The sequence below is a fragment of the Zootoca vivipara genome, chromosome 17 (assembly GCF_963506605.1).
Source record: "Zootoca vivipara chromosome 17, rZooViv1.1, whole genome shotgun sequence".
Classification (NCBI taxonomy): Eukaryota; Metazoa; Chordata; class Lepidosauria; order Squamata; family Lacertidae; genus Zootoca; species Zootoca vivipara.
Genome location: NC_083292.1, coordinates 37,058,304 through 37,163,569, shown reverse-complemented (window position 1 = coordinate 37,163,569; position 105,266 = coordinate 37,058,304). Strand labels below are relative to the sequence as shown.

The 105,266-nt window shown below is 44.2% G+C and overlaps 2 protein-coding genes and 2 long non-coding RNA genes across 12 annotated transcripts; 1 reads left to right on the top strand and 3 right to left on the bottom strand.

The window, feature by feature from the left end:
- Positions 1-5,759: 5,759 nt before the first annotated feature.
- LOC132591353 (SLAM family member 5-like) lies at positions 5,760-40,254 on the bottom strand. 6 transcript variants are annotated; one of them, XM_060269723.1, is made up of 6 exons: positions 40,013-40,254; positions 37,522-37,872; positions 36,630-36,929; positions 33,549-33,680; positions 31,715-31,806; positions 5,760-13,193 (listed from the first exon to the last, which is right to left on the bottom strand). In XM_060269723.1, the coding sequence occupies exons 1-6, from the start codon at positions 40,140-40,142 to the stop codon at positions 13,191-13,193; spliced, it is 1,008 nt and encodes a 335-aa protein (XP_060125706.1). In that variant the 5' UTR covers positions 40,143-40,254; the 3' UTR covers positions 5,760-13,190. The 6 variants fall into 6 exon arrangements, with proteins under 6 accessions (XP_060125706.1, XP_060125705.1, XP_060125707.1 ...); XM_060269722.1 differs by lacking the exon at positions 5,760-13,193 and adding an exon at positions 30,002-30,123; XM_060269724.1 differs by lacking the exon at positions 5,760-13,193 and adding an exon at positions 38,958-38,995 and having other exon boundaries at positions 30,370-31,806; positions 40,013-40,151.
- A 4,765-nt stretch (positions 40,255-45,019) lies between these two features.
- Positions 45,020-60,207, bottom strand: LOC132591321 (SLAM family member 9-like). Of its 4 annotated transcripts, none has more exons than XR_009556907.1 (5): positions 60,003-60,207; positions 57,268-57,618; positions 56,688-56,972; positions 49,320-50,276; positions 45,020-47,864 (listed from the first exon to the last, which is right to left on the bottom strand). XR_009556907.1 is itself a non-coding variant. In XM_060269462.1 (5 exons), the coding sequence occupies exons 2-5, from the start codon at positions 57,389-57,391 to the stop codon at positions 47,851-47,853; spliced, it is 555 nt and encodes a 184-aa protein (XP_060125445.1). In that variant the 5' UTR covers positions 57,392-57,618; positions 60,003-60,207; the 3' UTR covers positions 45,020-47,850. The 4 variants fall into 4 exon arrangements, 3 of the variants coding, with proteins under 3 accessions (XP_060125445.1, XP_060125443.1, XP_060125444.1); XM_060269462.1 differs by having other exon boundaries at positions 50,145-50,276; XM_060269460.1 differs by lacking the exon at positions 45,020-47,864 and having other exon boundaries at positions 47,879-50,276.
- Positions 52,232-76,603, top strand: LOC118079019 (uncharacterized). The gene is made up of 3 exons (XR_009556908.1): positions 52,232-52,343; positions 73,993-74,126; positions 75,841-76,603. It is a non-coding gene; the product is annotated as an uncharacterized LOC118079019 (long non-coding RNA).
- A 16,651-nt stretch (positions 76,604-93,254) lies between these two features.
- On the bottom strand, positions 93,255-94,340 carry LOC118076453 (uncharacterized). The gene is made up of 2 exons (XR_004691496.2): positions 94,207-94,340; positions 93,255-94,042 (listed from the first exon to the last, which is right to left on the bottom strand). It is a non-coding gene; the product is annotated as an uncharacterized LOC118076453 (long non-coding RNA).
- Positions 94,341-105,266: the final 10,926 nt, after the last annotated feature.

Here is a 105,266-nt window from a genome sequence, read left to right as displayed (position 1 = left end):
TGTTTGATTCTCCTTACGCAAATTGATACACGCCAAACCCATCTCTGAATTTTAAGGAGCTTAATTTGGCTGAATTCCTGCTGGCTCCCACCTTGACGGGAACCTTTTCGATCTCCTGTGTTACTGCTGGAGGGATTCTCTTCTTCTAAGAAATGCATAGTTGCTGCTTACACACGGTGTGTTTTATGGGGGAACGGCCACGCTTTGCTGGGACACATTTTCATGTTGTTATGAGAATTATAAGGTCTAAGATATAAAATAAATGTTCATAAATTTACCAAACACATACTGTACATAAATATATAAACATAGCTGTCAAGTTCTCCCCTTTTTTAAAGGGAAATTCCCTTATGCTGAATAGGCTTCCTCACGAGAAAAGGGAAAACTTGACAGCTATGTATATAAACCACATGTCTGAAACAGTACCGGAAAACATTCCTGAAACCATCATGACTCTCCCAAATTGACCTCAAATGTTTCTCTGCAAGGAGGAAGGAAATGGGAAAACCTCCCCATTGTCTCTTTGCTCACAAATCCTGTCTTAAGGGTGTATCTGTGTATGAACAGGGTATCCCATCTTCATAATATTCTCCCTTATTGCGTAGCATGCCGTAAAATTTTATGTCTTGACTCCATAATTTTCCCCATCTTTCCAAATAAATTGCTTTTCCCAAATCCTGTGACCACTTTATCGTTGTTTCCTTTATCACCTCTTCCTTCAATTCCCACTCCAATAATAATTTGTAAAGTCTTGATATTGTCTTTTTATTTGGTTGTAACAATTCATTCTGCCACTTAGAGGTTCCTTGTTCAAAACTAACCTCCTTATCTTCCTTAAAGAGATTTGTTATTTGGTAATACTGTAGCCAGCTGCTACACTGTTCTTTTATCTCCTCATATGGTTTTAATTTTATTTCACCTTGATCTTTTATTAATATCTGCTGATATGTTAGCCGATCCTTTGCCATATTTAATTTTTTTTTACTCCTATTACTTCCGAAGGTGAAGCCCACCAGGGTGTTTTCGTTTCCAGTAGCCACTTACCGGTATAATTTGCCCAAACTTTATATAATGCTCCTCTAATTATATGGTTTAGGTTTAGGAAATCCCTGTTTACTGCCACTTTGTCATATGCCAAATAAGAATGCCAATTAAATCGATTATTCCACGCCTCCAAGTCAAAAATCTCTGTGTTCTTTAGCAGTGCCCAATCTTTAATCCTTCCTAAACATGCCGCGAAATAATATAATTTAAAATCAGGCAATATGAAGCCCCCCCCCTCTCCTTTGCATCTATCAACAATTTATACCGTACCCTTGGTCTTTTCCCCTGCCAAATAAACCGCGAAGTATCCTTCCTCCAATTTTCAAAAAAAATGTATTTGCTAATTATAGGGAGCATTTGAAACAAAAATAATAATTTTGGTACCGTGTTTCTCATATTTTAAGGCATCCCTAAAAAATAAGGCATGGCAGTATTTTCATGACCTTGCGAAATATAAGGCATACCCCGAAAATAAGACGTACCAGTACCAGGTTGTGGTGGGAGCAGGTCTGTGCAAAATACCGGTATGGTACCGTAAGAAAAGGAAGATGCCTCCTCGGAACCGGATGCCGCTGCCACGTGGAGCTCCGTCCGAGTGGGAGCCAGCAAGAGCTGCAGCACGCACAGCAAGAGCTGCAGCAGGAGCCTCAGTGCGAAGCCCGGCTAAGGTAGAGCCTCAGCGAAGGCTCAGCAGGAGCCGCGGCGGGCAAAGAAGAAAGGATCGGGACCCTGCTAAGCAGCCGGCAGGAGCCTAAGTGCGCAGCGCGCGAAGCCCGGGAGCTGGCTGGAGCCGCAGCTCAAAGCCCGCGATCTGATAAGCCCCGGCAGTTTTTGCAATTTGATCTGCTCTACAATTCTCTTTAATTACTAACTCTAACACGGTTGTGTGTGGGGGTTTTTTTCCTTTCTAAACTGCCTTATGGATATTTCTGCTTAAGACATGCTAGACATACAATGAACTCTCTCTCTCACACACACATTACACATTCTAGATCATTAGCAGCTACCGGTATAAATCAGAACACAATCACACCACACTCTCAGCCTAGCATACCAGGTGGGTTTTTTTTTTTTGGGGGGGGGGGACAATGTAAGCACCATTTCTCCTTAAGATCAAAACTGTTGGTTTGTGATTCTGGTTTAAGAATGAACTTTCATGAAGACGTTTGCCAAATTAAATTGCTGTGGTGTTTTTAAAGATGCAAGAAACAGAGAACATAACCCAGCAATATTGCAGCTACGCTGCCTTTGGAACAGATTCTTCCCTTCTTGTTTTAGCTCAGCTGCAAATCATAAATTGTTCTGCAACATCAGCAGTACAAGGGATTATCTCATAATCCATCCTGATGCTATTCTGCTTCTTTCTTTTTTTAAAAGCAACCTCTTAAAAAAAACACCACACACATTCTCAAAAGCAAAGCTTCATTTTCAGTTTGGGTTTGGAGAGCTATGAAGATGTTCCAGAAGAAGACAACTTAATTATAACTGAATAAATGTAGTTTGCTTTACCATACTTAATTAAAAAATAAGACATCCCTTGAAAATAAGACATGGTGTGTTTTTTTGAGAAAAAAATTAATATAAGACATGTCTTATAATATGAGAAACACGGTAATACCATCATCTTTATCGTTGATATCCTTCCCCATAATGACAGCTTTAATCTCTGCCAAACTTCCAATTGATGCTTAATTCCTTTCCAAGTTTTATTATAATTATTTTCAAATAAATCCAATACTCTTCATTGAAATTTGGATTTGACCATTTGTTGCTATGGGAACAAGTTAAAAAGGCTTGCCTGGCTAATAGGGAACCTGGGGCAGTTATTAATTTACAATAAAAACAAATAATTCTAATGTGGGCTCTCGCAACAATGGGGGGGAGGCCCAGTTCTGTTCTTAACTGTGCAGCAACCGAGCCCTTGGGGAGACCCAGTATCTTTCGTGCAAATGAGTTTTGTAGAATCTCCAGCCGTTGTAGTATTTTTAAATTCCACCCCCAAATTTCAACAGTAACATCGGGAGGACTTTGCTGATAAATGCTTTTCTAATTGGTGAAACCAACTGACCACCTTTTGCATAGAAGAATTTCTCCAAGGCTTTGATGGTTCTACGGGCGGCCAGGATGGTCATATTTAGGTGAGCTGACCAGCTAAGCCCATGCTGAAAAGTGATACCCAAATATTTGAATGCTGAACAATATTCAATGGGGTGGCCCTCAAAATTCCAGAATGACTTTTGAGTTTTCGTGCCAAAAGTAAGAATTTTCATTTTGGTGAAATTGATTTTGAGGGAGTTGGTGTCACAGTATGTCATGAGCCCTCTGAGCATGTTGTTTAGGCCCTGCTTGGTTAATGAAAGTATCACCATGTCGTCCGCATAGAGTAATATGGGGATCTTGAGCTGTTGTAAGGAGGGGGCAGATTGATTTAGGGCCTTCATAGTTGTAACAATGTCATTGATATAGAAATTGAATAAGAAAGGGGCCAAAAGGCAGCCCTGTTTGACCCCTTTATTCAAAGAGAAAGAATCGGAAAGAGCTCCCAGAGGGCCGAATTTTACTCTGGCCGATATGTCATTATGAATTTCCATTAGAAGGAGGAGGAGTCTTTTATCTATGTTGGTGTAGCTAAGCTTCTGCCATAGTCTATCTCTGGGAATGGAGTCAAAAGCAGAGGTCAGGTCCACGAAAGCCGCGTGTAACTTGCAGTTGAACCTGTTTAGCTATTTATCAATCAGAGTAAATAGAACAAGACATTGGCCAGATGTGCTGTGACCTTTACGGAAGCCAGCCTGTTCCGGGTGGAATAGCTTTGTTTCTTCTGCTCACTCGATTAATTTCTCTAGCAAGAATCTAGAGTAAACCTTGTATGTTATGTCCAGCAGGCTAATAGGTCGATAGTTGCGTGGATCTTGTGGGTCCCCCTTTTTAAGTATTGGGATAACTATGCTCTGTTTCCAGTTAGGTGGAATCTTAAGAGTAGCATTAATAGTGGTAAAGAGAGATGCTAAAATAGGGGCCCACCACGTCCGGTTCGATAAGAATACCTCAGGTGGTATCATAGCCTCCCCTGGGGATTTACCCTCTGATAGCATGCTAATTAGTTGTATACATCTCTCCGGGGAGACTGGCTCCTAGATGGGCAAGGCAGATGCTGGAATAGTGGAGACTACGTTTACGTCGGAATCTGGGGCAGAATACAGCTGAGCAAAGTGAGAGTGCCAACTGGCTGTTATTAACGATGAATGAGGGGGGTCTTAAACCTGCATTAATTAAATTCCAGAATTTATTGTCGTCACGGGTTTTAATGGCCACTGACAGTGCCGTCCAGCGTTCTTTCGCAAAGAGCAATTTCTTATGTTGGAGCAGCTTCTTGTAATATGAGCGGAATTGGGCTAACTCCCTGATTTTGCTCTGGGTGCTGTCTGATTTCATATCAGACTGGAGAAATCTAAGCCTACTTCTCCACTGTTTGCATTCTTGGTCGAACCAAGTTTGATTCTTCCAGGTTAAAATCGCGCGGGGAGGTTTCATAAGTGTAGGGAGCAAGTAGGCTAAAATTTGTTGGAAACTTGAGAAAGGAATCACATTCATTGTTAACAGGTGAGCTTTCAGGGCTAGAATCTCAGGGGAATTTAGGAGGACTTTTATGTCTTGCTCCAGATAGATATCCCACTTCTTACGTCCGAGGGCTAAGATCAATGAATCCTGGAGGTGGAGGGAACTGGGAGGCCCCAGCTGTGTGTGGTGGAAGGAGATGGCGATTGGAAGGTGGTCACTTTCGGTTCTGTTGAACACATTGAAACAGTATGCCTTATCAATCAATACCGAGGAAGACCAGATGTAATCTATAACGCTAGCCCCTCTAGTTCCTAGGAAAGTATAGTATCCCCCGGACCAGTCTTTGGGTGTGCCATGCAAGCTGAGCAACCCGCAGTTAAAGGTCAACTCCAGCAGTATGATGCCAGCCCTAGTAATGGTCTTGTCGTGTGAGTTCCACATAGGAAACCACTCCTCTTCTATGAATAATTGTGACTTATCGGTAAATGAACTTATATCTGCTCCAATTCTGGCATTAAAGTCCCCCATTATGAGAATCTCTGACTTTGGAAATTCAGCCACAGATTTATCGAGGATAAATCTTAAATCCTCCCAAAACTGATTTGGATGAGAAGAGGAATAAGTAGATGGATTGTACAGGTTTACACATATGAAGTCCCCAACCGAGCTGTTAGTGATGTGCAGAGTTTGAATGCAATTACTCTCTAACCAAGAGAGAGGAGAGATATTAAGTTGAAGCTCCTGCAAAACAAATGTTACCAGGCCTCCGCTAGGGCGCCCATGCAAATGTGTTTTCGTTGCGGGAATCACAAAGGCGTCATAGCCCTGTAGGGACAGGGGGGATGAAGATTCTAAGCACCAGGTCTCTTGTATACCCATAATATGGAATTTCGCTAAAAACTCTTTCATATCCCTTATGTACCATGAGCAAAACCTCTTCCTCTTTTCCCCGTTCAGCTTCCTCACCCAAATTTAGAAAAGCTGACCTTTTTTAAAAGCAACAGATTAGGCAGCAAAGGGGATTTCAGCATTTATAGAGCATGTACCGGTATCTGTTCAGCCGGGGCTTCGTTGGGGATTAGTTTCAGTCTGAATAGATGAGCAAAACCTTTCACTCTCTCCCTCCCACCCCACCCCATCCAGCTTCTTCCTTTTTTTTCAGAATTCAGAAAACCTAAGTTTCTTTTTAGCAAAGCAAAACAGCTGCGCAACCTCCCCTTGTGTTTATGACACATTGAGCAGCTGCTCAGTAGTTTATTTGGCTTGTTTTAGCCCAGATAGATTCACTCTATCTGTCTCTGTGTACTTCCTCTCTAGGAGTCAAATTATATGACTTTAAGCCTTCTCTTTCCAAACAGCATCGCCTTGACATCGGTTCCCCCAGCCCCCCCAAATTGCAGTTGCAGAGATACAATCAGAAGGTCAGCCAGGGGGGTGTTTAAATCTTTCTCTCCAGCTCCATAACCCAGGTGGGCGGTCTGTTTGGAATTTTCTCCACTTCCAGATAGGGACAGGAGAGGGAGGAGATTTCCAGCCTGTCTACAGAGAACACCCTGTGGATCTGGATTGTCCAGCAACATCATTCTTTTAACAAACCTAAGTCGAGATATATAATTATCGTAAAATTTATACAATGCTTACCAGTAATTGTAAGTTGGTGGGGAGCCCTCAAAGCAGTTTTGCAAAAGGGATACAACAAAAAAAATATCAATGAAAAGTTAATGATGGAAGACCTTCAAAAAGTTAAAATGACAGTAGAATAAAAACAGATGAAAACTCACATCAGCTTTCTAAACATTTAAAATATGTTTAGCGAGCATCGAAAAGAGTACAGTGAAGATGCCTGTCATATATCAATAGGCGGGGAGATACAAAGTGTATATAATATAATCATTTTTATTTTATTTTTATTTTATTTTTATTCTTTTCAAGTTTATACATTTCGTTAGTTTTACAATCAATTTAACATTTCAAAATTTGACTTCCTCCCTTCCCCCCTTTCTGTGATTCCTTAAAATGTTTTTTTAATATCCTCTGCATACCCAAATTCATTTCATTACGGCATTTGAAGACCGAAATGTTCGTCAACGGAGACGTTCGAAAACCGAGGTACCACTGTAGTTGGAAGAGACATGAAAGCCGCTTCTTTTCAATGCAGCTGCAATTCCTAGCCAGCCTTTGTCTTTTCTGCTTTAATACATAGGTCTGATATTTGCAAATATGCATCAGTGTGTGTGAATTATTAGCATGAGTCCAGGGCAGTTGGGGTGCAGAACTTCTGGTGTTAAATATTCACATTTTAAGACATATAGAGGAAAAGCCAAGGAACAGATCTGATTTCACACGTCGATGGTTTTCCTGCTCTGCGGGGAGACTTGCTATTGCGGGGGGGGGGGGAGGTGTTTGCTGTGTTATTTGTTTGTTTTTGCCAACTGCGAGATGCTAAGCAACCCACAAACTGAGAAGAAAGACCTTGTGGTTTTGACATCCTGGCCTCTCTCCTTCCGTGCATGCACAGATAAAGACTGGAGCTCAAAACACACAACTCAGATGTTGCCTGATGCCACAGGGAACAGGCACATCACATGGGAATCCTATCTGGACTACTGTAAAGCACTGCACATAGGGCTGGCCTTGAAGATGGTCTGGAGGCTGGAACTAGTGCAGAGCTTGGCAGCTAGGCTGGTAGGTGGGAGAGCCCAGTGGGACAGTTCAACGCCAGCCCTGAAAGTGCCGCACTGGTTGCCATTCAAGGTGTAAATACAAGCATACAAAGCCCCAAACGGCTTGGGACCCAAATCCCTTTAAAAAGCACTTTCCCCTATATCAACCACCTCAGACCCTGGAAGAGAGAAAGGTTTTTAACTGTTGTTGTTGCTGCTGAAATGTTTGAAATGCCTTCTCAGTGACGTTTTTTTGCAATCACTTCCCTGGTAAAGTGTGTGTGTCTCCCTCATTACTGATAGGGATTTAATAAGCCTTCCTGTGCGACCCAGGCATTTAATAATAATAATAATAATAATAATAATAATAATAATAATTTATTATTTATACCCCGCCCATCTGGCTGGGTTTCCCCAGCCACTCTGGGCGGCTTTCAACAGAAAAATAAAACACAGTAATCTATTAAACAATAAAAGCCTCCCTAAACAGGGCTGCCTTCAGGTGTCTTCTAAAAGTCTGGTATTTGTTTTTCTCTTTGACATCTGATGGGAGGGCGTTCCACAGGCCGAGGGAGCTGGCATTTGTTCGCAGACAGCTTTCCGGGTCATGTGGCCAGCCTGACTAAACCGCTTCTGGCGCAACAGAACACTGTTGCAGAAACCAGAGCAGCGCACGGAAATGCTGTTTACCTTCCTGCCACAGTGGTAGCTATTTATCTACTTGCACTGGCCTGCTTTCGAACAGCTAGGTTGGCAGGAGCTGGGACCGAGCAACAGGTGCTCACCCAACAGGTGCATGGATTCGAACCACCGACCTTCTGATCGGCAAGCCCAAGAGGCTCAGTGGTTTAGACCACAGCACCACCCACATCCCTAACAACAAATCAATACCGTAAGTAATTAAGTAATGGCCGTTGCAGGGATAATCAGATGATGTGCATAAAGAGCTCTGCATACTTTAAACATACTGTTGTGGGTTTGGAGGGTCTGTATTGATGATGCTCTTCCAGTTGCCAGGGTCCTGTACCCAATGAGGGTTAGAATCTAATAGATGGGGAGGTTGCTGAACTGGTCAGAAACCAGGTAAGACAAAGCTGGCTAATTGAGTGTCCTCATCCGCATCCCCAAAGAATGAGCTCAATTGCAAGAGCTACAACTAAGAGGTGGTGCCCTGCAGGCTAATGGATGGGCCTTTCCTCTGCCCCCTCTCCTAGCTCCTGGGTAGGAGAACAAAAGCTATCTGCGTGTTTCCATCGGGAGGAGCATAGAAAGAGGATGATGTCCTTCAGTTTGTTAAACCTCCTTAGGGAACATGGGTAGGCTTAACAAAAAAAGACTAATAAATCAAATAGCAAGAAAACCAGCAAGAATCATAGAATCATAGAGTTGGAAGAGACCACAAGGGCCATCCAGTCCAACCCCCTGCCAAGCAGGAAACACAATCAAAGCATTCTTGACATATGCCTGTCAAGCCTCTGCTTAAAGACCTCCAAAGAAAGAGACTCCACGACAATCCTTGGTAGCAAATTCCACTGCCGAACAGCTCTTACTGTCAGGAAGTTCTTCCTAATGTTTAGGTGGAATCTTCTTTCTTGTAGCTTGAATCCATTGCTCCGTGTCCGCTTCTCTGGGGCAGCAGAAAACAACCTTTCTCCCTCCTCTATATGACATCCTTTTATATATTTGAACATGGTATCATGAACATGGCTATCAAGAAAATTCTTGGTAGAGCAACAAAGAATACTTCAGGATCCAAATAGCCAGACTTTTTTTTAAAAGTCTTAAACCATTTATTAATAATTTCTTCAGGGTGTGAGCTCAAATATCATTTGGGAGGGGGCCGCAAAGCTGAGGCGCCACCCTTTGTGGGAAAGGACTCATCTACTAAGACTTTGGGACTTTCCAAAAGCACATGCACCGGGGGGGGGGGGGGGAACCCTCTGGGCAGAGCAGTTCTAAGGAACCAGGAATCACCCAGTGAGATCATTCCAGGCTTCTAATTCACCAGAACTGGCCTCTCCCCCTCTTTGCAAGAGAGCCAGTGTTATGCAAATTTCTCCTCTCTCTCCAAATGAGGATAAGATAGCTGGTTCTGCTTCAACAGCAGGGGGAATTGAGCTAGACCAGTGGTTCCCAACAGGTGGTCCGCGGACCCCCAGGGGTCCGCAAGATATGCCAGAGGGGTCCGCAAGATGCTATTAGAATAAAAAAAAATTAAATATATTTTGTATGATAACAGATTTTTTGTTTTGGCCGCTTCCTGCATGAGCAGAGTCTAGCACAAAACTAGAATTAGATAGAGGCAGTAGTTCTGCTGTATGCCGTTAGGTGGCGCTTTACAAACACTACTGTTTTGCAAAGAGGCAGCGCACGCATTCTACTAACGCTCACCTCCCCAAGATGCTTTGCGCGCGCCGGCTTCATTTGTGCGCTACTGCGCAGGTACCCTGTCTTCTCCATTCCCCTCCCTCCTCCCTGGCGTGCACTGTCTCTTTGCAAAACAGTAGTGTTTGTAAACAAAGCGTTGTTTTTCGCAGAAGCTACAGTTCGCGTAGTTAAAAATGGATCGTTGGTTTAAAAGTGGTTCGTTAAAACGACAAAGGTCTACACATGAAGAGGAAGATAATGCATTTGATGTTCAAGCAAGTAAGTCAGTGACTCTCGAACCGATCTTGTCAGTGTCCATTGAACCTAAATCGTCGGCGTCCCTTGAACCTAACCCTTCCAAGATCAGTGTTAAGCTTACTGGAAAAATTAGATTAGGAATTAGGAATTAGATTTAGGATTAGGAATTAATGGGGGTCTTTGTCACAATAGCGGCTCGATGAGGGGTCCTCGAGAAAATTTTGTTGGGAACCCCTGAGCTAGACAAGTAAACAGTTGTCTGTGTGAAGGGGATGGGGAGCAGATCGTTGCTAAGAAAATGGGGAAGCTGCAAATTGTGGGGAATTTTGCCTTTCTGCAAATATAATTTGTTGCTTCTGCTGACCCCCACAGCTTTTGCTTATCTTACCACAAGGCTGTTAATGTGCCAGGAATGGAGCGAACAAGAGTCAGATTGCCAGTGCAGCTGCCCAGGGCAATTTGGACTGCAATAAAATATATGGCAAAATAATAATTAAGGGTGGAGATTATTGGGAGAGCAAAAGCAGGTGTCCAGGTATCAGTTGGAGGGTGTGTCTGAATAGCAGCTGCTGGAAACCACAGGGAGGGTACAGTTGCTCTTGGGCTTGAATCCTGCTTGTAAGCCTCCTCAAAGAGACATCTGAGGTTGGCCAGCTGTGAGAAAAGGATGGGTCATTGGCCATGATCCTGCAGGCTCATCTTATGGCATTCATTCCAAAGGCTGCCAATGGCCTTTGGAAACCTGCAGTATGAACCATTTGCTTTGGGAAGCTGTAGGTGAGGGGTCAGCAAACTTTTTCAGCAGGCAGCCGGTCCACTGTCCCTCAGACCTTGTGGGGGGCCGGACTATGTTTTTTTTTGGGGGGGGATGAACAAATTCCTGTGCCCCACAAATAACCCAGAGATGCATTTTAAATAAAAGGACACATTCTACTCATGTAAAAACACCAGGCAGGCCCCACAAATAACCCAGAGATGCATTTTAAATAAAAAGACACATTCTACTCATGTAAAAACATGCTGATTCCTGGACCATCTGAGGGACGGATTTAGGAGTGATTGGGCCGCATTCGGCCCCCAGGCCTTAGTTTGGGAACCCTGCTGTCGGCCTCATCTCCCTGTGGTTTCCAGCAGCTACTCTTCAGACACATTACTGGCTCTGACCCTGGAGGGCCCCCACGGAGGCTTCATAGGTGCCAGGAGAAGATATTGAGGTCACACTGCACCCTTGGGTGCCACACCGGTGGCCCACACCTTAAGGAACCTTGTTACATGCCACCCCAACCTCCGAGAGGTGAGGGACTCCAGCGGTTCCAAGCAGCTTCTTAGATCCAGTTTCCTTGGAATGAAGGCTACCTGAGGCTGGAACAGAGGCCAGCAGGGACTGTGGTGTCTTTAGGATATATATTTTTATTTACACACCTGTGCAACCTGAGCATAACATGGAGAGCCTCACAGCACTAACACCCCCCAAAGATCTCCATGAGCCACAGCTTAGGATCCAGCACAGAGCAAACATGTCCTTGTGTCTCCAGCTTCCAGCCTCCTTGCCGCCCAGCTTTCTTTCACTCTCTCTGGCTTTTGTTTGCCTACCTAGCAACTGTCAGGCTTTGGGGAATCAGCCCCCCCCCCCCAGCAGCAGATAAGAATATCAAACAAAAGGAGCGGCTTACCAGTTAGAATCTTTAATCATCACAGCGAGAGAACAAAGAACACATCTCCTAGAAATGGGGGTGCTCCCAATTAAGGGTCACCCCCCACCCTGTTCTGTCCCTATTAATCTACGTCACTCCTACATCTTTTAATCTGAGCTTGTAACCTCTGCGCTTTCTGTTCTGACACTTTCTGAGCTCTTTGTGACTTTGGAGGCGGGGAGGAGGGGTTGAAAGCTGTCCAGAGACTGTGAATCTGTTCACTCTCTCTCTTCTAGTGTTTCTTCTGCTAGCTGTTCCCCATCCAGTATTCCCCAGCTTCTGCCTTCTGAACTATGCCCCTCTGCAAACCACAGCTCCAAATCTATACAGTGGTACCTCTGGTTACGAACGGGATCCATTCCAGAGGCCTGGCCATATTCCAAAAATTTCATAACCGAAGGAGTGTTTCTGCGCACGCGCGAGCGGCAAACCCACTTCTGGGTTTGTCACAATCGCAACCCAAAGATTACATTACCTGAAGGTAACGTAACCCAAGGGTCCACTGTACTGTCCTCCTGCTCCTGGGAAGAATCAGGATTAGGATCAAGAGGAGAGGGTGGCTCCCACTATTCTTCCTCAGTGCAGCCCTCCTCAGCATGGTCCCTGACATCAACTAGGTGAGGGGGCAGAAGAAAGGGATGCTGATGAGGATACTTAAGTGTCCTCCTTGTCTTATAAGTTCAGCAACCTCCTCCTCTGCTGGATTCTAACCCTCACCGGGTACAAGACTCCAAGAAGGGTCTCAGACATCATCTAGACTGACCCAACTCAACCCCCTAAAAAACCTGCAACATCATGTTCTGCTGAGGTGCTTCTGCTTGCAATGCTGCTGTCTTAAACAAACCAGACACTTTTCTGCTCAGAGGATGACGACTTCTGAAATCTAACTTGGAACTGAAGGGAGGGAGAATGGCGGAAGTCCAGCTGGGCTGAACTGGGGTATTTTGGGTAGGGCTGCACAGATGGAATCTCCCAAGTTTGAAAAACAGGAAGGCCATCTTTGGGTTAGGATTGAAAGGAAGCACGGAGCGAGGGAGGAAAATTTACAGAATACCTTGATTCACAGCTGTGAATGAGGATAAAATGAAACTCGCATAAGAGCTTGGTTTTAAAAGTGTTGATACAGTATTGGCATGGGCAGCCATGAGCAGGGGTGTCCAAACGTTTTTCAAAGAGGGCCAGATTTGATGAAGTGAACATGCGTGAGGGCCGACCAAAGTTGTTGAATCCAACACAAAAGATGGAAGTTGTTGGACTTTTTTAAGGATTGCAGTTGTTGAGCTTTTTGGGGGGATTTTAGTCCAGGAAATAAATCAACACAGGGGATGGATAAAACCGACCAGAGGGCCAGATTAGGCCCCCAGGCCGGACTTTGGACATGCCTGGCTTAGGGTCAGTGGACTTCAAAAACCACCTGCTCACAAATGGATTACCCACCTTTTCTTCCCTGATCAGCTTCAGGGGTACCACCCTCTCTCTCTCTCTCTTGGTATCAGCCAGGCATTTTAAAAAGGCAGGGTCTCCTCAGTGGCAGCACCAGGATTGGAGAATTCTTCTAGATTCCCTCTCCTCTCTGACAGATTTAGGATGGGCATTCATTGGATCACTGAAAAAGAGGGACCATTCGCATTAAAGTTGCATTTTTCCGATTCATACCGATGGAGGCAAACTTAGAAGCTGATATCAAAATTTAACTAGAAACACAAAACACCTCACCTTAGCAGAGAAGACTGCAACCTGCATGCCCAGGTGCTGGCAACTCACCTTGCCCCTTTCTAGAATGTATTTATTAGTGTGCATTCTTCTTTTAGTACCAAAGAATAAAATCTACCAAATAATAAAATATAATAAAACTGGAATTAAGGGGTTTTCTCAGGACGGTGGGGGTTGTGTGTGCTGTGTCCTATTGACGTAGCAGTGGTGGCACTCGCCATTCTGATAGAAAATGCTCTGTGGTGGTGTCAAAAAATGGGGGTGTCAAGGAGGGTCATTCCATTGGAGGAATGTGCAGTGAAGGCACATTCCGGTGAATGTGCAGTGCTAGCTAGAGCTTTGTTTTGAATGCAGTTCTTCTCAAGAGAATACCAAGGTCTTTGTGGTGAACCAAAAAGTTCCCCAAGTGCAGACGGCTATGGTGTAGCTGCAAAGATCCTAACTATCGCTTCTGCAAAGCCAACCGCGGGGCTGCTGAGCAAGGCTGAGACCCTGAGGCCTCTTCTGGTTTCTCACCCCTCCCTCTCGCGCCTGAAGGCCACCACCTCTCGGCAGCCACAAGTAGGCTACTCTCTGACCACAACGCCCAAATGACAGGCTTGGCCGTCGCTTGGAGCAGCCGAACAGTGCAGATTTCTCCATCTTCTGCTCTCGGGTTGACAAGACAGCAGGCGGTGGGAAGGTTTGCGGAGAGGAGAGAGGCAGTGCGTTTTGACCCAAGTTCTTGCAACCGATTGCTGAACACCGAAGGCTAGCAGGGTGCTTTTTGTGATGTGCTTTCAGCTTTTATGAGAATAGAGAGAGAGCAGTCCCACCCACCCCCTTTGCTTTGAGAAGAGATGGCTGCCTTGCTTTCATTTCAGATTCAAAGCTTCCTGCTAAGAAAACCTTCCGTACTGAGCCCATGACCCTTTCCTACAAACAAAAGCAAGGTTTTTGTCTTCATGGTCCTGAATAAAACCTTGTTATAAATAGGGAAATGTATCATGCTGAATCAGTCCATTGTTCTGGAGATGCCAAGAATCAAACCTGGAATCTGCTCTGTATAGTACAGGTGCCTGACCACTAAGAACATAAGATCATCTTGCTGGATCAGGCCAATGGCCCATCTAGTCCAGCATCCTGTTCTCACAATGGCAGACCCTCCGAGTGTCCCTATTTTCCAGGGTTTACTGGACCAGTAACGTCTTAAGGGTATCCAGCACCGCGGGGCAAGAATCCTCCAGCGCCCCCCTACGGCGGCAGTAGCGCACGGCTGAGGGGCGGAGATGGAGGATGGCGGAGCCTGGACGGCGCGCACCACTTTGCAGGGGGCTGGCCTGGGCGCAGAGCCCACCTCCCGCAGAGGGGGCTGCTCAGCCTCCCGCCCTGGACCGGCCCCTCCTTGGCTGCTCCAGGATGCCGCAGTAGCGCACGGCCATTGAGCTTCCTCCATGAAGCAGAATCAGTGAGACTCCTGCCTAAAGTGGCAGCAGGCGTGTGGTGCCACTCTAGGCAGGAGTCGCGCTGATTCTGCTTCATGGAGGAAGCTCAAAGGCCGCACACTACTGCCGGCGTGGGGGTAGGGGGGCGCCGGCAGCAGCTGCTCCCAGACACCAGCCATTCAGTGCCCCTTCCGCACCCCTGGTGGCCAGGCACCCTGGTGTCTTGCGCCACCCAGCCCAGGCCTAGAGACAGCCCTGTCCAGGACGGTTTCTAATTTGATCCCGGAATGTCCCGCTTTTCCTTAGAACGTCCCTATTTTCATCAGAGAAATGTTGGAGGTTTTTCAATGGCCAGGCAGGATCCGAGCAGAAGAGCAACTCTCCCCTCCTTTGGCTTCCAGCAACTGATATTCAGAAGCATTGCTACCTCCAGCTATGGAAGCAGAGCAGAACCATCATGGCTAATTGACCTTCTCAGATTTGTCTAATCCTCTTTTATAGCTACCCTAGTTGATGGAAAACTCAGCAGTGGCCAGAGGATCGGAGAAGATCAGCCTACATCCCAATCCCTAAGGGCAGCGCCAAAGAATGCTCCAACTACCACACAGTTGCACTCATTTCACACGCTAGCAAGGTTACGCTTAAAATTCTACAAGGAAGGCTTAAGCAGTATGTGCACCAAGAACTCCCAGAAGTGCAAACTGGATTTCGAAGGGGCAGAGGAACCAGAGACCAAAGGTCCGTATAGTTAAAGCAATGGTTTTCCCAGTAGTGATGTATGGAAGTGAGAGCTGGACAATAAAGAAGGCTGATCGCCGAAGAATTGATGCTTTTGAATTATGGTGCTGGAGGAGACTCTTGAGAGTCCCATGGACTGCAAGAAGATCAAACCTATCCATTCTGAAGGAAATCAGCCCTGAGTGCTCACTGGAAGGACAGATCCTGAAGCTGAGGCTCCAATACTTTGGCTACCTCATGAGAAGAGAAGACTCCCTGGAAAAGACCCTGATGTTGGGAAAGATGGAGGGCACAAGGAGAAGGGGACGACAGAGGATGAGATGGTTGGACAGTGTTCTCGAAGCTATGAACATGAGTTTGACCAAACTGCGGGAGGCAGTGGAAGATAGGAGTGCCTGGTGTGCTCTGGTCCATGGGGTCACAAAGAGTCAGACATGACTAAATAAGTTGATGGTCATCACTGGAGTGCCACAGTTTAACTGTGAGCTGCATAAAGAAGTATTTTATTTTGTCTGCCCTGAATTGTTCAATGTTCAGATTCACTGCAGGTCCATGAGTCCCAGCTCAAAAAATGTTGCTTCTATCAACAGTTCCTTATTTAGGGTAAAAGCTGCTGGCCCTGTTTCTTTGTTTTTTTGGAAAACTCAGCTGTTTATGTTATGGTCATGAGTTTATGCTCATGACTTCTTGGTCAGGAACTGTGTTTACTGAGTCAAAGGGGACCTGCCTTCTTATTCGAAAGCTGCTAAGATTACTCAAAAGTCTTTAGTAAGGGCAGTGCTTTTTTTCTGGGGGGGACGCAGGGGTATGTATACCCCTAAACATTTTGTGAATCTGGCCCCATTGAGGGGCAGTATTTCAATATGAGTAGGAAAATGAGAGTACTCCAAAAACATTATTTTTAGAGGGGGGGAAGCACTGAGTAAGGGACTCTATAAAAAGCCTTTTTCTTTTCTTTCCTTTTTGGTTTTTAATTCTGAAAATGCAAAGGAGGTGGGGTTTTTAATATTATGGTTGTATGCAAAATGATTTTAAATTTATTTATTTTTCTAAGCCACACAGAAAACCTCATGCTATGCAGCACCATGCAAATGCCAACAAAACCGAAAGAAAGAGGAATAAATTTCACACTGTGCCATAATGCGCACATGTAACCTGTTCCCCCTTACATGATTTCGGTTATTTTTGCTACGGATCTGCAAATGCCAAAAGATAAGGCTCGCAACAACAGCACTGTGAAAATCTCTGGGACTTCACACAGATCAGACACTTTACACAGCTGGACTGAATGTTGTGTTTTTAGTGGCTTCAATGCTTCTCCAATTAAGTTTTTTTATTGAGGTTTTTGGGAAACAGCTACAAAAAATACAAACAGAATAAACCGAGTCCTCTGAAAGGTAGCTCTCTTGACCCTTACCCACCCATAGAAGGTATGCCACTTTGAGTTACTTGGGGGGGGGGTTCATGAAAATTGGTCAGCATTTTGGTTCCCCTTATCCTACAATGCCCATATTTCAGTGCAATGTTCCCTGATATTTAAAGGATTGCAAGTGCTTTCCCTTGGGCACCACAGTTCAAGAAGGATACTGACAAGCTGGAACGTGTCCAGAGGAGGGCAACCAAAATGGTCAAAGGCCTGGAAACGATGCTTTATGAGGAACGGCTTAGGGAGCTGAGTATGTTTAGCCTGGAGAAGAGAAGGTTAAGGGGTGATATGATAGCCATGTTCAAATATATAAAAGGATGTCATATGAAGGAGGGAGAAAGGTTGTTTTCTGCTGCTCCAGAGAAGCAGACACAGAGCAATGGATTCAAACTACAAGAAAGAAGATTCCACCTAAACATTAGGAAGAACTTCGGCAGTGGAATTTGCTGCCAAGGAGTGTGGTAGAGTCTCCTTCTTTGGAGGTCTTTAAGCAGAGGCTTGACAGGCATATGTCAAGAATCCTTTGATGGTGTTTCCTGCTTGGCAGGGGGTTGGACTGGATGGCCCTTGTGGTCTCTTCCAACTCTATGATTCTATGATTGACTTCATGCATTTTCATATGCCATTATTTTGCACAGATATTTTGGGCTGGGGAACTGCAATTGCAAAATTTGGAGAGGAGCAAATAATAATAATACAGTGGTACCTCGGGTTACAGACGCTTCAGGTTACAGAGGCTTCAAGTTACAGACTCCACTAACCCAGAAAAAGTACCTCGGGTTAAGAACTTTGCTGCAGGATGAGAACAGAAATTGCACGGTGGCGGCAGCGGGAGGCCCCATTAGCTAAAGTGGTACCTCAGGTTAAGAACGGACCTCCAGAACGAATTAAGTTCTCAACCCGAGGTACGACTGTAATTCAAAATGCAAAGGCCAGTTTTGTTTCGGTTTTTGACTCATTCTGGGATGTGTGAGTTGGGTAGATAAGGGAGCTTCATGCTAAAATAGAAACCAGACTGAGATTCTCCCTTCTGTAAACTCTAGGCAGGGAATCCCCCTACAACATGCAGTGCTTTTTTCTTGGGGGGTGGGGTCCACAGGGATACGCATACCCCTAAACATTCTGTGAATCTAATTCTGGCCTCATTGAGGGGCAGTATTTCAATATGAGTAGGAAAATGAGAGTACCCCTAAACATTTTTTAAGAAAAGAAAAAAAAGCACTGCCTACATGTAACGGATGTTCCTCGCAAACAAATGTAATAGGTGAGCGGTTCTTGACATTTATTTTTCAATCTTTGCTGATCCTGTGACTCACAGTCCTTTCCTTGGTGGTTAATAAGTAAAAAAATGAAATAATAATAATGAGGTTATACGTTGTGTATATCTGCTGGAAAATGTAAAGGCACTTCCTCCCTTTCCTGACCACAACTTTCAATCTGACTAAGTTACCTGAACCTGAAGCAGTTGCTAACTCTCTTAAGCAAGGCTTATCGGAATGCAAGAAGGTGGTTGTCTATAGTGAGGGGGCGACCTCAGTCCTGGGAGCCAGGTGTGGCCCCCTAGGCCCCTATATCTGGCCCCTGAGACTTTCCCCACACCATCTCTCTCACTTTCCCTGCTTGGCACCCTCCTGGGGGTCTTTTTTCCCCCCCAAAATTTTATTATTGCAAAAAACAGTACATGCATATATATACAATATATAGCTTCAATTTTATACTGTTTACATAAAGTTAAAATCCCAAAAAGAGCTAATAAGCCAAGAAGAAGAAAAAAGGAAAAGAAAAAGAAAAAGTAAAAAATTGGAAAGGAAGAAGGAAATAGAAAAAAAGGAAGAAAGAAAGGAAAAATTAAGAAAAAAAGGAAAGAAAGGAAAAAGAAAAAAAGAAAAAAGAAAAAGGAAAGAAAGGAAAGGAAAGGAAAAAGGAAAGACTGAATCAACAGCCTTCTCTTACCTACATTCTTTACATCTTACAATACTTCCACTGCACTGAACACATAAATGAGCCTTTCAATACTTTTATACAGTTGTCCTCTCAATAACAATCACTTTTACATGTATACAGAGAAAAGAAATGCTTTGATCCTCTTTCTATACAATTACCCTGCACAGTTATTCTAGGCACAGCCATGTTTCCTTCCCCCTCCTAAATTCTTTAAATAATCATTTAGGCATTCCCACTGAATCCTGACTCTGTTTCTAGGTTTGTTGCGTATCCAATCCGTTAATTTACCTAGCTCCAGATATTCACAGAGCTTGTAAATCCATTCTCCTTTCGTTGGTATGATGGGTTCTTTCCAAACTTTCGCAATTGTCATCCTAGCTGCTGTTGTTACATATAAGAAGATGTTTATCTTATCGGGTGGGATATCACCGTTAAGAATTCCTAATAAGTATGCTTCTGCTCTTTTCCTAAACGATATCTTAATTAATTTTTGAATCTCTTGATGGATCATCTCCCAAAACTTTTTAATTCTTGGGCACAACCACCACATGTGGTACGTTGTCCCAATAGCCTGTTGACACTTCCAACATTTATTGCTGCTGCTTTTATTTATTTTTGCTATTCTCACCGGGGTCAAGTACCACCTATAATGTACTTTCATATTGTTCTCTTTCAATGTATATGAAGCTGTAAAATTAATTCGTCTCTCCCAGAATTCTTTCCATTTAGTGTGTTCTATCGTGTAACCTAGATCTTGTTCCCATTTTTTAATATATTTATTTTTTATTTCCTGCTCTTGTTCAGATTCCCTTAATAATCTATACATTTTGGAGAGGATTTTATCTTTACTGTTGAGAATTTCTTTCTCAAACGTCGTATTCACCTCATCAAACCCCCTCGTTTGAATGTCTTTATCAAAGGTTGCTTTCAATTGAAAGTATTCGAGCCACGACATTCCTTTAGCCTTTAGTTCAGGCATCCCCAAACTTCGGCCCTCCAGATGTTTTGAACTACAATTCCCATCTTCCCCGACCATTGGTCATGTTAGCTAGGGATCATGGGAGTTGTAGGCCAAAACATCTGGAGGGCCGCAGTTTGGGGATGCCTGCTTTAGTTCTTCATACTCTTTAAGTTTAATAATTCCCTTGACGTTTTCAGTTAGATCCCTATATGTTGGCCACACCTGTCTTATGTAACATTTTAAGGTGGCACTTGCCTCGACTGGTGATGCCCACCATGGAGTTTTCTCTATTATTTTTCCTTTAGTTCTCTCCCACACCTCCCATAGGGCCCTTCTTATAGTATGGTTTTGGAATTCTTCATTTTTCTTTCCCTTTCCGTATAGTAAATAACCATGCCACCCATGGATTTTGTTTCCTCCCTCTACCTCCAAAATGTCAGGTTTCCCTAAGGTCAACCAATCTTTTATCCAGACCCAGCAGGCTGCCTCATAATATTTTTCCAAGTCCGGTAAAGCAAATCCGCCGGATTCCCTCGGGTTTGTTAATACTTCCATTTTCATTCTTGCCTTTTTGCCCTGCCAGATGAAATCTGCCAAATCTTTTTGCCATTCTTTTAGGTATTTAGTTCCAATAATGATGGGGATATTTTGGAACAGGAAGAGGATTTTTGGCAGGATTGACATCTTGATCATGGAGACTCTGCCCCAAATAGATAAATTCATGTATTTCCATTTTGCCAAATTTTTCTTTATTTCTTTCCATTTCTCCAAATAATTATCTTTTAATAAATTTGTATTTTTATTCGTAATCTGAATCCCTAAATAATTAACTTTATTCTCAATTTTTATCCCAGTGGTCCTCTCCAATTCTTCTTTCCTTTTCTCTCTCATATTTTTTGTTAATATTTTCGATTTATCCTTGTTCAATTTGAAGCCCAACACTTCACCAAATTTCCCCATCTCAGTCAATCCTGCCAAAATTCCTTCTTCAGGATTTCCAGTCACAATAATTAAATCATCGGCATATGCTTTGGCTTTAAGGCAGTGAGTTCCCACATTTATTCCTTTTATCTCAGCATTTTTCCTTATTGCTATTAGTAGAACTTCCATGGTTGTGATGAATAATAAAGGGGACAGGGGGCAGCCCTGTCTTGTTCCTCTATCTATATTAAATTGTTCCGTAATTTCTTATTTATAATTAATCTCGCCCTCTGCTCTTTATAGATTGCTTTGATTCCATTGATAAATCTTTGCCCCAACTTCAAGTTTTCACAGGTTTTCATCATAAAATTCCATGAAACACGGTCGAAGGCTTTTTCAGCATCTACTAATAACATTGCTGTTTCGGTACTCAGTTTTAAATCTAGATACTCCATCAAATCAATAATTACCCTGATGTTGTCTTTTATTTGCCTCCCGGGCAGAAAGTACATTAGTACAGAAAGTACATCCGGGCAGAGACTGTACATTAGCCCAGGAGGAGAAAGTGTCTATCATTTTGAGCTCTCTCCCTGAAAGCTGGGACAATTTAGTAATGACTTTTGAGGCAATGAAGGAAGATGATTTAACTGTTAGTTATGTTACTGGGCGTTTGCTGGAAGAATGGCAGAAACGGGAGGACAGGTTGTTGGCTGCAGAGGCATCGACAAGCGGTCGGCTTGGAAACAATGTGAATGCCGTTCCAGAAGGGAAGCAGCAACCACCACGTTCCTGTGAAGAGTCAGCGTATGCTGTGCGGCGGTGTTTTCGGTGTGGATCGACAAAACATCTAAAACGCGGGTGCCCAGAGGTGACGAAGTATCAGCGACAAGATCAGCAGCAGCAACAGCAGCAGCAACAGCGGCAGAAGAAATTTTTCAAGCGTAAACAGTCGGCTCATCTTGTGACAGCCGTGGTCAAGGTTGCTAATGAGAAACAAACTGTCTGGGTGGTTGACTCAGGTGCCACTCGTCACATCGTAAATTCTGACGAGTTGTTTGTTTCAAAGAGCGTGGCACAACGTAGCCAAATTGCTCTCGCTGACGGGAGAACTTCTGAGGTACATTCGGGGGGGTTCAGTGTTTGTTCCTTGTCTGCGTGAGTGCCTGGAGAATGTGTTATGTGTGCCCTCACTAAGAAGCAACTTAATGTCAGTAGATTGTTTGCTAAAAGCTGGTTTCAAAGTATATTTTGAAGAAAACAGCTGTGTTATCAAAAAGAATGGTGAGATTCTGGGAACTGCTAAGTCAGAGGGAGGTTTGTTTATGCTTAAAGCAGGTTCTCCAATTTCAGCAGTAGTCAGTGAATCTCAGCCTGTGTTGGGTAACAAAGCTGTGCATGACAACTGTGTGCATTTATTACATAGAAAAATGGGACATGCTGGCTGGAAAAGTATTTTAAAAATGCCTATGCTAGCTGATGGGTGCAAACTGAAGAATTGTAATAAATTTTTGGATTGCAATGTTTGCAAAAAAGTTAAAACCCAGAGAGTATCATTTCCCAGAAGTGATAGAGTGAGCGATACACCGCTACAGCTTGTTCATATGGATGTAATTGGTCCATTTGCTGTTAGCAGAGGTGGAGCACGTTTTTCTTTGACTATTGTGGATGACGCAACGCGTTATTCCTGGGTTTATCCCATGAAAAGCAAGGGAGACGTGTTTACCAAGTTCAAAGGCTGGGTGGCGTCTGTGGAGAGGTTTTTTTCTCTCAAACTGAAAAGGATTCAGACGGATAAAGGTGGAGAATTTTTGTCAAATGCTTTCCGTGATTGGTTGCATAAACGGGGCATAGGGCATAGAAAAACAAACGCTTTTTCTCCTGAAGAAAATGGAGTTGCGGAGAGAAAAAATAGATCTTTACAAACTATGATGTTTTCTATGATTGAAGATGCTGGGTTACCAATGTCCTTTTGGGCGGAAAGCATGGTTACATCTTGCTATCTTCAGAACAGACTATTCCATCAAACCATTGGTACAACTCCTTATTTCAAATTGTTTGGAAAGAAACCTAAAGTAGACCATTTGCATGTGTTTGGGTCAAAAGCATGGGTACTTATTCCCAAACAGGTACGCAAGAAAGGAGAGCCTAAAACCAAGCAGCTAATTTTTGTGGGTTATCAGGAGCTTGGAAAAGGATATAGGTTCACAGAAGGAGCAAATGGGATTGTAATTTCCAGAAATGCCACTTTTTGTGAGCATAGTGGTTGGGAGAAATTACATGCTAACACAGAAATTTGGTTTCAATCTTCCCAAGGACACAGTGTTAGTAAAAAAGAGCCTGAGAGTGGAGAGTCTGAGAATGAGGGGGAGAAAAGTACAGATAAGATATCCTCACAGCAAGAAACTAGTCAGACTTCACCCGTTGCTAAGGAACCGAAAGGGGGGCGAAGTTCTGAGGGGGAAAGTGAGACTGTAGAAACTTTTTCTCCCAGGCGATCTCAGAGGAAAAACAAAGGTGTACCACCAGAACGTTATTCTCCTGATATGGCTAACGTGTTTAATGTTTTAGTGGAGCCACAAAGCTATCAGGAAGTGCTGAGTTTGCCAGAAGAGCAGGCTAACATGTGGTTACAGGCTATGCAGGAAGAGATGTCTTCTCTAAATGAGCATAAAGTTTTTACACCAGTAGCAAAGCCTGAGGGGGCTAAAATTGTGGGCTGCAGATGGGTGTATAAGCTTAAGCCTCTAGTAACAGGAGGGTACAAACACAAGGCTCGTTTAGTAGCACAGGGGTATACTCAAAGACCTGGACTGGACTTTGACGAGACTTTTGCCCCGACTGTCAGGCCTGAAAGTGTAAGGTTACTTCTGACAATAGGAGCTAAAAGAAAGCTGAAACTCAATCATTTTGATATACAAGCTGCATACTTACATGCATCTTTAACTGAAGAACTTTACCTTACTGAGCCACCTGGCTTTGAGACAGGGTGCAATAGAGTGTTAAAGTTAAATAAAGCTCTCTATGGGCTTAAGCAGGCTGCTAGATCCTGGAATAAATGTCTTCACGAAGCATTGGTATCTTTAAATTTCAAACAGAGTGTAGCAGACAATTGTGTCTATGTTCGTGGAACTGGAAATGAACAAGAGTTGTGTCTAATATATGTTGATGATGTCTTATATGGTTGCAGGTCAGACAAACAGACAAAAAGCAAATTCAAAGTAAAGGACCTAGGTCCAGTTCGATCATATTTAGGCTTGGAAGTGTGCTGGGCCAAGGATGGTAGTTGTTTGATAAATCAGCAGAGTAAAATCAAGCAGCTTTTAATTAACTATAGGATGCAAGACTGCAAAGGAACTGCAGTACCTATGGAGCCTGGATTTATAAAATCACTTCACACAGATGAGAGCTCATTGTTTGAACACCCTGAACTATATCATTCAGTTATTGGGAGTTTGTTATATCTGGCACAGTGGTCCAGACCAGATATTAGTTACGCAGTTGGCATATTAAGCAGACTGGTTTCAAAACCTACGCTTAATGCCTGGAAAGCAGTGAAACAAGTACTAAGGTACCTTAAGCAAACAATTGGCTATGTTTTACAATTAAATTCAGAAGGAGATGAAGTACTGTATTGTTACTGTGATAGTGACTGGGGAAATCTGCCAGATCGAAAATCTGTTACTGGTTTAGTCATTATGTTTGGTGGGGCGTTAATTAGTTGGCGGTCCAGGAAGCAGAACGTAGTAAGTGGATCGTCCACTGAGTCGGAATTTGCTGCAATTAATGAATTATGCAACGAAGTGATTTATTTCAAGCAGTTGTTAACAGATATAAATGTAAATTGTGAACAACCTGTACAAGTTTATGTGGATAACCAAGCATGCATAACTTTGAGTAATACAGAAGGTTTGAAATCACGTTCGAAACACATTGCAGTGAAATACCAAAACGTACGTTGCTGTGTACAGAATGATGTGATTAAATGTACTTATGTATCTAGTGAGGAAAATATTGCTGATGTGTTAACTAAACCGTTGTCAAAGATCAAGAATAAACAAATGTGTAAAGGTTTAGGTTTGCTAGAAAAAGCAAGTGAAGAGTTAATTGGTTCAGAAGAATCTGAGAGGGGGTGTTCGGGTTTTTGCTGAGTCAGTAGCATAAAACACCATCAGATTGCTTCTTCACTCAAACTAATCTAGGTCAATCGAATCTAGGTCAAACTAATAACATTTGGCAGAAAGCCAAGGTCTGCTTCTACCTTAGCAACAGCGTTTCTATTGGTTGAGGTTCAACACTGAGACTAGTTATCTGTGAAAGCCAGTTCAGTATGTGTCGTGGTGAGTGTAGGAGAGAAATTGCTGTATAGGTTGAGAGAGAGACAGAAAGGAGAGGATTTATTTTGCTTTGCTTTGTATATAGAAACTCTGTTTTCTTTTATTTTAATAAATCCTGTAAATAGTTTATTCTGCGTCCAGACGTCTAGTCATTTCAGTTACCGCCAGAAGCTTCCGGAAAAACCTGCGCAAACTCTGCTGTGTTCAGGCTGCAGTCACACCTGACACTTAAAAACTCTAAGAGATGGGAATTATAGTCCCCAAACAGCTAGAGGGCCGAGTTTGGCCATCACTGCTCTAAATCAAGAAAGGACAGGCAGAGAATTCTAGGCAAGGTGGAGCTTAAAAAGAAAAGAGGTCTACAAAAGCAAGGATGAACAGAGGGTGTGCGATGATGGACAGGAAGAAAACTGGCTTGCTGATAGCAGCTTCCAGAGAGGGAGGAAGGGGTTTATATTGAGGAACCGAACAGGGGAAAGTGTTGAATTGGGTTTGGGCAACCTGTGGTCCTCTAGAAGTTGTTGAACGAGACCTCTCATCCTTCCTGACCACTAGCCGTACTGTCTTGGGTGACAGGAGCTGCAGTCCAGCAACACCAGGGGGACCAGAGGTTTTAGTGACCTTCCAGATGTTGTTGGATAGCTCCCAGCAGCATCTGGATATGGTCCACAGATGTTCCCCATTCATGCTTCGCTGCCTAGACCTGTGATGGCCAAACTTGGCCCTCCAGCTGTTTTGGGACTACAATTCCCATCATCCCTGACCAATGGTCCTGTTAGCTAGGGATGATGGGAGTTGTAGTCCCAAAACAGCTGGAGGGCCAGGTTTGGCCATCACTGGCCTAGACAATTGCCTCCGGGCTCTCTGCTCTCCTTTCATTGCTCGCCGTGTTCTGGGAGAAGGGCCCCCCGGAATGCTCTCTAGTGATAATATTGTCAGCCAGCTGTTCCTGTTCTGCTTCTCCCGTTTCTTCTCAGCTTTTATCCTCTTCTGTCTCTGAGCTGTTACCCTCTGCAAACCACCATTGTAAATCTATACTGTCCTCCTCTTCTCAGGAAGGTTCAGGAGGAGGGGGAGGCGCTCTCCACCATTCCTCCTCAGTTCAGTCCCTGATATCAGGATAATGAGGAGCCATGGAAACTAGCAACTTCTGCAGGGTTATAGACATTCCCCATCCCTGCATCAAGCGGTCCTTCCCTAGGACCAGTGCTCAGTGTAAACTGTGGGGCGTAGTGGCTGCTTCTTATGAAACACAAAGCCACTCTTGGTCTTGTCCACTCAGTCTGCCAGAACCTGTTTTCACATGCAGAGGAAGTCCCTGACTCACCGAGGGTTTGAGATCCATCGGCTCCTCTCGCTTGGTTTAGCTGGCCAGTCAAAGCCATTTCCCAGGATTGTGGCCGCTGTCGCATTCTGACAGCTTCTGGGAGCCACAGGCGAGAGCTGAGTGCAGGACAAAGTACCCCGGAAAGAGCATGACATGTCCCCCACCAGAAGTACTACCTCTCCCATGCTACCCTCAAGGTTGCATATATTTGAAAATAAAATCATATATCCCAAAGACTCCACAGTCTCCATTCACCTTCATTCGCAAGGAAACTGAACCCCTGAAATCCCCCCACCCGTTTGGAGACTGGGGTGTATGCAACACCAAGCCTTCAAGACTCACCCTGCCAGCAACCTACCCCCTAAGCTATTATTACATGTTTTCCCATCCTAGTGTTTATATAGTACATAAAAAAATGGGTCGTATCCAATGTTGGTTCTACTCAAAGTAGATCCACTGAAACTAAAAGGTGTGATGCAACCCAGTGAGTGCTGCTCTGTGTATGCCTAACAATGGATTTATATCCAGCAGCTGCTAAGGGGTCATTTCCGGATATATTCAGGTGCTCTTAAGGCATTGTGTAAATATCATTTTCCTACGCAAACATAATTGCCTGGAGGAAGTTGAATGTTTTCCATCTGTCCATCGGTTTGCAGCATAAATAAGCAAAGTGTGTTTCTAAGCCATGCTCAATAAGGTGATTACCGACTTAGAAAGAACCAGCTGTTATCTTGTTACTTCCTCGTTACTTTATTTTCACAACAACGAATATATTTCCCCTGTTTCTTTTCAGAAGCGCCAAACATCTGCTACAACCTCAAAGGCCCCTAAATGGGAAGCCTTGCGGGATTTGCAACTTTCACTTTTGTACAAATAGATGTGCAGTTTAGCATTAGCTGAAAAAATAGCTTATAAATTATGTGTTGCCTAAGGCTTGGAGGAACCTGAAAAGTTTTAGGCCGCTTAGCAGGATTTAATATTACAGTGGTGCCTCGACTTACGAATTTAATCCGTTCCGAAGGCACCTTCGTAGGTCGAAAAATTCGTAAGTCGAAAAGCGCCACTGGAAACGCGATTTCCCATAGGAATGCATCGGAAATGGAAAAATTCGCAAGTCGAAAAAACCCTATCTAAAACCGCTGCGGTTTCCGTTCAGATGTCGAGAAATTTGTAAGCGTGCGGCCATTTGCCCCATTCATAAGTCGAAAAATTCGGTTGTCGAGTCGTTCGTAAGTCAAAGTACCACTGTATATACAACAAATACATACCCAGAAAAGCATTTATTAGGAGAAATGCGTACTAAGATTGTGGTGAATTTTCATGGGGACTTAAAAAACAAAACAAAATCACAAGTGGATGCAGAAATTTGTTGAAATAACATTGAGATTGGCAAAATCAGAAATCGGAAGAAAGAGAATTTGATCTATCCATTGCTAATTCTAGTGCCAAGCTTGCAAGATACACCCCAACTGTAGCTTTATAAGGGGTCAAAGTTAAGGTTAGATATATGCTCCTGCTTAATATTTTGATGCTTGCCTTTAGCACAGACTCACTTAAAAGCATAGGGAAGAAGATATTAACAGTAGGCCCCAAGTTTGACTCCATCTATATTTTAATAGAAGAGAAGAGAAGACTCCCTGGAAAAGACCCTGATGCTGGGAAAGATGGAGGGCACAAGGAGAAGGGGACGACAGAGGACGAGATGGTTGGACAGTGTTCTCGAAGCTACGAACGTGAGTTTGACCAAACTGCGGGAGGCAGTGCGGGACAGGAGTGCCTGGCGTGCTCTGGTCTATGGGGTCACGAAGAGTCAGACACAACTAAACGACTAAACAACAACAACAAATATTTTAAGAAAAGTTAACCTAAGCTGATAGGACGCTCTTAGCAGCTGTGAGTGAGGGTTTGCAGGTACTTGGGTGAACGCGTTTGTTCACGAAGGAAGCAGTCTTCTATTCCAAGAGACTGGGCTTCCTGTGAGTTTCCTCCGAGCCAGAAAGTAGCTCTGAACAATGTTTGGGTAAGTGCTGTGGTTATTTATTTTAAATTCGTGGAAGCTTCTTCTGAATCGCATTGTTTTCAAGGCAGCCCTCACTTCCAAAACAGAAACAAACACGCAAATTACAAACGAAGGAAGAGAGAAAGGACAACAACTATAAACAGAAACGTTTATTCTAAGCAACTGTAGAACAATAACAGACTGAAAGAGCCAGTCGATTCCTGTCCTGTGATTCAACAAGTTGGGGGTGGGTGGGAAACCTTGTTTTCGTTTGGCAACCTGCATTCATGAGGACAGACTGCAGGTGCAGAGAGGCAGGGAAGGACGAGGGTTTCAGTACTGGGACATCTTCATCTTCAACTACCACCTGCAACCTCAGCATCTCTCCTGATGACCAGTGTACAGAGCAGGTTGGAATGGGGTGGGGAGGCAGGGGTGTAAGGCAAAAGGCTCTGGTTCAGATCTCTGGACCTCTTGAACGAGGAGCAGCCGCCAGAACGAACACCCACACAGCAGAAATTACATTTCCCATCTCTTCCTGCTTTGCATTTGCTGCTGCTATCTTTGCAAGGGAGGGGAGCTGATGGCCTGCTTGTGGGGGGAGGGCTCAGCTGGCAGGAGGGAGAGTGCAGAATCGCTTGCTGAACATGAGCAAAGTTGGCAATGAGATTTAAACGTACATAATTTTGCCACATCAATTGTGACTTCACTAGTGGAGTCTGGCGAAATGAGGGAGAGGTGTAAAAGTTACCAGGGACTCCTGAGAGTTTCCAGACTCAATAGAGGACAGGACTTCTGTGCCTTGAATTGCCCTGCTCTCTTTTGAGTCTGGAAACTCTCAGGAGTCTGGAAACCTTAAAGAGAAACCAGCAGACCCTTTGTTTAATTTCCAAGCAAAGGGTCTGCTGGTTTCTCTTTAAGGTTTCCAGGCTCAGAGCAGGGCAATTAAAGGCACAGAAGTCCTGTCCTCTATTGAGTCTGGCAATCCTACCAGGGACTAGGAAATTCCCAGGTGTCAAAAAGATTATTTATGTATGCCACTACCGTGGCCCATGTTTCCTTAGCCCAAAAATGGGAAACGAACGAGGTCCCAACTAAAGAAGAATGACAACTTAAACTGATGGAATATGCACAGCTTGCAGACCTAATTTATAGAATAAGAGAACAAGAAGAACATATATTTAAAGAAGTTTGGAAAATGTTTGTTGAATATAGGGGGGGGGGAATTGTGTACATTTGAAAACGTGGGCAGCATGAAGATAAATTCAACAATGTAAATAAGTTTTGATGGATGTACGAATGGAATACTGAATGGTTTAGCTTATGTAAAAATATGCAGGGATTTATGATATGCAAAATGAACCATGGAAAGAGAAGAAGGGAAGTCATTGATACTTTAAGGTTGTTTAAATGAATATTCTAAAGTGTGAAACAAAAAAATGAATTAAAATTAAAAATAGTTAGGTAGACATCTACCGTGTTTCCCCCTTTTTAAGACATAGCCATAATATAAGACATAGCAGGATTTCTAAGCAGTTGCGCGATATAAGCCATAACCCGAAAATAAGACATAGTGATAGACCCTTCCCCCCTCCCGCCAGCCAACTCCCCCCCATAAAAATATCTCCCCATTTTACTGTCGCTCCAAAGACACGTATTTCTTTTAAAAGCTTGTAAAAATGCACCGTAGAGCCGTTCCTGCAGCCTCGTGATTCCCCCTCCCGTTTCTGTAAGCATTTTTTAAAATACCTGTAAAAGGATTCCAAAATATTTTTTTTAGCTAGGCTGTGTGAGCTCTGCTTGGTTGGTGAAGAGGAGAAAAGTGGCATTTGCGGTGGGGAGAAGATGAAAGCACGAGGGAAAAAAGAGGGGCGATTGAAGACGCTGCCTTCCCCTTTAGGGAGAGACTCTGTGTGCGCGTCTCTCTCTCCCCCCCCCCCCTCTCTCTCTCTCTCACACACACACAGCCCACCTCTCGCTTCCCCCCACCTTTCCCCCTTTTAATAGCCTTTTAAAAAGTGAGGATTCTTTTTTTCTTTCTATTGCTTGTCTGTAGAGCTTCCCCTTTAAGGATTTGTACCGGTACCGGGATCGCTGCCGGTAGCGCAGTCCTTGCCTTGGGGATTAAGGACTTTCCCCTTCTCGCTGTTTAGGAGCTGCTAAACACTGCCCTACACCCTACACAAAAGTTAACATTTTGTGGGTAAGAGAAACACGGACGGGTTGTTAGGACCAGCAGATTATCTCACCCGGCTTTCTGCTGGCTCAATTGCTACTTAATTGCTACCATTTACCATCTTAATTGCTGCTCAGCTGGCTTCTTTGTTTTCTACAGTATCTCAGCCGGTAGCCTCTTTGCTATCAGTGCTACAAAGTGCTACATTGTTGGAACTTTCGCTCTTAAGTCTTGGGCAGTTGGCTGGCTGGTAGAGATCCTTATTTGCTTTAGTATAGGCTACTGCTACGACTGCATCACACAGATAGATTCCATTATACTGTACTGGTTTAAATTTAAGAAGCTCCAGTGTAGCAGATTGCTATTAAGTGAGTCCCCACCTGGGAGGGGAGAGAGAGAGAGCAGCCCTTCGGAGGAGCTCCTTCCCTCCCTCACGAACATCCCAGGGCCGGGGAGAGAGGGCTGGGCCAGCGATGCACACACCTCCCTTCCCTCAGACTCCCTCTCATGGAGCTTGGTGGTGGCTGTTGCCCGTCATTTTCTTTCAGTCAAGAGTCCTGCCCCGCAGGGAGACAGGGAGCAAGAGGGGCACTGCTCCTGATGTAGTAAAAATACCGGTAAGACATTCCCTGAAAAAAAGCCACCCAGTGTTTTTTTGAGGAAAAAAAGTTATAAGACGGTGTCTTAAAATGTGGGAAAGACGGTATATCTATATCTCTATATCTTGATATTGATATAGATATATAACTATGTATATGTATAGTCACCAGGGACTCAGCTACATTGGTTAAAAAAGGGGTTTAAAATGCATTATAACACTGTGACACCAGATGGCGCTGTAGAGCTCCATCTTTAGACAACGTGATTTCTCCTTATGAGGTTTACAACGCATTTTCCTGAAACGTTTTTTTAATGTTTCTAGATCCAGCTCAGATCTGCCCCAAACATTAATTAAAATGGGTGCCATATATAAGGAGTGCACGCCCTATAATAGGAGCAGTACAGTAATACATGCTCAAGTGTTTTAATGCAGAGCAGACACATAGAAGTGGAGTGTAAATATTTCGCTTCCAATAGTGAAGATGGTAGGGGGTTAAAGGGGGGTCTTACGAACAAGGTCTTATCACCCCCCCCCCACCATTCTATTCTGCAAGAAGTTCTCACCTGGTCATCATTGCCTTCTGGGGGGCTCCTCTTTACAACCTCTGAGTACTGAGGCTCAGTAAGTGCCTCCTCCGTTGGCATCATGGAGGTAGCTGCAGTGGAGAACATAAGACATTTACTCCATGGGGTCACTCACACCTGCCTCAAAGGTTCAGGTAGTAGCCGTGTTGGTCTGACGGAGTCGAAATAAATAAATAAAAATAAAAATAAAAAAATTGTCCATTAGCACCTTAGAGACCAACCAAGTTTGTTCTTGGTATAAGCTTTCGTGTGCATGCATACTTCTTCAGGTACACTGAAATAGAAGTCACCAGACCCTGATATATAGTGGAAGGGTGGGGTGTAGGGTTGCCAGACTCAATAGAGGACAGGACTTCTGTGCCTTTAATTGCCTTGTTCTCTTTTGAGTCTGGAAACCTTAAAGAGAAACCAGCAGACCCTTTACTTGGAAATTAAACAAAGGGTCTGCTGGTTTCTCTTTAAGGTTTCCAGACTCAAAAGAGAGCAGAAGTCCTGTCCTCTATTGAGTCTGGCAACCCTAGTGGGGTGGAGTATTTCTCAGAAGGGTAGTAGGAGATGGGTGGATGACTCAATGGGTATGGTAAACCTGTTGACGACTGTTAACGACTGCAATTAGTCGTAGGGAAAAAGCAAGGGATAGGATGCAGATGACCAAAAATAGCTTTAGCATATGTAATGAGATATTTAGCATTTTTAGCATTTTTAGTGTACAGTGGACCCTCTGGATATGAACTTAATTCATTCCGGGGGTCCTTACGTACCCCAAAAAAGTCCACAACATGAGGTGCCGCTTCTGCGCATGCGCGCGACACTTCTGGGTTTGCAACCCCAAAATTATGATACCCGAAGGTGTGCATGCACACGCAAGCTTATACCCAGAACAAACTTGGTTGGTCTCTAAGGTGGTACTGGACAATTTTTTTATTTTTTTTATTTATTACGACTGCCTCTAAGGGTACAGAACCATGTATTGGAACCCTAAACCCCCACTGAAAGGTACTCAAGTTTCAGAGATAAACTGTGGGGGGCAGGATGGCCATCCCAATGGATCATAGAATCATAGAATTGGAAGAGACCACAAGGGCCATCCAGTCCAACCCCCTGCCAAGCAGGAAACACCATCAAAGCCTTCCTGACAGATGCCTGTCAAGCCTCTGCTTAAAGACCTCCAAAGAAGGAAACTCCACCACACTCCTTGGCAGCAAATTCCACTGCCGAACAACTCTTACTGTCAGGAAGTTCTTCCTAATGTTTAGGTGGTATCTTCTTTCTTGTAGTTTGAATCCATTGTGCTGTGTCCGCTTCTCTGGAGCAGCAGAAAACAACCTTTCTCCCTCCTCTATATGACATCCTTTTATATCATAGCTGCCAAGTTTTCCCTTTTCTCACGAGGAAGCCTATTCAGCATAAGGGAATTTCCCTTAAAAAAGGGATAACTTGGCAGCTATGTTTTATATATTTGAACATGGCTATCATATGACCCCTTAACCCCTTCTCTTCTCCAGGCCAAAATATGCCCATCTCCGTAAGCCGTTCCTCATAAGGCATCATTTCCAGGCCTTTGACCATTTTGGTTGCCCTCCTCTGGACACGTTCCAGCTTGTCAGTATCCTTCTTGAACTGTGGTGCCCAGAACTGGACACAGTACTCCAGGTGAGGTCTGACCAGAGCAGAATACAGAATACAGAATACCTCCCTTGATCTAGATGCTATACTCCTATTGATGCTGCCCAGAATTGCATTGGCTTTTTTAGCTGATGCTTTGGTTGGTTCCCTCAAGACTTTCCTTCTGCTCTTACAAAAAGATTCCTACCTCTGTTGGGCGGCATCTTTCTTCTTTTCTTCCAGGTCTTTATCCCAAATCCAGCCAAGAGGAGCAAAATTATAAAGAAAATGATCAGAAAACTCCAGCTCCCACTCCAATGCAGTCCGAATGGTTTGCCACCTGTAAAGATTGGATAAATAATAGGTTTTTGTTGTCGTTGTTATTGTTTTAAATAAGGTGCAAGATATTGGAAGACCACCAAAATGTTGGGCAATACGTGTTCTGAAGGGAGAACCCATGGCTTATTGGTGGGTTGCAGGGACAAGGGTCTCAGCCAGAGCTATGCTCAAACAGCTTCTTGAAAGCCTCCACTTATCTGATGGGATCAGAGCTATCTCAGCACTATAGAAACTTATTTCTGTAGACAACTACAGCCACAAGAAAGCCACATATATTTTTCCTTTTTATGTTTGTATTTGTGTATTTTGTGCTGCATTGTGTTGTATTTTGTTTATGGTTTTATTATGTGTTATTATCAAATGCAATAATTTTTTTTAAAGAAAGGAAGAAAGATCTTTGCCTAAAATGGAAAGAAGAAGTAGTTCCAACGGGAAAAGAATGGTTACAGAAAATAATGGAATGTGCAGAAATGGCGAAACTTATCAGAAGAAGTAGAAATCAAGACAACAAACTTTTTATTATTATTAAGGAACAAAAATGCTTTATTGAATGTTCACAAACAAATTGCAAACAGGTCATTAAGACATTAGCAGGACTACTGTGAAAACTTTCAGTTTTTAAAACAGATATAGAGGAATAAATAGTATATTGCGGGGTAAAATAGTTTCACCCAGTGGTCGTCTATTCCTGATCACTTCACCTGGTTCCTATTTCTGTCCTTGCTGCTTTCTCATTATTATATGTACTTGGAGATTATTATTATTACTACTACTACTATTATGTGGTTTATAAGATGTGCTGAGAGTGCTCGAACGGCTGTGAAATCCTTTCATTGTTAGAGAACTCAATTCATTGCCAAAGCTGCTGTTTTCCATGGAAAGAAAACCCATATGTCGTAATCCCCAAATGTTTTCTCATGCCAGATGTTGGCTTGATGGCTGCCAATGAACGACCTTCTTTCTGCTCTGAGAAAGCAAGCTCAAATAATGGTTAGTCCCAATGCATTTTAGACTTGGAGACAAAAACACAGCTGAGTCTGTGAAGTGGAAAAGAAGTTGAATGTTTTGGACTTTGTAGGGAAATCTGTCCCACAGCTAGCTTGTTGGGCTACACTATCTCTGGATTTAATAGAACAACAATAAAATTTATTGTGAAGACCAAGCCTTTACACAAATATCTACACAACAATATTAAAATTCATTGCATGCAGCCCCAGCAGTGACCTCATCCCACAAAACAAAAAGAAGGTACAACAAAAATGAATTATGGAGACGTTAAAGGGATCTTTTCCTTGGCAGCCAAAAATGTTTCCCTAGCTTTCATGGCCTTAATCACATAGACCACTACCACGTGGGAAATCTGTGGGTTGGCATCAACTAATAAAAATTTTATGCGATCTTCGGGGTTATTTATTGAATTGGGTATGATTTGCAGAATCCCACCTCTAAAGCTCGAGTAAAGAGGACAGCTAAGAAGGTAATGTATAAGGTCCTCTTTAGTTCTCATGGGGCAAGGGCACAGGTGGTCCTCTACTAGAATTATGGCAAATCTGCCAGCCAAGTATGCGGTAGGTATTGTTTGAAGCCGAGCCATAGTAAAAGCTCTCTGAAGACTGGGATCAGAAAGTAGTTGGCACAAACTTTAACTGCTTTTTAGCCGGGGAAACCAAACTCTGGGTTTAATATATACGTATCCAGGGAGACTTTCAGATAACCACTGTTATAAATGTGCTTTTAACTATAATGCCGTTATCTGGATGAGAAGAGCCACATAAATTACGGTGCAGACAAAGAGCCCTGTGTTTAAAGTGTCTGTTATAGCTTTTGAAGCTTGTGAAAGCTGCAATTTTCGGATGATAAAATGCAGCTGGAGAGGGGATTCTTTTCCCACAAGTTTCTCTGTTAAAAAATGTCCACAAGGCTTAAACGGAGAGATACTGGACCACCTGTCCATATTTTTGGGTGGGGGGGAATATGGGAAAATGTTGTAAGGTAAAAAGGAAGGAAGGAAGGAAGGAAGGAAGGCAGGGCGGAAGGTAGGTAGGTAGGTCCTGGTGTTCTTGTTAAAGTTGCCAGATAATTTTAAATCACCAGAGAATGCACTTTCTAACATGCAATTTTAGTAACAATGATTGTTTTAAAATTACAGTCGTACCTTGGAAGTTGAACAGAATCCGTTCCGGAAGTCCATTTGACATCCAAAACTTTCGGAAACCAAAGTGCGGCTTCTGAAGCTCCTGTAGCCAATCAGAAGCCACAGAAGTCGCGTTGGATGTTCAGGTTCCAAAAATCGTTCAAAAACAGGAACATTCACTTCCTGGTTTCGATCGTTCGGGAGCCAAGGCATTTGAGATTCAAGGCACTACTGTACTGGTTTTAGTTTTATCTGAAAATTTTATGTAACTTGCTTTTGAGGGCTGCTTTTAAAAGTATGTTTTAATGAATATTCTAGATTCCTTTGTAAACCACTAGCATAAAGAGAGAGAGAGAAGAAACGGATAAGACAACACCCTGAACTCCACCTCTTGGCTTTCGGCAGGAATCGTGCCATCGTCCCCAACTGACCTCGGCTTCCACCTCCTTCTCAGTTCTTTGTGGCCTTCTTGAATCCAATTGTAGGTTTATTGATTTGTTTGTTAGAACTCTGTTAGAATTTTGAAAGCTAGTTATGAGGACTGATTCCTAAGTTTGCACCGGTTCATGAATCTCTCCAGATTTCCATTTGAAAAATTTAAAATCTTTCCATTTCGTTAAGGCTAATTTTGAAATTAACACGGAAGGAAAGTGTTACACCCCAGTCTACTACCCAGCTGATGCATAATGAGGAAGGGGAGGAGGGCAAATAACTGCTCAGCTTACACAGTGCTTTAGTCGCTTTTAAAGATTAACTTAATGGTTTTTTAATTAAGTGGTTTCTGCAGTTTTCTAAATAAAATGGAGAGTTGCTCACCTTCAGTTTGGCAGATGTGCTGCAAGTTGAAGGAGATGCTTTTCTGATCAGCTGGATTGGTGACCAGGCAGGTGATGTTGGGATCTGAGGAGTTGAGCTTCCAGAACAAGTGGAGATCCTTGCCATTGCCAGAGAGGTGGTATGACTTTGAACCATCTCCGAAGTCTCTCAAGGCGTCCCCTCTTTCCCAGGAGATGTTGATTTCCCCCTTTTCAGCCACCTGACACTGCAGGGTCACGTTACAGCCATCTGGGCTGTTGGAGACAATTTGGGAGAGGATTTTTGGTTCTGGGACTGGTTCTGTGGAAAAACAGATAAAAAGCTCATGCGTTTCCCAGCACAATTCAAAGTGTTGCTGCTGACCTTTAAAGCCCTAAACGGCCTCAGCCTTGTAAACCTGAAGGAGCATCTCCACCCCCATCATTTAGCCCAGACACTGAGGTTCAGCTCCAAGGGTCTTCTGGCGGTTCCCTCACTGCGAGAAGCGAAGTTACAGGGAACCAGGCAGAGGGCCTTCTCGGTAGTGGCGCCCACCCTTTGGAACGTGCCCCCCCATCAAATGTCAAGGAAATGAACAACTATCTGACTTTTAGAAGACATGTGAAGGTAGCTCTGTTTTGGGTAAGCTTTTAATGTTTTAGCGTGTTTTTAATATTCTGTTTGGAGCCGCCCAAAGTGGCTGGGAATAAATTATTATAATATTATTGTTATTATTTATTTAATCATTATTAATTATTTAATTCATTATTCTTATTATTGTTATTGTTATCTGTGCCCACCACGGGTGTCAGCGACTGCCCAGCAACAACACTGCTGAATGAGAAAAAGACTGGCTCCTTTTCCAGGCTCTATTGCACAATAAATAGACACAGGTGAATAAAGAACTACTTACCATACACAGAGAGGTGGAAGGTGTAATCTTCATACTGTGCAGAAATAAACCTCACTTTAATGGAATATTTCCCACTGTCATCCATTTCCAAGTCTTTGATCCTCAGGGTGGTCTCATTGGCCATCTCCAATCTTGAACCAAACCTGTCCCTTGGATTGAGCCTCTGCAGTTTTCCTTCCATCAATTCAGCCAGCTGAATTCCCGAACCATTTCTCCCCTGGAAATCCCACTCAATCTTTTTCAGTGTTTTCTCGGGGGGAATACTTACAGGGAGCAACACAGAGCCTCCCAGGATCCCATTCAGCCTCTCCCTCTCCTGGTGAGGATTCTGCACTCTGAAACTTGCAGTACCTTAAAAAGTTCAGGGAGGTGGAAAAGAAGGGAGGAAAAGGGAGAAACAAAGTCAAAGAAAGGGACAATGGATGGAAAAGTCTGTCAGAATCATTGATTTAAAGCTTTGCTTTTAATGTGTGGATTTATTTGTTATTTTTACATAACAAAATGTATAAACCACTTGATTTTAAATTAAACCAGGGCTGGCCAACTCCCAATAGACTGTGATCTACTCACAGAGTTAAAAACTGGCAGTGATCTACCCCCTTTTGGGGGTTAAGTTGTTAAGCTTTTTTTAGGGAAGAGGAAAGCCCTGTTTTTTTGGGTGCAGGCAATGTTGTAAGCTATTTTACAGAGGAGGAAAGCCCCATTTTTTAGGAGGGCACTATCTACCCATAGATCACTATCTACCTGTTGGACATGCCTGAATTAAACAAACAAACAACCTGCCAAAAAGGACAAAACTTAAAAACAGGTGTTTTAAAACTTCAAGATATAATTAAAACAAAGACTTAAGCTAATAGCAGTTTTAAAAAGATTTCTGGAATGTAGTATTTCATGAAACTGAGAATATAAATAATCAATATATAGAAATGGATTGTGTTATGCAGTTTCTCAAACAGCAATAAAAATATGAGAAGTAAAGTGTTGATCAGTCAACTTTTAAAGGAAGGCAAAGTGAAGAACTATCTGTTTTTGGAGGATTTAGAAGAAGCTACACCAGAATACTGGTATATTAAATGGTTGAGGAGACAGCTTCAATTGAAAGGGTGATCAATAAATTGAAATTGCCTGGGAGGGCTAAACAGAGGGTACGTTTTGGATTAGAATAGTTTAATTCTGCAATATATATGAACAGAAGAGTGAGCGATGTAATGCCACCATCTCGGTCTGTGACTTTGTGGAACTCATTATAGTTTAATTGATTGATTAATTAATTGTAATTTACTGTACACCCTTCACTCTAAGGTCCCAGGGTGACTTGTTATGATTCTCTGTATTTCATTCCTACACAATGATTAAAACACATTATTAACATTAAAACATAATATTGCACAATATCTTTTGTGATTTCTGCTTGTCTAATAATTTCAGGAACTGACCTTTACTCAAGCTTTTAAGTTATGCTCTTTGTATGTCTCTGTGGATAAAAAGACAACAACAATAAAAAAGGTTTCTGAATCCTGGGAGCCCCTGCCCTCGATTAAAGCACATGCCCTCGATTAAAGCACAAATTCTGTATGTCTGGTTAGAATTGCCTGGACGGAAAGGTTTTAAGCAGGCGCCACAAAGAGCGCATTTAGGAGGCAAGGAGTTCCAATGTGCAGGGGCTGCTACAATAAAAGACTGATTTCATGCAGGTGTGAAATGAATATTATGTGGCACTTGTAAGCAGTGCCAATTCCAGAGCATATATGGGTTCAAATCAAGTGGTCAGCTGTTGAGGGCTTTTTGTACCAGTAGTAATGCCTTAAATTTAGCCCTGCAACAGACCGCCAGCCAATGCAGATCTCTGAGGAGATGTGTTAAATGGGGTCAAGGTCTCACTCACACCAATAATTATGCAGCAGCTTCCTGCACTAACTGCAGCTTTTCGTTCAAGTGCAAGAGGAGACCCACTCAGAGTGCATTGGATATCCTTATTCAATTCTGAAAGGTGCTTTGTCAGACTGCAGAAGCATCATTGCAACCTGCCTTTTTGAACACAAAGCAGCCAGATATTTGCCTTCAAGAATTAACCCAGGACGGAGTCTTTGAAGAATCGCTTGCGGGACCAGCTTTCCCCGGCTAAAACGGAAATGAAATTTCCTGCAAAGAAGATTCAATCCCTCCACCTCCATTCTGAGAGGAAGAAAACCGAGGTATCTCACTGTATTCCAACCCTAAAATGCACTTGCTTGAGAAGGAAGTCGTACCGTTTCAAACGATTTAATAGACGGCGGCCTCTGCATCCATCCTTTACAGCACGGCGAGTCTCCTGGCTTCATCTCCTCTGTTGTTTACGCTCTGCTCGTATTGTAGCTTATTTTAGATATTCCCAGAACAGAACCATGGCGGCATTGTGAGGCCGCTTCAGCAGACAGAGAGCCCTTCTACACGAACGTCTTTTCCTGCAAAAACACCCGCATATCACCTTATCAAGCCTTGGAGGACTTACCAGTGAGAGAAGAAAGCAAAGACAGAGTCTGAAGAAAGAGCTCCAGGCTTCTTTTGGAGCCATTCGCAGCCCCTCTTTGCCGGCTGCGTGGAGGATTCCTCTTTAAGATACACAGACGTGGGTCGTTCATCGTAAATCCATTCAGAAGATGGGACTGAAAGCTGTACGAAGTGATGGGATATTGAGCATTTTTAGAAAGAGAAAAATTGAGCAGCTTCTCCTGTCTCTGTGTGCCTAAAAGAGGAAGGTGGGGGTGTTTATGGAGATGAGAGGAGTGGTTACAAACTAGCGCTGGCAGCCAGCCCCGACCTCCAGCTGCTAAGACCTCCTCCTTAGCAGAGTCTGCCAATACAAAGAATCATGGAATTGTAAGATTTGGGAGAGACCCCAACAGTCCAGCTCTAGTGCCAGAATGAGAGGTATCTCCCTCCAAGACTCTTGGAGTTCCTGCCCTCTGTCTTCACCAGAGATGGAGAAAAATGCATTTTCCCCAGTCCCCATGACCCTCTCTGCATTTCACACCCATTCCCAGACCTGCTTTGTGTGTAGATAAACTCCCTGGTTTGCAAGGGCCAAATTCACATTCATTCTCCAGCCTGATTTGCCTCTCTTCTGGCCACCAGGAGGACCTGTATTCAGAGGCACCCTGCCTCCAACAGCAGAGGGAGAACGTAAACCTTGTGGCTGGCAGCCACTGAGAACCTTCTGCTCCATGATTTTGTCTCATCCACTTTTAGAGCCACCCAAGCTGCTTCCCTTGGCTGAATCTGTTGCACAACCTTAGCATCTATCTCTGCGCTCAAGGTGTTGTTGTTGTTGTTGTTTAGTCGTTTAGTCGTGTCCGACTCTTCGTGACTCCATGGACCATAGCACGCCAGGCACTCCTGTCTTGCACTGCCTCCCGCAGTTTGGTCAAACTCATGTTCGTAGCTTCGAGAACACTGTCCAACCATCTTGTCCTCTGTCGTCCCCTTCTCCTAGTGCCCTCAATCTTTCCCAACATCAGGGTCTTTTCCAAGGATTCTTCTCTTCTCATGAGGTGGCCAAAGTATTGGAGCCTCAGCTTCACGATCTGTCCTTCCAAGGAGCACTCAGGGCTGATTTCCTTAAGAATGGATAGGTTTGATCTTCTAGCAGTCCATGGGACTCTCAAAAGTCTCCTCCAGCACCATAATTCAAAAGCATCAATTCTTCGACGATCAGCCTTCTTTATGGTCCAGCTCTCACTTCCATACATCACTACTGGGAAAACCATAGCTTTAACTATACGGACCTTTGTTGGCAAAGTGATGTCTCTGCTTTTTAAGATGCTGTCTAGGTTTGTCATTGCTTTTCTCCCAAGAAGCAGGCGTCTTTTAATTTCGTGACTGCTGTCACCATCTGCAGTGATCAAGGAGCCCAAGAAAGTAAAATCTCTCACTGTCTCCATTTCTTCCCCTTCCATTTGCCAGGAGGTGATGGGACCAGTGGCCATGATCTTGGTTTTTTTGATGTTGAGCTTCAGACCATATTTTGCGCTCTCCTCTTTCACCCTCATTAAACGGTTCTTTAATTCCTCCTCGCTTTCTGCCATCAAGGTTGTGTCATCTGCATATCTGAGGTTGTTGATATTTCTTCCGGCAATCTTAATTCCGGCTTGGGATTCATCTAGTCCAGCCTTTCGCATGATGAATTCTGCATATAAGTTAAATAAGCAGGGAGACAATATACAACCTTGTCGTACTCCTTTCCCAATTTTGAACCAATCAGTTGTTCCATATCCAGTTCTAACTGTAGCTTCTTGCCCTACATAGAGATTTCTCAGGAGACAGATGAGGTGATCAGGCACTCCCATTTCTTTAAGAACTTGCCATAGTTTGCTGTGGTCGACACAGTCAAAGGCTTTTGCATAGTCAATGAAGCAGAAGTAGACGTTTTTCTGGAACTCTCTAGCTTTCTCCATAATCCAGCGCATGTTTGCTATTTGGTCTCTGGCTCCTCTGCCCTTTCGAAATCCAGCTTGCACTTCTGGGAGTTCTCGGTCCACATACTGCCTAAGCCTGCCTTGTAGAATTTTAAGCATAACCTTGCTAGCGTGTGAAATGAGCGCAATTGTGCGGTAGTTGGAGCATTCTTTGGCACTGCCCTTCTTTGGAATTGGGATGTAGACTGATCTTCTCCAATCCTCTGGCCATTGCTGAGTTTTCCAAACTTGCTGGCATATTGGGTGTAGCACCTTAACAGCATCATCTTTTAAAATTTTAAATAGTTCAGCTGGAATATCATCACTTCCACTGGCCTTGTTATTAGCAGTGCTTTCTAAGGCCCATTTGACTTCACTCTCCAAGATGTCTGGCTCAAGGTCAGCAACCACACTACCTGGGGTGTATGAGACCTCCATATCTTTCTGGTATAATTCCTCTGTGTATTCTTGCCACCTCTTCTTGATGTCTTCTGCTTCTGTTAGGTCCATTCCACTTTTGTCCTTGATTATGGTAATCTTTGTACGAAATGTTCCTTTCATATCTCCAATTTTCTTGAACAGATCTCTGGTTTTCCCCATTCTATTGTTTTCCTCTATTTCTTTGCATTGCTCATTTAAGAAGACCCTCTTGTCTCTCCTTGCTGTTTTTTGGAAATCTGCATTCAGTTTCCTGTATCTTTCCCTATCTCCCTTGCATTTTGCTTGCCTCCTCTCCTCCGCTATTTGTAAGGCCTCGTTGGATAGCCATTTTGCTTTCTTGCATTTCCTTTTCCTTGGGATGGTTTTCGTTGCTGCCTCCTGTATAATGTTACGAGCCTCCATCCATAGTTCTTCAGGCACTCTGTCCACCAAATCTAAATCCTTAAACCTGTTCCTCACTTCCACTGTGTATTCATAAGGGATTTGATTCAGATTGTATCTTACTGGCCCAGTGGTTTTTCCTACTTTCTTCAGTTTAAGCTGGAATTTTGCTATAAGAAGCTGATGATCTGAGTTACAGTCAGCTCCAGGTCTTGTTTTTGCTGACTGTATAGAGCTTCTCCATCTTTGGCTGCAGAGAATATAATCAATCTGATTTCGATGCTGCCCATTTGGTGATATCCATGTGTAGAGTCGTCTCTTGTGTTGTTGGAAGAGAGTGTTTGTGATGACCAGCTTGTTCTCTTGACAGAATTCTATTAGCCTTTGCCCTGCTTCATTTTGAACTCCAAGGCCAAACTTGCCAGTTGTTCCTTTTATCTCTTGATTCCCTACATTAGCATTCAAATCCCCTGTAATGAGAAGAACATCCTTCTTTGGTGTCATTTGTAGAAGTTGTTGTAGGTCTTCATAGAATTGGTCAATTTCACTTTCTTCAGCAACGGTAGTTGGTGCATAAACTTGGATTACTGTGATGTTAAAAGGTCTGCCTTGGATTCGTATCGAGATCATTCTGTCATTTTTGAGATTGCATCCCATTACAGCTTTTGCCACTCTTTTGTTGACTATGAGGGCCACTCCATTTCTGCTACAGGATTCTTGCCCACAGTAGTAGATATGATAGTCACCCGAACTGAATTCGCCCATTCCCTTCCATTTTAGTTCACTGATGCCCAGGATGTCGATATTTATTCTTGTCATCTCATTTTTGACCACATCCAGCTTACCTCCACTCATGGTTCTTACATTCCAGGTTCCTATGCAATATTTTTCTTTACAGCATCGGACTTTCCTTTCGCTTCCAGGCATATCCGCAACTGAGCGTCCTTTCGGCTTTGGCCCAGCCGCTTCATCAGCTCTGAATCTACTTGTACTTGTCCTCCGCTCTTCCTCAGTAGCATGTTGGACGCCTTCCGACCTGAGGGGCTCATCTTCCAGCGTCATAACTTTTATATGCCTGTTGTCTTTGTCCATGGAGTTTTCTTGGCAGGGATACTGGAGTGGCTTGCCAGTTCCTTCTCCAGGTGGATCACGTTTAGTTAAAACTCTCCACTATGACCTGTCCATCTTGGGTGGCCCTGCATGGCATAGCTCATAGCTTCTCTGAGTTATTCAAGCCCCTTCGCCACGACAAGGCATTGATCCATGAAGGGGGCGCTCAAGGTAGCTCTATTTTAAAAATTCAGAAACCCACAATAGGGTGCTAATGCTTTTCATCTGGGCAGCTAAAAGATGAGAAACACATGTGCAAGTTTCCAGCCAGTACAGCATCAAACAAAGGACAGCTGGTGGGTGGGAGAAATTTGCCCGCAAGTGTAGCCGCCTCTGTTTACACTTTGCAAAAAGACTAAGGAGGGTGGAGCAGGCAGGCATTCAAATCAGGCTGCAGGTATCAGGCCGCACTCGGGCCTCTTAGGAAGCAGTCATCTCTCTCTCTCTCTCTCTCTCTCTCTCTCTCTCTCTCTCTCACACACACACACACACACACACACACACACAGAGAGAGAAGCTGTTTCCCTGCCCCTAAAATCCAAAAACCAGCCATCCCCTCTCAGACCTCTGCTGCATCCGTAGGTGAAACACAAAAAAGTGATTCACATGTGATGTTCACTTAGAGCTTATCCACACCTACGCTTTGCCCTGCTCTTTCCAGAGATCCACACCTTTTAAAGCATTTCTATCCCTGCCCAAGCATTCCCCCCTATGAAAACCCACTCCCTGAAGCTGAATCAGAGCAAATGTCAATCCAGGTCTTCCAGGGACCGATGTTTGTTCTGACTGAGCTTTAAAGAGCGGGTTTTCGCGGGGAAAGATCCAGAGCTAAAAAGAAAAATATCAACCTAGAATAATAGAGTTGTAGAGTGGGAAGGGACCACGAGGGTAATCTAGTCCAACCCCCTGCAAGGCCAGAATCTTTCACCCAATGTGGAGCTTGAACCCACGATCCTGGGATTAGGAGTCTCCTGCTTTGCCAACTGAGCTATGAGCACACCCTCCCACACTTGTGCATGTGTACCAGAGGCAGCATGTGCGCCTGTGATCTGTTCAGTGGGTGGAAAAGCCTGTGAAGGATCTTTTGGAAGTGAAACTTCTTCCAGTGTTGGCTCCAGCACCTGATCCCAAGTGCAGTGCTGCCACAGAAGGAACCCTGTTAAAAAATCCTCCTCTAGCCCAGAGAGGGAAAGACTAGGGAAGAATGGCAAACCAAGTTGATGGACTATGCGGAAATGGTTAAACTGGAAAGCTCAGGAACCAAGAGCACAAGAACTTTAAAAAAAAGAATGGGAAAGATTCACAATTTATTTAGGTGACCATTGTAAGCAGATGAAAGCATGAGCAGGATTTTAATCTCACTTGTAAGGTAACAAAGACTATGGATAATTCAGATATATAAAAACATGGATAACAGATTGATATGCAGTTGTAAATGTTGACTTTAGGACCCATGGTGGTGGTGGTGGTGGTGGGGGAGTCTTGCGCTTTAGAGTAATCTCTTTATATGGGTTTGCAATAGATTTTGTTATAAATTTGTATTTTAAAAATCAAATAAAGACTTTTAAAACAACAATAACAACCCTCCTCTCCAAAATAATCTGAAGAAGTGTGCATGCACACGAAAGCTCATAACAAACTTAGTTGGTCTCTAAGGTGCTACTGGAAGGATTTTTTTTTATTTTGTTTCTCCAAAATAATGCATTTTTATGCTATAGCCACCAGGTGGCAGCAGCTCCTGAATGCAAAATGCAGTGTGCAGCTCCCCCAGCGTGTAGGTTCGTAGCAGTCCAGTTTTGTGCTGGACGAAATTCAGTCCGACTCCAACTCTTCAGTCAGTTCAGTCCTTTACCGACAGGCCCAAAGCATTCAGGCAGTTTCACAAAATACACTCTATACAGGCTATGTCACTAATAGCAGGCACAGGCTTCAAATGCAATGCAAGGACAACTCACAGCATACAGATGGCACAGAGCTCAGTATCAATCTGGCAGAGCTTCCTTGCAGCGAAGCGAAGGAGGATATTCCTTAACAGCAATTAAAGGAACCTCAACAAATCCATAGGAAACCCTGGAAAGCAGCAGCCGGTCAGGGTGGACAATACTTTTTTTAGTTTTGTTTCTGAATTCCAACAGTTTACAAATGGATCCATACTTTCCGGATACACATTCATTTCACTTCCCCTCCATGGTTTCCCCCCGTAATTTCTAAAATTGCTGCTCATTACATCAAAGTGCAAGTAGATAAATAGGGACCGCTCCGGCGGGAAGGTAAACGGCGTTTCCGTGCGCTGCTCTGGTTCGCCAGAAGCAGCTTTATCATGCTGGCCACATGACCCAGAAGCTGTCTGCGGACAACCGCCTGCTCCCTCGGCCTATAGAGCGAGATGAGCGCCGCAACCCCAGAGTCGGACACGACTGGACCTGATGGTCAGGGGCCCCTTTACCTTTACCTTTACAGATATCTTACACTTTAACTTTTCCACACTCCAACAAGTTGCTGCTCTGCATTCAAATCCTACCTGTGATTTTACATGTTTACAATAATTCTTTAGATATTCAACAAAAGGTTTCAACTCCTCCTTAAAATCTGCCTCTTCTTGATCACCAGTTTTCATAGTCAAATTTGCCTATTGGGCATATTCCATCCGTTTTAACTGCCACTCTTCTTTAGGAGGTACTGTATGTCCTGCACATAAAGTCCTCTTGAATACAATAATAAGTTCATCCCATTATCCCTAAAAGAAATACTTCAGGTTTTTTTTGGGAGGGAGGGGAGTGTCACCTTAAGCATTTATTTTTTTTACCTCACTATAATAAATAATCTCACAGAAACCCTTTGCCACTTTATATGCCCACCACATATGGTAAAAAACACCTCCTGTCTCTTAACATTTCCAGCACATACCTGACTGATCTGTACATTCTTGCTAGCTTACTCAGCGTCAGATACCATTTATAAAATCATTTCCATGAAATTTTCTTTCAAAGCATAACATGCTGCAAATTTAACATTTCCACAATTCCGCCCCCGCTTCCATTTCCAGTGCATACGATACTGAACAAGATGGAGGCAACCTCTAATCTCTGCCGAGTGGTCATGTTTCCCTTTGGAGTTCAGACTTGGCAGAGACTGATATATTATTTATTTTATGCCAGGAGATCTTCAGGACAAGAAAAACGTAAGGAATAAAGCCTATACTGAGCGGAGTGGAGTCCCTAAGACGGTTGGGTGGTGCCCTGTACACCTCCTTCTGGCAACTCCTGCAGCCAGTATGTTGCCAAATTTATTGCTCTGCTTTCCTTTGGGCCACATCAGCAAGACCAAGAGGGGGGTCAGGCTTGCCCCACAGGGAGGTCACTTTGGTGCTGCAAACACAGTGGTTCGGCTTCATCCCCAGAGGAACACTTCATTTTCTCTCAAGGCAGATAGATGCCAACATAGACACCTAGGTGGAATCTACACACATATAATGTTCTGAAAATGCATTTTTTAAAAGCGGTTTTAAAAAAGACATTCAGTTTTACATACTTCTTCTTTGGCGATTACTTGTAGCCAAGTAAGACTGTCTTCCATAAACATGGTTTTAACAATGAGTCCGTAAGTGACTGTGGAGGCCAGTTCTGGATCCACACTTCCTTCCACAGTGGGGACATTGGTTTCCGGGCGGGAGTTGGTCACGGTGTGGATTTGCCAAGCGTGCCTTCCTCTTAGCATGTTTCTCCTTTGCGTCCTGAGTTCGAGTGTCTTCAAAGCCCAGGAAACCTTAAGACTCACCATTGCCATCTAGCATCGCATTGTATATTGCAGGTAAAACACACTTAAAACATTTTATTTGCTGCTGTGTAGCTGAGTACCAAGAGTCCTCCATGGATAGAGAGATCACAGCAATACATCTCTGGGTTGCCATCTTTCCCGCTAGATACTCGGTGGTGCTTCCACAATGTTATCACGTCACTGCCATCTAGAGGGGCAACTCTGTAATGCAACAAAAGTGGGATGAAAAGTTGGAGGGTTTCAGCAAGAAGTTACAGGCCATGCACTGATTGGAAAGGAAGCAGTACGTCCGTGTTAAATTTTTTGCATGTGCCTTTCTCTATATGAAGCTGCCCTGGTCTGTGGCCCCACTGTGATGACAGTCTGCCACTAGAGGGTGGAAGAGGCACAGGACCTACTTACCGTAAGACTTGGAATCCCAACATTTCTCCGATGAAAATACTGTAAGGATGTCCTATTTCAACATCATCATCATCATTTTACTCTTTATACCCTGTTTGTCTGACTGGGTTGCCGCAGTCACTCTGAGTGGCTTCCAACATATATAAAAACACAATAAAGCAATAAACAGTAAGTAAGAAAGAAAAAACTTCCCTATGTAGGGCTGCCCATGTAAGGAGCAAAAAGTTTGCATGTATAGAGGAAAGGCCAAAGATGGTTGCCACATGTACTGGCAGAAGTCTCAAGACCCTCTTCTATGTGGGACTATTATGGGGACTGTGGGACTGCTATTTTTCTGGCGTGTCATCAAAGGCTTGCTAAAAACTTAATACATAAGAAAATTAATTTGGGGCGGGGGGGGGGCATTGAAGGAGGAAGCCAGAAACTTATGTTTTAATGTTCAGGGAAGGGGAGAGGCAGATAAATATAGCAACTCTCTTACCCCAGGGAACTTCTCATATTTGATAATGGCTAAACTGATGCAAGTTGGACTGTAAAGGCAAAACCCTTTGGGGAATCAAACACGAACAGATGATGATGAAGAAACTAGTCAGATGAGGAAAGCCAAGGGAATGGTTGGGGTGAAAAATTGGGGATAGATTCATTTGTGGTGTCAGTAAAAAGGTAAAGGACCCCTGGATGGTTAAGTCCAGTCAAAGGCAACTATGGGGTTGCGGCGCTAATCTCGCTTTCAGGCCAAGGGAGCCGGTGTTTGTCCACAGACAGCTTCCTGGGTCGTGTGGCCAGCATGACTAAAGCGCTTCTGGTGCAATGGAACACCATGACGGAAACAAGAGCCCACGGAAACACCGTTTCCTTAATCACACTTCTGAAAATAGCATTTCCTCCTTCTTCTTTCAGCAATGTGATTTTTCCTTATGAGGTTTACAACGCATTCTCCTGAAACTTTTTAAAATGTTTCTAGATCTAGCTCAGATCTGCCCAAAAGATTAATTAAAATGGGTGCCATTTATAATGAGTGTACGGCCTATCATATGAAAAGTACAGCAAAACATGCTCAAGTGTTTTAATGCAGAACAGGCACATAGAAGTGGAGTGTAAATATTTCCCTTCCAATAGTGAAGATGGTAAGGGCTTAAAGGGGGTCTTATGAACAGGCTCATATCTCCACCACCACTGTGATTGCCACAACCATCTCCATCACCAGCTCAATTTCCATCACCCCCACCATTCTATTCTGCAAGAAGTTCTCACCTGCTCATCATTGCCTTCCGGGGGGCTCCTCTTTACAACCTCTGAGTACTGAGGCTCAAGAAATGCCTCCTCTGTTGCCACCATGGAGGCAGCTGCAGAGGGGAAGGTAAGACATTTACTCCATGGGGTCACCAACACTTGCTTCTAAGGGTACTGTCAGGCTCTGGGGACTCGGCTTCCTCCCCCCCCCCTTTGGCCGTAGATAAGCAGGACAAAGAGAAAAGAGTCCCTTACCATTTAAAGAGTCTTTAATGATCACAGCAAAAGAACAAAGCTTCCATTCTCAGATGAAGGTGTTCCCAGTTAAGGATTCCACCCACTTCCCCCCTAGTCACTTCTGTCTTACAACCTGATCTCGCAACCATCGTGCTTTTTCTGTAGCCATCTTATCTGCTCTATGTGATCTTGGACTGATAGGCTGAACACTTTCCAGCGAGAAAGAGTCTGTTAGCTCTTTCCCATCTGTTCTTCACTTTGCTGTTCAACCCCCAGTTCTTCCTAACTTTTGTCTTCAGAACTATGCCCCTCTGCAAACCACTGTTCCAAATCTATACTGCTCCACTGTTCCTGGGCAGCTCCAGAATCCTGGTCAGGAGCAGGGGGAGGGGTAGGGGGAGGGGTAGGCTCCCACTATTCCTCATCAGAGCTGTACTCCTCAGCCTGGTCTCCGACAGATACAGAACCATGCATAGGAACCCTAAACTCCCACTGAAAGGGACTCAAGTTTCACAGAGATAAGCTGTGGGAGGCAAGATGGTCATATTAATGGATGCTTTGGTCTGTTCCCTCAAGACTTTCCTTCTGCTCTTACTAAAAGTTTCCTACCTTCGTTGGTGGGCATCGTCCTTCTTGTCTTCCAGGTCTTTATCCCAAATCCAGCCAAGAGGAGCAAAATTACGAAGAAAATGAGAATACTCCACCTCAAAAGTTCCACCACAAATGTGAGTTGACAGTCACCTGTAACGACAGGAAAAATAATAGGGTTGTGCTGTTGATTTTAAAAGGTGTAAGATATTGGAAGACCACCAAAATCTTGGGCAATACGTGCTCTGAAGGGAGAAACCACAGCTCATTGGTGGAGCACCAATGTTGCAGGAACAAAGGTCTCAGCTAGAGCTGTGCACAAACAGCTTCTTCAAAGTCTCCACTTATCTGATGGGATCAGAGCTACCTAAGCAATACAGAAACTTATTTATGTATGCAGCTACAGCTGCAAGAAAGATATATGTCCAAAAATGGGAAGAAGAAGTTCCGATGAGAGTTCCGGCGGAAGAATTAGAAATCAAGACAACAAACTTTTATTAAGGAATGGAAATGGTTTATTGAATAATTACAAATTGCAAATAGATTAAGATTTGCAGATTTAAAAACAGATATAGAGGAATAAGAATAATATTGCGGGGCAAAAAATCAAAAACATGTATGTTGGAGTTTTAGCTGAAAGATTCACCAAAGGGGAACTGGTTAAGAAAACTCTCCCAGCTGGTGAGAAAGATAAGATCAGATGAAACTATTAGAGGAATAATGGTAGGAAATAAAACATATAAATTAAAAGCATTTGCAGATGACCTTGTGGTTACGGTAGAGGACCCCAAAAAGTCTCTACCGAAGGTGTTGGAAAAGATCCAGGATTTTGGACAGGAATGAGGTTTTCGCTCAATAGAACAGGTAGCATCCTTTAAATACCTGGGTATAACCTTCCAGGAAAGGGGCTCTTGGCGCTAGCAGATTAAAAATACGATTGCAAATGCAGAAAGATCTACCAAAGCGCTAATAAGATTTTTCTACGGGAAAGGGGGCCAACACATACCGGCAGCCTCCCAGGTCTTTGCTGCAAAAATACTAGCACAATTGTTATATGGATCCCAGATCTGCAGCTTTAAAAACCTTACTCTCTTAGAGGCATTTCAGACTAAGTTTTTCGTTGTCTTCTAGGGATCCCCCCTTGTGTATCTAACATAGCGGTCCGTTTGGAGGTTGGACAAATCCCTGTCAGTGCTCAGATATGGATATTGAAGATCCATTATTGGTTAAAGCTTATTTTCTTGCCGGTCGGGTTGGCACCCTTAACCTTATTAGACACCTACCAATCTAAATGGAAAGCTACATTGCTTGAAAAGCTGAAAGGCTTGGGGACCCCACAGCAGACCTTGATAGCGGCAGGCTTTGAGAAAGCTAGGACTATAATTCGCCAGCGTATCTGGGACGTAAAATTACAATGCCACATGAGTGAAATGATCAAACATTCAGCAATAAGGGACTATGGGAGAGGTTTCTCTCCAGCTAACTACCTGTCAGGTCTTCAGATACCCAAATACAGACGGTCTTTTACCCTCGTTACATTTAATGTTCTCCCTTCTGCCTTATTGCAGGGCAGATTTGAGGGTAAACTATATACAGCACGGGTCTGCCCTTGTGGCTCGATGGAAGTAGAAACTGCTTCACATGTACTACTATGTTGTCGTTTTTATGAGGATATACGTTTGACTTTTATTATACCTGTTTTGCAAAAGTCCATGAAAGAATCCGAACACCACAGTTTAAAACTTCTGGTAGAGGACAAGAATCCCGAGACCACATTAAATGTAGCCAAATTCTGTGTGTCTGCAATCAATCGCAGGAAGCAAGTGGTATCCCATAATGATCAAACCCCTAAATGTTAACTACAGGGGGTACGCTAATAATTAATTTTAATTTTTATATTTAAATCCTTGTCATATTCGTACTGTCCTTTTTGATATGTTTTATGATCTGTGATATTGTGTGTGTTGATGCTGGTCTGCGACCGTACTAATAAAATTAATTGTTATGTTTTAATGAATATTCTAGATTCCTCAGTAAGCCACAAGCAGAGAGAGAGAGAGAGAGAGAGAGAGAGAGAGAGAGAGAGAGAGAGAGAAGAAACGGATAAGACAACGCCCTGAACTCCACTTCTTGGCTTTCGGCAGGAATCGTGCCATCGTCCCCAACTGACCTCGGCTTCCACCTCCTTCTCAGTTCTTTGTCGACTTCTTGAATCCAATGGTAGGTTTATTGATTTGTTTGTTAGAACTCTGTTAGAATTTTGAAAGCTAGTTATGAGGACCCATTCCTAAGTTTGCACCAATTCATGAATCTCTCTAGATTTCCATTTGAAAAATTTAAAATCTTTCCATTTCGTTAAGGCTCATTTTGAATTTAACACAGAAGGGAAGTGTTGGGTGTTCAGCACCCCAGTCTACTACCCAGCTGATGCGTAATGAGGAAGGGGAGGAGGGCAAATAACTGCTCAGCTTACACAGTGTTTTAGACGCTTTTAAAGATTAACTTAATGGTTTTTTTTTTTTTTTGAGTTTTAAAAAAACAAGTTTATTAATCAATTTAAAACATGACATAGAACAAAGGCATAAATGGCAACAGTATAACACAAAAACATCCAATCTTATAAATCGTGACCATTGCCTATATCTATGCAGATCTATGTGAATAAAAAATACCCCTCCCCCCTCCCCCCTCCCCTCTCCCCTCTTTCTTTCTAATCCTTCCCTTACCATCATCCCTCCCTCCCCTCTGTTACCCTTTTTCCATATCGTACAATATATATGTTATATATATACAACACTTTCAGAACAAGAAGAGAGAGAGAAAGTCCAATAAAAATCCTCGAAATTATAAATGTTAACTCCTTCCTGCCATTTTCTAATGTATTCTTAAACTTATGCGAACGTACTACACCCAGTATACTTCTCTATTATACATGTCTAATACGTTCATTTTTCTTCATGCATCAAGAATCATATATATAAATTTAGTTTTTCTTTCCTCCCTTCTTTCTGTTTAATCAATTATCACCAAATTCAGTGCACCTTTAGTATATTTTTGAACGTATAGTTTATATTTTATCCAATTTTCTGAGAAGTTTTTTTGCGATTTGCCTTTCAGGTTGTTTGTTAATAGGGCCATTTCTGCCAATTCTTGTAATTTACTCTGCCAATCCGTCAAAGTGGGGGCTTCAGTCTCCTTCCAGCTTTTCGCTATCAATAACCTAGCGGCTGCGGTTGCATATAAAAATAGTTCTTTCATTGCCGTTGGGATCTCGTTTCCAATTATACTTAAAATAAACGCTTCCGGCTTCTTAATAAAGGTTGTTCCTAGCATTTTCTTAATTTCCTCATAGATTTGGTTCCAAAATATTTTGATTTTTTGGCAAGTCCACCACATGTGAAAAAGGTCACCCTTACTTGCCCCACACCTCCAACAGGCGCTTGATGCATTTTTATATATTTTTGATAGTCTATAAGGGGTCAAATACCACCGATGCTGGACTTTAAACATATTTTCTTTAATGGTATAACTCGCTGTAAAATTCATGTTGACTCTCCATAGTTGTTCCCAGTCTACCAACATAATGGGTCGCCCGATATCTTGCGCCCACTTTATCATATTGCTTTTTACAGCCTCCTCCATTACGTGGTAGTCTAGTAATAATTTGTACATTTTTGATATAATTTTGTTATTATTGTTTATTAAGTTAACTTCTAATTTTGATGGTTTTTTCTCGAATCCTAATTTCTTGTCTTTTATGAACAAATTATAAGTTTGATGGTACTCCAACCATGTTGTAAAGTATCTTTTAACTTCCTCATATTTCTTAATTGTTATTTGCTCGTCCTTTTCTATTAATATGTTGTTATATGTTGTCCAGCCTCTATTCATATTTCTTTTCTTGACCGTTATTGCTTCCGTTGGGGATATCCATTTTGGGGTTTTTGGTTCTAAGTATTTTTTATATTTCCCCCATGTTTTTAATAAAGGATATCTTATTATATGATTGTTAAATCCTGTATGGGACTTGCATTTCTCATAATTTAGGTAGGCATGCCACCCGAATCGGGTGTCATGCCCCTCCAAATCTAAAAGTTCTGTATTGTTCAGTATGAACCATTCCTTTAACCATACAAAGCACACCGCCTCAAAATATATTTTTAGGTCCGGGAGCCCGAACCCCCCCCTTTCCTTAGTATCGATTAATACTTTATGCTTTAGTCTAGGTCTTTTCCCGGACCATATAAATCTTGATAATTCTTTTTGCCAATTATCTAAAAATTCTAATTTTCGTATGATTGGAATTGTTTGAAATAAGAAGAGTAATTTTGGTAACACATTTAATTTAATTGCAGAGATGCGCCCCAGAAAGGACAAGTGAAGTCTATTCCACAATTCTAAATCCTTTTTTATTTCTCCCCAAGTTTTCCGGTAATTATCTTCAAATAGGTTTAAATTTTTTGGAGTAATCCAGATCCCCAGATATTTTATTTTCGAATATATCTTTAAATTTGTTGCTTTTTCTATATTCAATTGCTCCTCTTTTGATAAATTTTTGACTAATAACTTTGTTTTTTCTAAATTTAATTTAAATCCCGAGACTTTCCCATACTCTTCCATTACTTCTAATACTTTATTTAAGCTTTCTTTGGGCTGTTCCGTGGTAATGATAATGTCGTCTGCGAACGATTTAATCTTATATTTATTTTTCCCTAATATTATCCCTTTAATCTCTTCTTCATTTCTTATTTTTTGGCATAATACTTCCAGGGCTAATATAAAAATTAGTGGGGATAATGGACACCCCTGTCTTACTCCTTTGTTAATTTCGCATTTTTGTGACACCTTTCCATTTATTATGATTTTTGCTGTTTGTTTTGTATATATTGCTTTAATGTTGTTGTTGTACTGTTCTCCAAATTCCATATGGTGCATTAATTCTTTCATGAATTTCCAGGAGACCCTGTCGAAGGCCTTTTCGGCATCGACCGCCATTAAGGCAGCCGGTTTCTCTATCCGCAGATCTAAATATTCCAATATGTTAATTATATTTCTTGTGTTATTGTAAATATGTCTCCCTGGTAAGAAGCCTGATTGATCCCTGTGTATTAGTTCATTGAGGACTTTTTTGGTCCTCTCTGCCAGTATACTTGTGTACAGCTTGTAGTCGTTATTTAGAAGAGCTATGGGTCTATAATTAGTAATATCTAAAGTGTCTTTCCCTTGTTTTGGTATAATTGTAATGTAGCTTTCTTTCCATGAGTTTGGCATTTTCCCTTGTTGTTGTATGTTATTCATTACATTTTTCAAAGGTTCTATCAATACCTCCTCTAATTTTTTATAGTAAAGTGATGACAAACCATCTGGGCCTGGAGATTTTCCTACTTTTGTATTTTTTATAGCCATTTGAATTTCCCGTGTAGTAATTGGGGCGTTTAGTATTTCTCTCTGTTCCTTTTTTAACTTTGGGAGCCCATTTTGCTCTAGATAATGTCTTATCTCTTCTGAGGTTTCTTTCTCTTCCTTATATAATTCATTATAGAATTCAGCAAAGCATTTTTCAATTTCTTTAAGGTCATTTATAGTTTCCCCATTCTTTTTTAATTTATTTATTATTCTTTCATTCTCTTTTTTTTTTAATTGCCATGCCAAGATCTTTCCAGGCTTATTGGCTCCTTCAAAATATCTTTGTTTCATTAGTTTTAATTTCCACTCAATTTCCTCACTTAATAGCATTGAATATTGGGATTGGAGTAATTTGATGTTTCTCTTTAACTCTACATTATCTGGTTTATTATAAAGGTCCTTTTCATTTTTTCTAATTTGTTCTATCACCTCTTGTTTCTTTTTTTCTTTTTCTTTTCTCTGAATTGTATTTTGTTGTATAAAGTACCCTCTTAATACAGCCTTGCTGGCATCCCAAACAGTTTCTATATCCACTTCTTCTGACATGTTAAGTTTAAAATACTCTTTTAGTATTTCTTTTGCTTTTTGTATAATCTGTTCATTTTTTAAGAGAAATTCATTTAGCCTCCATCTTGTTGGAGCTTCCCTGTTCCCTTTCAGCCAGACCATAACTGCGTTGTGGTCTGAAAGCGTTTTTGGTTGAATTTCGGCTTTAAAATTTTTTAAGGTCAATTCTTTTGATACCCAGATGGTGTCTATTCTTCCTGCTGAATTTTTCGGATAGGAAAAGAAGGTATATTCTCTTTGGAATGGATTTTTACTTCTCCATGCATCCTCTAAACCAAATGATTCTATTAGCTTAAAGAAAGTATTTGGTAATTTCATTTGTTTTTTTTTCCCGGTTTTAACTGATCGATCTAATTCTGGTACTGTTACTCCATTTTGATCCCCTAATAAAATCATTTTTTCACCCACATTTTCTATTAATTTAGTCTCCAAATTTTGATAGAATTCACTTTTCCTTTCATTTGGGGCGTATATTCCAATCACGATTATTTTTTCTCCTTGAACTGTCACCTCTATTACAACTATCCTACTTAATGGTTTTTTAATTAAGTGGTTTCTGCAGTTTTCTAAATAAAATGGAGAGTTGCTCACCTTCAGTTTGGCAGATGTGCAGCAAGTTGAAGGAGATGCTTTTCTGATCAGCTGGATTGGTGACCAGGCAGGTGATGTTGGGATCTGAGGAGTTGAGCTTCCAGAACAAGTGGAGATCCTTGCCATTGCCAGAGAGGTGGTATGACTTTGAACCATCTTTTAAGTCTCTTTCCCAGGAGATGTTGATTTCCCCCTTTTCAGCCACCTGACACTGCAGGGTCACGTTACAGCCATCTGGGCTGTTGGAGACAATTTGGGAGAGGATTTTGGGTTCTGGGACTGGTTCTGTGGAAACAAATATGAAAAGCTCATACGTTTCCCAGCACAATTCAAAGTGTTGGTGCTGACCTTTAAAGCCCTAAACGGCCACAGCCCTGTAAACCTGAAGGAGCATCTCCACCCCCATCATTTAGCCCAGACACTGAGGTTCAGCTCCAAGGGTCTTCTGGCGGTTCCAGTGTCTGGGATGTTATAAAGAATAAAGAATGAAGTCCATCCCAGATACTGAGGTCCGGTGTCTGGGATGGAACAAAGAATAAAGTGAATACAGTGTGAATACAAGGAATAAAGAATTAATTACCATACACAGAGAGGTGGAAGGTGTAATCTTTATACCGTGCCGAAGTAAACTTCACTCTAATGGAATATTTGCCACTGTCATCCATTTCCAAGTCTTTGATCCGCAGGGTGGTCTCATTGACCATCTCCAATCTTGGCCCAAACCTGTCCCTTGGATTGCTTCTCTGCAGTTCTCCTTCCCTGAATTCAGCCAGCTGAATTCCCAAACCATTCCCCCCCTGGAAATACCAGTCGATCGTCTTCAGTGTTGCCGTAGGTGGAATACCTGCAGGGAGCAACAGAGAGCCTCCCAGGATCCTGTTCAGCCTCTCCCTTTCCTGCTGAGGATTCTGCACTCTGAAACTTGCAGTACCTTAAAAAGTTCAGGGAGGTGGAAAAGAAGGAGGAAAAGGGAGAAACAAAGTCAAAGAAAGGAACAATGGTTGGAAAAGTCTCTCAGAACAACTGATTTAAAGCTTTGTGATTTCTGCTTGCCTATTAATTTCTGGAACACACCTTTACTCAATCTTTCAAATTATGCTCTTGGTATGTTTCTGTGGATAAAAAAAGGCTTCTGAATCCTGGGAGCCCCTGCTCTTGTTTAAAGTACATGCCAAATTCTGTATGTCTGGTTAGAATTGCCTGGACAGAAAGGTTTTAAGCAGGCGCCACAAAGAGCGCCTTTAGGAGGCAAGGAGTTCCAATGTGCAGGGGCTGCTACAATAAAAGATTGATTTCATGCAGGTGTGAAATGAATATTATGTGGCACTTGTAAGCAGTGCCAATTCCAGAGCATATATGGGTTCAAATAAAGTGGTCAGCTGTTGAGGGCTTTTTGTACCATTAGTACCCTGTTTCTCATATTTTAAGGCATCCCCATAAAATAAGCCATAGCAGGATTTTTGAGCATTCAAGGAATATAAGCCATACCCCGAAAATAAGACATAGTGACAGGAGCAGCAGCAATGCCGGCCGCGGCAGGAGGAGGAGGAAAAAAATAAGACATCCCTTGAAAATAAGCCATAGTGTTTTTTTTTGAGGAAAAAATAAATATAAGACGTGTCTTATAATATGAGAAACACGGTAATGCCTTAAATTTAGCCCTGCAACAGACCGCCAGCCAATGCAGATCTCTGAGGAGAGGTTAAATGGGGTCAGGGTCTCACTCACACCAATAATTATGCAGCAGCTTCCTGCACTAACTGCAGCTTTTAGTTCAAGTGCAAGAGGAGACCCACTCAGAGTGCATTGGATATCCTTATTCAATTCTGAAAGGTGCTTTGTCAGACTGCAGAAGCATCATTGCAACCTGCCTTTTTGAACACAAAGCAGCCAGATTTTTGCCTTCAAGAATTAACCCAGGACGGAGTCTTTGAAGAATCGCTTGCGGGACCAGCTTTCCCCGGCTAAAACGGAAATTAAATTTCCTGCAAAGAAGATTCAATCCCTCCACCTCCATTTTGAGAGGAAGAAAACCGAGGTATCACGCTGTATTCCAACCCTAAAATGCACTTGCTTGAGAAGGAAGTCGTACTGTTTCAAACGATTTAATAGTCGGTGGCCTCTGCATCCATCCTTTACAGCACAGTGAGTCTCCTGGCTTCATTTCCTCTGTTGTTTACACTCTGCTCGTATTGTAGCTTATTTTAGGTAAAGGTAAAGGGACCCCTGACCATTAGGTCCAGTCGTGACCGACTCTGGGGTTGCGCGCTCATCTCGCATTATTGGCTGAGGGAGCTGCCGTACAGCTTCCAGGTCATGTGGCCAGCATGACAAAGCCGCTTCTGGCAAACCAGAGCAGCACATGGAAACGCCGTTTACCTTCCCGCTGTAGCGGTTCCTATTTATCTACTTGCATTTTGACGTGCTTTCGAACTGCTAGGTTGGCAGGAGCTGGGACCAAGCAATGGGAGCTCACCCCGTCACAGGGATTCCAACCGCCAACCTTCTGATCAGCAAGCCCTAGGCCAGGGGTCCCCAAACTAAGGCCCGGGGGCCAGATGCGGCCTAATCACCTTCTAAATCTGGCCCGTGGACCGTCCAAGAATCAGCATGTTTTTACATGAGTAGAATGTAAAATGTAATCAGCATGTTTTTACATGAGTTATTTAAAATGCATCTCTGGGTTATTTGTGGGGCATAGGAATTCATATTTTTTTTCAAAATATAGTCCGGCCCCCCACAATGTCTGAGGGACAGTGGACCAGCCCCCTGCTGAAAAAGTTTTCTGACCCCTGCCCTAGGCTCAGTGGTTTAACCCACAGCACCACTTATTTTAGATGTTACCAAATAACAGAACCATGGCGGCATTGTGAGGCCGCTTCAGCAGACAGAGAGCCCTTCTACACAAACGTCTTTTCCTGCAAAAACACCATACCTGCCAAGTTCCTCTCTGAAAAATAAGGGACCGGGCTGAAAGTAGCATACCGGAAGTAGAGCTGCCGCCATTTTGGAACTGGGCGGAGCATGCTCAGAAGTGACTTTTGATGCTATGCCCAGTTCCAAAATGGCCACCGCACCAGAAGTCGCACTGCAGCCATTTTGGAACTGGGCAGAGCAGCATCAAAAGTCGCTTCTAAGCATGCTCTGCCCAGTTCCAAAATGGCCACCGCGCCAGAATAAACTGGGGAAAAGCAAAAAAATCCATTTTTTCGGCTGGGGACAGCCGGAAAAACGGGGGTTTCCCAGGGAATACGGGAGACTTGGCAGCTATGAAAAACACCTGCATATCATTTTATCAAGCCTTGGAGGACTTACCGGTGAGAGAAGAAAGCAAAAACAGAGTCTGGAGAAAGAGCTCCAGGCTTCTTTTGGAGCCATTCACAGCCCCCCTTTGCCTGCTGCGTGAAGGATTCCTCTTTAAGATACAGTACACAGATGTGGGTCGTTCATCGTAAATGGGACTGAAAGCTGTACGAAGTTATGAGAGATTGAGCATTTTTAGAAGGAGAAAAATTGAGCAGCTCCTTCTGTCTCTGAGTGAAAGAGGAAGGTGGGGGTATTTATGCAGATGAGAGGAGTGGTTACGAACTAGTGCTGGCAGCCAGCCCCAACCTCCAGCTGCTAAGACCTCCTTCTTAGCAGAGACTGCCAATACACAGAATCATGGAATTGTAAGAATTGGGAGAGACCCCAACAGTCCAGCTCTAGTGCCATGGGCGTAGCCAGGATCAAATCTAGGGGGGGGGGGAGTTCAGGTTGTTCATGGGGGGGGGAGTTCAGGGAGTTCATGGTCGTTCAGGTTGTGACATTTCAGCACGGAAAAGGTGAATGAAACCACAATTTTAAGGTGGTTGCAATTCCTACATTTATGCTTTTACAGGCGGTTGGACTAGATTGACCCTTGGGTCCCTTCCAACTCTACAATTCTAAGATTTAATAAAAAGGTCCTCACCATAGCTGCCAAGTTTTCCCTTTTCTCACGAGGAAGCCTATTCAGCATAAGGGAATTTCCCTTAAAAAAGGGATAACTTGGCAGCTATGGTCCTCACAACATAATACAATTTGGTCCCATATGATTAAGCAATTATAAATAATGAGTCCCCCACCCCAGCCTGAGAATAATGCACTCAGGTAAACTGGTGCAAGATACTTTGGTCCTTGGCTACATCCAACTAAATCCTACTTAGGGCAGACCCTTTGAAATTAAAGTCTGGATTTTTAATTCATTTCAGTGAGTCTACTCTGAGTAGGACTAGCACCTGAGACAACTGTGTGTGTGTGTGTGTGTGTGTGTGGAGGGGGGCAAACGAGGGCTGAGAGCAAATCTAAAAAGGATGGGACAGCTGCATATTCCTGCAATGCAGAGGGTTGGACTAGATGATCCTCATAGTCCCTTCCAACCCTACAATACTATAATTCTAGGGTGGGCATGTCCAATATGCGAATCCTGAGGTCCATCACAGGCTCCTCCTCCTCCCTCCTTCTGAAGCTGGCTTGCTTTGGGGGTTAGAGCTCATGGGGAAAGCATGGGGGAAAGCCCCCTTAGTGCTCCATGAGTTTGAGGGAAAGGTTTTAAAGTAGGGGAAAGAGAGGTGGAGTAAGGGCTTGGGGATGCTGCCCTGAAGTCAGCTGTGATTTAAAGCAACAGTAGGGGAAAGAGAGGTGGGCCTGCCTTATTCCTTCATTGGAGGGAGGGAGGAACTTTTATGTCACATCATTTGATGAATTGAGTAAGGACGAAACAAAATAAAAGAATTCCTTCCAGTAGCACCTTAGAGACCAACTAAGTTTGTCATTGGTATGAGCTTTCGTGTGCATGCACACTTCTTCAGATATTTTTTGTTTTATTTGTTTCGACTACGCCAGACCAACACGGCTACCTACCTGAGTAAGGACGGCAAGAGCTGTTCAGAGACAGCGACTGGTCCAAGGTTACTTTTAGCTAAAAAGGGACTTGAAGCCAACTCTCCCCAAGCCCAAATTCCTAGTCAACACAACACGCTGGTTGCCTCCAACCCCCCACCCCAAAATAATTTGCGAGGGCTCTCCGCCTTGTTACTAGGTTGCAAGCCTCTGGCTACTCCTTATGAAGCAGGCAGAAATTCAACTGGTTTGGTTTCTCTACTCAAAACCAGGCCCACTCACTTGTGCAGCCTAACACTCAGTATGTGACCAATTGGTTAAAGGACTGGACTAGTTACCCCATCCTGGACAAGCACTCGAGGTCCAAACAATATTCCTTTTCAAGGATTTATTTAAAAGGTGTAAAACATACAACTTAAAATAGCGGTGCACATTTCTTATAAGGTTACAAATATAGAAAATAATAAAAGTAAGCAGGTAATTTTGCTCTAGCTAAGAATACATATGTAAGGCAGTAAATACCATCCTTTTGCAAAGCAGTCAGAAGGCAGAACCCCCAGGCCCCCCTTCCCCTCTTACAACTTCATGCTGACAGAGTCTCTGGCAGGATTGCTGATAGCAGAAATGCAAAACTATAACCTTAGGCTTCCATCTTTATCCCCAAAAGGTACCAGGTGGGGTTACGCGATCCCACCAATGAGAACACCACATCAGATAACTTTTACCAATGGCCTTAGATGTAATAACCCATCATTTTCAGCTGACTTAACTTTATTCTCTAATTGTATATTGGCAGGTGATAAAGACATTTCCCTCATTCCTTCTTAATTCTGTAGAGGGCGAGTCGACCTCAGGTGGAAGGGATTCTTTAATTTGGCTTTTCATCCCCCTCCCTTACCATGCCATGAGGTACCAGGTATCACCTGGGTCTTCTTCCCGCCAAAGGGCAATTAACACATTCCTTTGCAGACAGCTAATTGGGAAGCAGAGAGAGACACGGCCAGGGCTGTTAAAGACCCAGACTGCCCTGCTGTCTCTCCCAGCATACATTGCTTCAAACAAAGGATTCAGAGTTGTCCATACTACAATTCCCATACCATGTTCCATGACAATGCTCCTTCCATCGATGCCACCTAAGAGGCATGACTCATAATCCTATGGAGAGAGAGAGACTCCTTTGCAAAAGGATGAAAAGCAGGCAGGGAGGAGAAAGTATAGCATGGCATCCTTGGTTATCTCAGGCTACATCTGTAGGTGAAACACACAAAAGTTATTCACCTGTGATGTTCACTTAGACTTAGAGTTTATCCACAGCTACTGTTTACCCTCTTCTTTCCAGAGATCCACACTTTTTTTTAAAATAAATTTTATTGGTTTCAAGAATAAAAAATTGTTTACAGGCAAATAAACAAATAAACAAATACAAATGAATGCAGATATTACATTGTCTTGATTTTCCCCAATCCCTCCCTCCTCTCCCGCCATACCCTCCCTCGATGCCCTCCCTACTTCACGTCCTGTACTAAGCTCGTCCCTCTTATATACATTAGTAATCACCATTGTATTTTTTTCCTCTCCAATATAGAATCATTATCTTTCTGAGATAAGGTTTGGTTTTTCTATTTTATCTTTAATATACATGTTAAATGGTTTCCACAATCTAATTGCTTCTTCTAGACTTGATCCTTTGGCTTCTTCGTATCTAATTGCTAAATTGTAATAATGGAATAATTTAATTTGCCAATCTTCTTTACTAGGGATTTCTGGGGTTTTCCAATTCTTCGCAACTAACAATCTGGCGGTCGCTACGGCATAATTAATTAAACCTCTGTCGTTTGGTCTGATATCTTCCGGCATCATTCCCAGCAGAAAAAGTTCTGGATTTTTCTTAAAAGAATATTTCAGAATTTTCTTTAACTCCTTATATACCATTTCCCAAAACCCCCTGATTATACTGCAGTTCCACCACATGTGAATAAATGAACCAACTTCCTTTTTACATCTCCAACACAGATTACTGACCCCTGGGTATATTTTAGACAATTTTAATGGCGTCAAGTACCACCTATTTTGCATCTTTAAAATATTTTCTTTCAAATCATAATTCGTTGTAAAATTTGAGTCCCGATTCCATAAATTTTCCCATTTTTGTACTGGAATTGGTTTTCCCAGATCTTGGGACCATTTAATCATAAACTCTTTTGTCATCTCTTCCTCAGTTTTCCATTTTAATATTATTTGGTATAAATTTTTTATATATTTATTTTTGTTTACCAATAATATCTCCTCCAATTCTGATGGTTCTCTTCCAAATCCTATTCTTTTGTCAGTTTGAAATCTTTGGTTTATTTGGAAATATTGTAACCAGGTGGTCAGGTAATCTTTTATTTCTGAATAATCTTTTAATTTTAGAATTCCCTCCTTTTCTTCCAATATCATTTTGTATGTGGGCCAATTAGGTTCCATGTTAGTCCTTTTTACTGCTACTAGCTCCAGTGGTGAAACCCACCAGGGGGATTTGGGTTCGAAGAACCTTCTATATTTTTTCCAGACCAAATATAGCGATTTCCTGATTAAATTAAACATAAAGAAATTCATTTTTTCTATCTTATCCTTCATTAGATAATGGTGCCACCCAAATCCTAGTCCTTGACCTTCCAGGTCTAAAAGGTCTGTGTTTCTAAGCTCTATCCATTCCTTAAGCCATGCAATAGCTGCCGCATCATGATAGCTTTCGAGGTCAGGTAGTCCGAAACCTCCTCTGCTCCTATGATCTATCATGATTATATAATTCACCCTCGGTCTTTTCCCATTCCACACAAATTTTACAACATCCTTCTTCCATTCTTTGAAAATTTTTTCTCCCCCCAGAATCGGTAAATTTTGAAATAAATAATTCATTTTAGACACCACGCACATTTTGATCAAAGATATTCGCCCCAAAAGTGATAATTTTAATTTATTCCATGATTCCAAATCTTGCTTTATTTTTTTCCAAATTTGTTTATAATTTTCCTGCACCAGATCAATTCCTTTGATTGTCATTTGGATACCCAAATATTTTAATTTTTTATCAATTCTTAGGCCTGTTTTCTCTTGCAATTCTTGTTTTTCCTTCATTTCTAAATTTTTAACTAACATCTTAGTTTTTTCATAATTTATTTTCAGCCCAGCTAATTGCCCGTATTCATTAATTTTCCCAATTGCTGAGGGGATACTTTGAAGTGGATCTTCTGTAGTTATGATTATATCATCGGCGAAAGCCTTTACCTTATATCGTTTATTCCCAATCACAATTCCTTTAATAGTTTCCTCTTCTCTCAAGTTTTTTAATAGTATTTCCAAAGTAAGTATGAAAAGGATGGGTGATAGGGGACATCCCTGCCTGGTGCCCCTTTCAATGTTAAATCTGTTAGTTATTCTTCCATTTATTAATATGCTGGCTTTTTGGGTTTTGTAAATTGCTTTTATTGCCCTTTCTAATTGTTCCCCCATTTTTAATTTTTCTATTGTTTTGGTCATGAATGCCCAAGAGACTCTATCAAAAGCCTTCTCCGCGTCGAGTGATAGGAGGACCGCTGGTTTGTCTCTTCGGTTCTCCAGACATTCCATGATGTTTACAATATTCCTGATATTGTCTCTGGCATACCTACCTTTTACAAACCCAACCTGGTCTTTATGGATTAATTCTTCCAGTATATTATTTAATCTATTAGCTAGTATTTTGGTGAAAATTTTATAATCACAATTTAATAAGGAGATCGGCCTATAATTGCCTGGAGAGTCCGCATCCACTTGTGATTTAGGTATTAAAATGATTTGTGCCTCAGTCCAAGACTGAGGTATAATTCCCTTCATGAATATTTTATTCATTAGATCCTTAAGAGGGGCTAATAATAGTTCCTTGAATTCATCATAATACTCCATTGGAAATCCGTCTGGGCCCGGGGCTTTCCCTTTTCTCATTGATTTTATTGCCTCGGATATTTCTAACAAAGTGATTTCTTTGTTTAATAATATTATTTTCTCATGTGGAATTTGCGAAATTTGATATTTTTTGAAAAATTCCTCAATTTCCTGATTATTTATTTCTTCCTTTGAATACAAAGTTTCGTAATATTTTTGGAATATTTGCATGATTTCCTCTGTTTTATAAAAATATTTTCCTTTGAATTTAATCCTATTTATTATCCTTTCATTTCTTTTTTTTTATTTGCCAGGTTAATAATTTACTCGGTTTGTTTGCCCATTCAAAATTCTTATATTTCCAATGTTGTAATTGGGTTTCGAGTTCCTGATCTATTATCTTTTCAAATTCCACTCTTAATAACTTTAATTCTTGTTCTATCTTTTTATCATATTTTTTATATAGTATTTTTTCTTTTCTTCTAATTTCTTGTAGAAGATTTTCTTTCTTTGTTTGTGCCACTTTCCTTCTTATTGCACTTTGTTGGATAAAGTACCCACGCATAAAAGCCTTCCCCGCTTCCCACACTATTGTCTGATCCGTCTCCCCATTGTCATTCAGTTCAAGATATTCTTTAAGTTTTTTGTTCGCTTCTTTCTTAACATCTATGTCTTTCAACATGAATACATTTAGTCTCCAATTTTTCTCTTTATTTTTTCCTTCCTTCAATGTCATGATCATTGGGTTATGATCAGATATAGTTTGGGGGCCAATTTCTACCTTTTGAATTCTCTGTAATAATTCATTTGTTATCCATATCATGTCAATTCTGCTTGCTGTCTGATGCCGGGCTGAGATGTGTGTGAATTCTTTTTTTATGGGGTTTTTATATCTCCAGGTATCCGATAAATTAAAATTTCTAACCATATCAAAAAATTTCTTTGGTAATTTCATTCCATTTTTCTTCCCCTTTGTCCCATTTTTATCAAATTCAGGGTCTATTATTCCGTTCATATCTCCCATTATTATAAATTTTGCTTCAATATGATTCATTAACTGAGATTCTAATTTTTCCAAGAAGGCTAGTTTACTCCCATTTGGGGCATACAGGCCCACCCAAATCCATTTCTCGCCTTCAATTAATGTTGTTACCATCACTATTCTGCCTTCTTTATCAGACCATAATAATTTCGGGTTCCATTTTTCCTTGATGTAAAATATCACACCTCTTTTTTTCTTTTCATCTGCCGCAATGAATTCTCTACCCAATTTGTCATTTTTCAATACCCTCAGATGTTTTTTGTTTATATGTGTCTCTTGGAGACAGATCACGTCCAAATTCTGCTTTTTTAATATATGCCCCACCCTATTTCGTTTTTTTTGTTATTCAAACCATTTACATTCCATGAAATAGTTTTTAAATTCATATTCGTTTAAATGGAATTTATTTATAATGTTTATTTGGAATTAATTGATTAAAATTCAAAGAATCGAGATTGATGTCTAAGCTAAGCAAATACGAGGAAGACAAGGCTGATTTTCCTATCCTTTTACAGTATTCTTTCAGATGAACATTCAAAAAATAAATAAATAAAATAAAATAAAAATAGAAGGAGGGGGGGAGGGGGGGAAACAACAGTTATAACAACTACATCTTCTATACCTCCCAAGATTAATTTAAATCACAGAAGGGATAAAGAAAAATTCTCAGGTACATTTACATCACCGATTAAGTCCAGTCTAGATATTATCATGTCCTTTCTTATCAGTCATCTATTTCTCCATCTTCTTCTTTTTCTTCATCTTCTTGTTCTTCTCCTCCTCCTTCTTCTTCCTCTTCTCCACTGCTATGTTCTTCGTCTCTCTCATCATCTGTTTTAGGTTGTTGGTCTTTGATTGTTTTTAATTTGTCACATCCCAGTTCCTGATTGTAGGTTCTGCAGAATCTATCCGCCGCCTCTAGAGTATCAAATCTCCTCCATCTTCCCTTAAAAGCGAAGGCAATGCCTTCCGGATACTCCCATTTAAAGAGAATTTTTTTTGCACTCAATAGTCTGGCTAGGAATTGATATTTTTTCCTTTTGTGGACCAGTCTTGGGGGTATTTCTTTCAGAATGATTATTTCGGTACCGTCCATAATTAATTTCTTTTTTCCCTTAGTTTTTAAAACTTTATTGCGCAGCCCCATGGTAGTAAAAGTTACAAGGCAATCTCCGGGCCAGTTATTTGCTTGGGCTTTCCTTGAATTAACTCTGAAGATTTCATCCACATGGGTTTCAATTTCCGGCTCCTCCAGGTTTAACCAGTTCGCCAGCGCTGTTATTATTCTCCTCTCAATAGCCTCATTAGGAATTTCAGGGATGTTTCGGAATCTCAAAATTTTTTCTCTCATTCTCATCTGTAGCATAGCAAGCGCATCCTGCGATGCCTCCAGCATTGCTTTATGGTCCTCCAGGTCTTTCTTTATCTTTTCTGTTTCTTTTCTCCCTTCTCTTTTCTCTTTGGAGATATTTTTCAATGCATTTTCCAATAATTGATTTTTATTTTGCAGTTCTTGGGTTATTTCTGTTGTCTTACTTGATACCTCCTCCACTTTATTTAACTGTTCTTTAATTTCTTGTTTGTCTTTTTCATTTGCCTCCAATTTTCCCTCCATTTTCTCTATTTTGTCTTCCAGACCTGTAAACCTTTCATTTATATCTTTCTTCATTTCTGAGAGGTCTTGCTTAATTTCCCCTATATCAGTCTTTAAGCTCAGAATTAATTCTCTAAGATCCATCTCATGTTCTGCAGTTGAGACTCTTCTCTGGGAGGTGCTGGCTGAGGTGAATTTCTTAGATTTATCTCCCATTTTTTTGGTTTCCCCGCAGTACCTTTTTTTCTCCACACGATGTCGTTCTTTAGCAAGTTTCTTGAGGGAAATACTTTTTAGCTATCGGTAACCGCTTGATGTCACTGTGTTGCTCTGGGAGTGACAGAGATCCACACTTTTTAAAACACTCTGCATTCAAGCATTTCCACCCCCACCAAAGCTTTCCTGCGAAAACCCACTCCCTGAAGCTGAATCAGAGCAAATGTCAATCCAGGTCTTCCACAGACGGATGTTTGCTCTGACTGAGCTTTAAAGAGCGGGTTTTTGTGGGCAAAGATCCTGAGCAAAAAAGAAAGGAAATCGGGGTTAATTGGACATGGAGCTTTATACTGTGGGCTGAGCAGAGGAAAGGCAAGTGTGGATGAGCCCTCAGTGTAGCATCTGTGCATACAGTAGTTGAGCTGCAAGAATCAACATACAATCATAGACTTGTAGAGTGGGAAGGGATCACGAGGGGTCATCTAGTCCAACCCCCTGCAATGCATGAATCTTTCACCCAATGTGGAGCTCGAACCCACAATCCTGGGATTAGGAGTCTCATGCTTTATCCACTGAGCTATGCGCACACCCTTCCACACTTCCGCATGTGTACCAGAGGCAGCCTGTGCGCCTGTGATCTGTTCAGTGGGTGGAGAAGCCTGTGTGGGCTTCATTTGGAAGTGAAACTTCTCCTTCTCATATTCATTATCCCAAGTGCAGGGCTGGCACAGAAGGAACCCTGTTAGAAAACTCCCTCCTCTGCAAAATAATGTATTTTCACGCCATAGCCACCAGGTGGCAGCTCCTGAATGCAAAACACAGCGGAAAAGACGTGTGCCAAACGTGGGCAGCTCCCCCAGCGTGCAGGTTCGTAACAGTGCAGTTTTGTGCTGGAAGAAATTCAGTCCGACTCCAACTCCTCAGTCAGTTCAGTCCTTTACTGACAGGTCCAACGCATCTCTGGGCCGTCATCTTTCCTGCTTGAAGCTTAACACGTCAATCTTAACACGTTACTGCCATCTAGAGGGGCAACTCTATAATGCAAGAAAAGTGCGATGAAAAGTTGGAGGATTTCAGTAAGAAGTTATGTGGCAAGTGTATACAGGGAAAGGATTTTTAGCCTTTTTATAATGTGCCTTATTCATGCCTTCCGCCTGGCCCCTGCCCAATTGGCAAGCAGTGCAGATGTGTGGCATTGGAAAGTCACCTAAACCACTTCACCACTTCCTGCTGGGCACTACTGCCAATCACACCCTGACCATGTGTCTAATTTAAACCCTGATTATCACAGAATCATTGAAGAATTGGAAGGGAGCCCAAGGGTCATCTAGCCCAATCCCCTACAATGCAGGAATCACACCTAAAGAACCCCTAGCAGATGCCCATTCAACCTCTGTTAAAAAATCTCTAATGAAGGAAAGCCTGCCACCTTCTGAGGTTGTCCATTCCATTGTCAAACAGCTCTTACCCCCCAGAAAGGTATTCTTGATATTGAGCTGATATGCCTATTCTTCCCAGTAGTGATGTATGGAAGTTAGAGCTGGACCACAAAGACTGCTGATCCAGGGCCGTCTTAAGTATATTTGGTGCCCTGGCGCCGTGGTGCGACGGATCCCTCTGTCGCCCCCGCTCCGCCCCGTTTCCCAGGGCGGCGGGCGGACGCAGCACACAGCGTGGCTGCCGGGGGGGGCAGCTCCGCAGCGGGCGGGTGGGCGCAGCTCCGCAGCGGGTGGGCGGGCGCAGCTGTGCAGCGCCACCCAGCCGGGCCATAGGGCCGGCCCTGGGCTGATCACCAGTGAATTTATGCTTTTGAATTGTGGTGCTGGAGGGGACTCTTGAGCAGGCATCCCCAAACTTTGGCCCTCCAGATGTTTAGGACTACAATTCCCATCATCCCTGACCACTGGTCCTGTTAGCTAGGGATCATGGGAGTTGTAGGCCAAAACATTGGGAGGGCCAAAGTTTGGGGATGCCTGCTCTTGAGAGTCCCGTGGACTGCAAAAAGATCAAACCTATCCATTCTGAAGGAAATCAGCCCTGAGTGCTCACTGGAAGGACAGATCCTGAAGCTGAGACTCAAATACTTTGGCCACCTCATGAGAAGAGAAGATTCTCTGGGGAAAAAACTCTGATGTTGGGTAAGATTGAGAGCACAAGGAGAAGGGGATGACAGAGGATGAGATGGTTGGACCGTGTTATAGAAGCTACCAACATGAATTTGACGAAACTCTGGGAGGTAGTGGAAGACAGGAGTGCCTGGGGTGCTGTGGTCCATGGGGTCACAAAGAGTCGGACACGACTAATCGACTAAACAACAACAACATAATTTGAATCCATTCGTTTGGGTCCATAGCAGTGGAAAACAAGCTTGCTCCATCTATCTGGTGACAGCCCTTCAGATATTTGAAGATGGCTTTCATGCCACCTCTCAGTCTTCTCTTTTCCAGTCTAGACGTAGGACTCCCCAATGCAGTTGGGGGATGGGAAGAAAGAGAGAATGTTATAAACCCTAATCCCCCCCCCCGCCCTCCAATTTGGATTTATGGCCCAGATCCTCCCATGCTAGATTGGTTCCACTCCAAATACTGGATAGGGCCCTGACTACCATAAGGAGGGCCATAATAACTCTAGTAATGAGTGAGATTTGCCAGAGATTACGCGCAGACATTGCTCACAGGTTTGAAGTGTTTCTGATGTAGGTGTATCTGTGACCCAGCTGAGCCTTGATTAAAGGACCCAAACTAGGTGTGCTTCATAGGACATCACTCACCTCCTTTCATCTGAGAAACACCTCTGATAAGCTCAACCACCCCAGCAATTATTTACAAGCTGCTGCAATTGTGGTTACTAGGAATCCGTTGCGGCTCTGTTTCTTTCCAGTAAAGGTGGATGAAGAAGCAGTTGCTTCACCCAAGTCGTAAACCAGTCTCTGTGCCAGGATAATAAAACAGAAACATTTGTTATGGATGTTTTTTTTTTTTTTGGTTCCTTGCCAAGAAATGACATTACCTCCTCCTTAAAGGACTGGACAGAGATGGGATGTCTTTTTTTTTCTTCTGGGGCCCATACAGAAATCTTTTTCATTGCACATTGCACATTTCATTGCACATCCAGGATGGTTTGTGCTCTGAACAGTATTAAGGTATTCACAAATGTTCCCAGGATTTTGTTTCGCTCTGGGATTGGGTATTGCATGACAGAGCTAGCACAGCTGACTTTTGCTATTAGTTTTTTGTTTTGTTTTTTTTAAAAAAGGTAAAGGACCCCTGGATGGTTAAGTCCAGTCAAAGGCGACTATGGGGTTGTGGAGCTCACCTCACTTTCCGGCCGAGGGAGCCGGTGTTTGTTCACAGACAGCTTTTGGGTCATGTGGCCAGCAGGACTAAACTGCTTCTGGCGCAACGGAATATTGTGATGGAAACCAGAGCACACGGAAACGCCGTTTACCTTCCTGCTGCAGCGGTATCTATTTATCTACTTGGACTGGCATGCTTTTGAACTGCTAGGTTGGCAGGAGCTGGGATAGAGCAATGGGAGCTCATCCCATTGCGGGGATTCGAACTGCCGACCTTCTGATTGGCAAGCCCAAGAGGTCAGCAAACTTTTACAGCCGGTCCACTGTCCCTCAGACCTTGTGGAAGGCTGAATTATATTTTGAAAAGAAGAAGAAAAGAATGAATTCCTATGCCCCACAAATAACCCAGAGATGCATTTTCAATAAAAGCACACATTCTACCCATGTAAAAACATGCTGATTCCCGGACCGTCCACGGGCTGGATTGAGAAGGCGATTGGGCCGGATCTTTGCCTACCCATGGTTTAGACCAAAGTGCCACCTGAGCCCCTTCAAAACTTTTGCTATTAAAATAGGGGAAAGGGTAAGTGGCAGGTTTGGAAACTATGGCCTGGTAGGAGTCAAAGGAGGCCATTGTGGAGATACTATTGCAAGAGTATTGAAGAACATTTATGTAGCACATGGAGGTGCAGACCACCCCGTAGAAATCCAGTAAATACCCACATTGAAAGACCGAAACAAGAGCCAGTGTGGTGCAGTGGTTAAGAGCGGTCTACTCGTAATCTGGGGAACCGGGTTCGCTTCCCCACTCCTCCACATGCAGCTGTTGGGTGACCTTGGGCTAGTCACACTTCTCTGAAGTCTCTCAGCCCCACTCACCTCACAGAGTGTTTGTTGTGGGGGAGGAAGGGAAAGGATAATGTTAGCCAATTTGAGACTCCTTAGGGTAGTGATAAAGTGGGATATCAAATCCAAACTCCTCCTCCTCCTCCTCCTCCTCCTCCTCCTCCTCCTCCTCCTCCTCCTCCTCCTCCTCCTCCTCCTCCTCTTTCCTGCTTACACCTGCAAAAGGACACCTGCAAGGGATGGTGGATCTGTGGCCCTCCAGATGTTGTTAGATTCCATGGGGTTGGTTGGGAAACTGCCATGAGTGCAAAATACTGTAGCACAACTGTAACCAGGATTAGGAGCCTGTCATCGCATTAGGCCTGTGCCCAGACGTCTCCACTGGCTGCCGATTTGTTACCAGACCAAGTTGATGGTTTTACTATTGATATATATATATAAAGCCCTTGACATATTGAGGCCAGTTTACTCTGCAATGACATTGTTCCAGGAATGGGAAGCATGCGACATTGCTGGAGCACAGGCTTCCATCCTGCTTGGCCATTGCCCATGCCAGCCAAGGGGGAGGTGGACTCCAGCAGAATCTGTAAGGCTCCAAGAATCGTGGGTCTAGACATAGGTTCTGTTGCTTTATTGTAATTGCCGGACCACAACTTCCATCAGTCTTGACCAGTGTTTCCCAAAGTGGGCAAGATCGTCCCCAGCGCTGGAATGATCCAGGGGGCGGTGATAGTAGCCTCGGGTGCAATTGGAAGGTCGTTGGATTAAAAAAAGGCGTAAAGAACGAAGAGAAGAGATTATTGAAAAACCATTTGTACAGGTTTCATCTGTTGTGTAATTGCACTTACTACCAGGTTGGGTGCTGTTGTGGGATGGTGACATCGCCTCCTGTGGATCCGGTAGTTGTGCTAGAGGCAGGGGTTTTTCCTGGGCTTCAACGAACCCTTTCCAGCGTCACCCAGGCCTGGGAAATGGATCTCAGCTTGCCAGCCTATTTGGCCGATGGCAGGTGGGCCACAGCACCAGTCGCACCCTTGGGAATGATTTGATTGAGCCAGGGGGACACTGAGTATTTTTTTTCTCTGAAAAGGGGGCAGTAGGCCAAATACGTTTGGGAACCTCTTGGTCTTGAGACTTGGCCATGCTGGCTGTGGGTGAGGGGAGTTAGGGGTCCAAGTATCTACCGTAAGCACCAAGTTAATTACTCAAATTGGTTTAGCTAGGGCCCTACACCCCTGCGATCATCACATGCCTCTTCCCAGAGAGCAGCGCAAAATGGGGGTTCCGGCAAAAAGTCCCTTATCAGCACTATTCTAAGATTATGTCTGCTCGGATTAAGCCTAATTGGCTTCAGTGGAATCCAGGAAGAATTTCAGCCTTCCTAAGTTATTCCTTCCCGCCTCTGTATCTTCACACACCCATGCTACCACCCTTAGGTGAAGCGATGGTGGGATGAAAAACATCTTGTGAAACAAGGGAGTGAAAATAAGGAGAGAGCGCCTATTAAACAGCAGACAATTAAACAGCTGACAATTAATTTTAGGCTCCCAGAATTGAGCAAGAATTATTTCCTCTATGCGCACCAGCGAACCGTATAAAAAGGGTTGTCCCCCAATGGGTTACACCAGAAGCACCCGATCCTCTGAAATCATCTCTTCGGATCCAGTAGGAAGCCAGGTAATTTCTTTCCTTTTAATGGGAAAATGCTTCTGCAAATGCTTCTCTTTTCTGCAGGTTCTTAATTACCAGACTAACGTGATTTGATCTCTCTCCCACTTTTACCCCAAGTGAAATGTTGAGGGAAATTTCCAAGTTCCTCTTTGGGCAAAGTTTCTGGAGAATTGTCCAAATGAATGTTTCAGTTGAGCTGTGGTTTGGTGTTTTGATGCTTCTCGCTGATGTCGAATGTCCCCTGGGGTCCTCATCTTCTGGAGAACAGATTCTATCCAGTTAGCATAACTGATAAAGTCTGGGGACTCAACTTGGCACCAAACATTTCCTAAAGAGAACCTTCTGGTGGATTTGGAGGGCTCTAGGGGAACACAGGGAGCTGCCCTATTGAGATTCAGACCATAGGTGCCTCTAGCCCAAGTCCTGCCAGCACTGGATGACAGCAGCTCTCCTGGGTTTAATTGAAAGAACACAGATAAAATATAGAAGCTTAATATATATATATATATATATATATATATATATATATATATATATGATAATAGGCTAAAAAAAGAGCTATAACAGAAATGTAGTTTTGGAAGATAGGACCAGGGTTTTTGTTTAATATCCATTTTCACTCTGCCCATCCCTTTCTCTGAAAGTAACACATAGTGTCTTCTTCTTTGGCGATCACTCGTAGCCGAGTAAGATTGTCTTTCATAAACATGGTTTTAACAGTGAGTCCGTAAGGGACTGTGGAGGCCAGTTCTGGATCCACAAGTCCTTCCACAGTGGGGACATAGGTTTCACGGCGAGGGTTTGCCAAACATGCCTTCCTCTTAGCACGTTTCTCCCTTGCGTCCTGAGTTTGAGTGTCTTCAAAGCCCATGACACCTTTGGTAAAGGCTGTTCTCCAATTGGAGCGCTTGCAGGCCAGTGTTTCCCAGATGTTGGTGTTTATACCACATTTTTTAAGATTTGCCTTGAGAGAATCTTTAAACCTCCTTTGTTGACCACCAGCATTACGCTTTCCATTTTTAAGTTCAGAATTGAGTAGTTAACACATAGTGCATTGCATTCTGGGTAACTTCCTGGGAGCCACATGCCTGTGGTGGGTTGGGACCAGAGACAAAATGGAGGCTGGGGGCCGGAAACTCAGGGTGGATAGGGGGGGGAGGAAAAGGTGGATGGAGCAACAGGTGCAAATATTACCTTTATGCAGTAGTCTGGTATCTACTCACACAATCCCTCTCTGTCCTCTACTCAGGCATGCAAGAGGCATGACCAGAGTTGAAAGACACATTTCACACATACCGAAAAACATTCAGGATATCAAACAGGGCTTTGTGAGGGATGCGGAGAAGAGGCATGGCTGCCAAGAGGGGTGTTTGATCTAGGAATAATAATGATGATGATGACGGGAAGAGTTCTGAGAGCAGGTAGAGAGCCTTGGATTTGGCCCTTGGCCTGAGGTTCCCTACTTTAACCCAATTTGACCCAATTTTGTATATTATATCAGCTCTTCCAAAAACCTCATTCTTGGTAATAGACCTCAGAATTGTAATAAACTTTGTGCAATAGATATAGAATGCAATAGAAAAGGTTTGAGTGAAAACACTCAGGAAGTTGGGGATGGGAAGTCAATTTATGAAACGATGTAGCTATTCGATACGAAGATGATTGTGAAAATGTTTGAAAAAGTTAATGAAAAAATTATACTGCGAAAACCTCGTTTCAGATCTTACCCAACCAGCTTCAAGATGTCTCTGCTGAATGACGGTCTCTTGATGGAGGACTTCTATGACCCAGAAATGGAAGGCCTGGACTCCTTCTATCGGTATCCGTACTGCTACCGACCCCATCAGCGTAGCTGCTACTATCCCAGGGGTTATGGTTATGGCTACGGCTACGGCTCCAGGTGGCGTCCTGGCTACGGTTGGCCACAGTATCCGCAGTACTGCCCCCCACAGTATTATGGCCCCGGTCGCTGGCCATGTTACTACCCCGGTAAGAGGTGGCCATGTTAAGGCCAGATGCAACATTGATGATCCAGGAAAGGAGAGGCAGGATTCTGACCCCTAGCTGAATGAAATGACACAGTAGTCTGAATTGCTGAGCGCTCCAGAGGTCCTACTGTTCAGCCAGTGGGATCTGTGAGGTCTCCGCACTTCTGTTAATGCTTCACGCTTGGACTTTATTCCTTTGGTTTCCCCTGTTTCCTGTCATCTTGTATCTCAGCTGTTGGTGCTAAGCTAGGACTCTCTACCAAAATGTGTTTCAGCAGCGCTTGGCTGAAGGAGGCTCATCACATAATAGCAAGGGGGAGGCCAACTCTGCTTTTTTTTGTTGCCTCAATCCACGATGACGTATATCAGCTTCCCAAGAAACAAGATGTTTCATTTCTCTGTGACAGCTGCATGTTTTTCATCTGCCATGGGCCATTTCCACCGGCTCCGTCCTTTATATCCTCAATAAAAATTTCAGCATCTCATAGAGCAAAATGGTTTTGTCTACTTCTCTTCATTTTGTCTCACAAGAGTATTCAATGTGGGGCCTCTGGATGTGGTTGGGGTCCACCTCACAGCAGCCCCACCCAAGATGGCGAGGGTTGCTGGGCCACAACTTCTGCAGGGCACCACGTTAACTATCCTTGCTCTTTGACAAGCGAACCTGTGCTGAAGACAACTGGTTGATTACCAAAATCATTTCTAGATACACTGGATACATTATGAGGACTAGGGGAAGGCAGTAGTAGAATAATAGAATCATTCTTGGCCAGAGCCAACTGCACTACCAGGCTGGCTCTGGGCTGCTGAGACTGCCGCTGCTGCCGCCACATTTCCCGGGGACCTTAGATGAAATCCGGGGACATTCCGGGGATGGAATTTGCCCTAGGCAGCATCTGAATTGATCAGATGAGGTCTGGGAACTGTAGTAATATGTTTGTAGTCCACCAGCGGATTGGACAAATTGCTTATCAGATAGTGCTGCAATCTCATCCTTTGAACACCTGCCAGGATCCTGCATATCTTGTTGTTCATGTTCAGAGACCATTTCACTCTTGTCACACCCAGGGATTCACTAGTAAATAGGCTAAAGTACAGTAGCTGCTGAAAACGGGGAGTGGCCACTTTCTGTTCTTACCGGCACTTCAATCGTTTTCGCCAAGTTGAAAAGCAATGCCGACACAACGAAGTAGTCTATGAATCTTCCGCCCTTATTTTGTAAAAAGGTAAGCTGGCAGTTAGAAGAGTCAGCTGGACTCCCATTTAATATACTGTATATATATATTGTGCTGGAGACCCATTCCAGCAATTCCAGTTCCTGATGATTGACTCTTTCGTCCATGGAAGTTCATGGGAAGAGGAAGATTTCCTCCGTGTCAAGCCCCTGCCCCTGGTAGTATAATTCCCTCTGAGCTGCCTCCAATGTTGGCATTGAAATCTGAGCAGACATTTCACAGTCATCTGTTCTAGAAGTTTTGTCAGATCCAACCAAATTTTAATGCAGAAAAAGGAACCTCTTGCCACTACACTAAATTGCAATTGGCAGGTAGGTTAAACCACTGAGCCTAGGGTTTGCTGATCAGAAGGTTGGCGGTTCGAATCCCTGTGACGGGGTGAGCTCCCGTTGCTTGGTCCCAGCTCCTGCCAACCTAGCAGTTTGAAAGCACTTCAAAATGCAATTAGATAGATAGGAACCGCTACAGCGGGAAGCTAAACGGTGTTTCCGTGCACTGCTCTGGTTTGCCAGAAGCGGCTTTGTCATGCTGGCCACATGACCTGGAAGCTGTACGCCGGCTCCCTCGGCCAATAATGCGAGATGAGCGCGCAACCCCAGAGTCGGTCACGACTGGACCTAATGGTCAGGGGTCCCTTTACCTTTATTATAAAGCAAGCCAGCCTCTACTACACTAATTTCCCCAGCTAGATCTGATGGTCAGGGCCCTCTTTCCTCACCCCTTTGAAGACTTCTTGACTGCTGGGAGACTAAACTGGTAAATAACAACAACAACAACAACAACAACAACAACAACAACAACAACAGATGCATGGGGTTAGTTTTCTGCGGCCAAGTCTCTTGTAGGCAAATGCTAACATATTTTTGTTTTGCACGAACTCTATCAAATGTTTCCCCCTTCTGATTATCCCACCCCGCCAGATTCCAAGTAAGAGGTTTTGTTGTTGTTTAGTCATTTAGTCGTGTCCGACTCTTCGTGACCCCATGGACCAGAGCACGCCAGGCACTCCTGTCTTCCACTGCCTCCCGCAGTTTGGTCAGACTCATGTTCGTAGCTTCAAAAACACTGTCCAACCATCTCGTCCTCTGTCGTTCCCTTCTCCTAGTGCCCTCCATCTTTCCCAACATCAGGGTCTTTTCCAGGGAGTCTTCTCTTTTCCTGGAGTTGGCCAAAGTATTGGAGCCTCAGCTTCAGGATCTGTCCTTCCAGTGAGCACTCAGGGCTGATTTCCTTCAGAATGGATAGGTTTGATCTTCTTGCAGTTCATGGGACTCTCAAGAGTCTCCTCCAGCACCATAATTCAAAAGCATCAATCCTTCGGCGATCAGCCTTCTTTATGGTCCAGCTCTCACTTCCATACATCACTACTGATGTCCTTATTGGAATAATGTTGGAGGATATGGAGGATGATTGTCATGATGAGGATGTTCAGTAAAAACTGCCTTGGCCCTCATGCCTGCTCCCTTCTAGAAAGGGGCGTCTGCAGCCAATTTCAGAACTGAACCCTGTGCTTCTGCCAATCAGCTAACATCCGATGGGTGTGATTTGGAGGGAAACAGCCTTGCAGGCCAATCAGGATCCCACTTGTGGCTCGAGATTGGCCTATGAGCCAGAAACACCCCACCGTAACTTTTTCATGGCAGGGACATAGCCTACAGGGGCGTCTTAGCCATAGAGGGTACTGGCACACGGTGCCACATTCTGGAGGGTGCTTTGGAGGGCGCCTCTTCCATGCCGTGCCGTGCCCAGAGCCTCCTCCCTGTGGGAGGAGCCGCCCTCAAGCCCTGCCGGCAGTGCCGCCCTCGCCCGCCTCTTCTCGGGCTGCGGGCGCTGTTGCAGAGAAGCCGGCCGTGAGCCTCTCATCGGCGCGGCAGCCAGGGTTCCCTGGGCGGTAGCGCCATGCAGCCGCTTCAGACGAGCAGGCGGAGGTGGAGCACAGGTGGCAGCATCCCTGCGTACCTGCCTGCCTTTCTGCCACTGCCGCCTCCTCCTCCTCCGGCTCGGCGATCTTCATAAAGCAGAAACACCTCGTCTGCCCAGGGGGGCGGAGGAACCGTGGGAGGATGAGCGGCGCGGTGGCCCCGTTGCAGCTCCGGACCAGATAACCTCTCCAAGGAGTGTGTGTGGGGGGCTCCCCAAAGCAGGTGCACAAGCCCGTCTTTGGGGCTGGAGGGAAGAGACAGGGGCTGGATTCCCAGGCTGGGGACCTCCTGTTGCGCTCCATCGAGGCGGCGGAAGGGAGGGAAGGGTGGGAGGTGCCCAAGAGATCTGTGCATCATGGCGTCAGATAGTGTAAGCAACAGCAATGTCCGTCACACAGTCTGTTTGTGAATAGTGAGATTTATTCCAAATAGAAAACAAAGGCAAGCAACCACAAGAAAGACTGCAGCTTCCTGCTCAAGGCCACTAGTTAATCGGATGTTGACTCATCTAACTCTCTAGCGTGAGTCCACCTCCTTTTAACCCTACGCTCGAACAATGCCCTCTGCCTCTCTCTCTGTAATTGCAATTTCCTCTCATCCTGTAACCCTCCCCTCCTGCGTTCCTGTAACCTTAAAGACCTAGGAACAGACTTGGACAAACTCTCTTCTGAGGTTTGAGGTATTTCTGCCATTTGCTCACCCCTCCCAGCCAGTTCCTCAGTCCTTGTCAAAACAAGCCTCCCTTCCAGTTCCGGGCTATCAGCCAAGTCCGACAGCTGAGCCTCATCACTTATCGGCTCTAACCTAACAGATAGGCTTAAGACGGCCCTGCTAGCCTACTATAGAATGGTCACAGCCAGGCCCGTCTTGCCCATTGGGTCTATTGGTGCTGTGCACCAGGGCTCTGGGCACTCAGGGGTGCCACAGCAAGGGGGGAGCTGCGCGGTGGCCTCCCTTTTCCCTCCTGCACGCCCGCCAGCTGCGCCGCTCAGGGGAGAGCAGGGAGGTAAGGGAGGCGGAGCAGGCTCTAGGACCCTGCTCCGCCCTGCAGCGCCATGGTCATCCCTCATCCCAGAGCAGCATTTCATTGGTAGAGGCAACACCACACGGCACACTAGCAATGAAACGCAGCGCCAGGGTCATCCCTGATGGTGGGAAGGCTCCGTGGCGCACATCTGGCCTCCGCTGCCAGCGGGAGGGCTCCGGACTGCAGGACGGCCTTTGTAAGCTCTCCGGTAGTCCGGGGCTCTTCCCGCTGGCTCCGCGGCACCCATCTGGCCTCCGCTACCAGCGGGAGGGCTCCAGACTGCAGGAGGGCCTTTGTATGCCCTCCAGCAGTCTGGAGCTCTCCCTGCTGGCTCCGTGGGGGGGGGAGGGGGAGGAGAGCCGACCTCCTTCCCACCCTTGGGATCCTGAAGCAAGCCCAGGGCTTGAGGCTGCCCACCGCCACCCTTCCTTGTTGCGGCCAGAGCATAGCAGGTGATTCCTCCTGGAGGTGAGTTCCTGCCCCGACTCGGAGCCGGGAGCCGCGCAGGCCAGAGGGAAAGGGGGGGTGCTGGAGAATTTTTTGCACCACGGCGCTAGATACCCTTAAGATGGCCCTGGCCACAGCAGCCTCTCCCCCTCTCCATTTTCTCCTTTGAACCTACCCACTTAATTCTTTTGGCCTCATCCACCGCTGATATGCAACCCTGAGATGTTCCCATGGGCAGTTGTGGTTCCCCAAGCTGAAAAAGGGCCTCGTCCTTGTGCTTTCAATGGAAGGGAACAACACTTGGCCCTGGGCTCCATGTAGATGCTTCAGAACGGGACACCTGCATGCTTATCATCCCACACTAGTCAGCTGGCATGCGGTCACATTCCGAAACTGTTTTCTAGCTGTCTTCAAAGGCGGCCGCTTGTAGAACATGTTGTAATGATCTAATCTGGAGGTTGCCAAAGCATGCGTGACAGCAACCGAGCCTGTCTCTTCCAATGGATAAACGATGATGATAAAATAGAGCTGTTGCGATCCTCAGTTAATACCTTGTGCATGCTCTCTTGGCCTTCCACACCCTCCCGGAACATGAGAAGAGAAGAACCTGAGGGTCAGCCAGGTGTCTGTAGGGAATCCTCAAGCACAAAAGCAACTCTCTCCTCCTGTGGTTTCTAGCAAGTGCCATTAGTGCCTACTGTATCTCTAACAGCAGCAGGTTATCAGGAATCTGGCCTTCTGTGTTTGATTGGCTACAGATTCCTATACTACGTTCCAGCAAACGGTGGTGCTGCCATTGCGGAAAAACCAATATCCTAGAGCAGGTGGTTATGTCTTGCTCCAGCCTGTTCTCCTGGGACAAATAGGCTGGAGATGGTGCCTGTGTGTGATCTTTACTAGCCATTACTGCCTCTGACAATGAAGGCAGAGTTTCACCTGCAAGGTAAATAGTCATTGATATTGCAAACTTTCCCTTCTGTGACTTTGTTTAATCCTCTTTTGATTTTTTTATATATTTTTTATTGATTTTACAAGATTAACATAGAAAACAGAAATCAAATTCATTCCATCCTCTTCCACCCACCCCCCACGAGCCCCCTCCTGTGTCTCCCCCCACAAACGAAAAAAACTAAAAAGAAGAAAAGAAAAGAAAGAAAAAAGAGAAAGATATATGTATATGTATATATATCTGTTCATTCTTCATAAACATTTTTATATATATGGGCTTCCCCTACCTCCCCCCTTCCAGATTTGCATTTTGAAACTCAGTTGAGCAGTTTTCTATTCTTAATCCCCATTCTATTTTCAAACTTCCCAATCTTATTTTTGACATACTGTCCATTTTTTTTTTATCTACTGAATTCTCTTTTAGTATTATTTCGTCCCCCCATCTCACCCCCAGGACCCATCCTGCCACGATGGGTCCCCGGGGGCAGGGGAGGGTCCGGAATAACTCTTTTTCCAATTGGACTCCCTCCCCCCCACCACCCCCACCCCCGGGACCCCCTGTTTAATCCTCTTTTGAAACCATCCAGGTTAGTGGCCATCAAGAGTCTCCTATGGGAGAAAGTTCCATAGCTTCGATTCTTCTTCCCCTCCATGGGAGGAGGAGGAGGAGGAGGAGGAGGAGGAGGAGGAGGAGGAGGAGGAGGAGGGGAAGGAGCCAGTCCCTGGAGGCATACCATGCTCTGCTCTGCCCTTTGGCTCCTCACTTTTGGGGCATAAGGGCCCCCCGACCCCTACCTCCCAAATTGCTTTGACAAATTGGGAAGGGGCTGCTAATACCCCAGAGGACAGGATCACACTTCAAAATGACCTTAACAGATTAGACAACAGGGCCAAAGCAAACAAGATGAATTTTAACAAGGAGAAATGTAAAGTACTACACTTGGGCAAAAAAATTGAAAGGCACAAATACAGGATGGGAGACACCTGGCTTGAGAGCAGTACATGTGAAAAGGATCTAGGAGTCTTGGTAGACCACAAACTTGACATGAGTCAACAGTGTGATGCAGCAGCTAAAAAAGCCAATGCAATTCTGGGCTGCATCAATATATAGTCTAGCATCTAGATCAAGGGAAGTAATAGTACCACTGTATTCTGCTCTGGTTAGACCTCACCTGGAGTACTGTGTCCAGTTCTGGGCACCACAGTTCAAGAAGGATACTGACAAGCTGGAACGTGTCCAGAAGAGGGCAACCAAAATGGTCAAAGGCCTGGAAACGATGCCTTATGAGGAACGGCTTTGGGAGCTGGGTATGTTTAGCCTGGAGAAGAGAAGGTTAAGGGGTGATATGATAGCAATGTTCAAATATATTAAAGGATGCCATATAGAGGAGGGAGAAAGGTCGGGAATGCTTTGATGGTGTTTCCTGCTTGGCAGGGGGTTGGACTGGATGGCCCTTGTGGTCTCTTCCAACTCTATGATTCTATTATTCTAATGATTCCTCAACATCAACTTCATTGGACTGGTCATGTTGTGCGGATGCCTGATGATCGTCTTCCAAAGCAACTGCCCTATTCTGAACTTAAAATGGAAAGCGTATCACTGATGGCCAACAAAGGAGGTTTAAAGACTCTCTCAAGGCAAATCTTTTTAAACAAGTAGTATAAACACCTACAACTGGGAAACACCAGCCTGCGAGCGCTCCAATTGCACTGTACCTGGAGCTGGGTGTGAAGAAGGCAGCTGAACGCGACACAGCTACGGGCAGCCTGAGGAGGTGCCACCCACCTAGGGGCTGCCCCAAAAAGCAAGTATAGAGGGAGAGACTAGGCCGGGTGATGCCTGCTGTTTCTAGGAACTTTTCTCATTGTGAGACTTGTGGATTGAGACGAGAGTTTATTTGGACCCTGTGTGAGAACTCAGAGGCATGGTGTGTCTGAAAGAAAATGAACTGATGTTGATTTTTATATCTTAGTAGATTTGTATTAATGTAACAGTATATTTGTGTAATATTTTTGTTTAAGGGTGGATATACACACAGGAGAAAAATGCTATAAATGAGTCAGATTAAATCGTTATAACAAAAGAAAAAAAACACTAAGTAAAAAAAAAAATCGCATAAATGGCGCCATCTGGTGTTGCATGTTTATAACGCATTCAAAAGGTTTTTTTTTTGGCTAATATAACTGAGTCCCAGGTTGTCTGTTTCAATTTTCTGTACACCACTTAGATATGTTTTTAATATATTAAGCGGTATGGAAATTAAATAATCCACCATCATCAACACATGACTCTTTACAGTTGTTTACAGGGGTCAGCAAACTTTTCCAGCAAGGGGCTGGTCCACTGTCCCTGAGACCAGTGGCGTTCCTACCCCAGCTGGTACCGGGGGCGGTGCCTATTGGAAAAACACACGGATTCCCGAACCGTCCACGGGCCGGATTTAGAAGGTGATAGGGCCAGATCCGGCCCCCAGGCCTTAGTTTGCCTACCCATGGTTTACACCACGCATCCCCAAACTGTGGCCCTCCAGATGTTTTGGCCTACAACTCCCATGATCCCTAGCTAACAGGACCAGTGGTCATGGATAATGGGAATTGTAGTCCAAAACATCTGGAGGGCCGAAGTTTGGGGATGCCTGGTTTACACTGAGCTACATTTGTCATTTCCCCACCCATTCATTCAGTTTCCAGAGATCCTTTTGCCGCTTTCCACGACCTCATTTTGTTTTAACAACGCTGGGCAATTTAGTAGCATCAGCAAAAACCTGTCCACTAGGGATGGAGAAGCTGATGTTGCTGGATTACAGCTCCCAAAATCTCTCATCTACTGGCTTTGTTGGCTGACTGGGGCTTCTGAGGGCATGAGTCCATCAACGCCCAGAGAGGACTCCACCCCATACGAAAGATCATACTGTATTTGTATAGAGCCTGATTTGACTACAACACCCATCATTCATTATCCTTGTCCTTGCTGGCTGCAGTTGACTGGAGACGGAGCCAAACATCATCTGAACTTGCACAAAGCTCTAAATTTGCTACCATACATATAAAGGAGAGTGTGCTAATGCCATGCGGACGGGTGTCCTTTATTGTCCTCTTGTTTTGGGGGGTGGGTGGGGGTGCATTACTACTACTACTACTACAACTACTACTAATAAATTACTTATACCCCGCCCACCGGGCTGAGTCTCCCCAGCCATTCTGGGTGGCTTCCAACAAAAGATTAAAAGTACATTAAAACATCAGTCATTAAAAACTTCCCTTAACAGGGCTGCCTTCAGATGTCTTCTAAAAGTCAGATAGTTGCTTATTCCTTTGACCTCTGATGGGAGGGCATTCCACAGGGCAGGCGCCACCACTGAGAAGGCCCTCTGCCTGGTTCCCTGTAACTTGGCTTCTCGCAGCGAGGGAACCGGCAGAAGGCCCTCAGCACTGAACCTCAGTGTCCGGGCAGAATGATGGAGGTGGAGACACTCCTTCAGGTTTACAGGGCTGAGGCCGTTTAGGGCTTTAAAGGTCAACACCAACACTTTGAACTGTGCTCGGAAACGTACTGGGAGCCAATGTAGATCTTTCAAGACCGGTGTTATGTGGTCTCGGCGGCCGCTCCCAGTCACCAGTCTAGCTGCCGCATTCTGGATTAGTTGTAGTTTCCGGGTCACCTTCAAAGGTAGCCCCACGTAGAGCGCATCTCAGTAGTCCTTCTTTTTTGGAGAGTCCAGTGAATGGTAGTTTCATGCCTATCTGTGCCTTAATGGATAGAATACTAGCAGGAGAGCAAGTTTAGTGAGCAGAGGTGCAGCCCCTTAGGGTGTTTACCCATCTTTCCATCCTTAGGAAACTCAGTTTCATTACAAAGTCCACATTCTGTAGTTTCACCCTCTCTTCTCGCAGAATTAAGTGACAGGCTAATCCTCGACTGCGAATTCCAGGCAGGTTGAAATTTAATTTTAGAATGTGTGGGAAAGCACTGCCAATGTTTCTTTCTTTTTTCTTTTTTAAAAAAATCTGAAGTAATTACTCATTTTCCACTCCAAGGGTAATTCCTGACAGATGTCTGAAAGAACCACCTGCAACGACGCCCTGCGGCACCCTTGTAGAAGGATCTCGGAAGAATGAAGCCGAGTCAGAATAGCAACCCAAGTGGCCAGCAGGGGGAGCTGCTGCTCTTGCAATAGGATATTAGTACTGTATGTCGTTAAACCACAGAGCCTAGGGTTTGCCAATCAGAAGATTGGCGGTTCGAATCCCCGCGATGGGGTAAGCTCCCGTTGCTCGGTCCCTGCTCCTGCCAACCTAGCAGTTTGAAAGGACATAAAAAAGTGGCTTAGTCATGCTGGCCACATGACCCGGAAGCTGTCTGCGGAGAAACGTCGGTCCCCTTGGCCAGTAAAGCGAGATAAGCGCCGCAACCCCAGAGTCGTCCGCGACTGGACCTAATGGTCAGGGGTCCCTTTACCTTTACCTTTATGTGGCATTAATACATCCCTTTAGCTGCACTTAGAATCAGAGAATTGTAGAGTTGGAAGGGACCCCCAAGGCTCATCTAGTCCAACCCCCTGTAATGCAGACTTCCACAGACTGTGGCAGTCTACCTCTGAACACCACAGGCCAGAGGCAAATCACAGGGAGGGTGGCTTATGGAGGAAAGTATCTTATACAGAGTCAGACAATTTGTCCATATGGCTCAGTATCCCCTACACTGACTGGCAGCTGCTCTCTCGGGGTTTCAGACAGGAGTCCTTCCCAGTCATACCTGGGGAGGCTGGAGATTGAGCCCGGGTCCTTCTCCATGCCAAGCAGATGCTTTACCTCTGAGCCCCGGCCCTTCAGGCTTTGCTTGTAGATTTCTTCTTTAAACATCTGGTTGGCAGCTATAGAAAAGACGATGGATTTAATGGAGCCGCCTTGCAATGTCTGTACCCGTCCACCAGGTGGTGCTGGTGAGCTTGACATCGGAATAAAAAAGTTGGCTCACAGGTAAGGAATTTCTAGTGTTTAGAACATGTAGGTACAAAACACGCATGGGAGAGGGTTGTTATTATTGCATTTGGCTTGCTAGCTTCATGGAGGCATCTGGCTGACCGCCTGCTGGAAAAAGATGCTGGCACTGCCCCCCCCCCCCCCAGTCTGAGCCTGTTGACACTGTCTGCCAGCTTCATTCTCCTGAGTTTCAATATTACCCCTGGTAGAACTCAGCAGGGAGGCTGATGGCTCTGGCTCCACCTACTATGAGGGCTCCCTGCCTTCTGCTTTACCAGTCACAATGGTAAAGGGTAAAGGACCCCTGAACGGTTAAGTCCAGTCAAAGGCAACTATGGGGTTGCGGCGCTCATCTCGCTTTCAGGCCGAGGGAGCCGGCTTTTGCCCACAGACAGCTTTCCGGGTCATGTGGCCAGCAGGACTAGACCGCTTCTGGCACAACAGGACACCGTGACGGAAACCAGAGCGCACGGAAACATTGTTTACCTTCCCGCCGCAGCAGTATCTATTTATCTGCTTGCACTGGTGAGCTTTCGAACTGCTATGTTGGCAGGAGCTGGGACAGAGCAATGGGAGCTCACCCCGTCATGGGGATTTGAACCGCCAACCTTCCGATCAGCAAGCCCAGGAGGCTCAGTGGTTTAGAATGATCACAGCGCCACCCGCGTCCCCTGTTGTCAGAAGAGGAGGACCTTATCAGTACTGATCCTTGGCCAGTTGTGGGATGCCTTCTTCAGAACCTTAATGTTCTTCTGTCAAAACTAGAGTTCTAATCCCCATTCAGCCATGAATCTCACACGGTGGCCTCAGACCAGTCAGTGCCTCTCACCCTAACCCACCTCTCAGGGTTCTTGTGAGAATAATGTGAAGTGAGGGAGAACTGTCCACACTGCCTTTAATTTCCATGGAAGAAATGTGGATCTTGAATGCCAACAGCAGTAACAGCAGCAGCAACATCATTTGAATTATATCATACGTAGTTAGAGCACAGTTGGGTTTTTTTGCTCTGTAAAATACATCCCATTGACTTTCTTTATTAATTGACCACTACTGTGAAGTTCTAAATCAGGCATCCCCACACTTCGGCCCTCCAGATGTTTTGGACTACAATTCACATCATCCCTGACCACTGGTTCTGTTAGCTAGGGATCATGGGAGTTGTAGGCCAAAACATCTGGAGGGCCGCAGTTTGGGGATGCCTGTTCTAAATAGTTGCAATAGCTACCATGAAGAACCTACGGCCTTCTAGAACAGGCATAGGCAAACTCCAGCCCTCCAGATGTTTTGGAACTTCACTTCCCATTATCCCTGACCACTTTTCCTGTTAGCTAGGGATGATGGGAGTTGTAGTTCCAAAACATCTGGAGGGCCGGAGATTGCCTATGCCTGTTCTAGAAGCTGTGGGTCCCACAACTTTCATTACCCCTGAGCCAAGAGGGCTTTACTTACCATCTTACGGCTGGCTCCAGAACCAAGAACATGCAGGGACATGGCTTTTGCCAGTTGGATCAGGGGACAGACAAAATATACTGACTGAATAGCAACATTATACCCTCCAACGTTTTCATCTGAAATATGGCATAATACTCAGTGATAATCTGGACATTTGAATGGGAGTCACACATAGCTTCCGGTGTCCTGTAAAGGAAAGTGGCTTGTCTTCTTCATTTTGATTTCCTCATTGTCTCTCTGCTTATTTAACTTATATGCAGAATTCATCATGTGAAAGACTGGACTGGACGAATCCCAAGACGGAATTAAGATTGCCGGAAGAAATATCAACAACCTCAGATATGCAGATGACACAACCTTGATGGCAGAAAGTGAGGAGGAATTAAAGAACCTTTTAATGAGGGTGAAAGAGGAGAGCGCAAAATATGGTCTGAAGCTCAACATCAAAAAAACCAAGATCATGGCCACTGGTCCCATCACCTCCTGGCAAATAGAAGGGGAAGAAATGGAGGCAGTGAGAGATTTTACTTTCTTGGGCTCCTTGATCACTGCAGATGGTGACAGCAGTCACGAAATTAAAAGACTCCTGCTTCTTGGGAGAAAAGCAATGACAAACCTAGACAACATCTTAAAAAGCAGAGACATCACCTTGCCAACAAAGGTCCGTATAGTTAAAGCTATGGTTTTCCCAGTAGTGATGTATGGAAGTGAGAGCTGGACCATAAAGAAGGCTGATCGCTGAAGAATTGATGCTTTTGAATTTTGGTGCTGGAGGAGACTCTTGAGAGTCCCATGGACTGTAAGAAGATCAAACCTATCCATTCTGAAGGAAATCAGCCCTGAGTGCTCACTGGAAGGACAGATCGTGAAGCTGAGGCTCCAATCCTTTGGCCACCTCATGAGAAGAAAAGACTCCCTCGAAAAGACCCTGATGTTGGGAAAGATGGAGGGCACAAGGAGAAGGGGACAACAGAGGATTAGATGGATGGACAGTGTTCTTGAAGCTATGAACATGAGTTTGACCAAACTGCGGGAGGCAGTGCAAGACAGGAGTGCCTGGCGTCCTCTGGTCCATGGGGTCACGAAGAGTCGGACACGACTAAATGACTAAACAACAACAACAGCCCTGGAGAATTCCAGTCCTCTGAGGCCACAGTCACACAATTCACTTAAAGCACTATGATACTGCTTTAAACAGTCATGGCTTTTCCTGCAGTGTTATGAGATCAGTCAGGTGTTGAGGGTTGCTGAGAGCTGTTGAGAAACCCCCTATTCCCCTCAAACAGCTGCAATTCTCAATCCCTCTTCATGGGAAATTCTGGGAGTTGCAGTTCTGTGAAGTGAAGAGGGGTCTACTGAAAACGCTCAGCAGCATGAACAAACTACAGCTCCCAGGATCTTTGGGGGAATACATGATGGTTAAAAATTGGTACCATGTCTGGTGCAAATGGAGCCTCAGTATAGGAAGTTCCCATATTCTGAGCTGGACCAATCTGTAGCAGTGGCCTACAGGCCGAAAGCGACCCTTTGGACATCTCAATCTGCCAGGTGTCATCTAGGAAACACCTGACCTGAGAGGGAGTCCTCTTCTTAATAGCTGTGTTTAATATCCTCCCAGTACTAGGTTGGGTTTTCCTTGCTGGCATTCTGCCATGTGGACTGTCTGGTGGAAGAGCTTGCCTTTTTCACCAGAAAAGGGATCGGTTTTGAGCCTCTGGCAAACCTCACCTTGGCACGGAGGTGGATGTGGAAGAGCAGGTTTCTCCTGGGTGGGGATGGGAGATCTGTTGGGCTAACCTGCTCCCTTCAGTCTTGAACTGTAATCTCCTGTGGAGTGGAGCTGGATTGAGCCAAGGATCAGCTGAAGGCTGCTCAAGAAGAGAGTAGAGCAGGCAAAGGCAAACTCGGCCCTCCAGATGTTTGGGGACTACAACTCCCATCGTCCCTGACCACTGGTCCTGTTAGCTAGGGATGATGGGAGTTGTAGTCCCAAAACATCTTGAGGGCCGAGTTTGCCTGTGCCTGGAGTAGAGGCTGATTCAATAGTACAAGAGGGATACTTGCTTGCTGGATGAGACAGGAAACGGGAAGGATCCCGTTCATCTTTCAAAGGCATTCCTATTAGAGCATTAAGAACCCAGATTCATTTATCTGTCTTAGAAATGGAAGGAACAAATGTTCCAAGAAAGCTGCTGTCAGGCATTAACATGAGGTGTAAGGCCTTTAACCCAAATTCATTCTCAACAGGTTTTCCACTTAGAAATGGGAGAAATGAAAAATCCAAATCAAGTTGCTATTAGACATTTGTCTAATAGCCTCGGCTCAGATTCGCTCTCAGACCTTAGACATGAAAGAAGCATGCAGGCAAGTTGCTATCAGACAGCCATAGGAGCTGTAAGGCCCTCAGCCCAGACACACTGTCAGAGGGTATCTTAGCCCTAAACGGCCTCGGTCCAGTATACCTGAAGGAGCATCTCCACCCCCATCGTTCTGCCCAGACACTGAGGTCCAGCTCCAAGGGCCTTCTGGTGGTTCCCTCACTGCGAGAAGCCAAGTTACAGGGAACCAGGCAGAGGGCCTTCTCAGTAGTGGCGCCCGCCCTGTGGAACGCCCTCCCACCAGATGTCAAAGAGAAAAACATCTACCAGACTTTTAGAAGACATCTGAAGGCAGCCCTGTTTAGGGAAGCTTTTAGTGTTTAACAGACCATCCATTGTATTTTAATATTTCGTTGGAAGCCGCCCAGAGTGGCTGGGGAAACCCAGCCAGATAGGCGGGGTATCACACACACACACACGCAAGTCACTATCAGATGTTTTTAGAATGGAGATAAGCCTGCAACCTTCAAAACGTGTCACGAAAGAAGTAGAGCAGCACCCAAGCAAGTTGCTATTGGGCATTTGTAAAAGCTGTAATTAAACCCCGCTGCGCTTGTTGTGAAAGTGTGTGGAATTTCAAGAGGTGAATGGGATCTAGGTTGTGGCCCAGAAATCTATTATTATGATGGCATCTCGGTCAGGGGAATCCTTATGCAACACAGTAAAGCAGTTATTAAAGGCAGAAGGAGACTCCTGCAACCTGATTCCAGATCTTCGTGATTTCTTACCCTGCTCATCACACCCAGAAGGTTTGGCTGAACTTGTGAAACACACCTAATATGACTAATTCTATGCTCCAGATAGAAAGAAAAGGAAACATGTCACAATGAACATCAGACTTCTTGTGTTCTCGATGTGTTAGGCTTCGTAGGCCACGCAGCTGTGGCCGGATTTATCAGGTCCTAGCCGCTGCAGACCACACATTGCTTGTTAATTCGAAGGAAGTCCCAAATCAGTGCAGTTTTGAAATCAGTGGTGAAAATCGTTGCAGCTTTGAAAGGTTCAGACTGCAGTCTTGATTCATAATGGCATCTGGTTGCATCCAAACAGGCAACACCTGTTCCTTGAGCTCACTTTCATACCCTCCAACATTTATCCAATAAAAATAGGGACATCCTATTCGATGATAATAATAATAATTATTATATTATTTATACCCTGCCCATCTGACTGGGTTTACCCAGCCGCTCTGGTTTGCTTCCAAGCAAACATACTAAAACATTAAACATTGACAAAACTTCTCTTCAGATATTACTTATCTCCTTGGCTCGGGGGTGTCGCATAACTCCATACCTTCCAACATTTCTCGGATGAAAACTGGGACGTCCTAAGGAAAAGCGGGACATTCTAGGATCAAATCAGAAATCAGGATGGCTTCTGTAAATCTGGGACTGTCCATGGAAAATAGAGGCAGTTGGAGGGTCTGGAAGTGCCATGATTTATTTATTTTTTAATTTTTTGCTATGCAAAATTTGGTTTCAAGATATTAAGAGGTATAGTGAACAAACAACTTTCTGAAATATATCCTAGATTGGAAAGAGTCCAACAATAGTTTTGACCCATGTGTACCATTGAGACCACATTCGCACTATACATTAGAAGTTCCATGATAGCTGTGGCCTTCCTCAATTGGGGATTCTGGGAACTGTAGTTTTTTTGAGGGTGCTGGGAGTTGTTGGGAGTCCCCCTTCTCTGAGGTATAATTTCTGGAGTGATTTATCAATCAATACCTCTTCACAGGGAACTCAGGGACCTTCTGCAAGCAAAGCAGATGCTCTACCACTGACCTGTGGACATCCACTTAAATTGGAAGGCGGGAAGCTGAGGGATTCAGCTGAGCTGTGATGTGGTGCTGAGATGCACCTCATTGGTGCTGAATGTCTTGCTGAGGTTCTAAGTCCTGTTGAGGAAAGTGTCTGAGCAGTGGACATCACTGACAACGTTGAGGACAGCAGTTGCCATCAAACAAGGCCTAAGGAGAACCTTCTGGGGAATTTTGGTGGGTCAGAGGTAGATAGGAAGCTATCTTGGACCGATTCAGGTAATTGATTCATCTAGTTCAGTATTATCTACAGTGACTGGCCGTGGCTCCATAGACTTTCATGGAGGGAATCTTTCCCAAATCTATCTGGGGAGGCAGGTGATTAAACCTGGGATTTTCAGCATGCAAAGCAGTCGCTCCACCAGTGAGATGTGGGCTTCTGCTTAATTAGGAACATAGGAGAAGCCACTATAATGGACTTGCTATCATTTACAAGCAGTATACATGTGTGCCCATCCCAATAGTCCTAGGATGAAACTGATTTTGGGAAAATAGGAGACAGTATTTAGACCCACGGATCAAACATAAGGAGTGAATATGAAACTTGACAGAGCAAGGGCAAACCTGTTTTCCTAACCTGTTGATTGTTTCTTGCAACTCTTATAATTTTCTAGTATATTTTAGGAAGGGAATTATGGACTCATTGTGTGCTGACTGTTGTATAAATATTTTACACTTTGTACTATGTCTAGCACACCCATGGCACAGTTGAGCAGGGTGCCTCTCCTGCCATGCATGTCAGAAATAAAGGAAGCCACTGGCATATGTTTCAAACAATCATCTCATGGTCTGATTTCCACAAGAATATAAATGCAATTTAGTAAAGTTTTTCTAAAGCAGAAACATGGTTTCTTTGATGAATATGAGGCGGGGCCAACTTGTTCTAGTTAGTACATTTTGGGCATAAACCTATAGATATAGAACCACGCAGATTTCTTGGTTTGAAAGAAACTTTTAATGGGTTTTCAAGCAGAAAGTCTGAATGTTTACATCATTCACAAGCAATAAAGGTGTCATAATACGATGGTGATTCTCATGGAACAGTTATGAATCATGGATTCCATTTCTTTACAACAATAGGGAAAGCTCATGATTTCAGCCAAACTACAGTTTGCATGAAGAAAGGGGAATATGCAAGAAGTGATGATAATAATTGAGTATTTCAACCATCCTTGAAGGCAAGTCTGAACATTTACATTATTCACATTGGGGAATTTCAGCCAATTATGGTTTGCAAGAAGAAAAGGGAAGATGCAACAAGTGATGATAATAATTGAGTATTTCAACTATCCTTGAAGGCATCTACTTCAGCTTCTGGGGGAAGACTTTCTGTTGACTTTGTTGTCCACCACAACATCCGCCGCCACTGCTGCCACCACAGCAACTGCCGCCGCTGCTACCGCCGCCGCATCCACCACCTCTGCTGCCTCCGCAACATCCGCCACCGCTACTGCCGCCACCACATCCACCGCTGCTCTGACTCCACTGAGAGGAAACCACACCGCGGCTGCCACCACCACATCCTCCGCCACTGTGGCTGCCACCACCACATCCTCCGCCACTGTGGCTGCCACCACCACATCCTCCGCCACTGCGGCTGCCACCACCACATCCACCGCCACTGCGGCTGCCACCGCAGCACCCACAGCCTCTACCACCACAACAGCAGCAGCTTCCTCTTTGTTGTTGCTGGCTCATCTTTTCTGTGGATTGGATAAGCCTTGGGGAAGAGAGAAAGAGATTGGCATCATTTTGAGGGCTGGCGTCTCAGAGGGAATAGCTCCTAGAAGATGCAAGTCAAGCTAGATCTTCCTTTGAAGTTCACAGGATGCTTCTACCTATATATGATACACCCATTAAAGGCTAGGGGGTCCTCATACTCACCTATTGTTCACGGAGTCAAGCGTTGGTCAAGTCAAGCTTTGTCGAGTGAATGAGAGTTGCTTGAGACAAAGGGACCTTTTATACCATCTCTCAATGGCCTGTTTCGGAAATGGTGGCAGGTTCTGAGGAGGCCCATTGGCTCTCATAGCATACAATGCCTGCATTGTTCACGCTGACTCAATGTTTGGCACTAATTAGGCTGACTCGGTCATTCACAAGATACTTATCTCCAGCTACCCTGAATAATGCGCGTGTTTCTCTTGGTGGATTTTGCATGTCACTCCAGCACAATATAATTGCCAGCTTACTGTGAGCCTAGCACATGTCCTAAAGCCTTTCTCATCTGTCCTCTGAATTCATAGAACCCAGCACTTTGGGATGGAGTGGAGAGACCCCATTTCCCTTGCAATTTGCTCAGGGGAAAGTGTATTTGAGCCTCGGGGAAGAAATATATTCAGGGACCCAGGCCAGAGGTTGGGAACAGGAGTCAAATAAGAACATAAGCGGAGGCTGCTGGATCAGGCCAATGACCCATCTAGCTCAAAACTTGTTCTTACAGTGGCCTCCCAGGTGCCTCAATGGGAAAACTGCAAGCAGGACCTGAACACAAGAGCAGTTACCCTTCCTGTGCTTTCCAGGAAAAAGGTAAAAAAAAAAAGGTAAAGGACCCCTGGACGGTTAAGTCCAGTCAAAGGCGACTATGGGGTTGCGGCACTCATCTCGCTTTCAGGCCGAGGGAGCCGGCGTTTGTCCACAGACAGCTTTCTGGGTCATGTGGCCAGCAGGACTAAACCACTTCTGGTGCAACGAAACACTGTGACAGAAGCCAGAGCGCACGGAAACGCCGTTTACCTTCCCGCTGCAGTGGTACCTATTTATCTACTTGCACTGGCGTGCTTTCGAACTGCTAGGTTGGCAGGAGCTGGGACAGAGCAATGGGAGCTCACCCCGTTGCGGGGATTGGAACTGCCGACCTTCTGACTGGGAAGCCCAAGAGGAACTGGTACCCAGAAGCATTACTGCTTTCAACAATGGAGGCAGAGCATAGCCATCTTAGCTAGTAGCTACTGATAGCCTTATCCTCCTTAAATTTGTGAAATCCTCTTTTAAAGCCATTCAAATTGGTGCCTACCACTGCCTCATGTGGGAGTGAGTTCCAAAGTTTAATTATGAGCTGCATTAAGAAGTACTTTCTTTTATCTGTCCCGAATCTTCCAACATTCAGCTTCATAGTGCCACCACCATCCCTGGCCACCCCACAAAGCCCATTGCCCAGCCCTCTCAGGCTCACTTTTATGAATGCAGCAAGGAAGAGCTCCCCCAGTGGTGGTCTCTTTTCCTGCACATGTTGTAGGCCTTTGACACCATCGACCATAACATCCTTCTGGACCGTCTAGAGCAGGTACCCCAAACTACGGCCCCCGGGCCGGATGCGGCCCAATTGGCCTCCCAATCCGGCCCGCGACGACCCCCGCCGCCCGCTGCCGCCGCCCGCTCCTACGGCGCGCGGCGCGGCGGCGATCTTCAAAGTCGGCAAAAAATCGCCGAAAATCCTTTGTGCGCATGACCCAGAAGAGGTCATTTCCGATGCACTTCCGGGTCGGGGGAGGCCCATACGCATGCGCACAAGTGATTTTCGGCGATTTTTCCCCGACCGTATGCGTGTGCGCATGCGCACGGGCACGCACTCCCCCGCCCTCCGGCCCACTGCGCGCGCACTCCCCTGCCCGCCGGGCCCGCTGCGCGGTAAGTCTGGGGACCCCTGGTCTAGAGGGGCTGGGAGCTGGGGGCACTGTCATACAGTGGTTCCGCTCCTTCCTTCTGGGCCGCGTTCAGAAAGCGGTGGGGGGGGGAAATGAGTGTTCGGACCCCTGGGCACTCACTTGTGGGGTGCCTCAGGGTTCCGTTCTTTCCCCCATGCTTTTTAACATCTATATGCAGCCGCTGGGAGAGATCATCAGGGGGTTTGGGCTGGGTGTTCATCAGTATGCGGATGATACCCAGCTCTACCTCTCTTTCAAATAAGAACCAGTGAAGGCAGTGAAGGTCCTGTGTGAGTGCCTGGAGGCGGTTGGAGGATGGATGGTGGCTAACAGATTGAGGTTGAATCCGGACAAGACAGAAGTACTGTTTTTGGGGGACAGGGGGTGGGCAGGTGTGGAGGACTCCCTGGTCCTCAATGGGGTAACTGTGCCCCTGAAGGACCAGGTGTGCAGCCTGGGAGTCATTTTGGACTCACAGCTGTCCATGGAGGCACAGGTTAATTCTGTGTCCAGGGCGGCTGTCTACCAGCTCCATCTGGCACGCAGGCTGAGACCCTACCTGCCCGCAGACTGTCTCGCCAGAGTGGTGCATGCTCTGGTTATCTTCCGCTTGGACTACTGCAATGCGATCTATATGGAGCTACCTTTGAAGGTGACCTGGAAACTGCAATTAATCCAGAATGCGGCAGCTAGACTAGTGACTGGGAGTGGCCGCCGGGACCACATAACTCCGGTCCTGAGAAATCTACACTGGCTCCCAGTATGTTTCCGAGCACAATTCAAAGTGTTGGTGCTGACCATTAAAGCCCTAAACGGCCTCGGTCCTGTATACTTGAAGGAGCGTCTCCACCCCCATCATTCAGCCCGGACACTGAGATCCAGCACCGAGGGCCTTCTGGCGGTTCCCTCATTGCAAGAAGTGAGGTTACAGGGAACCAGGCAGAGGGCCTTCTTGGTAGTGGCACCTGCCCTATGGAACGCCCTCCCAGCAGATGTCAAGGCAATAAGCAACTATTTTACTTTTAGAAGACAACTGAAGGCGGCCCTGTTTAGGGAAGTTTTTAATGTTTGATGCTGTACTGTTTTTAATATTTGGTTGGAAGCCGCCCAGAGTGGCTGGGGAGACTCAGCCAGATGGGAGGGGTACAAATAAATTATTATTATTATTATTATTGATTTATTGGGCATATCACGAGTTTTCCCTCTCACTACTGTACAGTCATCAAATCAACAATGGTAGTTTGCTAATGTACCCTAGATGTTTCTGCCTGTATTCTGGTCTGGTCTGGTGACGAAACCTCCAGGGCAAGGTAGCTCAGGTGTTGTAAGCACCGGAGAGCTTTCAGGGGAAAAGCAAAGCAAACTTCTTTCTGGTGGAGAGCATAGGGATCTGAATGTCAAAAATATCAGAGGAAACCTTCTGGAGATGAGACCAAAGGTCAATCACTGCCCCTCATCTTGCTCACACTGTGGCCAATCAGATTCCTCCAGGAGCCCATGGGCAAGGCATGAAGGAAAGAGTTCTCACCTTCACTTACAAGAACACAAGAAGAGCTATTATGGATCAGGCCAATGGCCCATCTTGTCCAGCATCTTCAGCTAGCGATGAATCCATTGGCTCAAGACACCTCCCACAAGCTATGTGTAAAGAAGCTGAGTCTTGTGGCAGCTTCCAGACAAAACCACATCCTTCTCTTGTTCCAGCCCATCCTGCACTCCACACTCCAGCTCTGAAGCTCCCCCTGCCTCTGACTCTTTCCTCCTGGAAAGTTGAGATCCCTGCAAATCACAAGACTCCTCTCCTGGGTCAGATTCCAGCTATCCTTCCATGGTGCACACCAGTCCCTGACATTACATTCAGTCAAAGCCTTGGTCCATCAACCTTAGTATTGTCTATACTGACAGGCAGTGGATCCCCAGCGTTTCAGGGGGTCTCTTCCTGATCTACCCAGAGGTGCCAGGGATTGAATCCGAGACCTTCTGCGTATCAAACAGGTGCTCTAGCACTGAGCTGCATTCCTTCTCCTTGGTTCACGTTCAACATGCCTGCCACCGTATGATGTTCTTGTGACTCTACTGGATGTGTCTCATGGCTGGAAGCCTCACCCCAATCTTACATTGCCCAACCAATGGCTGTTCAAGCTGGATGCCTCACCAAGGTTTCTGTTGACAGAGGGACACCTAAACCATCAGGATTCTTCCAAGCAAGGCTTGATATTGATAACATCCTGCAGAGAAATGTGTGGGCAAGTTAATTGCAGAGGATGTGACTTCTCTGCATGCAATTGGAAAGGTGGTGGAGGATGTCAGATAGCATCAGAACCTGGGTGGAGATATACAGGTCATCCAACCAGTAGCTTCGTACACTGCATTCTGAAGGTCTTCCTCTCTTCCTTAGGGAATCAAACCCACACAGTGCTTTGATTTGGTTCAGCTCAATTTCCATGGTTAACCTACAGGCAAGCTGCGGAAGTCATCTGGGAAGCTGGGCTTGGAGAAATCCCTGCATTCGCCTAACCAAGTCTCATATTCCCCGTCATACCTGCCAAGTCTCCCACTGAAAAGTGCAGAATCAGCAGTGGTGCGGCACCGGACGTTGCGTAGAAGCAACTTCCGGGGCCGCTCTGACCATGTGTGGGCACCGGAAATCGGGCAGAGCGGCACCGGAAGTCACTTCTATGCATGCCTGGTGGCCATCTTGGTGGTGGCCGCATGGTGGTAGCCATCTTGGTGGTGGCTGCATGGTGGCGGCCATCTTGGTGGTGGCCGCATGGTGGCCACCACCAAGATGGTCGCCAGTTATGCGTAGAAGCTACTTCTGGTGCCGCTCTGCTCGATTTCCGGTGCCCACACATGGGAAGAGCGGCACCCAAAATGGAGGCTCCCTGGCAGGTAGGAAATCCGGGGGATTTCCGGGATTTTTCTCCATTTGGGAGAACAGCGGGAAACGGATTAAAATCTGGGGGTTTCCAGGCTAAAGGAAGAATAAGAGATGGATGGAAAATAAAGTTAGATTTGAATTAATTAATTAATGAATTACAGGTTGAGGGTATTTGATCATAGCTGCCAAGTTTTCGCTTTTCTCGCGAGGAAGCCTATTCAGCATAAGGGAAAATCCCTGTAAAAAAGGGATAACTTGGCAGCTATGTATTTGATGTTCTTTTGTTTTTTAGTAGATTAGAAATGGTTGGAAAATAATGGAAAAATTGTGCCAGAATGATGTAAGATGATAAAAGAAAACTGCTTGATCTAGACTTAATAAATGGACCCAGTGTGGGGGGAATTGAGGAAGTCCACAATGTTATTGTTAATGTAATGAACTGATATGTTTTTTCTTTTCTTTTATCTTTTTTATTATGTCTTATTTTTGCTTTTTTGTTCTTTTTTATGTGTTAAAATGTCTGAAAACTAATAAATATTATTTGAAAAATAAATAAATAAAATCTGGGGGTTTCTCGCGAAAAACGGGATACTTGGCAGCCAAGTTCCCCGTCATATAACTAGAAATGGAATAAGAACTATGAAAGACCTCAGTTAGATCAGACCAATGCCCTGCCTCGTCCATATCATGTTCTTGTTCATTGCAGGCTGTCAAATGCTGCCCAAGAGAGGAGCCTATGATTATTATAGCCAACTAGCAAACGCAGTGGGTGATCAGCAGTGGACGTCTAACACCACCACATGCCAAATACGGAAATGAAACATTAGCTAGATAGATGGCACATATTGTCAGGGAATGGCCTGAACAGGAGGACTGGGAAGTGTATCCTCAGCCAGATACGCTGAAGAGGAGGAGAAGGAAGGGAACGATTCGCCTCCCTTCTTCCCAGCCGTATCAGTAGGAGAGAGAGAGGAGAATGCTACACAGCCTCCACAGAAGTTACCTAGCTACGAGATGGTGGAAGAAGGGAGGGAACAGCCAGCAGAGACCTCCCTAGAGACCCCCTCCCCTCGGGCTCACAGGTCCAGCCATATTAGAGAACAGCGAATGCAGAGGGGTGGAACAGTAAGAGCTGTTCGACAGTGGACTTTGCTGCCAAGGAGTGTGATGAGTCTCCTTCTTTGGAGGTCTTTAAGCAGAGGCTTGACAGCCATTTGTCAGGAATGCTTTGATGGTATTTCCTGCTTGGCAGGGGGTTGGACTGGATGGCCCTTGTGGTCTCTTACAACTCTATGATTCTATGATTCTAACTTCCCGTTGGCGCCAAGGATGTTGCTGGGGACAGAAGAGGAATGGCTCAGAGTAGCCAACTCCTCTCTCTGTGGAGAGATATGGACCCTTGCTTTGCAACCAGATGACTGAATAAAAAGGACTATAAAAAGACAAACTGCTTGTGATTCTTGCCTACGGAGTTACCGGGGGAAGAGAGGACTCTCCACGCTTGACACATATTAAAAAGAAGCTGTTCAGTTTCTACAAGTACAGACTGGCAGCTATAGCAAGCTCTCTTAGAAGAATATCAGAAGCCTCCACTCGGATTAGGCCAGTGCTCTGTCTAGTCCAGCATCGTACTATCACAGTGGCCAATCAAAAGCCCCCCCCCCAGGAAGCCATAGGCAGGGCACACAGGCAAGGGCCCTGCTGGTACAAGCCAATGGCCCTTTTGAGTCTAGTACAGTGGCAAAAAGATGTCCCCATGGGAAAGCCAACAGCCACAGCAACTCTCCTCACTTGGGATTCACACTAATAGGTATTCACAAGCATGCCACCGGCTCAAACAATGGAAGTTGACTGTAGCAGCCATTGATAGCATCGCCTCCTCTGTGAATTTGCCCACTCCGCAGGCAATTTGGTGGCCATCACAGTCTCGTATAGGAGTGAGTTCTACAGCTGAAATATGCATTGTGTGGAGAAGAACTCCTTTTTGTCTGCCTTCCAACATCAAATTTACGGCCAAGGGGAAAGAGAACAAGGGCATGTAATAGTTTTCTGTGCCAACTGGTCTCACAAAAACCAAGACATTGGATTCTTATCTCATTATACATGACAGAGTTATCTTTAGCCATCTCACCCATTGCTTTTCCTGTGGGAGCAAATTGCAGTCGTAAACAGTCGTCAATTCTTCCTGCAAGACTAAATGTGGTCATAAACAGTCCGGTTTCCCACCACCCTTTTGAGTGGTGCCCCCCCCCCCCTCACCTCTTACTATACGTGGGGATCTGGTGACTTCTGTTTCAGTGTATCTGAAGAAGTGTGCATGCACACGAAAGCTTATACCAATGACAAACTTAGTTGGTCTCTAAGGTGCTACTGGAAGGAATTTTTTTTATTTAATTTTTTAAAATTTGTTTCAAAAACCAAGTAGTTATGTCAAGGGGAAAAATGGCTTGTATTGAATAAAGAAAAATAAAAAGGCAAATGTTGCTCATCTTCCAGCTAGATGGGTGGCATATAAATAATAGAAATATTATTATTATTCATTGAAGGCCTTTTCTGTGCGGCAACCAATTTGTTTCTGCTGTAAAATCAATCAATCAATCAATCAATCAATCAATCAATCACTGTAAACTGCCTCCGTTAGAGAACAGTTAAAAAGGATATATGAATAATGAGGACAAACCTACTCACCAGGAAGACAGGGTGTTGTTGTTGTTTGTTTAAAAAAACATTGGAGAGTTGCTGGAAAAACAATTATAGCAACATTGCTGTGGTTGCTGATTGACTATTCATTTGGCTAGCCAGATAGCTCTCACTTTAAAGCTAGGATGATCTGCTGATGTTTCATCTAGGACAGGCATCCCCCAAACTGCGGCCCTCCAGATGTTTTGGCCTACAACTCCCATGATCCCTAGCTAACAGGACCAGTGGTCGGGGAAGCTGGGAATTGTAGTCCAAAACATCTGGAGGGCCGAAGTTTGGGGATGCCTGATCTAGGAGCTGGTGGCGAACATAGGAACATAGGACCTTACACAGTCAAACCATAGGTCCATCTAGCTCAGTATTGTCTACACTAAGGGCCAGCAAACCTTTTCAGCAAGGGGCTGGTCCACTGTCCCTCAGACCTTGTGGGGGGCCGGACTATATTTTGGGGGCGAAATGAACAAATTCCTATGCCCCACAAATAACCCAGAGATGCATTTTAAATAAAAGCACACATTCTATTCACGTAAAAACACACTGATTCCCGGACTGTCCGCAGGCCGGATTTAGAAGGCGATTGGGCCGGATCCATCCCTCGGGCCTTAGTTTGCCTACCCATGGTCTACACTGACTGGCAATGACTTTCCAGCCTACCTAGGACTGAGCCTGGGGCAGGCCAGATTTAGAAGGCGATTGGGCCGGATCCAGCCCTCGGACCTTAGTTTGCCTACCCATGGTCTACACTGACTGGCAATGACTTTCCAGCCTACCTAGGACTGAGCTTGGGGCTTTCTGCATGCAAAGCAGATGTTTGACCACTGAGCTACGGTCTCCCAACGCCTGCTTAAAATGTGCATATGTTGTACAGTTTTATATGAAATATCCACTTTTAAATGTAGAATACTTTCCAATGTTTTCAGAAGCAGTCCTCCACAAAATGCACCCCTTGTTTGCACCTTTTGTGTGAAATAAGTATTTTTCTACACATATCTTTTATTTTTGTTTTGTTATTCTGATAGGTGCTCAGATCGGGCGAGGCAAACTCTCTGCGTTGAATTGGGTGCAATTTCTCTCTTGAGCGTACAGCTGCGTTGTTTTTTTTTTGGGTGGGTTGTGTAGCAACTGGTTTCTTTCACTGATTTTACTTGACTGTTATTACGGCTGTTATTGTGTAAGCTGCCTCAGGACGGGTGGTGAAATATAAACACAAACAATTCAACAGTGAATATGTAAATGTCATTCAAAGGGTGAGTCCTCTACAGGCTACAACAAGTATCCAGTCTCCATGGATAGATCTCTTAGATTCCTCATCAGCCCATATACTACTACTACTACTACTACTACTACTACTACTAAATTTTTATTTATACCCCGCCCTCCCCAGTCAAAAATCGGGCTCAGGGCGGCTCACACCAACAAAACCACAATAAAACATAAAAACAATTAATCAAAATACGATTGAGAATGGCATATAAAAAGGCATTCTGTCAGAGAAAATGGCAATAAACACACACATTATTAGGCAGATTTGCAAATGAAGTGCATATTTTAAGGAAAAATAAAAATGCTGCTGCTTTTGCACTGGGATTTTTTAATAATAATAATAATAATAATAATAATAATAATAATAATAATAATTTATACCCCGCCCATCTGGCCGGGTTCCCCCAGCCACTCTGGGTGGCTTCCAACAAAATATTAAAATACAGAAATCCATCACAAACTGATATGGAAATCTGGAGAAGGAAACTTAAGAACAGAAAAATAAGAGAAACTGACTGAGTGATTTAGCCAACCCTAGTGAGCACGGACTCTGTAGGTACCTGTACCTTTACCTTTGTTGTTGTTGTTGTTTAGTCGTTTAGTCGTGTCCGACTCTTTGTGACCCCATGGACCATAGCACGCCAGGCACTCCTGTCTTCCACTGCATTCCGCAGTTTGGTCAAACTCATGTTCATAGCTTCGAGAACACTGTCCAACCTTTACCTACTTTGTTATTATTTATTTATTATTATTTATTAAATTTTTATTATTATTAGTGGATGAAGACTGACTTGGTGTAAGACAACTTCTTATGTTATATGGTGGGACGATGGCTCAGTGGCGGACAGGGGAGCCCGTTTGAAAGGGCGATTGGAGGGACCAATATCGCTTGTGTGACATCAATGTCCTGATGTCATGTGCATGACATCAGGACATTGGCAGGAGCCGATTGTGCCTTTTTGGACATTGTGGGATGAGGTCTGGCGCCTACCGCAAAAATATTTGGGGGCCTAAAATTGCCCAGTTCTTCAAGGTCGATGATACGTTCTTTCCTGTATGGTGGACCTGTAAAATGGTGAAGGAGTATTGGGAAATAATTTATAATGGATTGAAAGGGTTTAAAAGCACCTTTCCCAAAAACAACAACAACAGCAACAGCAGCAGCAACAACAACAACAACAACACAGAGTCCTTTTTGTTGGGGATAATTCAGATGGAAATTCCCAGGTGCTAAAAAAGGTTATTTATGTATGCCACTATGGCAACCTGTGTTTTGTTAGCCCCAAAATGGAAAATGAGCGAGGAATATGGGATGGAATATGTGCGATGGAATATGTGCAGCTTGCAGATCCAACTTATAGAATAAGAGAACAAGAATAACATTCGTTTAAAGAAGACTGGAAAATGGTTATTGAATATACCAGGGGAAATTGTGTACACTTGAAAATGTTGGCAGCGTTAAGATAAATTCAACAGTGTCAATAAGTTTTAATGGAAGTAATAATGGAATACTGAATGGTTTAGTTTATATAAAATATGCAGGGATTTATGCTATGCAAAATGAACCACGGAAAGAGAGGAAGGGAAGTCATTGATATTTTAAGGTTGTTTAAATGAATATTCGAAATTGTAAAACAGGAAATTTAATAAAAATTGTATTAAAATTGTATAAAATTGCCCAGTCCCAAGGAGCTTGTGCCCCTGGTGGCAGAACATCTTTGTTCCCTGCAGAAAGTCCCAGTTTCCAAGCCCAACTCCTCCAGGTAAGCGCAGGGAAAGCAGCTGCCAGTCAGTGTAGACTGGGTTAGAAGGGACAACTGTCTGAGCCAGTGAAAGATGGCTCCCTAAGTTCTATGCCGTTTCAAAGATCTTGAGTTTCATAGGAACATAAGATTCAACAAAACACCCAAAGCAGATGGTGGATATATCGGGAAAGAACCTTCACCCAGAAGGTGAAGTCAGGTGTCACATAACTCTGGGGTGACAGAAGGCACCCACAGATACAGGTGCGTGGCATACTCGAGTATAACGGAAGATAGGAATCTCATGCAGGGATGAGTCATAGAAATGCAAGATGGTGTGAAGTTAAGGAAAGGTGAGGCCATGGGTGCGTCGAAAATTCTACCGGAATGTCTCTTCTACCTTAAATGGAATGTCTGGATTGGGTATAAAAAGCTCTTTCATCCCAAGCGTTCCTCATTCGCTCGACAACACTTGACTTGACAACCACATCTTCTCGGTGACCGACAGGGTAAGTATGAGGACCTCACTGTTCTCTGGACTGTCAATGGATCTGTCATTCTTCAAGGAAGCCTTCTGCCAAATCTCATTGAGTAGGACCTATAGCTTTCCAGATTTGTGACTGGAGAGGTCAAGGCAGGCTTCCTCAAGCTAAGCCCTCCAGATGCTTTGAGACTACAGTTCCCATCATCCCTGACCACTGGTCCTGCTAG

Coding starts and splice junctions, on each gene's coding strand:
- LOC132591353 (XM_060269721.1), bottom strand. CDS start 40,142: ATGAACGACCCACGTCTGTGTATCTTAAAGAGGAATCCTCCACGCAGC. Junction 37,873..40,012: donor TTTGCTTTCTTCTCTCACTG/GTAAGTCCTCCA, acceptor GAACTTTTTAAG/GTACTGCAAGTTTCAGAGTG. Junction 31,807..33,548: donor AAAGATGCCGCCCAACAGAG/GTAGGAATCTTT, acceptor TCTCCACTGCAG/CTACCTCCATGATGCCAACG.
- LOC132591321 (XM_060269460.1), bottom strand. CDS start 57,391: ATGGTCAATGAGACCACCCTGCGGATCAAAGACTTGGAAATGGATGAC. Junction 56,973..57,267: donor CTTCCACCTCTCTGTGTATG/GTAATTAATTCT, acceptor TTGTTTCCACAG/AACCAGTCCCAGAACCCAAA. Junction 50,277..56,687: donor GCACATCTGCCAAACTGAAG/GTGAGCAACTCT, acceptor CTGTCGTTACAG/GTGACTGTCAACTCACATTT.